We start from the raw sequence: 137,293 nt of genomic DNA on the forward strand, positions 1-137,293 counted from the left end.
TCAGCATATCCCATATGCAAAATTAACTCCAGTGAATCACAAAGGCCTAAATGGAAGCGCTCAAGTTATCAAACTCTGGGAAGAAAACATAAGCATAAATCTATTTGACCTTGGATTAGGCAATGGTTTCTAAGATATGACATCAAAGGTACAAGCAACAAAAGAAAAACTGGGTAGAATATCATCAAAATAGCCCAGCAGGCGTGGCTCAGTGGTTGAGCATCGACCTACTAGTATAACCAGGAGGTCACGGTTCGATTCCTGGCCAGGGCACTTGTCTGGGTTGCAGGCTTAGTCCCCGGTAGGGGGCGTGCAGGAGGCAGCTGATCAATGATTCTCTCTCATCATTGATGTTTCTATCTCTTTCTCCCTCTCTCTCCCTCTATGAAATCAATAAAAATACATTTTAAGAAAGAATATCATCAAAACAAAAAATTTCTGTTTCAAAGGACACCATTAAGAAAGCTAAAAGAGCCCAGCTGTTGTTGCTCAGTGGTTGAGCATTGACCTATGAACCAGGAGGTCATGGTTCAATTCCCAGTCAAGGAAACATGCCCGGGTTGTGGGCTCGATCCCCACTAGGGAATGTGCAGGAGGCAGCCGATCAATGATTCTCATCATTGATATTTCTATATCTCCTCCCTTCTGCTCTGAAATCAATAAATATATATATTTAAAAAAATAAAGTGAAAAAACAACCCAAAGAGTGGGAGGAAAATTTTGCAAATCATATATCTGATAAGGCAATAGTACCTAGAATACATAAAGCATATGTAAGAAAATAAATAATGTATAAGCTATTACTCAACAATAAAAAGACAATTTAGAAGTGAACAAATCATCTGAATAGATATTTCTCTGCAGAAAATACACAAATGGTGACCAAGCACCTGAAAAATTGCTCAACATAGTCTTCAGGGAAACACAAATCAAAACCACAGTGAAATACCACTTGACACCCACTGGGACGGCTGTAACCAAAAAGACAGGCAGACAAGTGTTGCCAGGGATGCGGAGAGGTCGGCACCCCGGGCACGGCCGGGGGATATAATCGGTGCGTCTGTGGAAAACAGTCTGTCAGTTCCTCAGAAAGTTAGCACACAACCCTGCAGTTCCACTCCTAGGTGTAGAGCCAAAGAAATGGAAACATACGCCCAGCCTTGGCTGGTGTGGCTCAGGGGATAGAGTGTCGACCTGCAGACTGACGGGTCAGGATTCAATTCTGCTCAAGGGCGCATGCCCAGGTTGTGGGCTCAATCCCCAGTAGGGGGTGTGCAGGAGGCAGCTGATCAATGATTCTCTCTCATCGATGTTTCTATCTCTCTCTCCCTCTCTAAAATCAATTAAAAAAATTTTTTTTTAAAAAGAAAACACATCCACCCCCAAACCAAGACACAGTGTTCATAGTAGCAAAACCCATAGTAGCCTCAAGCTGGAAACAACTCAAATGCCAATCAAGTGATGAATAAATAAATAAAATGTGGTATGTCCATAAAATGAAATATTATTTGGAAAAAAAAAAAAAGAAAGGAAGTACTAATACATGCTACAACATGGATGGACCTTGAAAACATTGTACTCACGGGGAAAAAACAGACACAAAAGACCACATACTATGATTCTATTTACATAAAACTAGAGGCCTGATGCACAAAGATTCGTGCAAGAATGGGCCTTCCTTCCTCTGGCTGCCGGCACTGCCTTCACTCCGGTCCGGAGGCACCTTTCTGCCTTCCCACGCTGCCCAGAGGCCTGGAGCTGCTGGCATGGTGTGGACTGCCCCTGCCACCGGTTGCTTGGCGCTTGTGTATGCAAATTAACCCATCATCTTTGTTGGGTTCATTTGCATACTCACTCCTGATTGGCTGGTGGGCATCACGAAGGTACAGTCAATTTGTATGTTTCTCTTTTATTAGTGTAGATGTCCAGAATTGAAGATCCAAAGAGACAGTGAGCAGATTAGCAATTGGGGGGGCTGAGTCCAGGGGGGTGCTGGAAAGCTGGGGGAAATGGGGCGTGGCTGCTAATAGGCACAGGTTTCTTTGGGGGGCGATGAAATGTTTTAGAATTGCATAGTTATTGTGGGGTGTTTCTCTCTTTTCCACATCCAGCATGGAAAAGGAACGGGTCTAGTTCCTGAGTAGAGGAGCTGGGGATTGAGAAAGAAATAAAAAAAGAAAGAGAGGAGAGAGGAGAGAGAGAGAGAGAGAAAGAGAAAAAGAAAAAAAGAAAGGGAAAGAAAGAGAAAGAAAGAAAGAGGAAGAAAGAAAGAAAGAAAGAAAGAAAAAGAAAGAAAGAAAGAAAGAAAGAAAGAAAGAAAGAAAGAAAGAAAGAAAGAAAGAAAGAAAGAGAAAGAAAGACGCAGAAATAGAAACATAAAGCTGGGAGCCGGGTGGGACGCTGCCTCCTCTGATGGAGGGGCAGGGACCCCGAGCCCACGCCGAGCATTTATTTATATATCCCCAAATACCAGGAAGTATCACCAAAACTTAGGATCAAAGGAGCTTATTTGCATTCTTGAGTAGGCCCGAGCATTCCTGGTGCCTGACTGGATTTACATATCAAAGTCACGACACCTGGGCTGAAATGAAGGCCAAGCTGATAACATGTCCAGCCTTTTTGGGAAGCATGTTCCCAGGGCGTGGCTCTGCCTACCGCCCTGAGTTCAGCTGACAATAATTAAAGAAATGCCCATGTGCCTTCTCAGGGGTCCCTCTACAGTTATGGTTGCACATATTTGCAAATATACTAAAATCTACTGACCCATACACATTAAATGGGTGAATTGTACGACATGAGAATTCAATCTCAATAAAGCTATTATTTTATTTTTTAATATGTTTTTATTGATTCCAGAGAGAGGAAGGGAGAGGGGGAGAGAAAAACATCAATGATGAGAGAGAATCATTGATTGGCTGCCTTCTGAGGGCCCCCTACTGGGGATTGAGCCCACAACCCAAGCATGTGCCTGGACAGGGAATTGAACCATGACCTGGTTCATGAGCTGCTACTCAACCACTGAGCCACACCGGCTGGGCTAGAAATATTCTTAAAAAACAGATCCAGCCAAAACCGGTTTGGTTCAGTGGATAGAGCGTCGGCCTGCAGAACAAAGGGCCCCAGGTTCAATTCCAGTCAAAGGCATGTACCTCGGTTGCAGGCTCCTCCCTGGCCCAGGCCCTGGTTGGGGTGTATGCAGAAGGCAACCAATTGATGTGTTTCTCTCACATTGATGTTTCTCTCTGTCTTTCCCTCTCTCTTGCACTTTCTCTAAAAGATAAATGGAAAAGTATCCTTGGGTGAGGGTTAACAAAATAAAAACACAGATCTGATCGGGAAGCCGTTGTCCATGGATACCTCCTGTCCCTGTGTCTGCAGGTCCCGGTCCTCAGAGCAAAGTCATGCACAGCCACGTGTACCACTTTTGCCTCCAGAAGGTCCGGTCTGGGGTAGACAGGAAAAGGACGCCTCTTCCCCTTTCTGGAGGACACTTGCTTACGATCCAGAGTCAAGAGGAGGTTTCTCTCTGTAGAAGGCGGATGGGTGAGTTTCCTAATGTCAGGGTTCATCTCCTGAAACGCCCCCCACTGCAGGGCACGGCCACCCGCATACCCCTGGGGACGGAGCCGGAGGGACCAGATGCAGGCGTGGCTGTCCCTGTGAGAACAGCTGCTCTTTGCCTCTGGCCCGGCCTCGTGTGTTCTGGGGACCACGGTCAGCGATCTCCCCGCTTGCAATGGAGCGAAATCTCACACCCGTCACAGTTTCTGATGGAACACACTCATCTCACACCAGACACACACACACAGCGGACAGGGTTCCCACACGTGCACCGAAGAATTAGGTGCGAGGTTCTTCCCATTCAGACAGAAGTAGGTAACCATTTCACCCACACATACACGGAGGTCAGAGGCCCATCTCACATCACACATGCCATTAACCCCGACGGCCTTACATAGCACACCCCAGACACACACTAAGCTACCCACTCACGCCAGACACATGCACAAACAGGGGACCATCAGGACCCGTACAACATCAGGTACCCCTCTCTCCCCTCCTCACTCTCTCACAGACACGTACTCCAGATAGTCCTTAGACCGTACTCATCTCACATGACACACACACACACACACACATGCGCGTGCACACACACACATGCTCACACACAAAAGCAAGAAAACCAGCTTTTTCTGAGTTCACAGGCTCAGTGGGTCTGAGCAGTGGAGACGGATGGGAGCACAGGGTCCTCGATGGGAGGGGCCAGCAACCTGGGTGCCAGGTACTTGTTGCCACACCTTGGGGTGCATGTGAGCCCGCCCCCCCCCCCCCCCCCCGAGTGGAGGCAGAGAGAGGAGAGGGGCAATCCCAAGGGCTTCCCTCTGGCAGGGAGCGCAGGCCACAGTGAGCAGGGCGGTCTTCTTCAGACAGCCCCTACACTGTTCCCCGTGGGCATGTCCCGAGCTGGCCTGCTCTCCGGAGAAGGAGGGGGGTCACGTGTCCACTTCGAGGAGCCTGAGAATCCAGATTCCGCCCTGCCCACTCAGCTCCCCGCCTCGGGGGGTGTGAGTGTGGGCTTCCAGCAGCCGCGACCTGGAGGCTGAGCAGGCACGAGTGAAGGCCTGCACTCCTGGAGGGCGGGGTTCCTCTGGAATCAGGTCCGGAAGGTTAGGCAAGGGATGTGGGTGGGTGGGTGGGGGGGGGGTCACCCGTGAAGAACCTGCCAGGCAGGCCGGTGGGGGGCGAAGGGGGCAGGGAGGGGTGCAAGCAGAAAGGTCACCCGCCCCTACACTGCTATTCTCAGCCACAGGCACAGCGCTCCAGGGTTCAGGTGTGGACACACCTGGGCCTGCCCCCACAGCGCTGACATTCCCTTGACAAGAGCAGATAATAAGCAAAAACTGGCCGTACGTCTTTCCCGACATTGCCCTCAGCAGAGGAGGTGTATTGCACCAGGCTTGGCAAAGTGAGGCTCTCCGTTGCTTACTTTCGAGCACATACTGTTTAGGGAAGAAGACACATTCCCCTGAAAAAGCCTCGCCTGGTGCTTGCTTCGGTGCCGAGAGGGGCCTACATTTGGTTAAGTAAAAAGGAGGTGAAGAAATGGAAACCGACTTAGTCATAATGGTGCGTGCTGAATGTCATTTTAAACAAGCCATTACATATACAGTGAAAAGCACGATGTAGCTGTTTTTCGTGTGAAAACCACTGAAAGATGCCACGATGCGCTGGACCCGAAGGTGTGCCCGTGGACCTGGGCTCCGGGGAGGCTTCTGTGAACGGCGTGCGACCAGGATTCGAAATGTGAACCATTTAGGCGCTTATGGTGAAGACACTGGCCCAGAACTTAAATCAAACAGTTTCACTGAAAGTAGAAAAGGCTACTGCCTCCCAATGAATGTCCTCTCCACAGTGTGTGAGTTTTACAAGTTTTATTTTGCGCAGTGGCTGTAACATTTTACAATCTTTTAAAATCTATTTTCAGCCATAACCAGTTTGGCTCAGTGGATAGAGCGTTGGCCTGCGGACTGAAGGGTCCCGGGTTCGGTTCTGGTCAAGGGCATGTACCTTGGTTGTGGGCACATCCCCGGTAGAGGATGTGCAGGAGGCAGCTTATCGATGTTTCTCTCTCATCGATGTTTCTAACTCTCTATCCCTCTCCCTTCCTCTCTGTAAAAAATCAATAAAATATATTTTAAAAAATCTATTTTCATTGATTTCAGAGAGGAAGGAAGAAGGAGATATAGAAACATCCATGATGAGAGGGAATCCCCCTCCTGCACGCCCACACAGGGGATCGAGCCCACAATCTGGGCATGTGCCCTGACCAGAATCGAACCGTGACCTCCTGGTTCATAGATCAATGCACAGCCACTGAACATACCAGTCGGGCTGGGCACATTTTTACAACCCTATCAGCAACGCGTGAGTGACCCAGTCACCCACGACCTTGCCACTTGATGTCACTGTTTTTAGTTGAGCCATTCTGAAGGGTGTGTGGTGTCTTACCATGGATTTAATTTGCATTTTCCTAAAGGCTAACAATGTCAGCCACGCCTCACTAGTGCCATCTGCATGTCCTCTTCAGTGACACGTCTCTTCATTCTTCATGTCTTCTGCCCATTTTCTTTCTTTTTAAAAAAATATATTTTATTGATTTTTTACAGAGAGGAAGGGAGAGGGATAGAGAGTCAGAAACATCGATCAGCTGCCTCCTGCACACCCCCCACTGGGAATGTGCCGGCAACCAAGGTACATGCCCTTGACCGGAATCGAACCTGGGACCCCCTCAGTCCACAGGCTGACACTCTATCCACTGAGCCAAACAGGTCAGGGCTGCCCATTTTCTCACTGGACTTTTTTGTTGTTGTTTTTACAGTTGAGTTGTTTTTTTAAAAAAGTAGATTTTTAAAATATTGATTTCAGAGAGGAAGGGAGAGGGAGAGAGCAATAGAAACATCCATGATGAAAGAGAATCAGTGATGGGCTGCCTGCTGCACGCCCCTTATTGGGGGTCAAGTCCGCAACCTGGGCACCTGCCCTGACCGGAATTGAACCTTCATCGGCCGACTCCATCCACGGAGGCACACCAGCCAGGGCTTTCCTGAGGAGTTTTGAGGCCTCTCGTCTCCTCGAGGCTGCAGTGCTTTGTTGGATGTGTGGCTTGCCAATGTTTCCTCCCAGTCTGTGCCTGCAAACACCCCCTTAGGAATTGTGCTGGACCTCCAGGTCAGCCCGGGAGAACTGATGTTGATGCTCCCCATCCATGAGCATGGTATGCCTCCGTCTTTTAGGTTTTTGTTGTGTAATTTTTAGCATTCAAGTCCTATGTGCGTTTTGCTAACTTCACCCACAGGGACCATCTCCTATGAAGTAATGGACTGTGGGTGGCCCGTGTCTAACTTTGGTTCCCACGTCCGGCTGTGGGCTGGCTCTGGCCTTCTGTCCTCAGCCTTGTTGAGCAGTGAGCTCCACACAAGGGCCCAGGCCTGGGAGGAGGCCCGGAATCTGAGCCACAGGGGCCCAGCGGGTGGGCCCCGCAGCACTCAGCGCACACCAAGCCCACGCATGGCAGCCCCCGGGGCATCAGGTGACCTCGGAAGTTCCCCCGGGGCAGTGGGGAGCGGAGGGACCCCCGGACTGCGGGTGGGGACACCCCTCCTCGCTGCCTCCAGCCACCGGCCTCTCCAACAGACAGAAACCACGTCCTCCTCTGCGTGTTTTCTCAGCTGACCTGCAGGCACTGACCTCGGGGCAGGCTCAGCCCGCCCTTTCCTGGGCCAGGACAGGCTCGCCCCGCCTTCCCGCCCCGCCGGCCCCGCCGCCGGCCCGGTTCCGGCCTCCCTGCAGGGCCGGGCAGGGGAGTCCGGGCTCCTCGCTCGGTGGCAGGCGGGCCTGGCTGCTCCCGGCCTGTTGGGACCTCCGGGGTCGAGGGGTGGCGCGAGGACCTCTCCACGCCCTTTCAGGAAACGCTGGGACCTCGGGCGCCCTCTCCCGCACCCACCCACGTGGGCGTGCCCGCCGCGGGGGCCACGGAGGCGGCGCTTGGCCCCCGGAGGGAGGGGCCGGGTCTCAGAGCGGGTGGCCGACTCTTCCCCGCTGGACCCCCGCAGAGTCGGCTTCACCACGGCCCCGGCCCCGGCCCTCGGCGGGACTGACCCGCGCCCCCGCCCCGCGCTCCGGGCCCCTCCTCCGAGGGCGGTCCCGACCCCAGCGCCGCTCCTGCCGCCGGCGATGGCGGGGCCGGCGGGGGACGCGCCGGGGCCCCCCACGTCGCCGACCCTGGGCCAGCTGCGGGGCTACCGCGCCTACGCGCGCCGCTGGGTGTTCCTGCTGGTGGTCAGTCTGCTCAGCTGCTCCAACGCCACGGTAGGGGGCGTCGGGGAGCCCAGGGGAGTTTGGGGGGCACCGGGGGGCGGGGCCTCGGGGCCCCAGACGGGCCCCAGCGCGAAGTCCCTACCGCGGTGCTCGGTGCTCGGGGCGAGCGTGGGCGGGGGTCCTGGCACCACCGGGGGGCGGGCGGGGGTGCCGGGCCGGAGCCCCTTCTCCTGGCTGTGCGGGGTGCAGGGTTCTGTGCTCTGTGGAGCCCGGACCGATAAACGGCCTCTCCCCCTGAGAAACCCCACACGTGGGCCGGGCCTTCCCCCCCGCCCCCCTCCTCCCCCACCCCTTCCTCTGCCGCCTGCGCCCTGACGCCCTCCTGGTTTCTGGTTCAGTTCGTGGGCCCTCAAGGGCCTTCCTTGCCCGTCCGTGCTCAGCCCCCGGCTGGGGTCCAGTGACCTCATCGCTGGCCTAGACTTGTTCCCAGGCCAGGGGCTCAGCCAGTTCCTGGGGCCCAGCCCCCAGCCTGCTCCTCCCCCAGACTCACCCCTGAGCCCCCAGTTGCTCTCCCCAGAGGCCTGTGCCCCTCTCTCCCCAGCCGGTCTCAGGCAGGCAGCTGGGCCAGTGAACTTTTCTCCACCTCTGCCCGGTTGGACACCCCCCCCCCCCATGTCCCTGAACTTGAACAGAGGGTGGGGCCTGGAGAAAGAACGCGACCCTAGGCTCTCCGGCTGGTCCAATAACCAGACGATGAGACAGATCACCAAGATGAATAACCGCCTTTAACCACGCGTGTGCCTGTGGGAACTCACACTCAGGAGGGTCAGAGACCACAGATCAGTGAGGTCCAGAGGGCTTTCGAGCCAAGGATGGGGCCAGGCGCCTGGGATGTCGGGGGCGGGGGGGGGGGGTCACTGCAGGATGGTAATTGTCCAGGGACAGGCGTTCGCCCTGCTCTCCAGCTGATAACTGGACACAAAGCTGATAACCCGACAGGGGACACGGCCGCCACTCCAAGTTCCTCACGGAGGCGGCGTTTCTCCTGAGGAGGCAGTCTGCCTTCAGCTCCTGCCCGAGGGGCGCGTCTTGGGGAGGCCTGTCCTGAGCCCACACCTGACCCTCCGTGGCCACCTGCGCACAGGCCGGCTGCGGGACTGCCCACAGGGCTGCCCCGGCTCCCACGCATCTCACCTGGGGTGCTCTCACCTGGGGTGCGACTCCTCGGCCTCCCACAGACCTGCAGGACTGGTCCGTCGGGCAGCCTGGGGCCTCCATGTCATCCTGTAACTCGAAGCCAAAGAAGCCAAAAAGCAACAGTTGGCAGCGGGCGGGGAGGGTCTGCCGGTCACAAGCTCTGGGGAGGAGGGAGGTGAGGGTGAGGCCAGCGAGGGGTGGGCTCTGCTTGGCCGGACGGGTCTGGAGAGCATGCCATGTGGCCTCCGCTGGCTCAGGCGGGCAGGAGACAACCAGGCCCACCTGGGACTCTCTGAACCTAGAGATCCGTCCCCTGCTCTGTCCTTTAAATGAGGAAAGAGAGGCCCGGCTGGCGTGGCTCAGTGGTTGAGTGTTGACCTCTAAACCAGGAGGTCATGGTCAGGGCACATGCCGGGAGCTGCAGGCTTGATCCCCAGTGTGGGGTGTGCAGGAGGCAGCCAATTAATGATTCTCTCTTATCATTGATGTTTCTATCTCTCTCTCTTCCTGCCTCTCTGAAATCAATAAATTTTAAAAAGAGGAAGATAAGGCAGCTGTTGCAGAACCTCAGTCATGTGAGGGTCTGTGGTCAGAAATCTCAGTCAGGAAGTTGGGTCCCTGCCTGTGGCTCTGACCCTAGGGCCAGCTCCTGGGTTCTCTCCACGGGAGGACTGTGAGCTTGGGTTTGTGACCCCTCTCCTGGATCCATCCCGGCCCACCTCCCTCCTCCCTCCTCCCTCCTGCAGGGCCCCTCCCCCCTCAGGGGCCAGTTGGCTGGTCACCTCCTCCAGGAAGCCCCCCACCCCCACCCCCTCCGGCCGCACTCACTGTTTGCTGGAGGTCTGCTGAGTGGAGTCCCAGCGAGAGCTGGTGCCTACAGCGGGAGCGTCTCCTGCTTGGAGGCTCTCCCTCCAAGACACCCCATCTCCTGGGGGGAGTAGGGGGGCTGGCCTTGCCCACCACCGTCTCTTCCCTGGGCCGTCCACAGCTCTTCCCACCCTGCCTCCTTCCCCGTCCACCCGGACACCAAGGATCGTCCCAAACCTGCTCCCCTTCCCGGCCTGTCCATGCACCGGGGTCAGGGCCGCTGGCTCTGCCATCCCAACGCCTCTTCCAGCTTCCGTGGTCCCGCCACGCCCGGCGCCCGCCTGCCGCACAGCACCTCCCCGGACAGCACTCGGCCTCTCCTGGCAGGGTTAGTCCGGCAGGGCCCATCATCCTGCCGCTCTGGCCCGGCTGTTGGCCCCCTTCTGCCTGCAGGGAGAGCGCTGTCCACAGTCCAGGCGCGCTGTCTGACCCTCCACCTGGCAGCCTTCCTCGGGTGACCAGGAGAAGACCCTGGCCATCACGGGATGCTGGACACTTACTCAGGCTGGCGGCCAGCCCAGGAAGGCGGGGCCGTGGTGCCCGCCCTTGGGCTGACGCCAGCCTGTGCCCTGCAGCTGTGGCTCAGCTTCGCGCCCGTGGCAGACACCATCGCCCAGTACTTCCTCCTGTCCACCGAGCAGGTCAACTGGCTCTCACTGGTCTACCTGGTGGTGGCCATCCCGTCGGGCCTGGCCGCCATCTGGATGCTGGACTCAGTGGGGCTCCGCTGGGCGGTGAGTTAGACCCATCTCAGGGCGGCTGTGGGATGGGGCGGGCCTCAAGGGCTGGGAGGCCATTGCCCCTCCCAGACCAGAGTCCCCAGGCAGAGCTCCTGACCGCTCCCTGCAGACCATCCTGTGTGCGTGGCTGAACTTCGCCGGGAGCGTGCTCCGTAGCCTGCCCTCCATGATGATTCGGACCCAGGCCCCGTTTGCCTTCCTCATGGGTGGCCAGAGCCTCTGTGCCCTGGCCCAGACCCTGGTCATCTTCTCTCCGGCCAAGCTGGCTGCCTTGTGGTTTCCTGAGCACCAGCGGGCCACGGCCAACATGGTCGGCACCATGGGTGAGTTGAGGGGTGAGGCCGACATCTCCTCTGGCTCAGTGAACAGATCCTGGCCCCTCTGCGCTCCCAGGTCTTGGAGACGGAGGGCTCCCCTGGGGGCTGGGGACACAGACCTGACGTGTGTCTCTGTCCGTCCATCCAGCAAACCCCCTGGGCATCCTCCTGGCCAACGTGTTGTCTCCTGCTCTGGTGAAGAAGGAGGATGGCGTCCCCATAATGGTGAGGGGACTCATGGGGTGCACCCACATACGTGTGTATGTGTGTGCTATGCATGCACATGTGTGTGGTGTACACGCACATGTTTGTATGTGGTGTGTGTGGTGTGCACGCACATGCACGTATATTTGTGTGGTGTGTATATGTTTGTGTGGTGCTCACGTGTGTGTTTGTGTGGTGCATGCACATACACATGCATTTATGTGGTGCGCACACGTATTTGTGTGGTGTGTGCATACGTGTGTGTTTGTGTGGTACACACATGCACGTTGTGTGTGTGTGATGTGTGTTTATGTGTGATGTATGCGTGCATGAGTGTTTGGCTCTCGTGTGCACAAGTGTGTCCACACGTGTTTGAGAGTGTGCACCTGCCCCCCGGTAGCCACACGGGCAGTGCACTCAGCGCAGCACTGCCAAAGCTGCGGGTGCAGGGCCGCCGGACGGGCAGGCCCCAGCCTGGCTCACCCTTGCCCACGCCACCCAGGGAGGTGGGTGAGGTGGCGTGGAGCCTGGGCGGCACGCCCAAGGGGCCGGTGCAGTGCATGTGTCTGCGGGGCCTGCGTGTACCTGCACACACGTGTACCTGCACACACATGTGCTGCGTGCACTCCCCTCCCCAGCTGGGCGTCTACATCATCCCTGCCGGCCTCGCCTGCCTGCTGGCCACCGCCTGCCTCTGGGAGAGCGTGCCCCCCACCCCGCCCTCCGCGGGGGCTGCCCACTCCAACTCGGAGAAGTTCCTGGACGGGCTGAAGCTGGTTGGTTTTGTGGGCCCTGGGGCTGGGGAAGGTCTGGGGCAGGGAGAGGCGGGGGGCGGGGCCGGGGGAGGGGGGCCGGGCCCGTGGGAGCCCCCGCCTGTCCTGCTGGGCTCCTGGCTGAGCGGCTCTGCCCTCAGCTCGCGAGGAACAAGGCCTACGCCGTCCTGGCCGTGTGCTTCGGGGGTGGCGTCGGCATCTTCTCCAGCTTCTCGGCCCTCCTGGAGCAGGTCCTCTGCGTGAACGGCTACTCCAACGTGAGTGTCCGCCCTGCCCGGGGTGGGGGCCCACGCAGGACGGGGCTTTGGGAGCCTGTCACCCCGAAGGCTGTTTGCTCTGCGGCTCCCGCGTGTGGCCGCGGAGTGACCTCCCCAGGCCCTGGTTCCACATCTGGGCAGGGACCTCCTGTTGTGGGCACTACTGAGATGCTGTGAGTGAGGGGTCGGTGCCAAACACGGTCCCCGGCGGTGGGCTGGGGCCGTGGGGCCGTGGAAGGGGGGCCGTGCGGGTTGGGGTGGGGCCCTGCGGGGGCGTGCACAGCCGGTGGTGCAGGGGGCCTCAGCACGGCCCAGGGACCCGCCGTGGGCTCCCTGGGGAGGCGCCTGACCTGAGGGCGCCTGATGCCGGGGCCCGGCCTCTCCTGCAGGAGTTCGCAGGCCTCTGCGGGGCTCTCTTCATCGTGTTTGGGATCCTGGGGGCGCTGGCTCTCGGCCTGTACGTGGACCGGACCAAGCGCTTCACGGAAGCCATCAAGATCGGCTTCTGTCTGACCTCTTTGGTCTGCGTGGCCTTTGCCCTGGTGAGCGTCCCCGCAGCCGAGCCCACCCCCGGGGAGGATGGGTGCTCCCGGCGTGGGCAGCTGGCAGCCCAACCACAGGCACGTAGGCCCTGCCCTCGGGGCACAGCCTCCTCGGCCCCTGCCCCACTCAGCCGGCCGGAGCCCGTGCGCGCCTGCCGGGCCGGCGTCCGGGGCTGGGGTGTCTGACTGCGCCTCCCACCTGCTCGCCGCCCAGGTGTCCCAGCTGCGGGGACAGACCGTCGCGCTGGCCGCCATCTGCTCCCTGCTCGGGCTCTTTGGCTTCTCGGTGGCACCCATCGCCATGGAGCTAGCCGTGGAGTGCTCCTTCCCCGTGGGTGAGGGCGCGGCCGCGGGCCTGGTCTTCGTGGTGGGGTGAGTATGTGCAGGCCTGGGCTGGGGCCACCCTGACCGGGGCATCTGGCACTGTGGGGGGCAGGGAGCCGTGTCGGGCGGGGCTGAGGGCCTTGTGGCTGTCCAGGCAGGCCGAGGGGGTGCTCATCATGGTGCTGCTGACGGCCCTGACTGTGCGCCGCTCGGAACCATCCTTCTCCACCTGCCAGAGCGGCCAGGACCCCCTGGACTGGAAGGGTGAGTGTCCCGGCCCACGGGAGCCCCGTAACGCAGGCCGAGAGGGCAGGGCCTGCGCCTCCCTCCACGGGCCCTTTTGCTGTCCGTGGTGGGTGGGTGCTGGGCACCCACTGGGCAGGGGCAGGATGGGGTCAGAGGGCAACAGGCAGAACCCAGCTCGGCATGATGGGAGCAGCCCTGAGGCCCTTACAAAGCCCAACCTCTGTACCCGGTGTGAGTCGTGTTAACATGAGATCAGGAAGCCCTCGTCGGTGTGGCTCAGTGGATAGAGCGTCGGCCTGAGGACCGAAGGGCCCCAGGTTCAATTCCGGTCAAGGGCACAGGGTGCATGCAGGAAGCAACCAATCGATGTGTTTCTTCTCACATCGATGTCTCTGTCTTTCCCTCTCTCTTCCACTCTCCCTAAAGATCCATGGGAAAATATCCTCAGGTGAGGATTAAAATGAGATCAGGAAAAGAAAAAGAGATGAGAGAGAGGGTGGGAGGCAGAGAGAGAGGAGAGACACAGAGACAGACAGAGAGACAGAGTGTGGATGGCACAGAGAGGTGGGGTGTTGCACCCGGGCCCCGAGACCGGGCCAGCGACAGCGTCTGTGACCTGCTCTTGGGGCAGGGGGGCTGGGACGGGATCTGACCCTGGTCACTGTGGTCGTGGTCAGTGGGGTCAGCTGGGCTCTGCTGGCTCCATGGTCAGGCCTCAGGCCGGCTGCTGTGTCCCCCCAGTGTCCATGCTGACGATGGCCGGCCTGTGTACCCTCCTGAGCTGCTGCCTGGTACTCCTCTTCCACACCCCCTACCGGCGCCTGCAGGCCGAGGCCCGCTCGAGGCCCTCCCTCCAGGACCTCAGGAGCCCGGCCGCGGACCACGCACCCCTCCAGCAGGCCCTCCCCCCGGCCCCGCGGGGGCACCCCCAGGTCCCTGGCAAGGACACTGCAGGGGCGGCTCATTCCTAGAGCCTCCCTGGACGTGCAGGGGCCGAGAGGCAGCCCGTGGCGGGGAGGAGCCGGGAGAGGCGGCCCGTGGTGGGGAGGAGCCGGGAGAGGCGGCCCGTGGCGGGGAGGAGCCGGGAGAGGCGGCCGGGGCAGCAGCCGCTGCTCCCGGGCGGGTCCTGCAGGGGCACGAGGACTGCAGCAGGCAGTGCAGGTGCAATGTAGGGGGCATGGGTAATGGGGAGCTGGACGGGCTGTGGGCCCCGAGGGCCCCCCGACGTCGGAGTCTGGAGTGCACGGGGGTGGGGGGGGCCTTCCTGGAAGGAGCCCATCCCAGAGCCTCTCTCCGCCTCCATTACCGAGTGACCAGACACCCAGCCTCATGTTGACGGGTGGCCTGCGTGCTGATGGGTGGTCCAGGCTGTTCTGGGGGGGGAGCACATGGAGGGTCCCACAGGCCGATGCCCCCCAGGCCCTCCTGCCCCAGGTGGACACGTCCCCTCCCCACAGACACTTGCAGGCAGGTTGGTGGGTTCAGGTTTATTGAACTGGCCACACCAGTCGGGGTGGGCTGGGGGCACCCCTCACTCCTCCTTCTCCTCCCCATGGGTGAGCACATAGCTCAGCGCCTTGTAGTCCAGGTTGCCTGCAGCGTCGATCTTTGCAAATTGCAACATCTGGTCGACCTGTGGGCAGGGTGGTGGGTGTCAGGCCCTGCGGGAGGGCAGAGCAAGTGGGTCCCCAGGAGTGCTGCCCGAGGGTGACAGGCCCCCACCTCCAACCTGCTCTGGGCTTGTTTCTGTGCTTGTGGGGATGAGGGGGGCTGGGGCTCAGCCGCTGGGTGTCCCACCCACACCAACCCTCCAGCCTCTCAGGGCCAGGGCCCACCCCAGCCAAGCCCTGGGGTCCCCAGGGCTGTGGGGGAGGGGGGTGGGGCCCGGGCCAGACCTCCTCTGTAGTCATCTTGTCCGCCTGGGACATGAGCAGCCGCTTGATGCTGAGGACAAGGAGGGAGGCACCGGGTTAGGCTGCTCGGGAGAAAGGGTCAGCCCTGGCCGGTTTGGCTCATGGATAGAGAGTCAGCCTACGGACTGAAGGGCCCTGGGTTCAGTCCCGGTCAAGGGCACATGCTGGGGTTGCGGGCTTGATCCCCGTGCAGGAGGCAGCCCATCAGTGATTCCCTCTCATCATGGATGTTTCTATCTCTCCCTCCCTCTCCCTTCCTCTCTGAAATGAATAAAAACATATTTTACAGAAAGAAAGAGTCAGCACCGGACAGCTGGACAGCGAGGGGGGCTGTGATGGGGACAGCGATGGGGGGCCTTGGGAGGCCGATGCCGGGCACCCGGACCAGCCCGTTCCCAGGGCTTGGCCCAGGGAGCCCCAGAGCCAGTGCGGGGCGTGTGGGCAGGACTGGTTTACCCTCGGGAGCCTGGAGGACTCGGGACCTTGGGGAAGCGGGTGGGGTGGGGTGGGCTTGGTGCCCTTCAGGCCACACTCACTAGTCCTTGTTGATGCTGCCTTTGCCCTCGGGGTCCAGCATCTTGAAGGCGTTCAGGATGGTCTCCTCGGCATCCGTACCTGCCACAGAGGCTCCGGTCCTGCTCCACCCTGGCCCCCCACTCTGCCCTCAGCCCGACGGCCCCTGCTCCCGACAGCCTGGGGCACGGGCAGCTCCTGCCCGGGGGCTCCTCTCTGGCCCTCACGGCCCGCCTAGGCCCAGAGCCTGGGCAGCACTCAGTGAGGGGACAGGGGCCACCAGTGGCCAGCAGGAGGCAGGGCTGGGGCTGAGGGTGGAGCTCCCAGCTGGGGGGGTGGGGGGGATAGGGAAGATGCGGGGGCCACACATGTGGGTCCCAGAATGCCGGCTCCTGGCTGTTGCAAGGGGTCTGATTTCACGCGCGCAACGTCTGGATTTCCGAATCGACTGCCGCGTTGGCGACGGCCCGAGGCTCACCAGTCAGCTTCTCCCCGAACATGTTGAGGAAGGTGGTGAAGTTGATGGGCCCCGAGGCCTCCTGCAGCATGGCGTCCAGCTCCTCGTCCTTCACATTGGTCTTGCCTGTGCAAACACCAGGTCCCGGGGCAGCCCCGCCCTTGCTGATGCATGCACTGTCCCCCCTGGCAGGTGCCCGTGGGGCTGCCCACCTCCCTTGTCCTCCCGGTGACCCCAGGACAAAGTGGGGAGGGAGGCCAGCAAATGGGGGACTCCTGGCCCAGGCTGGTGGGTGCAGGTTCTGCATGTTAGAACCCCGAACCCTGAACCCGGGAAGGTGGGCTGCTGAGGAGGGCAGGAGCCCCCATGGAGCGGGAAGGCCTGTGACCTCACCTGGGCCCGAGGGGACCCACGGGGAAGGCCGGTGTGTGGGAATCCCTGCAGGCAGACGCAGCCTGCCCTCCCTGGGCGGCGGGCAGGACGCCTCAGGCTGGGAAAAGTGTGTCCCCCGATGGGGAGGGCGGGGAGCAGGACCTGCCTCTAGCTCTCACCCCGTCCTGGGCAGTGGTGTTCCTTCCTGGACCTAGTCCCAGCCCCCCGCCCCCTTGGCTGTCCGCCCCCCTGTGCCCTGTGACCCGTGACAGCCCTTGCAACGCAGAGGTGAAGGCTGAGGGCCTGGGGCTGGGGTGGAGCTCTGCCCGGCACCCACCCAGGGAGGCGTAGGTGTCCTTCAGGTCCTCCTTGTCGATGAAGCCGTCTCGGTTCTGATCCATCAGCGTGAAGGCCTGGAAGGAGGCCGCCCAGTGAGGCCCGGCGCCCACTCTGACTGCCCTGGGCAAGGCCCCCACGGGGTCTCCTGGCCACCTGCGGCCCCTGGGTAGGAGCTGGGGGGGGGGGGGGCTCTCCTACACGAGCAGAGCCTCACCTCCTTGAACTCCTGGATCTGCGTCTGCTCAAAGTTGGAGAAGACGTTGGAGGACGCCCTCTGCGCCCGGAGGGCACCCCCCTCCTTCTTCTTGGTCTTCCTGCTGGCCTGAATGAGAACACAGGCTGAGACTCCGGGCCAGGCCTTGGGGGACCCAATGCAGAGGAACGGCGGACCGGACCGTAGTGGCCGGAGTCTGGGCAACTTTAGGTGCTGGTGAGCATGGAAGCCCTGAGAAGGCGCACCTTGAACTTGGCCCTGCTCCGTCTGCAGTCCAGCCAGGAGCTGGCTGGGGGTCCAAGGAGCCAGCGGACCGTGCAGGGGGCCAGCAGTAGATGGGTTTGTTCTGGGTACCCCGCTACGGCGACAGCCAAGACCCGTCTTCCAGCCCCAGACTGTTACTGGGCAGCCTCCGGGCACAGATCCCCCCATGCCCAGCCGCCAATACCTGTGCACACACTCACCTTGTGTGCACACCCTCACACGGTCACACTCGAGAGAGCTCGCGTGCACCCCTGCCCGGCTGCCTGCCTGCGCACACTCACCATGCCAGGTCCGCCGGTGCGATGGTCTGTGCCCTCCCTGTCGGGTCGTCCGTCTTAAGCTCCTGCCCACTCCCCCAGGACAGCTCGCACTCTGCCTGTCACTCCCTATAAGGGCAGGCTCGGGCCCCCCGGGGACCGGACAACTGCCGAGTGAGCTTGTGACTCGGAGGCCCCCTCCTGCCCCGCCCAGCAGGGCCCCAGCCTCCCAGGCCCCTCCCGACAACTCCCTCCCAGGAGCCCCGCTATCCTGTGCACCTCCCGGTCCCTGGACGTGGACCCAGTGGCTGGTCACCAAGCATCTCCCACATATAGTTCGTGTGCCCTCACTTCCCTGCCTTAGAGGCAGAGAGGTCGCAGGTCCCTAACCCTGGCGCTGGGGCCACCACTGCCGTCCCCACCTTGGGTTCACAGAGGAGATGGAGGGCTAGGTGGGCGGGCTGGGCCAGCACTTACCTGGTCCTCCCACGTGCCAGGGCCGTAGGTGCCCGTTAGCATAAAGTCAGAGTCTGATGTCCTGGTCCCCAGCGGGGCAGCAGTTGCAGCCCTGGGTGTGCAGGGATGAGGGCATGGCGGGGTCTGTGCAGCCACAACAGCTGGGTGGGTGTTCCTGGCACCGCTCTGAACCCTTGCCTCCGCTGCAGCTGTAGCAGGGCACACGGAGCGAAGGTGGGACCACAGGCACCCCGAGGAACCAGGGGAGGCGTGGCCCACCCGCAGGGATGGCCGGGGGGGCTTTGCCCAGAGGATGTGGGAGACGTGGGCCTGGGCTGCACCTCAAACGGGGCTCCACGGTCCCCAGCTGGGTGGGGTTGGCTGGGCCTGGAGGGACCCCAGGCCGGGCTGCAGGAGTGGGGAGGGCCACACCCAGGGGGGAGGCATCTGAATTCTGTGCTCACAGGCCCAGCAGGGGAGGCAGTGGGCCAGCAGAGCCCCCGGGGGCGCTCCTGGGCGGGCCAGGCTCTGAGCGCAGCCCTAAAGATAGCCTGCAGCCTGGTTCCCCCGAGAATCTCGGGATCCGGCATGGACAGCTGGCCCTGACAGGTGCAGGGACGCAGCAGGCCATCCTGGTGTCTCGAGCCAGGTGAGACCCCCACCACCCACCCCAGGAAAAAGGCCCTGGCCACGGTGGGTGTAGGGGCTCCAGGGGTCTGCCTGGGGGGGGGGGTGCCTGTGTGCCTCTGGGGCACCCCCCACCCAGCGGGAGCGCTGGCGTGTGGCCCCACCTGCTCTCTGCCCCACCTTCACCCCACACTTATTTTTGACTCTGGAAGCAGGAGTTGCTGAGGAGCCTGGTTTATTTTAAAACCAGGGAAGGGTGAAGATGGTTGTCACCTGAGGTCACCGCCCAACTGCTCCGGGGCAAGACGCATGTGCTTGCGTGTGGGCACTCGGTTTATCCTGTACCTTGTGGGGTCCGCGAGCCTCCTCTCTCCCTCCGGGAGCCCTGAGGGTGGAGGCCTGCACCCAGGAGAGGGCCTGTACCTCCCCCCCGTCCCCTCGCCTCCAGCCTCCCCAGCCCGGGAAAAGCACAGCGACTTTCCAGCCGGGACACCGGGCCAGGACTGCGGAGAAGGCGGCTGAGAGCGCCGGGCCCTGGAAGGGGCCCCTCCCCGCCTCCGTCCCAGATGCACTGATCAGACTTACTCCTGTCTGAGCCTCGTGCCCCGCAGTCCCTCCCCTTTAGGTGCAGTTCAGGCCGGGGCTTGGTGAGGAGTAGGCAGTGGGCTTCCCCCGCCCCCGCCCCTTCCACGGCAGCCGGCAGAGCCGACCCTCCGGGCCCCAAGCCCTGGCTCTCAGGGAGCTTCTCCCAAAGGCGCGGGGCGGGGGCAGAATGCTCGCGTGGGGAGTCCCCGGGGCGGGCCCCAGCCAGTTGCCATGGGAACCCTGCGCCAGCACGGGGCGGGGGCGGGGGCGCTGGGCAGCCCCTTGCACACCTGCGTCTGCCTGGCGGTGTTCTCAGGGGCGCTGCCCACAAAGCTGGGGGAACGGCTGCTCCGAGGGGCGAGGGGGCTCAGCGGGAGGGGAAGGGACCCCGCGGGGGCGACCGTGGACTCCGCCCAGAGGCCCCTGAGGCCCAGGTTCAGGTGGACCTCGGACTGCAGGTCCCGAGGGCAGGAGCGGGGCGACCCAGGGAGCCGGCCCTGCAGGGGGACTCCTCCCGGGAGCCTGGCCCGGGGTGGTGGGCAGGCACCCGCGCAGGCTGGACGCAGGAAGGGGCCCCGCGGCCACAGTGCGGGGCTCAGCCGCCTGCCCGGGCGGCCGGGGGACGCTGCGTCCCGGACCGCCCCACCCCGGGCGCCCAGACTTTCCGGAACGAACATCAGCTCCCAGCGACCTGCGGCGGCGGAGAGGGGCCCAGGGGCGGCCCGGGGGCGTGGCTGGCCGCACTGCGTGGGCCTGACGTAGACTTAACGTTCGGGCCACGGCGCGCGGGCCTCCGCGTGCGCTCGCTCCGCCCGAGCGTCCGGGCTGCGAGCGGCTCACTCCCCGGGACCCGCGCCGTCGCCCGCCCCGCTCACCCGCCGCCCCCGCGCACGCACCGCCCCCGCGCCGCCCGACCTCCTGCGCGCACGGTGACGTCACACGTACGCCCTGCGGCGCGCACCGCTCCCTCTGGCCGCCAGGGGGCGCCGCGCTCGCTTGTCGCCGACGGCGCATGCGCTGGCTCCCGTACACTTTTGCGACTTCACGGCTTTCCGGGGCCTTGTGACGTCTTCGTCCGCCCGGATTGTGTTTCCGGTGCGAGCGTCACGGACAAGATGGTGCCGCCGGTGCAGGTTTCTCCGCTCGTCAAGGTGAACTAGGGTTCGCAGCCGCCTCCCGGCGCTCGGCTGTGCGTGGGCCCCGCGGTGCGACATCGCCCGCCTCCCCCCGCACCCCCAACCCCGTGGTGCGACCCGGCCCCCACCCTCACCCCGCACCCCGGCCCCTCCCGCCGCCTCTGACCGCCCTCTCCCCGCAGTTCTGCCGCTACTCCGCCCTGTTCCTCGGCGTGACCTACGGAGCCAAGCGCCACAGTGAGTGACGGGGCTGCCCGCCGTTCCCGCAATGCCGCCCCGTAAACCCGGCACCGCCCCCCCGAGGCCTGGAAACCGGGTGTTTGGAAACCTGGGGGGGGGGGGGTGGTCCTAGAAACCGGGGGGTAGGGGTCTGGGAACTGGGGGGCCTGGAAACCTGGGGAGGCCTGGGAGCCACGGATGTGTGTCTGGGAACCTGGGGGGCCTGGAAACGGGGGGAGGGGAGTCTGGGAACACGGAGGGCTTGGAAACCTGGGGGGGCCTGGAACCTGGGGTGTCTGGGAAGGGGGGGTCTGAGAACTCGGGGGGCCTGCAAACCGGTGGTGGTTGACAGCTGGGTGGGCGAGAGCTGCGCTGGGCAGTGGGACCCAGTCGCCCTCTCTGGGCGGGGCTCTCTGTTGAGGGGTGCCCTGCAGGCCTTGCCGACGTGGAGGTAAAGGAGAACGAAAAGCAGGCACGTGGGGTTCATAGCGCACCGGAAGGGAGCACTGGCTGGGACTGAGCTGCTTTTAGGAGCGTGTCCGCGAGGAAGCTCATTGGCAGTGCCTCCTTCCCGCTGCCCCCGACAGGTTACCTGAAGCCTCGGGCGGAAGAGGAGAGGAGACTAGCCGCCGAGGAGAAGAAGAGGCAGGATGAGCTGAAACGGATCGAGAGAGAACTGGCAGAAGGTACTGGGGTCTGAATCTTACAGATTTGTCCTCCGCCCAGATTTTCTGGAACAAACATCAGCTTCTAGCGACCTGCAGTGGAGGAGAGGGGCCCAGGGGGCGGTCCAGGGGAGTGGCACCCCGCCTTAGGCGAGGCCACAGGGCCTGGATGCACACGGCTCCCTCTGACGTGCAGGGATGAGGCCACCAGGGGCGGGAGTTGAAGCCCAGCCTAGTCAGGCTCCATGGGGGCTGGGTGTGGAGTGTTGAGCGCCCAGAAGCCGAAGGGCTCCTTTTAAGTTGCTCTCCTTCGACTTCCAGCCCGTGACGACAGCATCCTGAAGTGAGCGCCCTCTCGGAGCAGTGCCATGAATAAAGCTCTGTGCTGTGTGAGGCTCTGGCTCTGGCTCTCCTTGAGTCCTCAGTGTGCGAGTGACGGGGCGGGAGGGGTTTCTGAACAAGTATCACCCACCACAGGGCTGCCTCGTGAGAGGCCACATGTTCTGGGACAATGGCTGCCCTTACTATGCTCTGTGGGCCTGAGCACCCGGAAACCTGGCGGGGTGGGGGGAGGGGGAGGCCTGGGGTCCCGGGAGCCTCAGGGCTGGGTCCACTTTATCTGAGACGCCTGCGGCCGACTGCGGAAATACCAAAGGCACCCGGGGGTTGGGGGAGCCTGAGGATTTGGTGGGGAATCAAGTGGGAGAGTTCAAAGGGGTGTGGAAGTGGGTGGAATCCAAGTTGGGGGGAGAAGGAAGAAGACACCAGTTGGATGCGAGTAAAAGGAACCCAAGGCGTAAGGAGAGGAGACAGGAAGGTGCGGGGAGCATCAGAGGAGGCAAAGGAGTGCTGACGTGGCGTCCTCCCCTGAGGGCCGGGGAGGGCCCGTCGGGCCAGCAGCTGAAGGTCAAGGTGCCGCTTTGGAATTGAGACTATTTTGTGTGAAGTCATTCAGGTTGCTGGCTCATTCTGCCCCCTCCCCTCAACTCTGCCACCTCAGGTCCCTCTGCCTGCCAATCCTAGCTTTAACTCAGCCATAATGGCCCCGCTGGAGTCCCAGGAACTTGGCCATTGCTCCCTAGTCCCTGGCATGACAGGATTCCCTTGTCACCTCCGATTGGCTCTGGCTTCAGTCTCAGAACTGGCTGGGAAGTGATGGCAGGTACACTCGGCTTCCAGGAAATGCCAGGGCTACGGTCCTGGGTGCCTGGACACACGTGTGGACTGTGTGTCAAGGGACAGCCAGTCACAAGCAGCACTGTTCTGCTCTGCCTCAGAAGGTAAGGCACGGACTAGCTGGATGCCTGGGCAAGTTAGCTCCCTGGGAGATGGGGTTTGGTTTAGGTAGCGCTTACGGGCCCTTTTGCTTTGGCAGTTTATGGTCTGTTGGCACATACAGATTAGAAGCCACGTTCTTCAACCTGCAGTTGGAGAGCTGCCATTCAGGACACACACGGCCCCTTGTGGCTGCTTGAGCTGAGTGTGGTCCTCCGCGGCCCAGGAAGCACCCCCAAACCAGCCTGCAAGCTCACTGTTCAGGCCTCTAAGCCACAGCCCATCCTCTGTCCTTGCTTTCTGCTCTGGCCCAGCCTGGGTTCTCTGAGCTTTGAAGAGGTGCATCGCTCTCGAGGGAAAATGATGCTTGGGGGTCCCCAAAATGAAAGGAAACCACATTGGGGGCTCTCAAGGAGAAAGGAATCCTATATAATAAAGAGGTAATATGCAAATTTACCCTCACATCCTTGCACAAGATGGCTGCCCCCATGTGGTCAGAGATGGCTAGCAGGGGAGGGTAGTTGTGAGCAATCAGGCAAGCCGTGGTGGGGGGGGAGCAGTTGGGAGTGACCAGGTCTGCAGGGGAGGGTAGTTGGGGGTGACCAGGCCTGCAAGGGAGGGCAGTTGGGGGCAATTGGGCTGGCAGGGGAGCAGTTAGGCGTCGATCAGCTTGGCAGGGGAGTGGTTAGGGGTGATCAGGCTGGCAGGCAGGCAAGTATTGGGAGCAGCAGTCCCGGATTGTGAGAGAGATGTCAATTGGGCCTAAACCAGCAGTTGGACATCCCCTGAGGGGTCCCAGATTGGAGAGGGTGCAGGCTGGAATGAGGGGACCCCCCCCCCCGCCAGTGCATGAATTTTGTGCACTGGGTCTCTAGTATGGGTATAAGAAAGGGAAAGCATTTCAAATCAAGAAGCAAAACAACTTGAAAATTAAATGGCACCAGAAGATGGCAAAAAAAAGGAATGATCATCCACCACAGATGTGTGTGTGGGGAGCACAGGAACTCTGTCGGGCATCCAGGTGGGATCCCCTAAGGGTGCGGTTTGTAATGGAGACACAGCTGGACCAGGCCCTGGGCACAGGGTGGGGCTGATGCCTCAGGTGAGACGCGGATCTCCAGCTCCTCTGACACCCAGGGAGGGATGTGGCCCGAGGACAGGACGGGGCTGGGCCGTACCAAGGGAGAGCCAGGCTCTGCTCTTTCTCGCCCATTTCGTTATAAAACGAGTTCGTGTGCACGTGGAAGGGAATATGGGGAGCAGCACACCAGCACCTCAAAGCCCTGGTTTTGGTTAAGGGAGGCCCCTGTGAGGTCGGTGAGATGGTGCCGAGGAGCCCAGCCCCAGGCACAGGCCCAGGTCAGCCACCAGGTGCCTCTGCCCCTCCCTCTGAGGCCTGGCTGTGTGGGGGCGTCCAGCCCACCCCGCCCCCATCCCTGGGGGGAGCACCTGGTGCCATCAGAAGGGGCTGTACCCCAGTGGAAGGGAGTTCCCCGGGGAGTCGTGTCACCCGTGTCGGGAACAGATGCCGGGAGCTCACATCAGGAGTTAAAAGTCCTTCATTTCTGCCAGAGAAGTAGCACCCCTCTCACCTGTGTCCTTGCTTCCCCGTTTCGGGGTGACTGCCTTTCTTCCTGGCTCAGATGTGGAGCCATCGGAGGCGGAGGCGTGTGGTGCTGCAGTAAGGGGACCCCAGCTGCAGAGGAGGAGCCTGGGCAGCCCAGCCGGGGCGCTGGGGGCCCGACCTGCCCGGCCTCGTCCCTCAGCAGCAACACACACGGCCTTTATTAGGGGCTCTTTCTCACCGCTCACTCGGGTCTGATCGCACTCTACTCACGGCCTCACCTTTCTGCCAGAATTTTTCCAACTGGTCATGTACAGTGTGCCCTCGGCCATACTTTCCACCACAGAAAGAAGGGGCAGCTTGTTTTCATTTATTCTACAATCTGGTCACATGTTTCCTAAGCCAGCTGGGAGACAGCCTCTCTGTGTCCACATACACACAGTGCAGGCTTCTCCCCAGAGCCTCCCACACTGGTCAGACTCTCAGGGTCTCCGGTGTGACCACGTATCAAAGGCGATGAGTGTAAGTGCAGGGCAGGCTACACTGTTAGTTGTCGTTGACTTCAGTTGATAAAAACACAAACCTTAAAAAAAATTCAAAGTGTCCAGAATCGTCTCAGGCTTCCTAGCCTCTGTACCGGGTGGTTAGAGGCGGAGTCCGCGTGGGCCTGCAGCGTGTGGAAGCCCTCAGGCGCCCCGAGTGGCTCACAGGAGGCAGCAGGTCGAGGACTTGGGTGCTGGGCCACCATTGCAAATTTCTGTGCCCCCTGCAAGGGAAGGCGAGAAGGTGAGGGAGGGCCACGCATGCCCCAGCCGGGCCCCCTCCCGGCGGCCTGCGTGCCCTCTGCCGGCCCTGTGGGAGGGGAAGAGCGTTTGTGGTCAGCTAAGCCGATTACTGGGGCTCACCTTTCTTATCTCGGGCCCGGCCTCCCACCGCCCTGACACTGTCTTGGTTCCCGCCCCACAGCAGGGAGTCGCAGGGAATAGCAACCAAAGCCCCGGAGCTGAGTGGCCGGGCACAGGTGGACACGAGGCCCCGCGGCCCCAGAATCCAGCCGGACTGGCTGAGCCGCTCCAGTGCAGCCACCTTCCCACAGCTCAGGGCGAACAGGCCAAGGACTGTGCTGGACACAGCCCAGGGAGTCGTGCACACGGCTCCTAGCTCTTCCTCTCCTGTGTGTGTGCACGTGAGCATGTGCAGGCGTGCGTGTGTAGGTGCATGTGAGTGCGTGTGCGGGGGGTTTCTGAGTTACTCGGAGGGGCTGTGCTTTGAAGGAAAGGTCTGTGAAGAGTTGGTGGTATCTCAGTGGGCTGTCCCCCTTCGTAAAGGAAGTAACACTCCACAATCACTTCCTGGGAGGAAACGAGAGTCCCCACTAGGACCAGGGGGAGGGAGCCCTTTCGTCCGGGCTGGTGAGTTCCTGAGTCAGCAGGTCCCACCCATGGACGTGGTCGGGCCTCCTGGTGGACGGCCTCCCCTGTGGCCTCCTCTGCAGTGAGGGCCCAGGGACACCTGCCGCTCCTCCCAGCTCACTTCGGGTTTGTCTTTTCACTCGAGCTGACTGGTTAGCCCGGTGCCCGCCTTGTGCCTCGGGGCCGACCTTTCTTGGCCACGGTCCTCTCCTCCTGCTGCTTCTCCTCCTCCAGGGCCCGCACTCTCTCCTCGTGCTCGTCGGCCAGCGCCTTCCAGTGCTGCCGGTTGTTCTGCAGTCGCTCCAGCATGGGCAGGATCTCCTCATGGAAGCGGGAGAACTCCTGGAAGGGAGCCCAGGCATCGCGACCGCCCCGGGCGGGTGGAAGGGACAGGTCACGACCCTGCCTCCGCCTCGGTTTGCTCTCAGGAGAACCCTGAGGCCTGCCTGGTGGGAGGGGGAATGGCCACCGAGATGCCACTTCCCAGCAAAGCCCTGAACAGGGAGAAGGGCTTGGCGTTGGTGTTCGGGAGCTGTGGGCGTGAATGCTTATAACACACGCCGTCATAGCGGGCAAGGACCTCAAGAACAGAGTAGAAAGAGTCAATGCAGAGGGGGTGGGGGACTCACAGACATGTGTGTCTTGTGCTCCTTCTCCCATGCCTCACACACACCACACACAGTGCACACACCACACACAGTGCACACACAATGCACACACGCCACACACAGTGCACGCACCACACACAGTACCCACACAATGCACACACGCCACACACATTGCACGCACCACACACAGTACACACACAGTGCACACACCACACACATCACACACAGTGCTCACACTACTCAAAATGCTCACACCACACACAATGCACACACCACACAAAGTGCTCACACCACATACAGTGCACACACCACATACAGTGCTCACACCACACACAATGCACACACCACACACAGTGCACACACCACATACAGTGCTCACACCACACACAATGCACACACCACACACAATGCACACACTTCACACATAATGCATGCACACGACACACAATGCACACACACCACAGAGAATGCACACACCACAGAGAATGCACACACACCACAGGCAATGCACACACATCACACACAATGCACACACATCACACACAATGCACACACACCACAGAGAATGCACACACCACACACAATGCACACACATCACACACGATGCACACACATCACACAATGCATGCACATCACACAGGCACATGAACACACAAGCTGTGGGCACGCAGGTGCAGCGGGGAGGGGATGTATGGTGAGCTGTGACCTGTGAGGTCAGGACTGCAGAGCACATCCTGGTCCCGCCTCCCCCCAGCACGACAGCCGTGGAGGCAGGAAATGGGGTTGGAGTTGCAGTGGAGGGCAGTGTGGTGTCCTGGGGGCCGAGGGGGGTGGGATGGTCCAGTCAGGGCTGACTTCACTCAAAACCAGGCAACATCCTCCTTGGAGCGTGGGGTCGGCCCTGCTGCCCGAGTGGCAGGGTGGAGGCCCTGGCCATGTTGGGCATCACAGGAGGGCCGTGCGGTCAGATGCCCCTCCATCCCTGGCCAGTCCCCTGAGCTGTGACCTGCTGTCACTTGTCAGTTATGCAGCCCGTGTTTCTGGGGGGTGTGCTGCTGCTCACCTTGTACACGAAGGTGAGCAGCACCTGCCCTGCCCTGCCCTGCCTTGCCCTGCCCTGCCCTGCCTTGCCCTGCCCTGCCTTGCCCTGCCTTGCCCTGCCCTGCCCTGCCTTGCCCTGCCCTGCCCTGCCTTGCCCTGCCCTGCCCTGCCCTGCCCTGCCCTGCCTTGCCCTGCCCTGCCCTGCCCTGCCCTGCCCTGCCTTGCCCTGCCCTGCCCTGCCCTGCCCTGCCCTGCCTTGCCCTGCCTCGCTCCAGGGGGCCACGCTGTGCTCCAGGCTCACAGACACTGGCAGGTGCACCTGCCGTCAGCCCCGCGAACAGCGCAGGCCACGGGAGCTCCGGGGGCTGGGGAGGGACATTGGAGGTGAGGCCTCGAGGTGACTGAGGACATCGAGAGGGAGAGAGCCCAGTGGGAACGAGGAGCTGACTGGGCTAGGGAGGGGGGAGGGACTCAACTTGGGGCAACACTGAAGATGTTGGCTTTTGACTGCAGATGTGAGGAGGGTGGGCCAGGGCCCCTCCTCCTGGGCCCAGGGGGCCCTGTGCTGCTGCTCACCTTGTACACGAAGGTGCACACGAAGTCGATGAAGCCGACCTGCAGTTTGGGGAGCTCAGCCGCCTTGTTCCGGTCCATCATGGGCTTTGGGGGGAGCAGGGACACAGTGAGGGGCAGGGGCAGGGGCAGGTGGGTCCGGCACATCCCCCAAGCACCAGGACTCACTCAGCCCCACCCACTCGGATGAACATGTCCATGGAAACGCATGGAAGAAGGTGGAGCCCTGGCCCGGCCCAGCCTGCCTGACAGATGCTGGCCCTTGGCAGGGCAAGCCCAGGATGCCCCACGCGCCTTGGAGCCATCGGGCCCTGGTTCCAGGGCTTCCGTATCAACGTCGTAGTGCTGGCCTGCCCCAGGCCTCCTAGGTCCCCCAGACGCCGCACCCCCAGAGCGGCCCCCTCCATCTTCCCCACGGAGCTCTCCACGGTGCTGAGCCAGGACCCCAGGCTCCCTGAGAGCGACCCCCAGTTCAGGGAGCTGTCCAGGGTGCTGAACCAGGCCGCGGGTGCAGGAGAGCGACCCATCCAGCTCCCCGGGAGCTGTCCACGGTGCTGAACCAGGTCGCAGGCGCCGGAGAGCGGCCCATCCAGCCCCCTGAACGCAGGAGCTGTCCACGGTGCTGAAACCAGGCCGCAGATCCGGAGAGTGGCCCATCCAGCTCCCCAGGAGCTGTCCACGGTGCCAAACCAGGACCCAGACCCCCTGGCACAGCCCCTGGTAAGCTTAGACCGCTGTCCTCGTTGTCCACACCCTGCGGACCCACCAAGCTGCCTCCTGTCAGTCCCTGCTTCACAGTTACCCACGGTCTGGACAGGCGTGGGGAGAACGGGCCAGGCAGGGCCCTAGAAGCCTGGCCCGGGAAGGACAAACCGGCCCGGTGCCCCCGAGACGCTGCTGGTCAGGGCGCCTCTCCTGCTGTCTGCACCCGCCCAGCGCCTCCTCAGGCCTGTGTTCAGACCACTCTTCACCCAGTGGGGTTGGCTTGTGAGCAAACCCCCTCCCCATCTCTCCTCGTGTTGGACCTACTACCATCTCCTTCCGTGTCGGCCCCTGGTTCTCTTGCAGGTCCATCGCGGTTTCGCAGAATAGTCATGACCCACACTGATGACCCACAGAGCCCCGCACCACCCAGGTACCGTGTGTGGGCCCTGGCTCGGCACCCTCCCTGGGGCCATGTCTGTCCCACCTGGGACTTCCTGGGCTGCTGAAGGCCCAGCCATGTTCACGGTGGAGCCTCTGGCCACGATCCACTGCCTGATTCCACCAGATTCAACCTTACAGCTTCACCCGGATCCCGAGCCACCGGCACCCACACCCCATCTCGTCACATGACCTAGAGTGAGAGCCCAGGACTTCAGAACCGGACACCCTGTCTGCACCGAGCCAGGACCACGCCCCGGGCGGGGGTTCTGGGAGCAACACTCACAATGGGCTGCTGATCCAGAACTGTCCGTTCCAGGTCCCCTTGTTCCCAGAACTCCGCTGCCACCAGCAGTGCCACCTGGGGGCACAGAAAAGGCAGTCGTTCATCCGGTGGGGTTCAGTGGGGTTCAGCGCTGGGTCAGAGAGCATCCCATGGACGTGCCAGAGGCTTTGTGTCCGCGGTCTCCACCCGGACCCCTGGGAACCCCACACACGTGAGCACAGGGCACCCTCCACCCGGCGGCCATGGGTGCCCGGCCCCAGCACAGGGCAGTGCCCTGAGCACCGCTTGCAAACCGGGGTGTGCCCCACGTCAGGCTCCCGCAGGCCAACCCCACCAGGAGGCAGGCGGCGCCCAGGCGATGGCTCACCTTGCTCTGGATCTCCCAGGGCTTGGTGATGGCAGACAGGTCGCAGGCCGTCATCATCATGGCCCTGTGAGCAGAGGGCGCTGGAGGCGGCTCCAGGCTGGCCCCCTCGCCCCCGCGCCCCTGCGCCCTCCTGCCCGCGCAGCCTGGGGACCGTGGGGTGCAGGTCCTTCCGGAAGAGGCAGCCTGTGCTCCCCACTGCACCCCTGCCCCGTCCCCCCTGCACCGCACGCTGAAGTCAGCCAGTGCGTATCCCGAGCCTCGCAGTGCGTGGCTGATCGCCAAAGGCCACGCCCAGACACTGGCCATGGTGCTGAACCTGGTGCTGTCGGACCCCAAATGCCCCTGAAAACGAGGAGCAGGACGGAGCTCTGCTTTCGGGCACCAAAGCCTGTAAGGGAGGAGCTGTTCCTGCCGCAGAGCATGGGGGGCTTGGGCCTGGGGGCCTGGCGGAAGTTTGCGGGAGTAACCGGCCCCCCAACCCCACCTCCGGCTCACATGACGATCTCCTTCCGTGTCGTCTCCAGCGACAGGAACTCGGTCCAGCTTCGCCGGTCCGCGTAGCTCTTAGACTCGTCCACGATCTTCTGGAACATCGTCCTCTTCCTGAACCCCGAGGACACGGGGACTGTGGGCGTCCCCTCCCCCTCCGCCCTTCCCCGCCCCCACGCAGGCCCCGCCCACACGCGTCGTCCCGCCCCACCGCCCTTCCAGGGAGGTCTCGCCCGGAGTGCAGGCGCCTCGGGCCGCGGGGTCTCCCCGGTGCCCCCACCCGGGCCTCTCCGCCTCCGGGCCCCCCACGCGGGACGCACTTGAAGTAGAGCGCCAGGTCCGTGGCGATGATGGCAATGTCCATGAGGTGGATCACGTGCTCGTGCTGCCGCCGGTTCAGGTTCTGGTAGATGTTCAGGCTCTGCGGGGGGTGGGGGGGGGGAGCCTCAGTCCGTCCCCCACTCCAGGGGCGGGCACCAGACTCAGGCGGCCTCCCCCAGGGAGCCCACCCTCCGCGGGGAGACTTCCTGCGCCCCCTCCGGCTAGGGCGCACGGTCAGACTCCCGTTCCCAGGAGGCCAGGGGCGCGGACCTGCCCAGGATGGCCCGGGGCGCAGGGGGGCCCAGGTGCAGGGGGTCCAGGGGGTCCTCAGCCGGGAGATGGGCGCGCACACGGGGACTCGCACCTCCTCCGCCAGCAGGAACTTCCCGAACTCCAGGTGGTGTCGCTCCAGAATGGAGGAGCCGTGCAGCTTGGCCAACGGGTTCTGGGACCTGCCAGGTTCGGGGAGAAGCGAGCAGCCCCGAGTGGCCGGGAGGGCCCGTGGGCCCCACAGCGCAGGTCTCTGCTTCCCCGCCAGCTGCACGTGGGCCTCCCGGAGGGGCCTTCCCCACGGGGCCCTCTGGGCGGGACCCCTGGGCACCCCCCCTGGCAACGCCCGCGCCTACTTCATCTGGAACAGGTTGTTGGTGCCACGGTGGTCGATGTCGTGGCACAGGCCGGCGGTGACCATGGCGAAGGCCTCTAGGTCGGTGTAGTAGCTCTTCAGCTTCCCCGTCTGCGGACACAGGCGCCCCAGTCCTGCACCCGCACCCGCACTCCACTCCTGCTCCAGGGGCTGAGGGCTGTGGGGTGGCCTGGGAGCTGGGCCTGACCACCGTCCCTCCCCGCCCGCCAGGCGAGGGGCGGCCTCTGTTGAGCCCTCCAAGGCCCCGCCTCCCATGCGGAGGAGCCCCCGTACCCCTGGCTTCTGGATGCCCTGCCCCTTTGGCCCAGGAGGTCTTCACAGCCCTGGACAGGTGTGTGTGGGGGCGCCTCCCACCCTCGTACCCCGGCTTCTGGATGCCCTGCCCCCCTCCAGGCACCGTGAGCAGCGTGAACATCGTCTGCGCCACGTTGAAGCCGTGGCGCCAGTTGTGGTAGGTGACCCTCCGGTAGCCTTTGCTGACGGAGAGCAGGAACCGCGCCAGCACCTGTGGGAGCCGAGAGGTGCCTGCTGCCGCCGGGGTGGGCCAGGGCCGTGCAGCCGAGGGGCCAGGGTCTCCATCGAATTGCCCAGCCCCAAGAGTGAGAAGAGGACCCCAGCAAGGGGTCGAGGGTAGTTTATTTTTTGTTAATCCTCACCAGGGGATGTGTTTTCCATTGATTTTTAGAGAGAGTAGAAAGGAGGGAGGGAGGGAGAGAAACATCGGTGTGAGAGAGACATATCAAGCGGTTGCCTCAGAATGCGCATCAACCTGGGCCCGGAGCAAACCTGCCGCCCGGGTATGTGCCTCGACCGGGAATGGAACCCGTGACCCTCTGTGTGGCCGAGTGCTCACTGGTCACACCAGCAGGGCAGGGAGGGGGCGTTTCAGAAGAAAAGGCCTGTTTTGGGCAAGCTGTGGGCACCTGGCTGGTGGCTGAAGGTCCTGAGGCTGGGTGGGGTGAGGGTGGAGGCTGGAGAGGGGGTGGGGGCAGAGGGCCGCTATCTCTGGACCACAGAATGTGGCCCCAGAGGAGCCTATTATTCTTCTGTGTGTAATCCTCGCCCGAGGATATTTTTCCATTGCTTTTTTAGAGAGAGTGGACGAGAGGGAAAGACCGAGAGAAACATCGATGTGAGAGACACATCGATTGGTTGCCTCCTGCACGAGCTTGGACCAGGGCCCAGGCCAGGAGGCTCGTGCCCTTGACCGGAATCAAACCCGGAACCCGTCAGTCCCCAGGCCGACGCACTATCCACGGAGCACACCAGCTAGGGCTGTTCTGTGATTTTTAGGGCCAGAAAATTATTAGGAAATCATTTTTCCTGTCCATGTTTTCTATAATTTTTTTCTCTTGTGTTTCTTTCTTATTTAGTAGACCACCTCCTGGGAATGCGGCGTGCTGCCCTGACGTCGGCAAGAGGGAAGGTGTTTCCCTCGGTGGCGGTGGGAGCCGAGGCTCGGGGTGTGAAGGGACCGCCGGGCAGCCCCACTGGGCGGTCGGATGGCTGCCAGGACCTGGTTCCAGCCAGGGTGGTGGGTGCTTTCTGCACAGGTGATGGGCTGCTGTCTCCCCCGCCATGCCGGAGCCCACTATCACCCAGATGCACCTAAGGTCACATTGCCTGGAGCGCCTGTCAATCAGACTTTCCATCCGTCCATCCATCCTGCGGTCAGCTCTTCCACCCCACGCTCTACATGTGTTTTACCGGCCTGCACTGCCCATTCTGTAATGAACAGGCCTGCCCCAAGTTCAGTGCAGGACCTGGGACCCTGGCCACGCCCTCACCTCCTGGGGCACCTGGGACCCTGGCCAGGCCCTCACCTCCTGGGGCACCTGGGACCCTGGCCATGTCCTCACCTCCTGGGGCACCTGGGACCCTGGCCACGCCCTCACCTCCTGGGGCACCTGGGACCCTGGCCACGCCCTCACCTCCTGGGGCACCTGGGACCCTGGCCATGTTCTCACCTCCTGGGGCACCTGGGACCCCTGGCCACGCCCTCACCTCCTGGGGCACCTGGGACCCTGGCCACGCCCTCACCTCCTGGGGCACCTGGTACCCCTGGCCAGGCCCTCACCTCCTGGGGCACCTGGGACCCTGGCCATGTCCTCACCTCCTGGGGCACCTGGGACCCTGGCCACGCCCTCACCTCCTGGGGCACCTGGGACCCTGGCCACGCCCTCACCTCCTGGGGCACCTGGGACCCTGGCCACGCCCTCACCTCCTGGGGCACCTGGGACCCTGACCATGTCCTCACCTCCTGGGGCACCTGGGACCCTGACCACATCCTCACCTCCTGGGGCACCTGGAACTTCCGGACCACCCCCAGCTCGTAGTACATCTGGATGCCGCATTTGACCAGCTCCAGCTCCGTGCACTCCAGATCGGAGAAGTGGAACTCGTAGATGTCGAACTTGGTGGGCCCTGGCAGCACTTCCTTCTGTGGGAGGGACGTGGCTGTGGGACGTGGCTGTGGGACGTGGCTGAGGGACGTGGCTGAGGGACGTGGCTGAGGGACGTGGCTGCGGGACGTGGCTGAGGGACGTGGCTGCGGGACGTGGCTGCGGGAGGCAGGCCCCACCCCACTGGCTCCTCGTCTCTCCTCCCAGGACCCTCTGTCCAGCCCCGATGCCCCAGTGACATCTGCCCTGCCAGTCGCTCTGGCCTGTGCCTGTACACGGGCCCGCCCCTCTCCTCAGACCCGCGGTCCAACAACAAGAACTTGCCTAACTGGGCAGACACAGTGATGTTGCCAGGGAAACAAACGCAGAGATACGCACGTGGGAAGGTGCACGGACACACGGCAGGCGTCTGGCACGTGGACAGCGGCCACCACCGCAGGGACACCCCGTAAGCACCTTAGTCTCCCGGCCCCCATCCTCAGCCCCCCCCCTGCCTCCACCTCAGGGTGGGGGCAGATTCTTTTTTTTTGGGGGGGGGGGCAGATTCTGACCAAGATTTCCCGCAGCTCCTCCTCCTCGCAGTCAGCCGGCTCCTTCCCCAGGCGTTCTCGTGTGGGCTGAGAGGGAACCGATGCGCTGAGTCAGCGACACGTCAGCTACGCCCTTGCGGGTGTGGGACAGGAGACAGCATCCCCTCACCCCTGTGACTGAGGCAGAGGACTGAGGTCGCTGCAGGAGCCCAGGGGAGGGAGCGTCCTGCCTCAGAGATAAGGGAGTGTGCGTGGGCGGCTCACGTCCGCACGTCCCTGCCTCTCCTGGCGGATGGAGCCCTCGCCCAGCCGAGAAGGCCTGGGAGGGACCCACCCTGGGCTGGCAGGGCGGGCGGGCCTCCAGGACCGGCCTGCTTCTGGGTGCGCGTCCCGCGTGGGGGGCAGTACCAGGATGAGCTGGATCTCGTCCTGGTCGCATCGCACGTGGTACAGCACCATGTCCTGGGCGATGTCCTTGCGGTTGCCCAGCTTGTTCATCCTGTCGTGGGTGTCGGTGTTGAGCACGGACCAGCCCAGGAACTGCGTGAGGGACTGCGGAGGGCATAGGGGTCACCCCCGCGGGCACCGCCGTCCAGGTGCGTGGGCCCAGGGCCGTGCGCGCTCCTACGGGGCGGCAGGGTGCCTGCCAAGCCCCGGCCCCGGGGGGACCGCGCACGCTGCCTCCCGTCCACGCTCTGGGACCGTGCGGGTCGGGTGGGGGAGCGGATGGCGTGTCCTGGGCGGCGCCAGGTGTCCCCGCGAGCAGCCCCTGAGGCAGTGCTCACCTCCATGAGCACCTCGTCCTGCTCGTCGAAAGGCTTCCCGTCCTTCCTGTTGTAAAAGGTGGCGACCCCCACGATCTCCTCCTTCTTGTTGACGATCGGCATGGACAGGACGTTCCTGACGGCCCAGCCGGAGTCGTCCAGGGGGCCTCGCTGCGGGGACGGGTCGGCGTCGGAGCTGACGGCCCGCCCTGCCCTCAGCTGCAGAGGGTGGGTCTCCTCCCCGCCCGCGTGGGGACTTTACGCCCACAGGGCCGCGGGCACGCCCCACGGCACACTTCCCCGGGCCAGTGCTCCGGACAGCAGGGCCCCACTCTCCCAGACCAGGCAGCCGGCCCTTCCTTGATGCCCTGGTGCCTGGCCGGTCCCCGAGGAGCCCTCGGTGGCAAAGCCCTCTTCCCCCCCCTCCCCCCGCACGTGCCCTCTGCCTCCTCCAGAGAAGAGCCTGTCCGTGTCCCCAGGGGAAGGCGTGGGGAGCAGACCTGAACCCTGGAACCCAGCCAACCCGCAGGCAGGTGGCGTGAGATACAGGTGCCCCCCGCCCTGCATACACACTTGGAACAGTTATAAAGTCAGAGTTTATTAAGTTGAGTGAGTTATCAGCTGTTAAAGTGTGTGTACTTTTTTTTTGGGGGGGGGCACCCTGTATGTGTTTGCCGCTGTTGGACACTGCGATTTTGAGGTTGTTTCTTAAGCAGTAAAAACCGATTCTGGCCCGGCCGGTGTAGCTCAGTGGTTGAGCGTCAACCTAGGAACCAGGAGGTCCCGGACCGATTCCCAGTCAGGGCACAGGCCCGGGTTGTGGGCTCCATCCCCAGTGCGGGGTGGGCAGGAGGCAGCCGATCCATGATTCTCTCTCATTGATTTTCTCTCGCTCTCCCTCTCCCTCCCTCTCTGAGATAAAATACAAATTCTGAACCCGATCCCTTCATGCCTGTCCTGCTGGTGAACAGCTACCTGAAATGTGAACATCTCGTCCGCAGGGGCGTTCATGATGTTACAGATCTGCGAGGAGCAGAGAGCAGGCTCAGCTGCGCAGCCGAGTGGACACAGGATTCTGAAAGTGACTGTCCAGCCCGGAGCTTCTACAGAGGCCGAGCGGGGGCAGGGGTGGCGGGGTGCCCCCAGGCGGCTGGCGGGAAGGCAGGGGCTGGTGAGGGTGCCCAGCTGGCGGGGTGCCCATGGGCTGCTGGCGGGAAGGCAGGGGCTGGAGGCAGGGCCTTGGGGACTCACAAAGCCGCTTTCTGCCACGTAGGTTGGAAGGCCACTGGCCAGGGCCCAGTGGTCAGCTGGGGGTGTGCTGGGAGAGAAGCAGAGGGTCAGATGGGCCAGACCCGGGAGTGTGAGGCGTGTGTGTGATTGTGGCAGTGTGTGTGTGCGTGCCTGTGTGTGTGCGTGTGTGTGTGTGTGTGTGCGCGTGCATGTGTGTGTGTGTGTGCCTGTGTGTGTGTGTTCCCGTTTGTTCTGTTCTCTGAGCTCCGGGCGGAGCAGGGATTGGGGGGGGAGGGAAGCTGGGGAGGCTGCGGGCAGTGGAGGGCGTGGTTGGGGGCATTTGTGCTGCCTCATCCGCCTTCTCTGCCCACGATGAGGCCACTGGCCTGGTGGGATCCCCTTCCCCTCCTGGGGCCTCTGGAGCTGAGCGCTGGTCCCCTGTCCCGTGGCCGGGTTGGGATCTGAGGGTCCCAGTCTTTGTGGGGGCCTGTGGGTGGGGCCCTGACAGGCTTGTGGGGCCTGGGGCCCTGGCCTTGTGGCTGTAGGGCTGGCACCGGGCCCTGCCCTGAGCTCCACCCAGCTGTGCTGCTCCCCTGGCGGACGTCCCCTGGTCCATCCCACTGGGTGTGCAGTGTGAGGAGACCTCGAGGGCTGCTAGCTCAGGCGCTGTGGCAGGGCCCCTGGACGCTCCCCGGGCTCCTGGATGCTCCCTGGGCCCCTGGACGCCCCCTGGGCCCCTGGACGCCACTGCGAGGTCCCCCCTTCATTTTCTCCAGGGTCAGCGAGCCAGCGCCTCCCACCCACGTGGGTGCCCACAGCCCAGGATCCGCTGGCACTCACGGGATGACCTTGATGTCTTCCTTGCCGTGGAGGATGTAGTCGATGACTTTGTAGAAGAGGATTTCCTGAGGACCAGACCACAGCGGGCGGTCATGAGGGGCTCCCGGCCAGCACCCCGGGAACCTCTGGGCAATGAGGCGTCTGTCCCTGGCTCCCCAGCCCCCCTACCCTCCCCCCTTCTGGGCTGGGCTGGGACAGGCCCGTGCTGCCCTGGAGTTGGGGGGTGGAGAGCGGCTGGCCTGTCCCCCCCGCCACGACTCACACGGCCGTCGGGTGTCCGCGGGCCTGTGTACGGCTGGGCCTCTCCCATCAGGACGGGCCACACGTCGAAGAATTCCTGGCGGAGAAGAGGGAGAGCGGTGAGCCTGCCCCGCGCGGCCCGGCTGGGGGGGCGGGCGGGGCCTCACCTTCTCCTTGGTCATGTCCAGGAGGCCCACGGAGTAGCGGTCACAGTTGAGGTAGGCCCGCACCGTGTAGAAGGCTTTGTGGAACTGCCGCTCGATGTCCGTCAGCTCCTCAAACACCTTGTTGGCCGACCACAGCAGCACCTGCAGGGGCGGCACCCACGGCCCATGTCCACACCCTGTCTGGGCCCAGGGGCCCCTGGGCACGGACCGTCACCCCTGAGACGCCGTGCACAGCCCCTGCCGCAGGGCCCTGGGGGACACTGAGCCAGACGGCCCCCCAATGGCATCTCTGAGGGGCCACCGAGCGGCACCAGCCCCCACTCCTGTGGCCTGACCCCGGGGCCTGGGAGCCTCCTAGGGGACGAGGCCTCCAGCTCCGGCCACGGCCCTGCCCCACGCGGCCTGGTGTGGCCTCACACCGGGTCCGTGAGTGAGGGAGGGAAATCAGTGGCCGTGAGCTCGGAGGGCAAAGCTGGGACCAGCCCGCCCTGGTCAGACGGCGGGGGCAGGACTCTGAGGACACGAGCTCATGGTGCCCTGGGCCAGCAAGGTGAGGAGAAGGATGGTTTCCTGCCACGTCCCCGAGGCCCTGGATAACCCACCCCCGGGGCCTCAGCTGATGGCCGGGCTCCCCCTCACTCCAAGGGGAACCGCTCCCCAGTTTCTCCGCCTCCTCAGCCACAGCCCAAAGGCAGGGCACCTCCTGGCCCCGGCCTATCACACCCGCTCCCCCCAACACCCATCGTCAGCCTGAGCACTGCCTGGGGCAGAGCCCCTCCTCCTGCAAGATCATCCCTGCCTGGCTCCCCTCTGCCAGGCTCCTGGATGCCCGCGGCCCCCGTGGCCCTGCTGTCACCAGCCGGGACTGGCTCTCATGACCCCACCTGCTGTGTCCTCTTGCCAGGAGGCAGCCCACTGCCCACGTAGATCAGGCGTTCCTCACTGTCCACCGCTCCCTCCCCTGACCCGGCCAGGGCCTTGCACAGGCTGCACCTTGGGCCTCCACAGCCCGCGTTCGTGGAGCCAGACGCCCGACAGCACCCGTTCCTTCCCGACCTCAGGAAGCACAGTCTCAGGGTCTGGTCACTCGGCCACAGCTGTGAGGTCAGGAGGCCACCCAGCCCCGCCCAGTGTCTCCGTGCTCGCCGACGGTGCAGAGGGCGGTGAGATCCGCAGACCATCTGAGCTGTGGTCCTGTGGCCCGCTGCCCCCGGAAGTCTACACATGTGTCGCCCACGTGTGTCGCCCACATGAGTCAGCTGGTGATTGAGCACCTCAATCCTGCTGCTAAAGGCCTGGTAGCGAAAGGCCTGGGCACGCCCCCCACACACTTGTGTGAGGACACCCACCCGGCTCATTCCCCAGGAGCACTGAGGTGGGACCCCCCACTCCCACCCGGCCCTCCATCACCCCTGAGCCCTGATTTGACCAGGGACCTCTCACGGTGCGGCACCCTTGCCAGGAGCAGGTTCTGTAACAGCCAGAGGAAAGGGGCGCACGGGTTGGCGGTGTGTCTGCGGCGTTCTGACCCCAGCAGCCTGGCCGCACAAGGCCCCGCCCGCCTCTGCCTCTGGGAGTGGAGCCCGGATCTTCGGACACGCCAGGTGGCTGTTTAGGCAGCGGCCTCGTGTAGCCGCGAGGTCGGCGTTTAGAGCAAATAGCCCTGAAGGCTCTCTGCCCCAGTCAAGACCCGGCCCTGATGCTGCTCTGACTCGGGGTGTCCTGGGACTTCACCCCCTGGCCTCGCGCAGGGCCTGTGCTCCGTCCCTCTGGCCGAACCTCCGCCCTCCTCCGTGGGGGGGCCCTGGGCTGGTTCTGCTCGATGGTTACGACTCATGTCTGGTTTGGGCCTGACCTCTCTGGAGAAGCTAGAACCTCAGATTCTTTTATTTTTTTAATCTTCAACCCGGAGTGAGGATATTTTTTTCATTGATCTTTAGACAGACAGTGGAAGGGAGGGGGGAGGGGGAGAGAGGAACATCAATGTGACTGAGGCACAGCCAGTGGTTGCCTCCTGCACACGCCCCAACTGACCGGGGCTTGGGATCGAACCTGCGACCGAGGTGCGTGCCCTTGACCAGGAATACAACCTGAGACCCTTTGGTCTCACTGAGCAAAACTGGCCAGGGCTCAACACCAGCATTATTAAAGGCCAATGACAGACGTTTAAAAAATTGGGAAGATTACATTAAAACTATATTCACATAGCCATTCACATAGGTATTCATATTCCCTTCCAATTATCCATCTTTTTAAAAAATATATTTTTATTGATTTCAGAGAGGAAGGGAGAGGGAGAGGAGAGATAGAAACATCAGTAATGAGAGAGCATTAGTGACCAGCTGCCTCCTGCACGCCCCACACTGGGGATCGAGCCCACACCAGGGCATGTGCCCTGACCGGAATCGAACCATGACCTCTTGGTTCATAGGTCGACGCTCAACCCCTGAGCCATGCCGGCTGGGCTCATCGATGTCTAACAAACCAACATCAAAGCGATAACTGTTCACAACCACAAATGTCAAACCGGGACCCTAACTCGGGCATCACGCGTTCTATCAATTGGCCCAAGTCTGCGAGGCCATCACCAGACTGACGTCCACGGGGATAAATAGGCTCAGAACAGCCTTTCCTCCGCGGCAGGAGCAGGAGCCCTCAGCTCCCTCATCCCGTCCTGGTCGTTACAGACACGCGGGCTGCGTGACCCACACCAGTATTCCTGCCGGGCGTGTGCTAATTTACCTAATCGGAGGCGTTACTGTTTGCAGCAAACATCGCACGACGGCAGCTTTTATTCGTTCTTATTCTCATTGCAGTGACTCTCCCTGAATTCCCAGGGGCCGCATGTGACCCAGGCCGTGTGTGCACGCCCAGGTCAGCCTGCACTTCGGCGGTAACACCCGCTGACCCAGCAAACCTCGCAGCAGAGGCAAGCCGAGCTCCCAGAGGCAGGGGACACGCAGGGGACACGCAGGGCACCGAGGCCGCAGGCGTCAGCCTGCACTCTTTCTCACAGCACCAACCACCGCCCCCCCTCCCGCCCCCACGCCCTCGCTCGGGGAGGCAGACGCTGTCCCGCATCCCGTGTGGCCAGGGCCACACCACCAGGGATCTCGGCCTCAGAGCCGCAGGATTGTGGTTGGGGGGTCTGGCAGGCAGGGCCCCAGGCTGTGTGCCAGGCCCAGCCTATGATGCCGGCCGGCACACACAGCACCACACCACGACGCCTGGCAACCTGCCCAGGTGGACCCAGCCCCGCCCGCCTTTGTCCAGAGCGACCAGGGGGCCTGAACCCCCGGCTGTGGCCAGGAGGCAGGGCCAGGCGGGTACCTGTCCGCGGCGCGTCTCACAGTTGTGCAGGTAGCTCAAGTGGTAGATCTTCAGGTTCAAGGCCCCGAAGTTCAGGTACTTCAGGAAAACCTGGAACGGAGGTTCAACCACAGGAGTTAAAGCCCGTTTTCCCGGCGAGCATCCTCGTGCATCGAGGCGCCCACGGACAGAGGGACGGGGGTCAGAGCCACGCGCACCCCCTGGGGGGAGGCCCGGCACTCACGTCCTCGTCCTCGCGGGTGAAGCCCGGCCCATCCAGCTTGTTCACAGCCATGACCACGGCCACCACGTCCTTGCCGTTCATGACGGGCGTGGCCAGGAGGCTCCTCGTCTGGTAGCCGGTCAGCTCGTCGGCGAAGGTGCTGAAGTGGGGGTTCTGTGAGGTGACGGAGCAAAGACAGAGGCTGTTGCTCTGTGGGCCTGGGCTCGGGGTGGCCCCGTGGAGGCTCCAGGCCAGTGCTGACGCCCAGTGGCCCCGTCCCGGCCTGGGGGGCCTGGGAAGCTCAGAGGACGTGCCACGGGCCCAGCTCAGTCCCTGTCACGCCACCTTGGCTTCCAGACTCCGCAGTCCTCACAGCCCCCCACCCCCGTGCCCCACCTGGGCTGTGGGCAGAACTGGGTCCCCCACACCTGACACCTGGGTGCCCCTCCTACTCCTGGCTGCAGCTCCTCCTGCCTTCCACCGATGGGGCCAGACCCATGGGCTCCTCCCCCAAACATACGTGTGGCTGAACTAAGGGGAGCACAGTCTGATGGGGCGTGTTTGGGGACAGCCAGTGCGTGGGCGTCGAGGGTTCCTTGGGGCCCCAGGATCTGTCCAAAGCCCCCAGAGGCCTCCCAGGCCTGTGTTCCAGCTGGGATCTGCCCCACGGGGCCGCTGCCCCAGGTGACAGCCGTGAGCACCTGCCCCAAGGGCTCCCACCACCCCAGCACCTGCCCCAGGGGCTCCCACCACCCAGCACCTGCCCCAGGGGCTCCCACCACCCAGCACCTGCCCCAGGGGCTCCCACCACCCAGCACCTTCCCCAGGGGCTCCCACCACCCAGCACCTTCCCCAGGGGCTCCCACCACCCAGCACCTGCCCCAGGGGGCTCCCACCACCCAGTACCTGCCCCAGGGGGCTCCCACCACCCAGCACCTGTCCCAGGGGCTCCCACCACCCAGCACCTGTCCCAGGGGCTCCCACCACCCAGCACCTGCCCCAGGGGCTCCCACCATCCCAGCACCTGCCCCAGGGGCTCCCACCACCCAGCACCTGCCCCAGGGGCTCCCACTACCCCAGCACCTTCCCCAGGGGCTCCCACCACCCAGCACCTGTCCCAGGGGGGTCCCACCACCCCAGCACCTGCCCCAGGGGCTCTCACCATCCCAGCACCTGCCCCAGAAGCTCCCACCACCCAGCACCTGCCCCAGGGGGGTCCCACCACCCAGCACCTGCCCCAGGGGCTCCCACCACCCAGCACCTGCCCCAGGGGGGTCCCACCACCCAGCACCTGTCCCAGGGGCTCCCACCACCCAGCACCTGCCCCAGGGGCTCCCACCACCCAGCACCTGTCCCAGGGGCTCCCACCACCCAGCACCTGTCCCAGGGGCTCCCACCACCCAGCACCTGCCCCAGGGGGCTCCCACCACCCAGCACCTGTCCCAGGGGCTCCCACCACCCAGCACCTGCCCCAGGGGGCTCCCACCACCCAGCACCGCTCCTCACGTTCCTCACTCAGGACTGTGCAGGCCGAGGGTGGCGGCCCCGGAGGGTTCTCTCTCTGGGCCCTCGGCCGGGCACTCCCTGCAGGGCCAGGGGCCCGAGGAGCTGTGGGGAGGCAGCCTGTGCGCCTGACCGGGAGGGCTGGTGTGTGGCTCAGCCAACCCCTCCCCCCCCCCCGCCTCCCCGATTCCCCGGGAGGCAGCCCCGCCCGCAGCGGCACCACCTGTGTGAGCCCTGCGCGGTGGCCGTGTCCAGCAGCGGCACCAACATGGGTTCACAGGGCTCAGCTCTGACCCAGGAAGCCCGCAGCTGCTTGGCCGTGAGCGAGTCTGTCTGAGCCTGAAGGTCCCACGTTCCGAGCCCTCTGCCGGCCAGCTCCTGGCTCCTTCACAGCGCCGGCCGCTCCGGCGTCCACGCTCCTGGCCATGCTGCCGGCCTCCTGCCTGTCCTTGCGCCCGTGGGACCCGCACGGACACGCAAACATGCGCTGAGGGTCGGGCACGTGGGGCCGGAGCCATGCTCTCGGAGTCGAGTCACGGAAGCCCTAGGCTCGTCCGTGTTCCTCTCCCTGCGCCTGGGCCCGCTCCCGGCTCCCTGCCTGTGCTGCTTCTGCTCCCCTGGCTCCCCCCGTCCCCCCTCCCCCCTGCTCCTCTGTGGGGTCACACCCTTCCGGGTCCGGCCCCACCCCCGCCTGCCGAGGGGACCCCGGTGCCGCCTTGGCATGCCCGTCACTCAGACCCTGTAGGACCGGAAGCCTTGGGATTTCTCTAAAGTGTCCTCAACGCTGTAGCCACTGCTCCCCCACGGCAGCATCCCCAGGCCTCACCCTGCCCCCCGCACTGGCCCTTCGTCCTTCAACCACACGACTCCAGCCACCACAACGGGGTCCAGACGCCTTGGCTATAGGCAGGACCCTCTGGGGACCACAGCTCTTTGTGGGGGGGAGTCAGGACCTACCCCCCCCTCCCCCGAGCCAGGACCTGGGCCCATGGTCTTGGCCCAGCCACTCAGCCACAAGCCCTCAGGGTCTGGGAGCTGTGAAGGTGTTGACATGCAGACCTGCAGCCCCCTCACGCCCCGCACACCTGGCTCCAGGAACAGCCCCTGCGGCTCTGCCCTGAGTGGCTGGCGCCCAGGGCGGAACCCAGACTCTGCCTCAGTCTCCCCTCCAGAGCCACCTGGAAACCGAGCCCTGACGGTGCTTAGGGATTGGGATGTGCTTTGGGGAGATCCGCTCTCTGGTGACTTTTGACTCTGGTCTCTGTTCACTGCATCTGGGATAAGGAGAGCCCGTGGCCCGTGCACAAGGCCAGCGCTGTGCGCTGCCCCAGGGGCTCCTCCGATGCCGCCGCCGCCTGGGAGACCCAGGGAGACCGCCCTGCAGGGGCGGGACCTGGCCTGGGGCAGCCCCGAAGGTGGACCCAGACCCTCAGAGCAGCTGTGTGCACCCACGGCACAGGTGTGGGGTGGGGAGGCTGGAACACCGACCCCTGAGGGGACAGGACCGGGGAGGGGTCCCCACTACGGAGCGCCTGTTTCTGGGAAGTGGGCGCTCCTGACGTCCCATTCTTGGTGACCCATTTCTTAAAAAGGGAGCGAAGGGAGAGGTTAATCCTGGAGATTACGCTGTTCAGGCCGCGGAGGCCGGCGGTGGGAGCAGAGGCGCTAAGAGGATTGCCGCCCGGCTGCCTCCTTTCCAGCCTGGGGTCCGCGTGCCCGTCTGTCCGTCTCCAGGGACAAGGGGCCGCGGCTGCGTGGGGGCTCAGCCCCTCCTGACTCCTTCGTGGGCAGGGAAGAGGCGGATCGGGTCACGGCTCCTGCTTCTAGCTCCCAGGCTGGGCCCCCCAGGGGCCGGGAGACGGCGAGGGCCCCTCCCCGGCTGCAGCCTCTCCCTGCTCTTCCCGGGCGCCCGCTCCCACGCCCCACCTCGTGCGGCCTGCTGACCCACCCCCGGCCCGTGGGACCCCCGAGGCCCCGCGAGGCGTGGCTGGAACCCACCTCCCTCACGTCCTGCACGTTCACCGTCTTCTTGGTCTGAGCCACGTGGCCCACAACCCCGATGTCCAGCGGGAAGACGATCTCGGAGTCGGGGGGCACCAGGCAGTCCTCCAGGGCGCGGCCGGGCCGCACGCCGAAGAGGCGCGTGGCGAGCTCGGCCACGCCGTTGCGCTGGCGCTGCAGGAAGAGGCTGCAGCAGTCGGCGCGCAGCAGCGGGCCCAGGCGGCAAAGGAGCTTGAAGAGCACGAGCTCCATGTTCACGTTCTCCTGCATGTCCTGCACCAGCTCGAGCAGCGCCGCGCCCTCCCGCACCTGGCACAGCTCCCGGAAGCTGGCGCCGGCCGCGGGGGGCCCGTCCTCGCAGGCCCGGGCCGCGTGGTCCGGGCTCAGCGCCTTCCCGAAGTACCGGTCTGCGAAGCCGGGGTTCTGGTCCAGGTACCGCCGCACCTGCTCCTCGCGGAGGCTCATGGTGTCCAGCTGCCCGTCCCCGAGCCGCCGCCGTCCCGGGTGTGCGCAGACTCCCCGCAAACACTGTCATCAGCAAAGCCTCGCTTAGCGACGATTAGAGGCCCGGGGACGCCAGCTGACGCGCCCACGCCTGCCCCCTCGCCTGAGGCCCGGGCTTGCTGCTGCCCGGAAGTGACAGGGCCTTCGGGACACCCCAGCGGCTGGGGGGCGGGCTTCCCTCCCGCAGAGGGAGGTGACCCTCTCTACCTGGTCCCACAGGCGGCCCGGACCTGGGCTCCCGTGTCCTGCACAGGAGGGCATCTGCTTTGGGGAGATGCAGCCCGGTCCCATCCTGGAGAGGGGTCCCATGAGGGTGCAGCTTTGGCTCCACCCCCACAGAGGGAGGCGGGGATAAGGGAGGGAGGGGGCCCAGCCCCTGGCCTGGGGGCGGGAGGGGCTCGCACACACTCTCCCTTTTCCATGCTGGGAAGAGGCGGCCTGGGCATCCAGTCCGCAGGTAAGGGGTCTCACCTGGAAGAGCTGGCGCCCCTTAGTTCCGTTGTCTGAATGAACCCTCCTTCCCCCTCGCACCATTATTTGCCCACAACCTCTGGCCGTGTTTTACAGGCGAGTTCGTTCCCGAGCACCCGTGCCTCACGCAGGGACTGGCATGTCTGGGTGGCAGCACGCACCTCTTGCCGAGGGCATATCCGCCCGCCCCCGATGTCATCAGATTTAGCTTCTCTGTGATCCATGAGGTGAAAAAGGGTGAAGGGACCAAGGGAGGACTTGCCCCACGTCTGTCTGACTCTCTTGCTTCACAGAAAAAAGACTGTGTGAACACGCATGAGTCTGTGTGTGCCCGTGCATAGGTGCACACGTGCACGCACATGATTGCACGTGTGTGCATGCATGTACCTGTGTGTGTGTGTGCATGTGCACCATGGACTGTTGGAGGCTGGGGTAGAAGCTCTGTCCCTGGGAACCTGGCGTTGGGTTCACCGGGGGCGGCAGTGAGGGAGCCGCCTGCCTGCAGAGGCGGCAGCAGACCGTCTCAGGGGAAGGGTTCTGGGCCTCTGGTCACGGACTCCACGTCGCTGGGTCTCCTCCGCACGGAGCCGTGTCTGTGTCGCTAGCACACTCTCCACCGGATGCGGGGCTTGTGTGTGAGTCTGGCTGTTACTGCACTCAGCAGGTGAAACTGTGTGTGTGTGTGTGTGTGTGTGTGCGCACACTCATGTGGGAGTGTGCACAGTGTGCACGCCGGCTGGGGCGCCTCGTGTGCTTGGACGGGTGTTCTCCACTTGAGCATGTCCCAGGGATCTCGGCGCTCTGGGCCCTGCAGCTGTGACACCACCGGGCCCAGCTGGCCGGGTGGGGGGGGAGGGGCTTGAGGCTCCTGTCTCCCCTGAGCCACACGGCCCTTCCTTTCAGGGATCTGCTCCCAGGTCCCCACGTCTCCTGAAAATAGTGGGTTCTGACGGGATGGCGGCGGGCCTGCAGCTCTTGGATCTGGGCCAGGGCTGCCGTGGCCTCACTGGCAGTCAGCCCCAGTCAGCTTCAGGGTGCTCCCGGGCATCGGCTCCAGAGGCCCTGCTCTGGGCCTGGGTGTGAGGCCGTGATGACCGCCACCTGATCGAGCGCCTGGAGAACTGGGTCTTCGGGGCACTTCCCAAATCTGCCACTCACCCCGCCCCGAGGCCCACCCTCCGGTCCTGCCAGCCGTCCTACTCTGCTCCCTCAGCACCCCACAGTTGACCTCTGTGGCTCTGGCTCATGGAGGACGGGAGGGAGTGTCACTCTCAGCAGCCCTGGGGTGGGTCCACCCTTAGCCTTGACCCCTCTTCCCTGAAAGCGTCACTTCTCTGAGGGCCACCTCCCAGGTGGGGGCCTGAACAGAGAGAACAGACCACAGCTGCTGTGCCACCAGGAAACGGGAGTGAGGAATAGCTTGGTGGGTGTTAGCCAGAGAGCCGAGTTAATCCTGTTCTCCAGTTTGTGAGACATCATCACCATTGGTCCGTGCATGGTCCCTCTTGCATCTTATTTTATCTATCCATCATATTTAGCTATCTATCCACCATCCATTCACCACCCCCACCCACCTATCCATCCACCATCCATCCATTATCCATCCATTCACCATCCCCCACCCACCAATCCATCCTTCCATCCCCCTATCCACCATCCATTCACCACCCCCACCCACCTATCCATCCACCATCCACCCATTATCCATCCATTCACCATCCCCCACCCACCAATCCATCCTTCCATCCCCCTATCCACCATCCATTCACCACCCCCACCCACCTATCCATCTATCCATCATCCATCCATTCACCCACCATCCATCCATCCAACACCCACCCACCCATCCATCCCCCCACCCACCCATCCCCCCATACACTCATCCGTCCATCCATCCATCCACCATCTGTCCTCCCAGATCCTGTCTTCAAGTTGGACTAACCCTTCCAGTATCTGCCATCCCATCACACCTTAAAAGGTTGTGGGGGAGTGCCAGAGACCAGTGCGTAACAGCATTGGCATGGAAGTGCAAGCAGGAACTTGGAAGGCCATCAACCTTGGGCGGTCAGCAGGGCTGTGGCCAGCACACGATTGCTACTGCTGTGATTGCGATGGCTCGAGGTGGTTTCCGGACCCGATCATCTTCACATTGTTTACTGAACTTCACTGACCTTTGATCCTATCTGCTCTGCCTGCGTGCATTGCTAAAGGGCAAATGTGTGACAAAACTGAGTAAAAGCAGGCAGGACCCAGACTCGGGTATTCCTCTTCTCAAAAGAGGTCCCACCTGGCCCCCATGCCTTTAAAATTCGTTTTTCTTCTATAGTGTCTCAGTGTGCGTCGGCCCTCCCACAGGTCACCCGGAAACTGCTGTGCAGGCTGTGGCAGGGGAGTATAAAAAGTGAATTTTCCTTTGATGAATTCAAGTTCAAACTAAGGGATTTAATTTGCTCATTGTTATTTTAAGCCACTAAGCAATGTTTATAGCATTAAATGATTACATAAAAAGAAATGTCTCTTAAAAAAAAAAAAAAAAAAAAAAAAAAGAAATGTCTCAAACCAGAACTAGAAAAAGAGCAAACTAAAGCCAAAGTAAGCAGAGGAAAAGGGAATAATAAAGAAGAGTGGAAGTCAATGAAATAGAAAACAAAAAATGAAGAAAATGATCAAACTAAACACTATTTTTAATGATCAAAAATATTAACCTGCAGCCAAATTGGTTTTTAAAAAGCGCATCACACAGCCCTGGCCAGTGGTTAGAGCAGTGGCCGGTGGACCAAAGGGTCATAGGTTTGATTCCCGCCAAGGGCACGGACTGTGGGTGCAGATGCCCCAACCTCAGGAGGGGTGCAAGCAACCAATCTATGTGTCTCTCACACATCGATGCTTCCCTCTCCTCCTCCTCCCTCCCTCCCACTCTCTCTAAAAATCAATGGAAGGAATATCCTCCAGTGAGGATTAAAACAAAAATTAAAAAGACACCACACAAATTACCAATATCAGAAATGAAAGAGGGACTTTCACTAAAGACCTGAGACATAAAAGAGTAAAAATATTTAAAACATTTTATTCTTTCCGTTTTACTGAGGTATATTTTTCATACAATAACAGTAGCAGCTTATAGAGGAATAATGTAGACAACGCTAGGCCCACAAATGTAAAAATTGTGATGGAGAAATTCCTCAAACGATACTAATGCTCCTTCCCGAAAAAATACATATCCCTATACATGTTTTTAAAATTAAGTTTGTTAAAATCATCCCATCAAGAAAACTTCAACCCCAGACGGCTTCACAGCTGAACTCTGCCAAATACTTAAGGAAGAAACACCACCAGCTCCACAGGTGCTCACAGAAAACACGAGGGGGAGACTGGCCGCGTGGCACGGCTCAGCGGGTGAGTGCGGACCTAAGAGCCTCTCTCCCCCTCGCCCTTCCCCACTCATTTTGCAAAGGTAGCACCCCAGACTCTGAAAGGAGATGGCAACAGTACAAGCAGAGCATGCTGCAAGCGATACCTCTCACTGACACAGACCCAAGGTCCTCAGGGGGAACAGCGCACCGAGTCCCCTGTGGAGAGGGCAGGACATGAGGACTGCACCGCCTTCCCGCCCCTACTCAGTCCCCCCGCCTGTTATAATAACGTTATGGTCATAAGGAAACCCCTCTAATGTATGAAATAACTATGGTGTGAAATGTTTGCTGGTGGGAACCCCAATACTCTGTAACTCCCAAAATTAATGAACACCCCACTATCTTGATGTAAAAGCCCTGAGCCCTTAAAGTGTAAACGCCCTGCTCCCAGCATAAGGCACACCTCTGGCCACACCCATAAGGACACACGTTGTTTACCGCGGTCTATATAACCCTGGGACCGGCTTCAGTTGGGGTCTCCTGCCCGATAAGAGGAGGACTCCACGTCGCTCCGAGAGACGAGCCCCTGACTGCTCTGCTGTGTGAGCCTGAACCAACTGCGGCCGCCTGCCTGTCTCTGTTTTCGTCGTCTGTCCTTCAGTGTGCATCTCCGGGTGGCCTTTGCTGGAGCCCAGGACCCACTAGGAATAGGTAAATAACCCTGTGTGAGTGCACACTCATTCTGTCTGTGTGTCCTGTGTTCCGGTTCGGCTCCGCTGTCTAGACATTGAAGCACCAGGCCGTTATTACTGACTCCTGGTCACCTGCGTTTGCCCCACTAAGTCTAGACAGATATCAATTAATTGGGGCATAATTGGGACGATGCCCCTACTCATCGGAGCGGGAACGGGCCTTGGGCTGAGCCTTCCTTCACTGGGAGGACGCCGTGCTGGGCTCATCACTGTGTGGGAATGTCTTTCCCTCTTCCAGCTCAATGGGCACCCCCGTCCCGCGTCAGCATGTGCCCCCACGGCGCCTGGCCAGCCCTGGCCCGGGTGTCTGTGCTGGGCAGGGGGGCGGTCCTTCTGCTGCAGCACAGGAGGGGTGCACGACGGCTAATGGCCACGAATCAGCTGCTGGGGCCTCCTGGCTTTGGGGGAGCAGATCCGGAGGATGGGCTGTCTGTCACTCCTCAGTGTGGGTAACGCTTGACCCTGCTCTGCGTTCCTGTGGGAGAAGTATTTGTCCTCTTCCTGGTAAGAGGCAGCAGAGGCTGCTGGCCTGACCTTGACCAAGTGGGACTTACCTCAGGAGGGCAAGGTTGGCTTAACATGCACACTGTGAGCGTGACTCACACGGGAACAGACTGCAAAGGAAACACAGCAGATACAACAATAACAAAGTCTTGCCCAGCTGGCGTGGCGCAGGGATTGAGCTCGGACCCATGAAGCAAGAGGTCACAGTGTGATTCCCGTCAGGGCACACTCGCTCCCCAGTAGGAGGAGTGCAGGAGGCAGCTGATCAATGATTCTCTCTCATCATTGATGTTTCTATCTCTCTCTCTCTCCCTTTTTCTCTGAAATCAATAAAAATATATTTTCAAAAAAGAGTGTACTTAAAAAAGAAAAAAAAAGAAAAGAAAAGAAAAGAAAAGAAAAGCAAGCCACGCAAAGCACCCATTGGTCAGGACTCAGGCACTCGACTGGAGTTCGTGGCTAGTTACTCCCGGGAGCTCAGGCCGAGCTCTCACACGCGAAAGGCAGGCACGGGTGCGGGTGGGGCAAAGGGAGGGCCCTGCAGACAACAGGCGCCTGGGCGGCGCGAGGCCGGTGAGCGGAGGACCAGGGAGGTGGTCGGGGTCCAAGTGTCCCGGGAAGGGTGGGTGCCGGGCGCTGGCAGAGAGAGGCCAGATCCGGAGAAATGCTGCTGCCCAGCCCAGCGTGGGCCTCGCTCCGCCCGCGGTTCACCGAGCCCCGAAGCGAATGGATCCGCAGCTCGGGATTGTCAGGCTGCTCCGTCCTGCTCCACGGGGCTGGCTGCGAACCTTGTCGCCCTGGAAACCGACACAGTCTCCGGAGTCAGCTCCTAGTGGCTCCGCTCACGCGCATGGGCGCACGACTTACACACCGGCCGTGACAACCGCCACCTTCTGTGCGAAGGCGGCTCAGGATTCCACTGTCCCGGGCAGTCACCCCGCGGGCGGGCGGGCGGGCGGGCGGCAGCGCTCCAGGCCGCAGTCCCCTCCTGCCCGCGGCGTTCCACGAGGCGGACGGTGTCGGCGGAAGGTGGGCGCAGCGCCCGCGCGCGCTGCTGGGCCACTGCTCCCCGGCACCGAGGACGCTCCGCACGGAGGGGGTCCCCACGGCGGCCCTTGCACGCGGGAGGCCGCACGGAGGTGTGTGCTCAGGGCGCCCCCGCACACGCCCCTCGCCCGCCCGCCTCCCCGATCGGCGCAAAGCTATTTGCACTGCGCTGAGCCCGCGGGTGAGTCATGGCTCCCGGCCTCCGACTGCCGCGCGGGGACCGCGCAGGCCCCGCTGCCGCCCGAGGTGCCTCCGGAGCCGCGGAGACGCCGCATCCCAGACCTATTTCAGGAGGAGCCTGGGGTGCCCTGAGGGCCCGGGGACCACCTCGCCCGCCCCGCCTCCTCTCACCGGGGGGCATTTCCACCCCGGCCCCTCCCAGGCCGGGAACGGCCTTCTAATGAATTAACTCACAGCCGCCCGCGTCCGGGGCTCCGGCCTGACCCGGGAGAAGGGCTCACCGAGGCTCTGCCTGAGGCCTCACCTCCACTCACACCCGCGTCACACCCCCTCGCACTCCAGCCACTCCCCCCGCACCCCCCGCCCCCCGTCTCCCGCTTATCCCCCTGGCACCCGCCCCCCTCCCCGGGACCCCTCCCCCGTCCCTTCTCTCCCCCAGACTCGCCGCCTCCCCTTCTGCACTCAGGCCCCCCAGCCCCGGCCCCCCTTCCCCGCGCCGCCGCCCCTGCCGGCTTCCTCGGGTCGTGGCGCTGCACGCCGGTGGCCGTGGAGGGCGGCGGGACTTGCCGCCTGGGGAGCGCAGACGCAGCAGCTCGGGAGGTGGGAGGTGGGAGGTGCTGGGGGGTGGGGCCTGGGGGCCCTCCGTAGAGAGGCCGGGGTTGGAGGGTGGCCTTGCCTGAGCGGCCGAGGGCGCCCAGACTCGGAGGAAGGTGGGGGAGACGCGTGGGGGCCCCTCTCCTCTGGGAGCTGGCCAAGGGGCGTCCTCGGGGCGGCGGGGGCCGGGGGCGTGGGAGGGCGGCGCCCGGGCCAGGCGCGAGGCCGCGGGCCGGGTGCGGGGAGCGCAGCGCCCTGGGCGGGGCGCCGCGGGCTGGGGTGGGGGCGCGCTCCCTGCGGGTCTCCGCGCCGCCCCGGTTCCCGGCGCGGGGCCGCGGCGGCGACGGGAGGCAGAGGATGCGGGCTCCGGCGGCGGCGGCGGCGGTGCGGGCCCGGGAGGACGCGGGAGGATGAGGGGGAGGCCGGCGGTCCGGCCGCGCGGCGCCGGGAGGAGGCGCAGGCGGCGGGGGCGGCGGCGGGCGGCGGCGGGCGCGCGGGGTGCGGGCCGGCTCGGGCGCGGAGGATGAAGTGGAGCGTCCGCGGGGCCTGCGCCGCGCTCTCCGCCTGCCTCCTGCTCGCCTGCGCGCTCAGCGCCGCCGCCGTCGGCCTCAAGTGCTTCTCGCTGGGCTCGGAGCTCCGCGGGGAGCCGTTCCGCCTCGGGGCGGCCGCCGGCGCCTTCTACTCGGGGCTGCTGCTGGCCGCCGGCCTCTCGCTGCTCGGCGCCGCCCTGCTCTGCTGCGGGCCGCGGGCCGCGCCTCTCGCGGGGCCGGGCCGGGGGCTCGGGGTCCCCGCCGCCCCGGCAGGCGCTCCGGAGACCGCGCCGGGCGCGCCGGGGGCCGCCGCCGAGCCCGAGGGGCCGGGGAACGGCCAGAACCTGCTCCTGCTCGGCGCCCTCGTCTTCATGCTCGGGGTCCTGAGCGCCTTCGCGGGCGCCGTGATCGACGGCGACGCCGTGTCCCTCGTGGAGCGCAAGTACTCCCACTACTGCCTGCCCCCGCGTGCGCCCGCCCCGGCCCCCGGGCCCGCGGCCCCCGCCCCCGGCCCGGCCCCCGGCGCGCCGCGCGCCCGCGCCACGCCCGCCAAGTGCCGGCAGCTGAAGGACTACCAGCGCGGCCTGGTGCTCTCCACCGTCTTCAACGCGCTCGAGTGCCTGCTGGGCCCGCTCAGCCTGCTGCTGGCCAAGACCTACCGGGCGGCGCGCGCCCGGCGCGGGCGGCGCGGGCGGCGGGGAGGCCGGGCCCCGGCGCGGCCCCGCGGCGGCGCGGGGCTCCGTGCGCAGCCGCCCGCTTCCTGGGTGCGGCGGGGCCGGCGGGGCCGGCGGCTGCAGCATCGCCCGAGCGAGGCTTCCATCCTGGCCCCGGAGGAGTCGGACTTGGTCGCCCCCGGGGACTGCGCGGGCTTCGCGGCGCACCACGCCGTCTCCTACATCCACTTGGGAGTCGTCCGCGCGTCGGCCGAGGCGGGGGTGGAGGTGTGCTGCGGCGGGCACCCGTCCGTGGAGCTGCCGGGGTACGCGCCCTCGGACCCTGACCTCGACGCCTCCTACCCCTACTGCTGCCGGCCGCCCCGCGAGACGGCGCGGCCCTGGGAGCCAAGTCGCGCCCGCTGAGCCCCGATCCCCGACGGACTCGCGGGCCGCCTCCCCACCCATCGCCGCCGCGAGGGGCGCGGGGCTGGCGGGGCCGGACCGGGCCAGCTGTGGGGTCGCCTCCCTCCGAGCGCCCCGCCCCCGCCCCTCGCCACGAGACTGGCCTCGGGTGTCACCGTGTCTGTGTCTGGGAGGTTTCTCTTCTTTTCCGTGTCTGTTCGTGTCCGGATTCCATTTTAAAGTTTACAACAAATGTTTGGGGTCAGCTCGCCCCCACGCCCTTCTCTCCGGCAAGTCCCTTCCCCGGGGCGGGGCGAGGCTCCCAGGTCCCGGTGCGAGCTGGCGGGGAGGAAGGCACGCTCCTCGGCGAGGACACCAGGACCTTCTGGAACGAAAGACGGGGACGCACCGCCGGCAACACTTTGTACACGGATGTGCCTGCTTTTGTCAAAACTTTCTTACTGTAAAGCTCCAGAAATGGTGACAATGTTTGGTAAATTTACTGCAATTTAAAATTGGCCAGTCCCTTTATTAAATTAAGTGCTGTGTCGTTGGAGTTAGAAGATGTGGTCGCACAGATCCGTTTGGGGGGCGGGGAATGGCTGCGTTTACCGGACGGAAGTTCCCGCAGCGCATTCTGCTCGCGGGTGGACTAACCCAGCCTCTTTCTGAAGCGAGCGTTCCGTGTGCACCAGGCCCCAAACATTTCTCTTTTTGGAAACTGGTGATGAGGTTTCTGCTGCAGAGCTGAGCTTATTTTTGGTTAATGCATATGAATTTACAATCCTATTTTGGAAAACCACAGGCCTAGCTTTTCTGGCAAAGGTTATTTTCCTGTTGATGAATTTGGTCATTTGAACATTATACCATTTCATTTAAAGTACGCCCCTCCGCTGTGATGTGAAGGTCACAGGTTTAAATCATTAGGATGAATATTTACACACACAGTGTGAAACGCATCCCCCGGCCTGTTGGGCTGGCTGGGAGCCAGGCGGGCTCAGGTCTCAGGGAAAAGGTGAGTCGGGCCAGAGCTGAGGTGGCAGGCAGGTGTGCGCTGACTCTGAAGTTGCTCAGAGGAGAGCCCCACTCTTACCGAAGGGTTTGACCTCCTGCAAAATGAGGTGGGGACACCCCAGTGTGAAGGTCACCTCTGCCAGAGAAAAGTGAAAGCAGTGTGTCCCGTACTTACGTTTGGGGTCCACTTCATTGTGAAAAAGTAGCCGGGTTTGGGGATGGAGGTGCTTCCAGTGCAGGCTGTAGGGTGAGACCTCTCCTCAGCTCCCCGGTGCCCCGCCCTAAGCCCTAGATCCCCTGGACTCTGGTCACCAAGGCCCCCGGCCTGGTCCCGGCCCGGCCGGGCTGCCCAGCTGCAGCAGACGCTGTTAGGGAGGTGTGGAGGCCCGTCACCATCCGGTGGGATGGGCCCATCAGCCTGACCTCAGTCTGTAAAACTCATCCGATCAAAGAGGCGACGAGCCAAAGTCCTCTCGGAAACATGGATGCCGCCTGAGAAAGAGTCATCACGTCCGGGGACTGGGTTCTCACCCACAGGCCTCCTCAGACGCGTGTCCAGATGAGCCCTCTGGATGCAGCCAGGTTGAGGGCATGGCCCGAGCACTACCGCCTGGCCCCTCTCCGTCCCCACACCAGCAGCCCCTGGCCATCAACCTAAGCCAGCAAATGTGATATGTGGCAGCAAAAGTGACTTTAAAAACACTTCTCTATCTGCCTAAGTCCAACCAGTCAGGCCCTGCCAGCAGTTCCCACTTCCGGAGCCGGGCTGCGCCTGCGCTCCACTCCCGGCACCACGTGCCACGCCTGCGGGGACCGCTCAGAGCTGCAGAGTGGAGGCGGTCCGGTTGATGTGACAGAGGACATCAGACCTCAGACCCTTGTTCTCTGAGGTGCTTCCTTCTACACGACGGGTGCCCTTTACCTGTTGGACGCCTTATACGTCAAAACCAGGGGCCTCCCTGAAGTTTCAGACTTTCTGGAGATGGAACGGAGGCAGCCCTGGCCCAGGACCAGCAGCGCCCTCCTGTGTGGGCGTCTGGCCAGGCAGCAGGGAGCGTCTGGGTCACATAGAAGTGAACTTCAAGGCAACAAAAACCCAGGTGACATTTTTAAAGATGCAAATGTTTCTAACTTCACGAATACTCTTAGCCCCACTCAAGACAATGATGTGCGACACTGGGGTTTTACTTTTTAAAGTTTATACGGGAAACGAAACCCCAGATATCCGTAAGCTGAAGATCTAAGACCAACCTCAGGGAACAAGTGGGGTCCGGAAGCTTTGAGCTTCCTGTACTCGGGACCAGCTTCCTGGCGTGGGCTCCACGCCCCGACGCCCACGTCCCCCACACTCCCACGGCTACGCCCCATGGCTGTACCCCTCGCCTGCACACTGCCCACACTCCCTGCTTTCTGAAAGTGCCCATTGTTTGGAATTGACTCTTTGGGAGACAAGGCGGTTCTGGGGCCTTCCTCAGAGCCCGTGGAGGCCGCCCCAGGAATTTAGGGTCACAGTGAAACAAGATTAAACACATCTTAGAGTTTTTACATGGCGTGATGCTGAGTGTATAGGTGGTTGTCTTATGTTTTTGTTAGTTTTTGTTTTTGTGAATACTCACCAAAGGATACTTTTCCACTGATTTTTAGAGAGAGTGGAAGAGAGAGAGAAAGACAGAGAGGAACATCGATGTGAGAGAAACACATCGATTGGTTGCCTCCTGCACACGCCCCAACCAAGGCCTGCACGGAGAGCAGCTTGCAACCGAGGCATGTGCCCTTGACCGGAATCGAACCCGGGACCCTTTGATCCGCAAGCTGACGCTCTATCCACAGAGCCAAACCGGCCAGGGCTATAAGTTGCTTTTTTAAACATAAAGGTTGTTTACTTTTAAGAGAATAATTTAGTTAAGATAACACGTGATGTGGTCGCCATGCCAGCCAGGCTCTCTGCAGACAGGTGGACAGCTGGGCCTGGGCCTCAAAGGCCTTGGGCTGCCACGTGTTCCTTCATCGGAGCAGCTCGGCCCTGCTGCAGGAATCTGAGCCACACAACTGGCGTTTTGACTGGAACACAATTAAACAACCCGCGAAGTTAAAAGCCGTCAGATGGTGTTTGTGGTGAAGATTGAGCTGCTGGCGATTAAATGTTTTATTTAGTGCCATGGCCCAGCACACTCCAATATGCACACAGATACAGCACATACACTCAAGTGCACATGCATGCATACAGGAGCACATGTGGGTATACACATGAGCCCCCATGTGTGTATATGCACACAAGAGCACACATGCACATGGGAGTGCATGCAACTGTAAAATCAAACAGTGCACACACATGCATGTGTGCACAGCACACACATACTGCACTCAAGTGCACAGACGTATGCATACACACATGCACTGCCGCCTGGGCATGTCTAAGGCCAGGCCAGCAGCACTGCCTGGGGTACCCAGGATCCCGGGGAATCTGAGGGGAGTGGCCTGGCTGTGGCCTGCACCCCGGGCACTAACACCAGAATGTGCATGTAGGGAGCATGGCTCTGAGGGGGGCTAGTGGGTGCTGAGCTGCAGGTTGGCCCACACTGGGCCACAGGAAGGTGGGGCACGCACCCCAATGCCTGCACAGACTGGCCAGCCAGCTGCACTGGAGCTGCACTAAGGTCTGGGCCATCGGTGGGGGCCAGGCTGAGTCCCGGGGCCCCTGGGTGGGTCTGTGTCGCATAGACATTGTGCGTGGTGGGTGCCGAGCACCGGGGCCACCTTTGGCTCGTGCTCCCCACGGGACCAGACCGTGCCCGCAAGGTGATTATTGCCCCAAAGTGCTGCTTCTTCACCAAGACTGGAAAGAAACTACTACCTACAGAGACCGTAGGAAAGTGAGCTCTGGCGCACTGACTGAGTGTGAACTTGGTGGGCCTGTGGGCCATTTTCAACTCTGCCGCAGAGACAAAAGCTCATGTCCGCTGGTTCACCTTCCAGATGATCTGATGTCTTTGCTTAATTTGCTACTTTTCAGCGCAGTAATTGACAGGAACAAAACACCCACAAAAGGGAAGGAAGGTTAACATAGGAAAATAGTGTGCATGTCTCCTGTCCCCAATCTGAATTCTCCTCGCGACTCCCGGCTGGCCGAGGACAGCGGGCCAGCCCCTCAGGGAGCTGTGTTTACAACAGTTTTCTTAAAATCTCCGCGGTTAGTGGGGGTCTGCTCACAGCGTGAGTTTGCCACTTTAGGTGCCCTGATCCTCAGCAGGATGTCTGAGATCCGACTCCAGGACCACGCACGCCACAGCAACGCCCGCCTCCCCACCCATGTCCACGTGGCTCTCCTCCTGGCCCTGCAGACTGTGCTGTGGCCAGACCGGCCTGGGTGTGCCAGGGGCAGGAGGGCCGGGCAGGTAAGTGGGTGAACAGAGGCTGCTCTGCCGAGCTCCCCTACCTGGGCCTGCTCAGGGCATGGGAGAGGCCCCAGCCTGCCTGTCTTTCTCCCCGTCACCCAGGCCTGGGTTTGGCCTGTGCACCTGTGAGGTCTTTTTTGTTGTTGCTGCTAATCCTCACCCAAGGATATTTTTCATTGATTTTTAGAGAAAATGGAAGGGAGAGGGGGGGAGGAGGAGGAGAGAGAGAGAAAGGAGAGAAAGTGAGAGAGAGGAGGGAAACATCAATGTGAGAGACACATCGATTGGTTGACTCCTGCATGCATCTGGAACAGGGCCAGGGATCGAACCCATAACCCAGGCATGTGCCCCAACCAGAATCGAACCTGAGACCCTTCAGGCCACAGGCCGACGATCTAACCACTGAGCAAGACCAGCCGGGGCCATTTTAAATGTTAACAGTTTAAAATGTTATTGCCCATGTTTGGTCCACATTTCTCTCTTAGTTTTTATTTATTTAAATCAATCTTTATTGTTGAAAGTATTACATATGTTCCCTTTTCCCCCCATTGACCTCTCCCAGCCCACTTCTGCCCCCACCCCAGGCCTTTACCACCCTAGTGTCTGTGTTCCTGGGTTATGCATATACGTGTACAAGTTCATTGGTTGATGTCTTCCCACCCGCCCACCCTCCATAGACCCAAAGACATAGAAGCACCGAACAGATCTCTTAGTTTTAAATAAAGAAAATGTTACAGGAGCAGCTTGGGCTATCGCCTCAGGGTGGCTGTGGTTGTTTCCCGGAGATTTTTCTGTTGCTGCTAATCCTCACCCAAGGACGTTTTCCATTGATTTTCAGAGAGTGGAAGGGAGGTGGAAAAACAGAGAGAAACGTTGATGGGCAAGAGACACATCGACTAGTTGCTTCCCACATGTGCCCCGACCAGGGGTTGGGGATCGAGCCTGCAATCGAGGTAGGTGCCCTTGACGGGAATTGAACCTTCAACCCCTCAGTCCTTGGGCCCACGCACTGTCCATGGAGCCATACCGGCTGGGCCCAGCGAGAGTCTATGACCCCATCACCCCGTGCGTGTCTGCCACATGCCTCACGGGCGCTCTGCACGCTTCCCAGTTCGCACAATGGTGCTATTTGCACCTCGTCTTGTGCAAGGTGCTTGTTTTGCACCAACATTATGTTTGGGGGGGTTATTTATTTATTATTATTATTTAAATACTAGTGGCCCAGTGCACAAAATTCATGCACGGGGGGGGGGTGTCCTTCAGCCTGGCCTGCACCCTCTTCAATCTGGGACCCCTCAGGGGATGTCCCACTGCTGGTTTAGGCCTGTGGGATCGGGCCTAAACTGGCAGTCGGACATCCCTCTCACAATTCGGGACCGCTGGCTCCTAACCGCTCACCTGCCTGCCTGCCTGATTGCCCGTAACCACTCTGCCTGCTGGCCTTCTTGCCCCCAACTCCCCCCCCCCGCCCCGCCCACCGCCTGCCTGCTCACCCCCAACTTCCCCCCCTTCTGGCCTGTTCGCTCCCAACTGCCCCCACCTGATCACTCCCAACTGCCCTCCCCTCCTGTTCTGATTACCCCTAACCGCCTCTGCCTCGCCCTGCCTGGCCCTGCCACCATGGCTTGTCCGGAAGGTCTCCCAGTCCAATTAGCATATTACCTTTTATTAGTATAGATATTTTTATTGATTTTTACAGAGAGGAAGGGAGAGGGATAGAGAGTTATAAACCTCAATGAGAAAGAAACATCGCTCACCTGCCTTCTGTACACCCCCTACTGGAGATTGAGCCTGCAACCAAGGTACATGCCCTTGACTAGAATCGAACATGGGACCCTTCAGTTCGTGAGCCAACACGACACTCTATCCACTGAGCCACACTAGTGAGGGCTGTTTGGGGATTTGAGGGGGCCACCTCCCTCAGCACCCCTCACTTGTCTCCTGTTGGTTGCTGTGATGGGACCTCACTGTTTGCACCCGCCTTCCCGTTACTGGGGAGGTTTGTGCTGTTAGCAGTGTCATCTGCACCCTGGTTCTCTGGCTTTAAAAAACAATGGCTTGTTGTTTGCTTACAGAGCCCCTGACACATACTCTGGGCTCCCCTTTGAGGTTTGCAAATACCTTATCCCAGGGTATTAAAATCTGTTTGTGGTATTTTGTAAAAAAGTAAATCACATTTATTAATCTTTTCCTTTAGTGCTTGTCTTATTTTTTCTTGCTTAAGAAATCCCCCCTACCCCAATGTTTTATGTCTCCTTTTCTTGTAAAAGTCTTACAGTCCTGCTGTCATATTTAGGTCTTTTATCCACCTGGGAATTTATCTTTGTTTATAATGTGATCTCACTTTTTATCTTTTGTTTATGTATGTGTGTGTGTTCATCTATCTATATCTATCTATACACATCCATCGTCTATCCATCATCCACCATCCATCATCTACCCTTTACCTATCCCTCTCCTTTATCATTTTTCCTTTATTGTATGGATAGCTAATTTCTCTAGCACCCCTTCTCTTTTATGACGGTAACCCAATTACTTCAGTGCTTTATGACATCTATTAGTATTGAGCTGTTTGTAACATATCTCACATAACGATAGTCTATATTTACACAATTTTTCTTCTTTGTTCTGTTCTTCCTGTTGATCCACATGTCCCACATCTCACTTCACCGAAGTGCTGTCCGGGGCACGTTCCCTGTGCATTTCCGGTAAGACTGCCCCGAGCCGCAAGACTGCCCCGAGCCGCGCAGAGCTCACAGGACGCAGACTGGCCTGGCTGTAGGCGTTCTCTCGTTGATTCGGGTAGAACGCCATCTTGACAAACATGAGTCCTTCCATCTCTGGATAGATCTCTCTCTTCACTTATTTAGGTGTTCTTTTATGTTTTTCAATAAAGTTTAATACTTTTCTCTGTAAACATCTTGCTTGGCTTTTGTTAGATTTTCCCGAGATGCACTTTCGTTTTTGTGGCCATTGTAAATGTTGTCTTTTTAGAAACTACATTTTCTATGTGTCTGTTGCTGGTCTAAAGACTATTGCTGACCCAGTATAGTGACCTGGTGCCCAGCAACATGCCAAACATTTCTTCACGGTTCTAATAACTTGACTGTTTCCGATGTCATCGGTGCCGGTGACGGCTCTGTGTCTGGCTTCCTGATCCCCGGCCTGCGTTCTGGGGCGCACGTTCTTGCTGAGACTTCCCACACGATCGATCGATCGGGCTAGACGTGGGGATGGCAGTCCTCCTCTTGGTTCTTTTTTTTTTTTTTTAAATGAATCTTTATTTTCAGATTATAACAACTTTCCCTCCTTTTCCCCCCTTAGCTCCCCTCCAATCGGTTCCCACTCCACCCTTTGCCCTTACCTCCCCCACACTGTCCTCATCCATAGGTGTACAATTTTTGTCCAGTCTCTTCCTGCACCCCCCACACCCCTTTCCCCCTGAGAATGATCAATCCCCTCCATTTCTATGCCCCTGATTTTATTAGGTTCACCAGTTTATTCTATTCATCAGATTTTTAATTCACTTGATTTTTAGATTCACTTGTTGATAGACATGTATTTGTTGTTCATACTTTTTATCTTTATCTTTTTCTTCTTCTTCCTCTTCTTAAAGAATACCTTTCAGCATTTCATATAATACTGGTTTGGTGGTGATGAACTCTAGCTTTTTCTTGTCTCTGAAGCACTTTATCTGACCTTCAATTCTGAATGCTAGCTTTGCTGGGTAGAGTAATCTTGGTTGTAGGTTGTTGCTATTCATCACTTTGAATATTTCTTGCCATTCCCGTCTGGCCTGCATAGTTTCTGTTGAGAAATCAGTTGACAATCGTATGGGTGCTCCCTTGTAGGTAACTAACTGTTTTTCTCTTGCTGCTTTTAATATTCTCTCTTTGTTAAAAAGTCTTTTGCTCTTGGCATTTTAATTATGATGTGTCTTGGTGTGGTCCTCTTTGGATTCCTTTTGTTTGGGGTTCTGTGTGCTTCCTGGATTTGTAAGTCTATTTCTTTCACCAGGTGGGGGAAGTTTTTGGTCATTATTTCTTCAAATAGGTTTTCAGTATCTTGCTCTCTCTCTTCTTCTGGCACCCCCATAATTCGGATGTTGGTACGCTTGAGGTTGTCCCAGAGGCTCCTTACACTACCTTCATATTTTTTTTATTCTTTTTTTCTTTTTGCTTTTCTGGAGGAGTGTTTTTTGCTTCTTTGTATTCCAAATCTTTGACTTGATTCTTGTGATCCTCTAGTCTGCTTTTAGGTTTCTGTATAATATTTTTTATTTCAGTCAGTGTATGCTTAATTTCTAGTTGATCCTTTTTTTGTATCCTCGAGGGTCTCGTTGAATTTATCGGCCTTTTCTAGGAAATTCTTGAAAAACCTTATAACCGTGTTTTTGAACTCTATATCCAGTCGTTTGCTTTCCTCCATTTCCTTTAATTGTGGCCTGCCTCTTTGTCTTCGCATTTTAGCTACTTCCCTGAGTTGATAGTGTGGCTTTGTGTGCTAGGTGTCCTAGCAGGGCCCAGTGGCTCAGCCTCCCCAGTTACCTGAGGTGGACACTCTTGGTGCAGCCCTTTATGGGCTGTGTGTGCAGTCTTGTTGTAGGTAAGCCTAGATTGTTGTTAGTATCACTAGGGGGAGTTGACCTCCAGGCCAATTGGCTGTGAGGATCAGCTGTGTCTACGCTGGGAGAGCTTCTGTACTCAGCTTGGATGGGGCGGAATCTCAGGGTGGAGCAGACAGCCCCGCCCTATGAGGCCCCTGTGTCTCAGTGTCCCACAATAATGGCTGCACGCACCTCTGAGAGAAGGCTGCCCTTGAGTTTCGTCCGCTGCCAGACAGTCGTTTCTCCCCGAATGAGTACCCAAAGTCTCACCTGGAACTGGAGTTCAGTGCAGTTGGAAGGTTTTGTTTCCCTCCTGAACGAGAAAGCTAGTCACGCGCTTGCTGCCTGCCCTTTCCACGCGCCGTGCCTCCGCACCCCTACCTTCCGGAATTCCCGAGTCTCAGTGTGCTTTTTCCTGACAGTCCAGTTTCACCCCGTATGAGTCTGGGTTCCCCGAATCTCTCCTGGAACTGGAGTTCAGTGTAGAGGGGAGCCTTTGTCTCCCTCCTGTTCGAGTAAGCCAGCCGTGTATTCAGCCGCTCGCCCTCTCCGCGCACGCATCTCTGTACCTCGGTCCTCCGCAGCTCCTCTGAGTCTCAGTGTCCTTTTCTCTTTCCTTCTAGTTGTAGAATTTCCACTCAGCCATCTTTCCGGTGGTTCTGGACGATGTCCGCTCTGTCTTCCAGTTGCAATTTTGAAATTGTTATGTGAGGCAGCAGTATAGGTGTTTACCTATGCCGCCATCTTGGTTTCTCCCTCCTCTTGGTTCTAACTTCAGTCTTTAGATATGGGGGCTGTCCCTCTGAACACATGAAGGAAGTTTCCTTCTTTGGCTAGTTTGCTAATAATTTTTTGTTGTTGTTTCCATAAGTGGGCATTCAATTCTAAAGTGAAAATTGATAAAGGGAACCTCAATTGCAACTGGAGTTGGAAAGGCCGAGAGAGGAAGCCCCACTTTGTCAATGGCCCCAGGTGCAACTGCTCTCCGGCCCAGCAACAAGCCCAGCCAATGGAAACGCTGCAGCTCAGCCAATGAGAAGCGGTGGCCACCGGACCTCCTCCTTTGCCCAATGAACCTGACTTTCTCTTGCTGCAACTGTCCGTCCTGCCCCCGGAGGTGTCTCTGCCTGTAGGGTGAGCTGCAGCCCAGCTCATGGACCAAACACAAGACCCACGGATCCCCAGATTTAATCAATTGGATTTTGTTCTTAACATTGTGTGTCTTTCCCCCCGTCAATTACTATGATCATTTGTTTTCTGTGGTGATTTACACTAATACATATTTTGATGTAAATCAAACCAATACTGAATTTGATTTAAAAGTCAGTGATGGTTTTGTTTTCCCCTCTGACTCTGTATTTCCACCACTTCCTCTGCTAATATCCATTTTTATGGAAAAATGGTTGCATTCTGTTATTTCCATTTTGGACAGGATTACTGTTTTCTTCTGGCTGAGCCCCGAGATTAGTTTTCTTACACCCACAAGTTGACACACAACCTTCTCTCCCCACCCTCCCAAAGAGTGTTGGCATTAAAAAAAAAATACGTATTCTACTTTATTAAGTTCATAGACATTGTTCACAGGGGAGGCATGTTGTGGTCCTGACTGCATTCTTGTTTCTAGGAATCTGGGCCCATGCCATCCCAACGTTTGACAGAGGTGAGAACAACATGCTGTCCTGATTCAGACGTGCCCACTAACTCAGAACTCCTGTTCCTATGGCCTCCCTCCGGACACGGCTCTGTGGTCTCCCACCCTCACTGTCAGGAACCTGCCTGTAGTTGCACACAGTGTCCAGGGCTCTGTGAATGGCACACGGGGCCGAGAGATGCTGGTCACGTGTTTATAGCAGCTTTATTTATAACTGCCAAAACTTGGAAGTAAACAAGATGTCGCTCACTAGATTCTGTGTCCACCCAGACAATGGAATAGTATTCAGCACTCAAAGGAAATGAGCGATCAAGCCATGACTTTTCGTGGGGGAACCTTAGATGCATGTTGCGAAGGGGAAGAATCCAATCTGAAAGACTACATGTGGTGGGATTCCAGATATGTGACATTTGGGGAAAAGAAAAACTATAGGGTGTCCCTCCAAATGTATACACACACTTTGAATAGTTATAAAGGCAGTGTTTATTAAAATACATTTCATTTTCCAAGTTGAGCTACCAGCTGTTAAAGTGTGCATACATGTTTTAGGGACACCCTGTATTTAGACAGCAAATAATAAAAAACAAAGAGAGAAAAAAACCACTCTCCTAAAAACCTTTGAAAGGCAAGGAGGGAAATCCAGACAGAGAAAACCTAAGGAAGAAAAGAGGGAGGGCTAGGGAGGAAGGAACCAGGGAGAGCAAGTTGGATGTAAGGGAGGAAGGGATCTGGGCCAGACCACCAGCAGGCACAGTGTGATGCAGACTCCGCTGCACAGAGCCCACAGCAGACACTTCCCGGTCTGTGGGAACCACCCCAGAGCACGCCGATGGCCAGGGCCAATTAGGCTGCGGAAATCTTTACCAAAGTGTTCAAGGCTAAGAGGCTATACACAGATGCAAGGTACAGCAATCTCATGGTGCACTGGGCAGGCGCCCCCTGCTGTAACCCAGATGGTTGCTGCCACTATTTGGCAGAGCCTCTTTTGTCTAAATAGTACTAAAGTATGTTACTGAGGGTACTGAGGCTGTGCGCTTAGATCCGCTGCTGAGAGGCTGTGGGGACAGAGGCTGCTGCTGCTGTGGGAATGGTGTAGTTGCCTAGCCAGTGTGCAGCTACCTGCTGTATGGGACTTTGTGGTGGAAAGCTGCTTTGTCTAATGGGTCCTTGTGAGCAATGGCTACGTGGCCACTGGCTCCTACAATAAAGACTCTCTTATATTCACAACTCGTCATGGCTTCTCTGTCTACCACCCGGCGTCCCAGAAAGTCCAGCCCCGGGCAGAGGGGTTCGGACCTGACAGTTGGCGTAGTAGGGCAGGATCAGGACCTACTTGGACCAGTTGGCAGGATGGCGCAGTGAGTGCTTTCAACAGCACAGTGAGCAGGGTCCAAGTAGGAACTTGCTCTGACAATTGGCACTGTGAGCAGAATTTTGGAATAAATACTCCAAGAATTAAATCTTGCTCTGACAGATGCAAAGTTCAGGAAGTCCACATATATGAATCCTCTTTGAAAAGATTCAAAATAAAGGAAAGAAAATAAAGAGTAAGCAGCGTGGAAAGGCCTGGGGGCAAGCTGTGAGCCATTTATCACAGAATCAAAACCGACCAGTTGTGTAGATTACAGCACAAAATCGGCGTGTCATAAATTGTGATAATAATCCTATAAAAAAAGTTGTAAGTGGGGGAAGGGAAAAAGGGTGTGTGATAATTCTGTCATGTTTTATAGCAAGGAGTCCAGGGATATGGACTAAATAGGAAAGAGTAGTTAATTTTAAAATGAACATTTAAAAATATTTTTTCTTAAATTTTTAGGAATATTTTATGAACTAATACTTCTTGTAAGAAGGATCAGTTATCCAAAGTTCAGCACTTTCTCTTTTTCTGTTAAATTCAGAAAAATTACATTAAATGCTCTGAATTAAAAATAGCAATAGAGTGGAGCCTGCTGGACAAATCGCCCCGAGACAGTTTCCTAAGTGTCCATGACTGCTGCTTCTGGGTAGTGATAGTTAAAAATACTTTCTTGCCCTAACTGGTTTGGCTTAGTGGATAGAGCGTCGGCCCTCGGACTGAAGGGCGCCGAGCTCAATTCCAGTCAAGGGCATGTACCCTGGTTGCGGCCACATCCCCAGTAGGGGATGTATAGGAGGCAGCTGATCAATGTTTCTCTCTCATCGATGTTTCTAACTCTTTATCCCTCTCCCTTCCTCTCTGTAAAAAAATCAATAAAATATATTAAAAAAATACTTTCTTTAAAAAATGTGGTGTTTTTGCCCCAGCTGGTTTGGCTCAGTGGATAGAGTGTCAGCCTGTGGACTGAAGGGTCCCAAATTTGATTCTGGTCAAGGGCACATGCCCGGGTTGCAGGCTCAATCCCCAGTAGGGGGAGTGCAGGAGGCAGCCAATCAACGATTCTCATCACCGTTTCTCTCTCCTTCTCCCTTCCTCACTGAAGTCAAAAATGTATTTAAAAAAATGCAGTGTTTTTATTGAGTATTTACGATTAAAAAATTACAAGTGATATCAAGTCATTATTTCTTAAAAAGAGGGGGCAGGCCCTGGGGAGGCCAGGAATCGAGGGAGGAGAGGGGAGAGAGACAAGGTGGTGGAGGCCGCGAGAACTTGCCCATTCTTTCTAGATCACACTGCCCCTCCGAGTCAGAAGTGTTCACGGGGCCAGACTGTGCGTCTGTGGTGACTGTGGAGAAGGAGGGCCTCCTCCAGGACGCCCGGGGCCAGGACCGTGATGAGGGAGGAACCCACCTGCGTTGTGCCCGGGGACCTGAAAGCCCCGTTCTCACCTGAAAGAATGACCACCTAGTGGTTTGGGTTTGGGGATGTGGCCATCATTTCCTTGAAAACCAAGCAGACTGTCGTTGCCAAGACAACTCGGGATGTGCTGATGAGCTTTGAGTTTTCACACGAAGTTAGAGAGTTCTGGAACACTTGCACCTGCCCCCTTGCTCCCAGCATTTAGAGTTCTGATGAGGCTGTGGGCGATGGAACTAGTGGTGTTTGGCTTTGCATCAGGAACCGTGTTGCCGTGTTGTTTTCCAGATGAGAGTGTGATGGAGCCACACCTGGGGAGGGTCCCCTCAGAGCACAATGGCACAATGCAGTCAGTGCAGCCCAGGCCGGGCAGGGTGTGGTTTCAGACTGCACAGCACAACTAAGCTTCCTTTTCAAAGTAACTTTATTTTGAAAAAGTTTAAATCTCACAAGAAGCTGCAAAAGCAGTACAGAGACCCTCGTCCCACACCAGCTCCCCCTGTGGCATTTAGAGCTGCAGGGCTTGTCGACACGGGCGTGAAGCTCAGTGCACGCACTCACTGCTTTGCCTCTGGCGCACCTTCCAGTTTCGGCACAGCATTGACACCGAACACCCACAACGACCACGAACAGACCACACCCTCCCGTCCGGCCCCAGGCTGCACGCCCGCGCCTGCACACAGCACAGCAGACTGAGCGCAGAGCCCAACCGTCCCCACCTGAGCCAGACACTCGGGAGATTTGCAAAAATGTAAGATAATGCCACTCTTCTTGCTAATTTGTGTGTGTGGAAAATAGTTATTTTTCTTAAAAAATATATTAAAGTTTACATATTTTTAAATGAATAAAATGTTTTGAAATGTCTGTTTTAATTTTCAATGCCATCGGTGCTGACAGCTGTCACCCCATGAAGCCGAGCTCCGGGGGCCCTAATGTCGAAAGGGTCGAGCCTCTGAAGGTCGCACACGCGGCACCCACTCTGGAAACCTTTTTACGCACTACGCAAACACACAGGATTGGTCACAGCCTAACTCATCCAGAGGCAATTACAAGTCCAGCAGTTTCTGTAGTGACTGTCTACAGGGGGATATGACTCATATTCAAACTAAGTATTTTAAAGTGACCTTTTATTAAGCCACTTACTACTGAATTCAACTTCAAGTATAGTCATCCAAGCAATTGAAGCTATTCATCCACATTGTAGAATTCACCCCTTCTTTTTAGAATAATCTTGCACTTACACCTACTTTAACTAATCAAATCCATGAAGCAGACAGTAGACTTTAACAATGTGCAATTTTCCCAGCGTCTGCCTTGGCGCCGGACCGGTCCACAGCGGTGAAGCACAGGCAGAGGGCGGCTGTGACGAGCAGGTGCGTGCCCTCGTAGAGGAGCTTCGGGGAGAATACGGTCCAGATGAACAGGTGGTAGCGCAGGGCCGTCACCAGGACGACGTAGACGGACACCGGGACGGAGCAGAGCAGCGCGTAGCAGAAGCAGGCGTGCCTCAGTGCCGAACCGCTGCGGGTAAAGGGAAACGGGTTAGTGCTCCGTGCTCTGTCCCAGGGGCACTAACCAGTCACTGACATTTGTATTTTGAAAACGAGGAGGTAATGCTTGCTCCTGGGCCTGGTCAGTCTGGTGGGCAGAGGCGACTGAGGAGATGAGGCTGCAGGCAGACGCCTCCTGTCAAGCTACTTCACGCCCCATTTTGCAAAAGTATCTAAAAACGATATGCACGCACTGCTATGCTCTCACGTGTATTATAACCTATAAACAACAAAAGAAAACCGCACAAGACTATGATCAACTATATGCCAACAAACTGAACAATCTGTGAGAAACGGATAAACTCATAGAAACGTACCATCTTCCAAGTCTGAGTTAAGAAGAAAGAATCTGAAAAGACTGATAACTACTCATGAAATCAAAGCAGGAATAAAAAAACTCCCCACAAACAAAAATCCTGGACAGGATGACTTCACACGTACATTTTACCAAACACTTAAAGAATTATTAACATGCATTCCTCTTAAACTATTCCCCAACATCCAAGAGGAGGGGAGCCCCCACGCTCATTTTACGTGGCCAGCATCACCCTCACTCCAAAACCAGACAAGACACTGAAAAAGAAAACTATAGGCCGATATCCCTGATGAACACAGATGCAAAAATCCTCAACAAAATACTAACAAATCGAGCCCAGCAAGATCATACACCACGACAAGGGCTAAACAGAGCCCGGAAGGGAGGCCAGCCCCATGGTCTAGGACAGAGGTGGTGACAAGAGTGCACAGAGGGTAGACGGTCTCTCAGTAAAGGGTACTGGAACCTGGACAGACGTGCAAAACATGAAGCTAGGCCTCCAACGTACACCACATAGAAGAACCAACTCAAAACGAATCACAGACCTAAATGCAAGATCCTGAGCGTCAGCACATGCTGCCTCCCTCTACGCTCAGACACACGCGGCCCCCACCTGCTCCCCTGGACAGGCCGTGCTCCATGAGGCTGCCTGACTCTGGTGCTCTGGCCCTGGGGTAACTAGTTCACTCTCCATGGCAGCTCCAGACCTGAGCTCCTGCAGCAAGTCCTTGTACACACACCGCGGGTCCCACTAGTGACCCAGCCATCAGGAAGGGGACCCCGAGAGCTCGTCACCTCCTGGAGCCCCGGCACCAACAATGAAAGAGAACTGGGAGAAGCTTCGTCGATAGGTGGGCCCTGGCCCCTCCCTGCCCCTCGCCTGGGGAGTGGGTCCTTCTCAGCCACAGGAACAGGGGCTTCCACAGTCACACTCCAGGGTCACCCCTCCTGCCACCCTGGCAAAGGGAGCTGCGCACTTGAGGGGCACGGCCAGACTGCCGGGGACAGAGGAGGAGCTGCACCTGCTGGGCTCCCAACTCAGGAAGTTCACCAAGTGGCCGGCCCACAGCACGGGCCCCGCATACGTCGCAAATGCCGTCAGGAACAGGGCTGGGACCTCCACGTAGGTGTTCAGGCCCACGAAGCCCGCCGAGATGTCCACCGTGGCGATGTTGTTGGAGTTTCCCTGGAACGATATGGCCATGCTCACAACACGGCCATGTGACCGTGAGAAGCCAGGAGCCCCGGCCGCCCGCCCGCCCTTCTGTCCTGGCTGACCCTGTGTGTCACACAGACACAGGACACACTTCCAAAGACGGCGAGGGGTAAGTGCCAGGTCTGAGCATGGAGAGACTATACAGACGGAAGTCTCTGATGAGCTGCAACTAGGTCTGCCTTTCCTCAGATCTCTCTACTTCACACAGACACGTGACACACCCTCCCCGCCGGGACCCTGTCCGAGGGCTGCGTGGGACCCCGGGAGGTCACGCGGCCCAGGGGCCATTGCTGGAGGCTGAGGGTGGACGCTGGGCCCAGGGGATTAATGACTGAGGGGACAGGCGAGCAGGATGGCCACGAGAGCAGTCACCACCTCAGCAGATGAAGCTGTGCAGATGGTCCGGCAGCAGCCATGCCTCACGCAACTGCTGCGTCATGTCTTACAGACATGCACACGGCAGGAGCAGCGCCACCACGCTACACGGACAGCTCTTTCACCGAACTGACACTGCAACTTCCCAAAGGAAAACTACAAGATCAATGACCCAAAGCTACTGGTCTGCCCACCAAGATAACGCGAACCTACCTGGAAATAGAAGAACGCCTGACCAAACCAATAGTGCATGACGGTGACCTCAGCGGCACCGTGCCTCAGGGGCTTCCAGACGAACCTGGTCAGCAGGGTCTGGATCAAGAGGCTGCACGCCAGGACAGGAAGGTTATGTGGCCTTAAGAGCAAGGCCGCCAGGAGCACCAGTCCACTGTACACGTCCCACAGACCGGCAGTCTTGGCCGGGACGTCTGCAGCGGGGACTCGAGACTTAAGCACGTCTCTGATGCCCGTGAACAGAATGCCAAGGACAAACACGTACACAAAACGCGCTTCAATGATGCCCCTAAGAAAAAGCAAAACAAGTTAGCACATATTTCCCCACGAAGACCGAGTGTCTACTCGGCTAACAAGCCCCAGCCCCGCCTGCCGGGTGCCCAGTGGAAGCGCCAGGACCCCTCTGTGTGTGCCCTCCTCTGATGGAGCTGGCGTACAGGAACCTTCCTCCTCTTGTCCAAGGAGGACCTGGTACAGCTCTGCCAGAACAGCCACGAGCTCACAAACACTGAGACACACCTGCACGTGTCTGCACACACGATGATTTGGTCCACACCATCTGTTGTTGTGGGCAAGTTCATTAGGACTTCGGATGCTCAGCCGTGTTATTTGCAAACGAAGAGAGACGGCACTACACCCCACAGAGCCGTCCTGGGAGCTGATGGAGGGACTGCACGCCCAGTGTTTGTGCAGGTGCCTGCTGTGAACTGAATATTCCCACACGTCACCTACAGCTGTCTGCAGAGGACACTATTTGTGACAACATGCCAAAGAACTTCATCGTGTGAAACATATTCCTAAAACATACTTAAATAAATTTCATACCTGGCCCTATCCAATTTGCAGCCCCACCCAAGCTGTTGCAGCAACTTTTTCATGTGAATAAGTCTGTCCTGGTCCAGGTTTCAGACTGAGAATAAACAAATAATCTTCCCTGCCACAGAAGGGAGTATAGGCAGCTGCCATTCTGGCCCGCATGACTTGCAGCTCCCCTGGGGCCGCCATTTTGAAATGGCAAAGGTCAACCCCTTCCTTTTCCCTTTAAATTAGCCAATCATGCAAGACTGGGAGCCTAAGCTCTCCCATCAAGAGTGAGGGACAGATCAGGTGTGTCAGCAATAAAAGCCCGAGTGGACGCCTGCTCAGGATGTGCACGCTCCCAGCCCCCATGCACACGCACCTCCTGCGGGAGGAAAGGGCTCCCGAATGTCCTTCGTGTTCTGCCAGGACCCCGGTTTTAGGGGATCACCTTATTTCTAAGGAGACTTTTAAAAAATCTCTCAAACAAGCAGCAGCTGGTGTCAGCATACCCCATAACTATCAATAAGAGGCCCAAGACCCAGCATTAGCACCAGCCTACCTTGCTTCACAGCTTGCCCTCAGCTGGCATTTCCAAGCCCAATACAAGTAACAGCCAAATGCAGATAGCTCTGTAGCTCCTGCAGGGTGGCTCCAGGCAGTGGCTGACTTTGTACCTCCCAGGAGGCACCAGACCAAGTACACCTGGTGGACAGCTTCAGACCACACCAGGTTACAACTGTACACATCCACAAGCGACACATTCGAGAGGCAGACTCAGTGAGCACCAAAGCCCCAGAGAAGCAAGTCCTGCTCCATAGCAGTGTCTCCTGCACAGCAGTTCTCACACGGTAGTTGCAACCTGGTCTGCACAGCCAATTGGCCTGGAGGTCCACTCCTCCCAGTGATGCCAATAGCAATCAAGGCTTAACTATAACAACTAGATATAGAATTCAAATGAATAGTTACAAGATGCTCAAGGATGCTCAATGAGAGCTTCAAGGGACTTAGTGAAAATGTGAAAGACATGCAAAAGGACCAGTCAGAAATTAAGCATACACTAACTGAAATACAGAATAATTTACAGGGACTCAACAAGAGAGTAGAGGAGTCTGACCATCAAATCAACAATTTGGAATATGAGGAAGCAAAAAACACCCAATCAGAAAAGCAAAAGGCAAAAAGCATCCAAAAATATGAAGATAGCCTAAGGAGCCCCTGGGACAACTTAAAATTTATCCGCACTCATGTTATGGGGGTGCCAGAAGGAGAGAAAGCAAGATACTGAAAACCTATTTGAAGAAATAGTGACGGAAAACTTCCCCCACCTGGTGAAAGAAATAGACTTACAAGTCCAGGAAGCGCACAGAACCCCAAACAAGAGGAATCCAAAGAGGACCACACCAAGACACATCATAATTAAAATGCCAAGGGTTAAAGACAAAGAGAGAATCTTACAAGCAACAAGAGAAAAGCAGTTAGTTACCTACAAGGGAGCACCCATATGACTGTCAGCTGATTTCTCAACAGAAACTATGCAGGCCAGACGGGAGTGGCAAGAAATATTCAAAGTGATGAAAAGCCAGGACTACAACCAAGATTACTCTACCCAGCAAAGTAATCATTTAGAAATGAAGGTCAGATAAAGAGCTTCATAGACAAGAAAAAGCTAAAGGAGTTCATCACCACCAAACTGGAGGAGGAAGAAGGTAAGGAGGAGGAGCAGGAGAAGAAAGAAAATGAAAAAGAAAAAAAGATAGAAAATACAACAATAAAATGGCAATAAATACATACTTATCAACAATTAAATCTAAAAATAAAAATAAAAGAACAAGGAATCTAATGAATAAAATAAACTGATGAATAAAATAGAACGTGAGGCATGGAAACATGGAACAGACTGACGAATCTCGGGAGGAGGGGCAGGAAGAGATTAACCAAAGATATTCATACTAGAGGCCCGGTGCACTAATTCATGCACGGGTGAAGTCCTGAGGGGGTTGAGGGGGACCGGGATGCAGGGTGAAGTCCTGAGGGGGGTGAGGAGGACCGGGATGTGGGGTGAAGTCTTAAGGGGGGGGAGGGGGACCTGGATGCGCTTGCCGACCTGGGATCCGGATCTGTTACGCTGATGTTCGCGCCGGTTGTCGGGAGCCACCTGGTGGCTGCTTTCACATCCTTTCTTCCTTGGCATTTCACATCTAAGGAGCGGAAGCGGCTGTGGTGCCTGAGGCCGACTTCCAGGAGGGCGGTGCTGTCGGGCTTGTGCCTGTGGTGCTGGCCCGTCGGTACCTGGCCCATTCTTCGGAGACTGGTCCTGCAGGACTACTGAAGGAGTGAGTGGCTGCTGCTGGACTGGTGGGCCACTGGGTCGGATCTGTCAGCTGAGCGGCGCTCCCACTGTGGGAGCGCACTGACCACCAGGGTGCAGCTCCTGCATTGAACGTCTGCCCTCTGGTGGTCAGTGTGTGTCACAGCAACTGGTCTTAAAGGTCGCTTGGGCTTTTATATATATAGACTAGAGGTCTGGTGCACAAAATTCGTGCATGTGTAGGGTCCCTAAGCCTGGCTGGCAATCAGGGCCGATCAGGGCCTTCTGGCTGCTGGCCGGGTCCTCCCTTCCCTGGCTGCCAGCTGGGGCTTTCCTTCATTCTGTGCCACCCCCTGGTGGTCAGCGCACATCATAGCGAGCAATTGAACTCGCGGCCTCCCAGTCAAACTCCCGAGGGGACACTTCGCATCTTAATGGATATATATCACCTATGGACACAGACAATAAGATGGTGAAGGTCTTAGGTGGGACGGGAACCAAGTGGAGGGGGTTATGGGGGGGGAGGGGGATACCTGTAATACTCTTAACAATAAAGGTTTAAAAAAATGTCATACAAAACAACAAGAAAGCCCACTGCATGGGAGAACATATTTGCCAATGATATTTCAGATAAGGGTTTAATCTCCAACATTTACAGAAAACTCATACAACTTAACAAAAGGAAGGTAACGATCCAATCAAAAAATGGGCAAAGGACCTAAATAGACACATTTCAAAAGAGGACATACAGAAGGCCGAGAGACATATGAAAACATGTTCAAAGTCACTAATCATCCGAAAGATGTAAATCAAAACAACAATGAGGTACCACCTCACACCTGTCAGAATGGCTATCATCAACAAGTCAACAAACGACAAGTGCTGGTGAGGATGCGGAGAAAAAGGAACCCTCGTGCACTGCTGGTGAGAATGCAGACTGGTGCAGCCACTGTGGAGAACAGTATGGAGTTTCCTCAAAAAGTTAAAAATGGAACTGCCATTTGACCCAAAAATCCCACTTGTAGGAATGTATCCCAAGAAACCAGAAACACCCATCAGGAAGGATATATGCACCCCTATGTTCATAGCAGCACAATTTACAATAGCTAAGATTTGGAAACAACCTACGTGCCCATCGGCAGATGAGTGGATTAAAAAACTGTGGTACATCTACACAATGGAATACTACGCTGCTATAAAAAAGGAACTTTTACCATTTGCAACAGCATGGATGGAACTGGAGAGCATTATGCTAAGCGAAATAAGCCAGTCAGAGAAAGATAAATATCACATGATCTCACTCATATCCTCTCTAATAAAACAGTAATATGCAAATTAACCATCACTCCACTACATAGGCCACACCCACCAGCCAAGCCACGCCCACCAACCAATCAGGGTGAGTATGCAAATTAACCCCATCCAAGATGGCTACAGCCACAGAGAGCAAGGTTTCCCAGGTAACAGAGGAAGCCAAGCTTTCCAATAGCCGTTGCAGGCCTAAGCCTCCACTCAAGCTACAAAGTTTCAATTATAGAAGATAAACAAATTCAAACAAATGGCGCAGAATGGAGCTTGAGAGAGCAGGCCAGGGTTGCCGGCGGCAACAGGGGAAGCAAAGCTTTCCGCACACCCTGGCCGGGCTCACCTGCTCCAGGCTACAAAGTTTCAATTGTAGAAGGAAAATAAATTCCAGATACCAGGGCCTACGCTTGGGTTGCCAGGGGGCATGGCCGGCCTGCAAACCACCACAGGCCCCTCGCTCAGGCCGCCCCATACCCCAAGGGAACCCCAACCTGATCCGGGACACCCTTCTGGGCAAACCAGCTGGCCCCCACCCCTGTACCAGGCCTCTATCCTATCTAATAAAAGAGTAATATGCAGATTGATCATCACTGCAACACACAATATAGCTGCCCCCATGTGGTCAAAGATCCTGCCCCCATGTGGACACAAGATGGCCACCACAAGATGGCCAGCAGGGGAGGGCAGTTGGGAGGCACCCAGCCTGCAAGGGAGGGCAGTTGAGAGGGACCAGGCCTGCAAGGGAGGGCAGTTGGAGGTGATCAACCCTGCAGGAGAGGGCAGTTAGGGGTGACCAGGCCGGCAGAGGAGGGAAGTTTGGGGCAAACAGGCTGGCAGGGGAGCAGTTAAGCATCAACCAGGCTGGCAGCGGAGTGGTTCGGGGGTGATCAGGCTGGCAGGCAGAAGCGGTTAGGGGCAATCAGGAAGGCAGGCAGGCAAGCAGTTGGGAGCCAGCAGTCCTGGATTGTGAGAGGGATGTCCGACTGCCCGTTTAGGCCCGATCCCACCAGGCAGTCGGACATCCCTCCAGGAGTCCCAGATTGGAGAGGGTACAGGCTGGGCTGAGGGACAACCCCTCGCTGTGCACGAATTTCCTGCACCAGGCTTCTAGTGTGGGATATAATGATCAACATAATTTGATGAACAAGAATAGATCCAGAGACTAATGGCAGGGCAGGGGGGGTTAGAGAGCAACCAAAGGACTTGTACGCATGCACATTAGCATAACCAATGGACACAGACACTGGGGTGGTGGGGGCTTGCCCAGGGTGGGAATGGCTGGGGGTGGGGGTCAACTGGGGAAATAGGAGACAGATATAAAGCTTTAGACAATAAGTACATTTTTAAAAATTTCATAAAGCAAGTATTTCATCCTGGAAAGGCTGATCATTAAAGTAAAGCTAGGGCCCCACCTGGGCTCTCCTGGCGCTTCCTCCGTCCTAAGCCCTTCCTTGTTTCCCTGTCCCCAGCTCCAATAACATCCTCTCAAAATAAAAAAATAAATACAGTAACGCTAAGTAAGAATTTTAAATGAAATAATCAAAATAACATATATTTTGAAAAAACAAACTTTCATATTTTCTTAGGAAGGTTTATGCACTTTTAAAACATTATCTTTCTAGTATGACGCGTTTAATCCAAAGAGAGGAACACTGTCCACTGAGGCCTGCCATGGGCCACACCCTGCCACGGAGATGTGGTCAGGCGCAGGCCGCCCAGGCGGGAACCAAGCTGAGCAATGACAGATCCTCGGGATCAAAGAGAATGAATGCAGCAGAGGCCTGAGTGGTCAGAGCTTGAGAGGGGAGGGCTGGGCTCTGTGTCTGCAAGGCCGGGCGGGCTGAATGCCGGGCGATGAGGAGGAAGAGCGCCAGCGAGGCCTGGCTTCCCACGTCCGCCGAGCATGGGCTTCCGTGTGAGGAGAGCCAGGAGGTAATGGAAAGGCAAGTTTTAGAAGATGGATGGGCAGCAGCACCTGGGGCCCGAGAGGGGAGAAGCAGATGTCAGGACAGCTCTGGGGTGAGCGGCTCTGGAAGGCGGGGCCGAGGGCCAGGACAGAGGCTGGGGCAGGAAGCACTTGGCAGGAAGAATGTGAACCCAGCAGCACGCATCTCCTTGGTGTGATCCCCATTCAAGGCCCGAGACCCCGGAGAAGTTGGGAGGCTCACAGGCAGCGGTCACAGGGTGGGCGGGTGCCCTGCTGCCTGGCCACGTCCACCGATGCTGCGTGGAGCACTGATCACTCACGAAATGAAACACACCGGCCTACAGCCGCTGGGCCTGTGAGAGGATGACCCTGCCCCAAGCTCTGAAGCGACTGATGCTGAAATTGGTGCGTCAACCAGAGGAAAGGAGGGTCTGTCTGTGTCAGACAACTGCATTCAACATCCGGAAGTGGGACTTCCGTCTCCTGCATGTGCCCAGCTCAGACTACAAGTGCACATCCTTCACGCTGTCCCCAGCTGGCCTCCCTGTGTCGGGCGAAGTCCCCTTAGTCAGGCCCCTGGCATCCCTGACTACCCACTCCAGTTGGCAGGCCATTTCCAGGGGTACCCCGTGCCCCTCAGCCACCTACCCAGCCTGGCACGGCCCTCAGCTTTCAGCTGGACTTTGTGTGAAGATGATCAGAAAAGCAATACAGCCCTCACCGGTGTGGCTCAGTGGATAGAGCGCCGGCCTGCAGACTGAAGTGTCCCGGGTTCAATTTCGGTCAAGGGCATGTACCTTGATTGCAGGCACATCCCCAGTAGGAGGTGTGCAGGAGGCAGCTGATCGATGTTTCTAACTCTCTATCCCTCCCCCGTCCTCTCTGTAAAAAATCAATAAAATATATTTTTTAAAAAGAAAAGCAATTTAGCACTAGTGAAATGGAGGCCAGTGCCATCTGTGAGTCTGTCACATGAACATGGACAGCGATGCCCCTACTTCATAAGCTCAGGCCACACAGGGACAGCCTGCTGCTCTGCGTCTTTGCATGTCCTGTGAAAACTCACGACTCAGCAGATGCTGAGGGGCTGTGAGCCCAGAACAAGCCTCGCTCGCTCAGAGGCTCACCCACGGCTGGCCCTGCCACCTCCCACGTAGCAACGCTAGTGCCTTGGAGAGCAGAGCCCCCCCCCCCCCCCCCCGCTTCGGGCCTCCTCGCTGCTTGAGAGGACACCTGGGTCGGAGGGTCCGCACGTTTCAACAGTCTGGGACACTGCCCACCCGTCTCCAGGAGACACAGAGCAGCTGCCCTGACCTGCAGCGCGTCTCGAGGCTCAGCGGCACGAAGCTCCTCAAGGGTTCCCTCCAAGACCTGGGTGAGTTTAGTTTTCTGCCGCGTTTCCCAACTGCAAGGCAGCACCCACTCTCTCTTCTATCTCATTTTGTCTTGACCAAGCAATACTGAGTCCTTGAGACTCCTTGTTTTTTTAAAAAAATGACCCTCAAACACCTCACTGCCGAGCTACTGTGTCTCCCAGCAGGACAAGGGAAATGGTCAGTTCACTGAGCATGCCCAGTCAGGCCCCAGGATCTGTCGGTGAAACCACTTCACCAACAACAAACTCCAACGTCCTAAAGACAGCAGGCAGGTGTCCCTTCACAAACCAGCCCCGGGCCGCAGCACACTACCTGGAAATGTCCTTGTTGCCTTGTTGCCATGGGGACAGCACGTGGCCAGTGGCTGCCCTGTAGCAGTAGACACCCAGCAGGCCAAGCGCCAGGGCCCCCTTGGACACCGGGGAGCACCTGCTCTGAACCAGCGCGAAGATGGCGAGGAGGGAAAGGGCAGCGAGGATGGAGAGTTCGGCTTGGTGGTCAGAGCTGAAAGGGAAGGGAAGTGCCAGGAATTACCCACAAGTGCAGCTAGCGAGGCTTGGGTCTATGCTGAGGGGCTTCCTAAGGACTGTGCTTAAATTAGCTGATTTTCCTGACAAGCATGGGAGAAAATGGTTGGTGACTTAAATGCAGACTGAGGCTCTCACAATGTACAAATGAAGGGCTGCTGCCCTGACCTACTGCTTCTCGTCCACAGTGGTCCACCCCCCCTCCGCCATGCGTCCCTTTTCTGGTTGCCACATGTTCCCTACACAGGTGAGGAGTTGCTGGGCAAACCCTGTGCTTCCCAGGGTACATCCCACTCCAGGGAGTCACGCATCTCCTTGGTGTGATCCCCATTCAAGGCCCGAGACCCCAGAGAAGTTGGGAGGCTCACAGGCAGTGGTCACAGGGTGGGCGGGCGCCCTGCTCCCTGGCCACGTCCACCGCTGCTGCGGGGAGCACTGACCACTCAGGAAGGAGACTCCCCTTGGGAACAGGCAGAGGGTGCCTGTGGGCAGGTCCTGCTCTAGGGTGGCCACACGGGGTCCACTCGCTGCTGTTTAAACTGGACACTTACGTCCTGTCCTGGTGGTAAATGGTCACAACTGGAAAAGAACCAGAAGGCGAGCTGGGTGCCCCAAGCAGCTCTGCCCTGGTCCCGTGGCCGCCTCTGCAAACTGGCAGGGACAGCCTGAGACGCAGAGCAGCCCGAGTGGAAGGGCTGGCCCAGTGTGGGGAGGAACAGCACCCTGGCCCCCCGACCCCCCGCAGTTTCCTGAGCAGTGAGGCGGGGTCGCCGTGCGGTCGCAGGGCTCCGTGGGCTCGGGCTCGGCTCCTCTCTCCAGGTCTCTGAGAGCGAGGAGTGGGCTCGCAGCAGCACCGCGAGGAGCGCTGCCCGGGGCGCTGGGCCGTCGGGTGGCTAGTAGCTGACACTGGAATGGGAGATTCCCCAGATTCCACAGTCAAGGACGGAGCCGCACCTGGGCTGGAGGCACAGGCCACGCTGTTTCCCGAGTGACTATCGTGCGGAGCCAGGTCGCGGCCTCACCCAGGCGGGCCTATCCCTTCTGTTCCCTACCTTGTTAGATGAAAGCTGTGCCGTTATTCTACCTGAAGCTCCAACTGCAGGTGGGAGTAAGCATTTCCCTGTTCTCCTGCTGCAGTGTCCTCTGCAGTGCGTCTGTGCCTGTCCGGAGCCCCTCACAGTGCCTGTCTGACTGTCCTGAGCCCCACAGCACCCCGTCTGTCCTGAGCCCTTCACAGCGCCCGTCCGACTGTCCTGAGTCCCTCAGTGCCCATCTGACTGTCCTGAGGCCCCGTCACAGAGCCTGACTGTCCTGAGCCCCCGTCACAACGCCTGACTGTCCTGAGCCCTTCACAGCGCCCGTCCGACTGTCCTGAGTCCCTCAGTGCCCGTCCGACTGTCCTGAGTCCCTCAGTGCCCATCTGACTGTCCTGAGGCCCCGTCACAGAGCCTGACTGTCCTGAGCCCTTCACAGCGCCCGTCCGACTGTCCTGAGTCCCTCAGTGCCCATCTGACTGTCCTGAGGCCCCGTCACAGAGCCTGACTGTCCTGAGCCCTTCACAGCGCCCGTCCGACTGTCCTGAGTCCCTCAGTGCCCGTCCGACTGTCCTGAGCCCTTCACAGCGCCCGTCCGACTGTCCTGAGCCCTTCACAGCGCCCGTCCGACTGTCCTGAGCCCTTCACAGCGCCCGTCCGACTGTCCTGAGCCCCTCACACTGATGTCTGTCTGACTGTCCTGAGCCCCACAGCGCCCCCTCTGTCATGAGCACCCCTTTCCTGTCTGGTTTTTCACCTGCTGCACTTCTCTCAGGTATTGAAGAAGCACCCGCAAAGCCACTGGCTGTCGAGGGCTTCTGACCACGTACCTCACAGCCTGTCCTGTCGTCCTGCCAGGAGCAGCTGGCCAGGGCAGAACCAGCTCCTCGCTCACAGGTTCTCAAACGTCAGTTGGTGATTCAGCAATAAAACCAACCACATTAGGCTAGCCTCATGAAAGTTTGCTTTTCAACATCAATTCATGGGCTAGGGTGTATTTTTCTAATTCTTCAAATCTCAAATACCACTTCCATCCTGAACATGGAAAACGGGCCCCACCTGCTGGCCAGCTAGCTGCGGCCACGGCTCGTGCTCTCACCTGGTGAGCCAGTGTCCCAGGTCAGGGCGGTGGGCCCACTGCACCCCCGTCTGGTTCAGAGACCGCAGCAGCCGGCAGCAGCCGAGGACCAGCCATGGGCTGGCCAGCGCCATGTACTTCTCACGGCCTCGGAGTCCGTCCAGGGCAGAGGGGCTCTTGCGTGCTTGGTCGAGCTCTAACACGTCACAGCTGACGCTCCTGTCCTGCAAAGCTGATGCCGGGCCGGCAAACCCTCCTTCCGCGCGTGAGCAATGCCGAGGCTCCCCGTCGCCCCCCAGAAAGCAGGTTCTGTAGCTCTCGTGACACAGAGCCAGGCACAGGGTGCTGATGAGAAAGTACCAGGTCTGATGCTCCTCCTCGATGAAGCTGCTCGCACCCAGACTCAGGACGTGGCCCGCAGTCCCCGCCAGGATGAGGAAGTCCAGCTCTGACCACCTCCACGGGGAAGGAGCTGGGTTCTGGGAGAGGAAGATGCACTTTGTAAGGGAAACCTGAAAACCGCACACGACTTGCTGCGTGCTGGGCCCAGAACAGGGCCCATGAAGACCCTCATCGGATGCTGCCCCTGCTCTGGAGGAATGGCCCGTCCTCCTCGGCACGGCCCGTCCTCAGCCCGGTGACAAGGCGTGGACGTCTAGACCCGCACCACCTGAACAGTGTGGGGGTTCAGAGACCTGGGCCCGGCCCCTGGACTCAGCCCTTCATACACATCTTCGTCGTCTTGAGCCTGGGTCGTCAGGCAGCCACAGTCAGTTCCCGCTACTAAAACCAAAGAACCTCAACGATATTTCCCAAGAATCCAAGCATGAATTTTCCAGAAATCCAGGAAGTTTCCACTGAAATGTTCATTCTACTGAAACGACCAAGTTGGCATCACACACCATCCCTTCCATGTGCCAACTTGAAGCATATAAAACTAAAGACAGCCTGGCCAGTGCGGCTCAGAGGTTGAGGTCGACTTATGAAACCCAGAGGTCAGGGTTCGATTCCCGGTCAGGGCATATGCCCAGGTTATGGGTTCGCTCTCCAGTGTGGGGTGTGCAGGAGGCAGCTGATCAATGATTCTCTCTCATCATTGATGTTTCTATCTCTCTCCCTCTCCCACCCTTTTTCACTGGGACCCTGTCTTCCCACCTGATAGGCGAGGCCTGGGACCTGTCAACACAGAGCTGAGAGTGTGAGTTGGGCCCAGAGCCTAGAGAGAAGGCTGCCCTCCCCGGCTCGGCCACGCTGTGCCTGCCGCACATGTTGGGAGGGAGAGGTACTGAACTACAAAGTGCGGCCTACACAGGGAGATACGTCCCACCTGTGGAGCCAGCCTTACCCTCCTCAGGAGCTTTCCATCCACACACGTCCTGGTCAGAGCGGACAAGACTCCACAGAGCAGCGCGGAGACCAGCGCCAGCACCCCGCCCGCCATGGGCCACGTGAGGCTGCAGAGGTAGCGGGAGCTCTCGGTTGAGGTGCACATGACCACGTGCACGGCCCAGAGAAGCAGGAACGTCAAGTAGAAGAGCAGAGAACACACGGGTGACAGAGGGACCTCCAGCTCCGCTGCGGCGCCCAGGGCCTGCGGGACGCTGAGCAGGAGCAGGGCGAGGACCTGGGCGGGAAAGCACGGGCTGGTCCACAATGGGCCGCAGGGAATGGCCCAAACCACGCCTCCAGCCGCCCGCCCGGACAGGACTGTGCACAAGGGCACGCGTGTTCTACAGGCACTCCAGTGTAACGTTCTGGCTGGGGCACCGAGCCAGCTCCACAGGTGAGCCTCGCTCCGCTCCGTGAGAGCTCCGTACCTCCAGAACCACGACGGTCCCCACCACCATCGAGTAGACGTCGTACTGGGCCACCTGGCTGCTCAAGGTCCGGCTCAGGGTCTTCAGGGTGCCCAGGTACTGCCTGCGGACCTTGGCTCCCAGGGTGAGAAGGACTTCTGAGTTATTTTTCTCTAAGTACAGTCTGACCCAGTTTCCGTGCAGCCTTTCTGACACCTTAAACTGTTCGAATCCAGGCTCTGACAAGAAGAGGAACAGGTTGCGGACGCAGCAGACGTAGGCACTGGTTTCCCAGCGTGCTTCCGCGGCCTGTGGGAGAACCTGACAGCTGGCGCCCAGGAACCTTCGTGTATGGGCTGGTCATGGGCCGGTCATGGGCCAGCACCCTCCAACCTCCTTCCAGCCAACCTCCCCCACCCTCTGCCTCCGCCCCTGGCCTTGCCCCTCTCCTCTCTTGCTCGCCCGCCCCCCCCCCCCCCCCCCCCCCGCCGCCCCGCAATGGAAAACCACCCAGAAATGCATCATGTTAACAGACCCTCAACTTTACAGAAACCTTCCCACGCTCGCGCTGCAGGAGGACTGGGCGGGTGGGTGCCTGACGCCATCTCCACCACGTCCACGACCCGTCCCTCCCTGCATGGCTAACCCATCTGCCTCTCAGCAATAGCTTGCGTCTTCTACCGGCTCTGAATCGCGAGTCCTCTGGGCAGCATGGCCTCTGCCTCCGCTGTACAAAGCGGGGCTGCTGCAGCAAGCCCAGCCCCAGTAGCTGCTGGCTCCCCAAGGCCGGCCGGCCTTCCTCTCAGAGCTGGGCCAGACGCAAGGACTTCCTTCCAGGGGCTCCCTGGTGCTCAGGGCACTCTCCCGCCTCCCAGCAGGGCCACCCCAGGTGTCTGGGCTCCTCCTTGAGGCCTCTACCCCGCCCAGTGGTGTGCTCTCCGTCACAGCCAAGACGGAGCCCTCGCCACCCTCTGGCACTGCCGCATCCAAGCCCTGAGAGGCACTGCTCCTGCAGCATCTCTACACGGCGCTCCTTCCCGCTTCTGGAAATCCTTTCGTGGGCTACTTGGCTTCCTCGACACCTACCCCTCACCCACGAGCACCACCTGGTGAACCTGCTACCCTACAGCCATTCCCACCTCCGTACAGCCACCCGTTCCTTCGCTGTTCAGCAGAAGCCTGCGTCAGGCCTTAGCTCGGGCTCATTCGGGCCGATGTCCGGGGTACCAGCAAGCCCTGCCAGCACTGCGGTCAGCATCCAGACGGCCCCCTCCCGTCCCAGCTCCATCGCCACTGCCACCACCTGGGCCCACCCTCTTTATGCCCTGCAGCCTCCTCCCAGCTCTCCTCCGGCCTCCCCGGCCCCAGAGCCTCTTAAGTGCTGGCTGCAGAGCTCAGGCTCTGCAACTCAGGACGAAAGCGAGAGCGCCTATTCCAGCCAGGGTCCCAGAGGCCCCCACACCCCTGACCTCCCATCCTGTGCCTTCCTCTGCTCCAGCCACTCGGCCCCTTCATTCCTCCAAAGTGAGGCACGCCCCCCCTCCCCCCAGGACCCTGAGTCTGCCACATGCTCCCTCTCAGGCTCTCGCCATCTGCACACCACCTGACACCAATGGCCACCTCCTTCTCTCCCTCTCAAGCTGCGCTCCGTGAGGGCAGCCCCGGTCCTGCTGTCCAAACAGAAACTGAGTGGGAAGAGTTACCACTTGTTGACTGAATACACTTATGGGAGCACGTGACTGAGACAACGGCCTCTGGGCGCTGTTCACGGTGATGGCCGAGCTCTGAAAGCAGAGCAGTCTGCACGGCCAGCAGCAGTGAGGACCAGGCACACGGGAGCCCCAGCCTGACAGAGGGTGGCCACAACTCACCTCTCTCGTACACCGGGACACTTGCTTGCAACAGCCTGCTGAGCTGCACGGCATTCAAGTGTAGGAACCTCAGCTGTTCCCGCATGGCTCTGCCCTGGACGACTGGGAACAGGAAGCGGCCCACACTGTGCTGCGGGATAGGCAGGCCGAGCCCCACCGCCAGGGTGGCAGCCAGGTCGGTCTGCTGCACACGCTCTGGGGGCCTGACTTCACCTAGGGGAGAAAGCAGGGTAAGCGACAGGCTCTCGGACACACTTGACCTTCTACGAGGGGCGTCAGTCACCCTCTCTCCAAACCATTCCCTGTAGATTTACATGGAGCACCTCACTGCGTTGTCAGTGGCACGTGTCTTCCCTGACGCAGCCACGGCACCCGAGAGATGCCGGCACAGGGAGCAGGTGGCTCAGCAGAGGGTCACCTGGGGGTCCCTGGGGGCCCCGCCCTCTGGATGCAGAGTGGTGCTCGTAGCCCCTCGGGCACCTCTGGGAAAGCAGTGGGAGGCTGGCCCAGTGCCACGGCCTGCGGGCCTGCAGCTCTTTGTGCTAAGCAGGGGTTGGCGTCTGACGGACCCTGCAAGGAGCCTGGGTGAATCAGGGCCTGGGCTCAGGCCTGGCTCTGCCCCAGGCCCCGAGAGGCCCTGGACAGGAAGCTCAGCACAGGCATCCTCTTCTGTGGAGAACGTCCCCCGCTTCACCCAGACGCCTGATGCAGGTGGGCCAGCGAGCCTGGGACCAGCCTCTCCCTCTAGGGCGAGTTTGTAGAGATTTAGCTTTGATTATGGTAATTTTGGGTTATATGAAAAATTTTTTCAATTGGGTCAAATTTATTCTTCTTTTCTGACCAACTCTACTGATGCCTCCTGGGTTATACTTAGAAGTTTTCCACTCCAACATTCTTTTTCTTCTCACAGTCTCTTACATTGAGGGCTTGTTCTGAAACAAAACAAAGCCCTCAGCACTGACAGTGGGGGGCCGGCTGTCGTGCTGAGACTGTGGGGTGCGTCCCAACACTGACTGCACAGCCCCGCCGCTGCGCTCAGAACTGGCTGTGCCCTACAGAAGCGCACCCGACAGCAACAGCACAGAGGGACGGTCAAAGCTGTACTGGAGGAAAAGGACACTACACAACCCAGCCGGTTAGGGGACACGCCCAGGCTGTGGATTCCATCCCAGTGAGGGGCGTGCAGGAGGCAGCCAATCAGTGATGCTTTCTCATCACTGATGTTTTCATCTCTCTCCCTCTACCTTCCTCTCTGAAATCAATAAAAATGTATATTTAAAAAAAGACACCATATGAAAATGTCTTCACAAACACTTGTTCACGAACGTGCACAGCCCCCATCCGCTGATGAATGGACGCAGCGTGTTCACACAACAGGTATCACTCAGCCGCACCGCGGGGCCCTCCATCCTGGCGCACAAAACCACTCGCCCCAGGGCTCCCTGCATTCGAAACCTAACAAGGAGGCAAATCTAACAGCACAGAAACACAACTTGCTGGAGGGGGTGGGGAGTGATGGGGACCACTCAGCAAAGTTCTAAAATTGATACTGACTCAATGGACAAAAGGAGTGAAGTCTGCAGAATGTAACTATTCTTAAGCACATCAACAAGTTAAACACACACACCCGCAGCCCTCCAGGCCATCTGCCCTCACAGCCACGGGCCTCCCAGCCAGCCCAGCTGTCCTTTTCCTCCGAGTCAGCCCCGCTGCACGGCCCACCCTCACTCCTTCCTGCTGCTCGGTGGTATCTGCTGTGTGGATGCACCACGTTCAGCAAACTCATCAGGGCTTGGGTTTCCACTTGGCTGTCATGAGTAATGTTGCTGTGAATATCCGTGAACAAGTGTTTGTGAAGACATTTTCACAGGCACCTGGGCAGGACGAGAAATGCAGGGAAGCAGCTGTTTCTGGTGCAGGGCTCTCACTCTGCTCGGTGGCCACCCTGCTGTGGCCCGAGTGAGGATAGTGGGGCGCAGAGGCCCTGCTGTGGCCCGAGTGAGGATAGTGGGGCGCAGAGGCCGTGCTGTGGTCCGAGTGAGGACAGTGGGGCGCAGAGGCCGTGCTGTGGTCCGAGTGAGGATAGTGGGGCGCAGAGGCCGTGCTGTGGTCCGAGTGAGGGACAGTGGGGCGCAGAGGCCGTGCTGTGGTCCGAGTGAGGGACAGTGGGGCGCAGAGGCCGTGCTGTGGTCCGAGTGAGGATAGTGGGGCGCAGAGGCCGTGCTGTGGTCCGAGTGAGGGACAGTGGGGCGCAGAGGCCGTGCTGTGGTCCGAGTGAGGGACAGTGGGGCGCAGAGACCCTGCTGTGGTCCGAGTGAGGGACAGTGGGGCGCAGAGACCCTGCTGTGGCCCGAGTGAGGGACAGTGGGGCACAGAGGCCGTGCTGTGGTCCGAGTGAGGATAGTGGGGCACAGAGGCCGTGCTGTGGTCCGAGAGAGGGACAGTGGGGCGCAGAGGCCGTGCTGTGGTCCGAGTGAGGATAGTGGGGCGCAGAGGCCGTGCTGTGGTCCGAGTGAGGATAGTGGGGCGCAGAGACCCTGCTGTGGTCCGAGTGAGGGACAGTGGGGCGCAGAGGCCGTGCTGTGGTCCGAGAGAGGGACAGTGGGGCGCAGAGGCCGTGCTGTGGTCCGAGTGAGGGACAGTGGGGCGCAGAGGCCGTGCTGTGGTCCGAGTGAGGGACAGTGGGGCGCAGAGGCCGTGCTGTGGTCCGAGTGAGGGTGGCGGTATAGAGGCCGGTGCCCTGGTGGGCACTGTACCTGTTCACTGGAAGGCTGGCTCCAGCAGTGCTGGGTGATGGCAAGGAACTGGGAGAGGAAGCCACGGCATCCACAGGAACAATAGCACGTGAAGTGAGGGGCACAGGCAGGCCTGCGTGGAAGGTGGTGGGTGACGGCCAGGCCTGAGGCGGGGATGGGGGAGGGAGGGTCAGAGGGGCGCATGTGTTTGGGTGCAGAACTGGGTGTGTCAGTGATGACAGATGAGTCCTCAGTTAACCTTGCTCGGACTGGTCTGGTGACAGGATATTGACATGGCTATTCAACCTATAGTTTCTAACAGTGGGTACTTTTAAGGCGATGTAAGCACTTCTGTTTCTCTCAGTTCATATATGTGCCTCCAAAGTCGCTAAGCTACGGGGCATTCTTACTGGCAGTCCCAGGCATCCAGGCAGCGGCATTCATACAACTGAATTCCCACAAAGGTTATTTGTATTGTAATCATCAGGGCAAGAAACCTAAACTCCCAATCCTGACTGCCCCTTGCCCTGTTAATTTTCATTCTGCCATTGCTCAGGATATTTCAAACTTAGCTTCCAAGAATAGTTTTAAAATTAAAACCGGGTGATAGAAAAAAGCAGTAAAATGCAGTTTCAGCATGTTAGCCATGCCTAAGTCCTCACCAGGCTTCCTCTCGAACGCAGAGCTGGTGAGCAGCAGTGCGGTGCTCACTTCCTCCACGGAGGAGGCCCCGTGGCCCCCACTCTCGGACATGCCGTGGTCACCACAGAGAACCAGCAGGCTGGGCGAGAGGTCCTCCCTCTCCTGCAAGGCAAAGGGGCCATTTCAACGGTATTGACACCGGGAACACGTACTCGCTGAGAAACCAACATCAGGTTTTAGCTGTCATGAGCAGTTGCTTTCTAAATTAGTGTTTTTTTCCTTTTACCTATGAGCTTACAGACAAAGGGTCAAGGTCAAATAATGTCATATATGAAACAAACAGAATCACGTGGAGGTCACACAGCACAGCGGGCTTGGACACAGGGCCTCTCAGGGCAGAGGATTTGGGCCTGGACCCCTTTGCCACTTCCGAGCTGTGAGAGTGCTGGCACATTACTCTGCGTGCCTCGGTGTCCCCATCTGTCAAATGCAGCCACCTCCCTGCTCCGGGACTCCAGCCATGACCTCTGCTGCCCAGGATGTGCCTGGCAGCTCCACCTCGCCCTTGCTCTTGGCCTGGCACATCGGCCCCCTCCTGTCCAGCCTCTGCTCACATCTCCCATGACTGCCCAGGCTGCTGAAAACCACAGCCCCTCAGATGCAGTTCCCTTCTCCTGCCCCCACTGTCCTGTGGCACATCACCTTCAAGAACACGCATGCAGCCTGGCTGGCATGGCTCAGTGGTTGGGTGTTGCCCAATGAACCAGGAGGCAGCCGATCCAGGATTCTCTCTCATCACGATGTCTCTCTCTCTCTCTCTCTCTCTCTCTCTGACATAAATAAAATTATTTTTTTAAAAGAGCCCTGATGCACTTGGTTACTGTGCTTCTTGTCTGCCCTCCTGGCTGGAGCCCACACCCCGCAGACACCCAGGCAGGCCCAGCGTCCCGAAGGCCCTCAGGAAGCAGGAGCGGGAGGGATGGTGATGGTGGAGACAGAGCCACTGGAGGCGGGACCAGCAGGTGAGCATCGCCGGCACCGTGCTGGCTGAGGCTGCCGAGGGGCGGTGGGCGTGACATTCACTCAGGCCACCTGAGCTCACGCGCCAGCTTCAGCTTCTCTGGCACCAAGACCCTCTGAAGTGCAGCTCACCTCTGACAGCAGCGAGGTGTGGATTCTCATCAGGATGCTGTCCATCTCGCTGAGCTTGCGCCCAATCAGGGGGCTGCTGGGCCCGGAAATGTGGCCGATGTGATCCAGCCCCAGGTAATGGAGGATTAACACATCCCAATCCCCTCTTTTCAACACTTTATCCAAATGCCTCGTCACGTTATCGTCCACCTTTAAGGGGAAAGTGCATGTCAAGAGCTCCCCGAGAAAGGGACGCGGTCAATATAAATCATACGGTTAGTTTAGGTGACAGGACTAGTGGGAGTTTGAAAAGACCAAGAAAAAAAAAAAAAAAAGAACTGCCATAAATAATTAAACAAACATCAGATGAGATGAAACTTTCACTGACATCGTTTCACACCTCTAGGCTGCAGACAGAGTGTGTTATACAGATGGACCAAGCAGGGTCTGCTCCGAGAACATCTCTGTGGGCACCACTGAGCAAGGACCCAGGACCCAAGATCCAATTAGACAGGGAGGGCAGTTAGTGAGCACAGGACAGTGCCCAGGGTTCAAGTGACCAGCATGAGAGCTGTCCTGGGAGGGAGGAGACAGCATTCTGTGACCAGCTGCCCCCAACAGAGCCATTTAGCTTGGTCAGCCCCGACCCCTCCGCTAGCCCACCTCCCTCCCACTGAAAAGCCTACAGCAGAGAAGTATTTCTGAGTGACTGTACACAGGAGAGGGACGGGCCCAGTTGCCGCTGGCCAGCACTGCTATGCTGCACAGGCCACTGCAGCAGAGGGCATCTGTGTCAGCCAACGGACAGGTGTGGGGGTGCAACGCTGACCGCCCTAAAGCCAAGTCCAGACATGTGGTGCCACTGCCCTTAGGGTCTCCCTCTGCACCCAGGCTCAACTTTTCAACGAGGGCTCTCATCACTCCTCCCCTTGGTGAAGCAGCACTCCCAGCACAGGCTGATGCCTCTCAGGACCACCCACCCAGCTTGTCCTTGACCCTGTGCCTCCCACTCGACGCTGACCCACTTGCAGAGGGACCCACGGCCTCGGAGCCCCAGGCAGTGTGGCAGCCTCAGACTCGGCCTCAGACAGAGGCTGTCACCACTCTATCCTTTTGGGATGTCCCCACTCACCTGTGCACCCAGCTCACCTGGCTCCTGGCTGGATTCTTGACACTTGCCAATTGGTGCTTAGCCTCCAGAGAGCCGTGCTCACACCTGCACCAGGGCTCACGCCCTGGCTGTCAAGGTACAAGTGAACCACATCTGTACTGTCTCCACACCCTCCCCATAGAGTAACAAACATCACACAGACAACGCTGCCTCTCTGCCTAGTAGGATCTCTGTTTCTTATTTTAGACACTGACCTCTGTATAATCTGACACAAAAAATGAGGTTGTTCCATCATATTCCACAAAGTGCTGTGGGAATAACTTCACCCATGTTTCGTCTCCATAGAAGATGATTCTCTTCCCTGCGGCTTTTGCCTGTGTGATGACATTGTCTTCCAGCAGAGCGGGCGAGTCCAGGTTTCTGACGACATCCACGAAGCCAGGGAGGCTCCCTGTCATCAATGCCTGCAGGAGGGAACACTCTCGATTAGACTTTGGGGCCCAAAGTGCAGCAGTGGGAGGGGTGCTGGCCACTACACAGAGGAAAGACGCAAGCATAAAAGTAGGGCATCCCCAGTACCGGAGCGTGGGTCAGTCTTTCGACAAACGGGGAAAGCTACCCGCAGATTCTGGCAAAACCAGAATGCTTCACCGTGAACGCCTGACCCCATTTCAGACAAGGAGAGGATAAAGGAGGCGCTGAAGGAGCCAGATGACGGCAGTGCCAGAGGAGAAGAACCAAAACAAGCGACAAAGGGTGGTGTGCGCTCAGACCTGTGTGTTCACACCCACGGCCAGGCTCTCACCTGAGCTTCAAGTCTGCAAACTCCATGTCCTGATTCACAAACCAGAGACTCTACTGTCCAATCCCAAGTGAAAGAGCAGTTTCCACACCCCTCTCAGGAGTTCCCCCGGGAAGCTGGCCCAGGTGTGCTGGTGGGGACCCCTCCCCGCCCCCACCATACGGCCCCATAGTTTCTGGGAGAGGGAGGGGGGTGACATCTTCACCCCTTCCTGCGATTGGAGTAAGTCAACAGCCTCCCTCATTTTAGCCCAGAGTCCAAGAGGCCGCCATGATGGGGCGCGGTCTCTGTGGTCGGTATCTCCCAACAACCCACAACACAAGTGTCCGGGCCTGTGCAATGCAAACCAACAGGCATCGGGTCGCACCCAAGGAGGACCTGCCAAGACTTGCCAACAGCAGCAGACATGTGCGTTCACGGGGCGTCTAGAACGCATGTGAGCTCGCCCCATTTTCTCCCCCAAGAGCAAGATGACACTGGATAAAACTGTCAAAATCACCATTTGGGGACTTTGAAAACTCACCAAGGATAGACGACCCATTGAGAAGTTCTCACTCAAGACAAACTGCAAGGTGTCAGTAAACACTGTGAGCCCCCGCAGTGCTTTAAAGGGGCTGCGCCCTCCGCCCTGGCTCTGTGCTGCAGGAGCGGAGGACAGGAGGGCCCTCGATTTGGAGCTGGCTCCAGGCAACAGTGCCACGCCAGGGTGTGGCACCCATGGCAAGGCCACATCAACAGCTGCCCGAGGCGCCGTGCTGGTTGTGGTAAGAGACCAGCCCAAACTTTAAAAGGGGATTGGAGGAATGAGATAGGTGTAGTGGACCCCCATCAGCTCCACCTATTCCTGGCACCTGGAAGGCTGTGTGTACACTCAGGAGACTGGAGAGGGAGGGCCTACTTACTAGTTCCTGCTGGCTAGACGGAAGGCCCACCCACAGAGAAAGTGAGAGTCAGGGCAGACGCGTAAGTCCCTGACCAGTGAGCATCTGGCCCGTCCCACACGTGACCCCACTAAGGGTGGTAGCCTCACCACATTAGGTGTTTATGCACAACTTCTGACCAATCACTAGCCTATGCTGACCCCGAGTGACCCTTGGAAATACTAGCCTAAAACTAAAAACAAGAATTAGAAAAACAACCTCAGAGACATCAGTTGCCCTACACTCAGGGAGAAACTCCCTAGGCCTAGTTCAGGCAAGCCACACTACACAAACAAAATAACAGCGACAACAGCCACCACTCCTGGGTGAGGGTCAATCTCGAGGGGAGCATGGATATACACACGTTATGTCTCGTCAAACTATATACACATACAAATGTATGTGCTGGATTGTACAAAAATTCTATCTCAACGAAGGTATTTCTTTTTTTTAAGATTTTTTTATTGATTTCTAGAGAGATGAAGACAAGTGTAGTGGACTTCCATAAGCTCGATGCAACGGAGGTAAGGGTGACATCCAGCCAAAGCCCACAACCAGGACGTGCGTCCTGACCAGGAATTGAACCAGCGACCCTCCGATGCAGGGGAAGGACACCCAACCAAGCCACACTGGCCAGGGCTAAAGTTCTTTCTTTTTCTTTTTTAAAATATATTTTTATTGATTTCAGAGAGGAAGGAAGAGGAAGAGAGAGATAGAAACATCAATGATGAGAATCATGGATCAGCTGCCTCCTGGACAAACCCCCCTGGGGATCGAGCCTGCAATCTGGGCCTGTGCCCTGACCAGAATCAAACCTGGAACCTTTCAGTCTGCAGGCCGACACTCTATCCACCGAGCCACACCAGCAGGGCTAAAGTTATTTCTTAAAACGTGAGCCTCTCTCTTACCCCAAATTCTACTTCCTAAAGACAACTGGCTATTTTTGGTAAGTACCCTTTCATACTTTTTTTCTGTAGGTGTACAACCAAATTTATACAAAGATACATTTTTCACCAAAATGGTACCAGAATATGTAAATAATTTTACAACTTGGTTTTTTTTCCCAATTAATAACCACGGATTTCTTTCCCCAGAAAACAGCTATAAAAACTACATACACACACACACGCACACACACACATTTGTTAACCCTTACCTGTGGATATTTTTTCCTTTTAAAAGACTGGAAAAGGGGAGTGGAGAAACACGTGAGGGGACACATCAATTGGATGCCTCTTGCACACGCCCCGACAGGGTCGGGGGGTCGAGGATGGAACATGCAACCCAGTATGTGCCTTTGTGGGAGGGCTGGCACTATCTAGTGAGCCACACCAGCCGGGGCTGTTTTTAGTGTTTGAATATACAACATATTTACATCCAATATTTGAATGCACAATATATTTAAAGAAGACGATTTTAATGGGCATTTACTTTAAAAAGCTCCCAATGGAAGTACCATTTGAGCTGAGGCCTGAGATTGAAGTGTTGTCTAGGTGAGATGAGGTGGGGCCTTCCTAGGGAGACAGTAAACTGCAAAGGCTCCAAGCCAGGGGGCAGTGCGCATGGGAGCTAGCTACATGTGATCCTGAGAGGAAAGGGAGCTCAGACGAGGGGGAGGTACACGGGCAGGACAGCCACGAGGCCGGGGTGAGTAGGCACAGTGGAGGGCACTCAGTTGAGTAGCACGAGCTGGAGACCACATTGGACTGGATGAGGGAGGTGGCTCAGTTCAGCTATATTCTCAGAATTAAGACACATGCTCACCGCATTTGTCATGAAGAGTAGGTTACCATCCATCTTTAAATTTTTACAACGTGATAGACAAAACTTGGCCTTGCAGATGGTTCTGAGTTGCTATGATTACTAGTAAAGTAAAAAGAGTCTTTTCACATGTTTAATGGACATTTCAATTTCTTGCCCTGTGGAACTCCTCTTACCCTCTGGGCTGGCACCCCAGGGAGCATGCAGGTAGCGACCGAGTTGCAGTTGGGGGCTGTAGGGAGTGTGAAGTGAGAACTCAAGTCTGTCAGCTCCTTGGAGGTTCCCGTGGCTGCCATGGCCTTGGGAATGGGGGTTCTTGCCTTCTGAGGGAAGGACCTGCCTCAGTCACCCTGCTCAGCAGTGCTGCCGTGTGCTGCCCCATGACGGCCAGTCATTGGAGCCAGGCAGCCTTGTGCTCCAGTCCCCATTCCAGTTGCGTGACTTGGGTACTTCAAGCCTGTTCCCTCCTTTGGAAACGGTCCCTAATAAAGCTTCAGTCTTTTCTTTACCCATAGTTCCTGGGTGAAGCACTAGGCACTTGAAAGCCACACTCACTAGCTGAGCACCTGCAGGCAGTTTACACAGCGAGAACTGTGGAGGCCAGACCCTGCTGGGTCAGTCACTGTATGCTTCAGTGCTGGGCAAGTCTGAGTTTCCCTTCTCATCCATAAAGTCAAGAGACTGGACGAGATAACCCTAGAGGCTTTCCAGGAGTATAACTGACCTAATGGCCATTACAGAAAATAACAGGGTAGCAAGGAGGATGGCACCCCTGAGACTAGGCTAGCCTGGAATAACTGGCTTTCAATCCTTTATGCCTCCCAGCAAGCATGAACTCTGGCTACTTGAAAAGGGGTACAAACCGTGGTCTCAGTTCTACCTTATGTCAGGCTTCTTTGTCCGTCTACTGCCCCAGCCAGGCTGAGGGCACCAAATGCATTTCAAATGTGGACAAGTAACAGACTATAGAGAGCCCTCTGAACCTCTTAGAGCCAAACCATCCTATCTAATAAAGGGCTCATGCGCTCATTAGGACGAAGCGGGGGCTGCGAGGGCTGTGCCCCTTGTGAGAATTTCGTGCACCTGGCGCCTAGTGAGTTATGAAACACGGTGTTAAACTGTTTACCTTGATTCGAGGCATAGTAACTGTAGGTGGCTTTGCTTCAGCCACAAAACTGTGAGATGCTCCTTTTTCCACAAGGTAAGTTGTGTAGGGCATAAATTTCACACCCTTTGACCCAAACACAAAATCATCTCTCAAGGCATCGATCAGCATAATAACAACTTTCCCGAAGAGAGGTGCGGGGAGCTTGGTCCAATTGGAACTGGCCCCTAAAAGGGTTTGAAAGGAAAAGAAAATGGAGGTGTCCACTTTACTTAGCATTCCAGCACCTATAACCTAGCTGCTGCCCACTTCTCTAGCACAGCTCCTGCCACGTCTGTGCGTACCCACCCACCCACCGACCCACAGAACAATGCCCTCCCCCACAGGGTGGGGGGCGGCTCCCACCAGGTAGCTCGGGAGCCCCAGGACCGCGTTAGGAACTGCCCTCAGCTCGGCGAGGAGGAAGTTCTGGGCCCGGGGAGGCCCTGCCGAGGCCAGGGCCCTGGAGCGGTAAATGCAGGCGCTGGACCTGCGAACACGCGCTTCACTGCGCGGAAGGGCGAGCTTCCGCCACTTGTGTTCGCGTGGTCGGCGGCTCGTAGTGTGTGGACCTGGGCAAAACGGAGCCTCTCCCTGGCATGGACTGCCGGGAGGGAGAACCGAGCAGGGGTCCCTGCAGGCGCTCGTCACTCCCGGCGACAAGGGGGCCTGGCGGAATGCAGGAGAGAAAAGCGAGGGCTCAGCAGGGATCCTTATCTGTTGTGACTCAATGAGCAAAGCGGGCGCCGGGAACCCAGGGGCTCCGCGCTGCTCGGGGAAGGGGCGCGGGCTGGAGGGTGGCGGCCCGGCTGGGAGAGCTGACTTTTCGGTGACCAGACCGGAGGGCCGAAACGGGGCCGACAGGGCGGTTGTCACGTTGTCGGACAGACAGAGAGAGGCCGGAGCGGCCAGGAGAGGGGCCTCGGGTGGGGGCCCGGGGGGCGCTCAGGAGGAGGGTCCTCCGCAAAGGAGTGGCCCGGGAGCGGGGCCCTACCTGCCGAGGGCTCGGGCGCCGCCGGGGGCTCGGGCTTGGAGGAGGAGCGCACGGGAGGCGGGAAGAAGCCCCGCAGGAAGAGCGCGACTCCCAGCACCTCGATCACCACGCAGGCCGCGGCGAAGGCCCCGCCGCCCAGCCGCATCGCGCCGCCCGCCGCCGCCCGGCCGCCTCCGGCTGCGGGAACAGCGGGGAGCAGGCGCGCTCCGCGGCCCCGGCTGCAGCCAGCCCCGCGCGTCCGGGCGGCCTGCGCTCCAGCGACACACCCGCGAGGGGCGAGCGCTTCCGGGGGCCCAGCCGCCCGGTTGGAGGCCCCGTGCAGCACTTCCGGCGCGCCGGCCCAATCCCCGCAGGGTTCCCGCCCACCGGCGAATCCCGCGGCGCGGCCCCGCCCACCGCGCCTTGGGGCCGGGGCCATTGGGCTGGGGCCCGCCCGTCTCCCGCCAGGTTTGGGGTTGGGGTGAGGGTCGTGGGCTAAGGAGTGGGGCAGAGGCTGGAGGGGAAGCCCCACAACCGAGGGGAGGGGTCGGGGCGCCTGTGGCCACTCGGGCCAGCGCAGCAGACAGGGGCCACTCCCGGGAGCGTTCATCCCGAGCCGCCTGCCAGGTGGCAGACGGGCAGGTCACCCCCAAAGCCTGCTGTGCATCCCCCGTAAGCCAGCGGCCTGTAAGGTAAGAAGGACAAAGATTACCCGGGGAAGTAGGCCAACGGAATAGAAATGTGTGTAACGGTTACAGGTTAGAAGTGTTAACGTAAAAAAACATTCAAACCTGTCAAGAGTTTCCGTGCCTTTATTTGAGCCCAACTGTCGACAATTACCCCAAAGCAGAATCTCAATGTATTGGGGTAATGCCCCGGATATCCGCAGTCCCTTCACACCGCTTTGCACACTGCAAGCAAAGGTGGAGACGCAGTGGGCCACATGAGATCCACCGGTGACAGACCAGGGAGTGGGAGAAAGCAACGCGGGGAAGCCTCCGGGAATGGACGAAAAGGAAAGCGACACATACTTCTACCCAGGTGGGCACAGGACAGTCAGCAGTCAACAGCCAACATAACAATGAAGGAACTTACGGTATCCTTCCCGCCCTGGCTGTGCCCTTGTTTTAGAAGACCGGAGAGAAACCAAGCAAAGCTGAGAGAAATGGAGATACACAGCTTTATTAGGCCAGTGGACTCAGAGGAGGTTGCCTCTCAAATTCTGAGCAAACCCATATGATGGAAGCCCCTCTTTTACCCCCTTTTGGTGTCTTTGTCCCCCAAATATGGATTATACTTCCAGACCGTTCTCAGACTTTGTAAAAAGCCACAGGTGTTGGTGGTTGAGACCATACCTAAGGGCCTGGCCTGGCGCCAGTTCTGATAACCCCCCTCCAGGGGCTGTGTCATGCTTTATGGTGCTGTAAGATGGGAGCATTTAGGTAACAGGTCTTGCAAGACCAGTCGGTGGAGAAAGGGGCAGTGACTTAATTATAGGTCATCAAGAATGTACATTAGGAGAGGAACCAAGATGGCGGCAAAGTTAAACAACTAAACTGCCGCCTCGCACAACCATTTCAAAAATACAACTAAAAATCAAAAGTCTACCACCCAGAACCACAGGAAAGTTGGCTGAGTGGTAGATTTACAACTAAGAGGAGAAGGGAGCGCAAACGCTGGAGAGCTGAGGTACGCAGGCGCGCGCGAAGCGGGCTGATGGTGGGCGACTGGGCGCGCGGCTTTTCTTCAAACCGAAGGGAGACAAACTCCCGATCACTCTGAACTCCAGTTTCTGGGGACACGCGGGGGACCCAGACGCCTACGGGGAGAAGCTGGACTGTCGGCCATCGGTCGGAGAGTGAGAGTGACTTTTCTGCAGAGGTGTGCCCGGCACTCAGGGTTTGCTGCGCTGGAGCGCGGGACACAGGGACTTGGAAACGCGGAAAGGCAGAGATGGCTGAAGGCAGCCATGGCCGTTGGCCACGCCCCAGCCTACTGATGCCCTGAAACCCCGCCCCACCCTGAGACCCTGCCCTGCACATTCTACAAACCCGCCCAGGCTCCACACAGCGGCTTTTACATATAAAAGGCCTATTCTGTGGCAGCTCAACCAAATTAACTGCAGCTCCAGTCAGACTGCTCCAAAACCGCCCAAGCAAAGAGGAGAAAACTGTAGCTCTTGCTGTAGCTCCTGCTGGGAGGCCTCAGACCTGCACCCCATTGGAGATCCAGACACTAGGGTATCTAGTGGTCGGTGTGGACGACACCAGATTTCAACCACTCTCATAAGGGACACATTCAAGAGGCAGACTCAGTGAGCACCAAAGTCCTACTGTGTCTCCAGCACAGCAATTCTTCCGTTATAGACACAGCAGGTCCTCACAGCCAATTGGCCTGGAGGTCAATTCCTCCCAGTGTACCAACAGCAATCAAGGCTTTTAACTACACCAAGACTTTCCACTCAGCCCACAAAGGGGTGTACCAAGAGCGACCACCTAGAGTGATTGGGGAAGCTGAGCTACCGGCCCCTATAGGTCACTGACCACACAAAGCCACTCCATCAACACAGGGAGGCAGCCAAAATGCGGAGACACCGAAGTATGTCACGAGTAGGAGAGATGGAGGAAAGCAAACTAATGGACGACACAGTGTTCAGAACCACATTTATAAGGTTACTCAAGAATCTTCCAAAAACCGCTGAGAAACTTGAAGAGACCTTCAAGGACCTTAATGAGAATACCAAAAAAAATGGAAAAGGACCAGTCAGAAATTATGCATACACTGTCTGAAATAAAGAATACACAGACACTCAACTGTAGACCACCGTACCCGAAAGAGTCAAACCAAAGATCTGGAATATGAGGAAGAAAAAAACACCCAACCAGAGAGGCGGAAAGAAAGAAGAATCCAAAAGTGTGAGGATAGCGTAAGGAGCCTCTGGGATAGCTTTAAGCGTACTAATATCCGAATTTTTTGGGTGCCAGAAGAAGAGAGAGAGCAAGATACTGAAAACCTATTTGAAGAAATAATGACAGAAAACTTCCCCTACCTGGTGAAAGAAATAGACTTACAAGTCCAGGAAGCGCACAGAACCCCAAACAAGAGGAATCCAAAGAGGACCACACCAAGACACATCATAATAAAAATGCCAAGAGCAAAAGACAAAGAGAGAATCTTACAAGCAGCAAGAGAAAAACAGTTACCTACAAGGGAGCACCCATACGACTGTCAGCTGATTTCTCAACAGAAACTATGCAGGCCAGATGGGAATGGCAAGAAATATTCAAAATGATGGATAGCAAGAACCTACAACCAAGACTACCCAGCAAAGTTATTCAGAATTGAAGGGCAGATAAAGAGCTTCACAGATAAGAAAAAGCTAAAGGAGTTCATTACCACCGAGCCAGTATTATATGAAATGCTGAAAGGTATTCTTTAAGAAGAGGAAGAAGAAGAAAAAGATAAAGATAAAAAGTATGAACAACAAATACATATCTATCAACAAGTGAATCTAAAAGTGAAGTGAATTAAAAATCTGAGGAACAGAATAAATTGGTGAACATAATAGAATCAGAGGCATAGAATGGGAGTGGATTGATAATTCTCAGGGGGAAAGGGGTGTCTGTGTGGGGGGTACGAGAAGAGACTGGACAAAAATCATACACCTATGGATAAGGACAACAGGGGGGAGGTAATGGCAGAGGGGGGTGGGTGGGAACCGGGTGGTGGGGAGATATAGGGGGAAAAAAGAAGAAACAATTGTAATAATCTGAACAATAAAGATTTATTGAAAAAAATAATGTACATTAGATTGCTGGCACAGATGCAGATTGCTAGGCCCCTCCCCCACCCCCCAAATATCAGGGTTACATTGGAATTAGCCTTTTAGCCTTCTCACCCTGAGGGGTCCGGAAAAAGGGAAGCCACAAGTCACTCTGACATTTCACAGTTATGCACCCCCAGATGCAAAAAGACAATAGGCTCAGCCAAGATCAAAGTTGATTTTTGCCAAAGAACTAGCCTAGAACATGACCACCCACCATAAACTGCTCTCTAATCAAAGGCCTTCAATTTCAGACCATCCTCTGTGGTCCTCCCCCATCCCACATCCCTTCCTAATAGACTACCATGCACTCCGCCCCCCTCCCCCTGCCCAGCCCCCAAGCCCGCCAGCCAGCATGTAGCCCCTTTCCAGTCCACACAGGCAATGTGGGCTGGGGATTTGGAAAGCACAGGCTCATCGGGGACTCCATTGTTTTCTTTCTGCAACAAGGTTGTTGATCTTCCCAGGGTACTAGTTCTCCAATACTCCCATGTCCCGGGCAGTGCAACTCTCAGCCAGGTGAGGATATGCATTCTCTCACCAGAACAGAACAATCCCAGTTCACAGAGCAGGATTGCCATTTCTTCCCCTAGTAAAAGAGGGGGAAAGTGGATGTGGGCTCCCTGAGAGAGGCTGGGTGGGGGTGGGGACAGGGGATCTGAACGTGGTTGTTCCCAGGAGTGCCTGATTCCCCTAACCTGAATACAGAAAACCTCGAGTGTTAGGTTTGATGGAGAAGTGGAATCAATACCCCTCCCCCGGGAACTGGCTTTTCAGGTCATTTCACTAGGGATATTCCCTTTGCTGAGGCCACATTTCACTTGTGCTGACCACGTCCATTCTCTTCCCTCCGGGTCTGCATAAAGAAGTCTTCGCCCCCCAAAAAGCCCGCAAAAGTCCTTTAAGGGCCGCTGACTCCTGTCACTGGGTGCTGGCGCCACACAGGCTCAGCCACGTGGTGTGCGGATGACCAAATAAATCCCTCCCCACTCTGGCCTCCTGTGTTCCTCCTTTGGAGACCTAACAAGGAGCAGCACACAGCACTCCTCGTCCCTCCCTGGGTCCCAGCTATCCTTTGTTACCATGTGGGCCACCCCAAGGTTGCGGGATGTCTTGCCCCAAACAGGGACACTTCCCCAAAGGGCCACAAAGCCCCACATGAGGACTCTACATGGTGTGTGTTGTAGATGGTGGATGGGCACCCGGTGTCTGACCTGTGGAGTCAGATCAAAGCTGGGGTCAGCAACCTTGGTATTTGGGTTCTGGCTGGGAAAGAATTCAGAGCCATGACCCAAACTGTAAGAGAACATTTATCTGGTAAATCACAGAGCGAGAAAAAGTAATGGCTAGAAGAAATGGGCTTAGTAAACAAGTTATAAATGCAAAGGAAGAGCCCTTGGAGCTTGGGAGAGAGGAAGATGATGGTAATACTCCTGGGGCAGGAAGGGGAGGGGAGGGGAAAGGCAGGGGTTGTCCTGGGAAGAGAGTGAAACAAAAATGCTGTGGTGGTCGGTCAGAGTGCTTTGTCTCACAAAGCTGAAGAATGGATTCAAAGACAAAAACGGTGGGTGGAAACCATCCTTTTGGGGGGATTGTGGGAGCACTTACTCTTCGATCTTGCTTGACCATGCCAAGTGTTGGGAGCACTGGTCCTCGGATGCCGGGCATTAGACAGAGAAGACATGAGAAGTCGAAGGCACATACAGGAGAGACTATTGTAGATCAAGCCGCCATTGCTACTGTAGGAGCCATTAGACAAAGTAGTTCTTCAAAATAGCCCCACAAGAGCAGCTGTAGAAAGCGGCCCATCGCCAGCTGGTCAGTAGAAGCGTATATAGACGCTCAAACAGAAGAGGCCTCATGCCAACTAGTGACACACGATCAAACAGAAGAGGCCTTGTGCCAATTCGTGATGCTTGTGCTACATTAACATAAACAGGTTACATCTGTTAACATCAACGAAAAAACCCATTGAGACCTGTAAAGAATTTTTGTGAGTTTATTGGAGCCAAACTGTGGACATGTGCCAGGAAGCAGAACCTCAACGAATTGAGATAATGTTCTGGAGATTGGCGGGTGACATCTGTATTTATACATTGCAATCAAAGGAGGGACGTAGGTGGGTTACATGAAATCCACTGGTGATAGATTAAGGAGGTGGGAGAAAGCAGAGCTGGGGAAACCCCTGGGATTGGATAAAAAGTGAAATGATGGACACATACATAGGTGGGTGAGGGAACAATTAACATGATAATGAAGGAATTTGTGGTATCTGTCCTGGTGCCCAGCACATTTGGTTGTGCCCCATGGGGTCCAGAGAAAGGGAGGTTACCAGTCACCCAGACATTTCAAGGGCCTGTTATTGTAGAGGCAAAAAGACAGACACATAGGCTCAGTTAAGGTAAAGGTTGACCTTGTCAGTGAAGATACTGGCCTAGGACATAACTGCCCACCATAACTGCTCTTAGTTACAGTTTAATTTCAGACCATCCTTTGTGGCTACTTTAGGTCTCGGAGTTTATAAGACTGCCATGCAGGCCTCCCCTGAGCTTGTCAGGTTAGCATGTGGCCCTTTTCGACCACAACAGGTTTCAATGGTTTTTTACATTGACATTATCATAGATGCGAAAGGACAATAGGCTCAGTTAAGGTAAAGACTGACTTTTGTCAGGGAAGATGCAGGCCTAGAACATGACTACCCAGTACAAACTGCTTTTTTTTTTTTTTAAATATATTTTATTGATTTTTCACAGAGAGGAAGAGAGAGGGACAGAGAGCCAGAAACATCAATGAGAGAGAAACATCGATCAGCTGCCTCCTGCACACCCCCCACTGGGGTTGTGCCCGCAACCAAGGTACATGCCCTTGACCGGAATCGAACCCGGGACCCTTGAGTCTGCAGGCCGACGCTCTATCCACTGAGCCAAACCGGTCTTGGCACAAACTGCTTTTTAATGAAAATGTTTTAAGTTCACACCATCCTTTGTGGCTACTTTAGGTCACTGAGTTTGCCAGGCCGCCATGCAGGCCTCCCCTGAGCTACTCAGGTTAGTATGGGCTGTTTTTTGTCCACAGCAGGGAATTTAACTTTGCTGTAATGACATTGCATGTGTGCAAGTAGCTACAGGGAAGCCTGACATGAATGCAATGGCACATGGGTCTGCTTCCTTCTCTCTTATTTCCACCTTAGCATTCACAGACAGGGTTCCCACCGCACCCTCCTCAACCCAAGCTGACTGCACGCCCAGCCCCACCCATGGCCACAACCTGTCATTGTTGCCTCAGCTGCCGCAGCCAGGGTAGGGTTTCTGTCACTCTGCCCTTGGCAGGAATGGCCACTGCAGATGGTGGGGACCAGGTTTCACTGAGGACCCTCTCACTCTCCATTCCCATCCACGGTTCTCCCCGACCAAGGGCATGAGGCTGGCAGAGGGTCCGGTCACCCTCAGGACGCCCCTCTTGCTGCTTGGGCTCTGGGTGGTGCTGGCTCCAGCCCCGTGTTCTCAAGGTCGTCCCTCCTGGCGCTACATCTCCTCGGAGGTGGTGATTCCCAGGAAGGAGCTGCACCATGGCAAAGCCGTGCTGGCAGCAGGCTGGCTCTCCTACAGCCTGAGGTTCGGGGGCCAGAGACACGTCCTCCACATGCGGCGAAAGAGACTCTTTTGGCCTGGACAGCTGGTGGTGATGACGCAGGATGACCAGGGGGCCTTGCAGGTGGACTACCTCTATTTCCCTCTCGACTGTTACTACCTGGGCTACCTTGAGGACGTCCCTCTCTCCATGGTCACCGTGGACACGTGCTATGGGGGCCTGGAAGGCATCATGAAGGTGGATGACCTGGCCTATGAAATCAAACCCCTCAAGGATTCCCAGAGGTTTGAGCACATCGTTTCTCAGATCGTAGCCGACACTAACGCCATAGGACCCATGTCCACGCTGGGACACAAGGCTGAGAGGTACCCACCTCTCTCTGACTCGAACCCCAGTGCAGCCTCCAGGGTCAGCAGTAAGCTCTATTCATCCCACCTTGTAACTATGAAAGGCTGTCTCATGAGTGCCCATTCCATTTATACTATGTACAAGAATGTGTCACAGTGTGCCCAATTCCTGGTACATCTAGGTAGTTTAATAGATGCCATGTTGAGAGGTCTTAATATGAGGTTCTACATCAGCCTCATCGTCATTTATAATAAGGGAGAGCCTGCAGACATGAGCAACTATGCTGTGCCACAAGGTCCATATGCTCAGAATTATATTAACAACATTTTCAAGTATTTTCTTACATATCCATCCTTGATTGTGAACAGACATGGGCCCCATGAACTTAATCATCGACCATACCTATACGCGATATGCAGTAAAACAAATCTCATCTTTCTGGGCCACCTATCCAGACATTATTTATTGTTATCAATTATAGCCTCCCACCAAATAGGGGTTCTTTTCGGTCTGTATTTAGATATGAGCGACTGTGTTTGCCAGAGAAGGGCCACCTGCATCATGTACAGGTACCCTGTGTTGACAGATTCATTCACTAACTGTTCCTTTGCACACACACAACACATTCTTAATAAAAATGTAGGCCGCTGCCTCTTCAGAGAAATAGTGTATTCAAACAGAAGGTTTTACAGGCTGTACCTTAGGAGGAGAAGGTGACAAATCCTGACACCCATTCAATGTGGAAACTCTGTGGTGGAAGACAAAGAGCAGTGTGACTGTGGGACCTTCAAGCGGTGTTACACCAACCCATGCTGTGACAGTGACTGCCGCTTTACACCTGGGAACATTTGTAACGGGGAAACCTGCTGCACAAACTGCACCTACACGCCTGCGGGGACGCTCTGCAGACCAATCCAGAACATCTGTGACCTTCCCGAGTACTGCAAGGGGAAGGACACGCGGTGCCCCAGTGATTTTTATCTGCAAGATGGAACCCCATGCACCGAGGATGGCTACTGCTACCATGGCAATTGTACGGACCGCAGTATGCACTGCAAGGAGATCTTTGGGGAAGGGAAACAAAAACAGGACCAAAATGAGACTTTTTGTTACACTCTGAAGAGTGGGTGTCCATTTCACAGGATCACCAAGAGACCTAATAATTAATGGGCTAAGACCTTTTATAGTTACCTCCCTTTGTCTAGGCCCCAGGGGAATCTTTCTAGGACCTGTGATATCGGCCACGTGTACCGCTTGTACTCTCTCTCCTCACCCCACACCGTTTGCTCTGGGGAAATTCAGTAATGGCTTGGCCACCTACTGTTTCTTTTCTATGAATATACACCATAGGCATGTTCAATAGACTAACAATAAACAATTAAACCAAACAACAAACACAGGTAAAACAACAATCAACAGACAAGCGCCCATAACATGTAGACAAGACTTAATAAATCAGAGTCTTTCCATGGGTCTCTCAGATGTTTTACATTGCCTGGGACTTACAGCCAGGTGCAGCCCAGATCTCAGCCTGCTCTTCACAGATCTTATCATAGTCTGCTCTCCATAGCATTGACTGGCATCTAAAGTCATTTGAGCTAAAATCTGCCAGTTCCAAGGCGTCATATGGTAATTTTCAGATGAAGCATTAAAGAGTCCTTTTTTAAATGGACTGTTAGCCCCATTTTCTCTAGTTGATGAAGCTTCTCACACTGGAGGTGGAGGATCAGGGGGTTTTACAGGCTGTACCTTAGGAGGAGAAGGTGACAAATCCTCCTGTCCTCTGTAGGCTTTTGATCGTAAATACAAACTGGGCATAATGCAGTTTGAACAGGAGCCCCCAAAGTTAAAGATGACAAAGGCACTCGTTTTCCTTGAGCCTGGTTTAAGAGAGTACCTCTGACACCTTAATTCCTTTATCCTTGAGCATGCAAGGTAAACATTTACAATGATTTTTTGCCTTTTACTTCAAATCTTCCCCATCATATCTTGGCTGATTCCAGAAATGTCCCTGTCCACTTATGGTCGCGACTTCGAAGCTGGCAGGGGTTTTGTGCGCCCATGAGTTTCCACTTTCCTGTGAGTTTCCACTTTTCATTTTCACTTAGGCAAATTTTCTCCTTCAGTCTCGTGTTTGAGGCACCAATTGCTGTGATCTGCACAGCGAGGTTCAGGATCCGAAGGAGGTGCCGATGCACAAAAGAAAATACTGTACATGAAATATGAATTTAGAAGGCATTGAGGGCCAGGTGGAGACCTATTTCCTGAAGAGGCACACGGAGTCCAGGTCCATCTCCTTTCATTGCCTTTGAATACACATTTTCCCTTTAGCAATGCACACAGGCAGATCAAAGGTAAAGTTTGGTAAACAATGTAAGGACTATCAGGTCAGGAATTGCCTGGAGCCATTGCTCCCACAGTAGAGCAGTTTTGTGCTGATATTCAGCCCTGCTGAATATCAAAGTCCATTGGCCTTTCAATGTCTCTTCTGCACTTTTATGCTAATTGCCGTTTGCTTTAGCCTCAGGCAACTGAATGTAGGAAATAGGCCTCCAGCTTAGTCAACTTTTAATGAAACTGGTTATTGAATTTCCCCAGAACAAAGAGGGAGGAGGGAAGAGGATATAAGAACAAATGACTGTGTGTGTGAGCCAGCATCACAATGGAAACCCCCAGGGGCGCCCATGACAAACTAGATAGGGGGAGCTGGAGACAACTAGAAAAGACCTCAGCAACTCCCCACCCCCTTTTTTCTAGGAAGAGAGAAAGAAAATCATCAATGATGAGAGAGAATCATTGATAGGTTGTCTCCTTCATCCCCTATAATGGGGATCAAACCCACAACCCAGACATGTGCTGTGATGGAGAACTGAACCATGACCTTCAGGATCATAGGTCGAAGCTCAACCACTGAGCCATGCTGGCTGGCTTTCCATTGATTTTAGACAGAGTGCAAGAGAGAGGGAAGGACAGAGACAACCATCGATTGGTTGCGTCCCGCACACACTCTGAACAGGGCCTGGGCCCGGTAGGAGCATGTAACCAAGGTACGTGCCCTTGATTTGAATTGAACCTGGGACCTTTTGGTCCACAGTCCAACACTCTATACACTGAAGTGAACCCGCTAGGACAGCCCTTTTTTCTTTTTAATGGCCCAGTGTGATACAATGAGACCTAGTCCACATATGAGGAAAACCGTTAACCCCATAGCACTGAGCCAATGAGGAACCAGAGGAGGGACTTTTGCACCCTGGGGAGAAATAGCCTGTGATGGCGACTCCATGTGTGCCTGTACAGCCCGACACCCTCTCTTTCAAGGACATGTTAAAAGTCTCCTTTTTGCCGTACTTCCGTCTCCAAGCTCGTTATTTTAATCCAGACAGATGAACATTTCTTCGCTGAGGCCCAGTGTCCTGGGCTCGTTGGAGGCTTTGTCCTGCTGCAGGTGTCTCGTGCGCTCCAGGCTGGGCAGTGTTGCTTCTTGGTAGTGTTAATGTGAAAACATTCAAACCTGTCAAGAACTTTTGTGAGTTTAATTGAGCCAAACTTTAGACAATTGCCGGGAAGCAGAATCACAAGGGATTGGGACAATGCTGTGGAGAATTTCACCTTGCTTCATTCATTGTAATCAAAGGAGGAGACCAACCTGGGTTACTTGAAATCCATTGGTGATACATTAGGGAGGTGGGAGAAAGCAAAGGAGGAGGGTTGAGATGTTGGGTGGAGGGGGGCGGGGGAGACCTCTGGGAATGGATAAAATGTGAAATGATGGACACATGCTTTTTTTACTTCTTTTGCTGGGTATAGCTTAATTAACAGGCAACAATTAACACGATAACAGTAACAATGAAGGAATCTGTGGTTGCTGCCCTGGAGCCTAGGGCATTTGCTTGTGCCCTGAGGGGTCTGGAAGAAGTTACAAGTTACCCTGACATTTCAATGATATGTTATCATAGATGCAAAAGGACAATTAGGCTCAGTTAACGTAAAGATTGACCTTTGTCAGGGAAGATGCTGGCCTAGGACATGTCCAGTATAAAGTGCTTTTTAGTGAAAATGTTTTAAGTTCAGACCATCATTTGTGGCTACTTTAGGTCACTGAGTTTGCCAGGCCGCCATGCAGGCCTCCCCTGCGCCAGTCAGGTTAGTATGTGGCGGTCTTTCATCCAAAGCAGGGAATTTAACTTTGCTGTAATGACATTGCATGTGTGCAAGTAGCTACAGGGAAGCCTGACATGGATGCAATGGCACATGGGTCTGTTTCCTCCTCTCTTATTTTCACCTTAGCATTCAGGGACAGGGTTCCCACCTCCCCCTCCTCAAACCCAGCTGACTCTACGCCCAGCCCCACCCACGGCCACGCCCTATCATTGTTGCCTCAGCTGACCCAGCCACTCTGCCTTTGGCAGGAAGTGGCCACTGCAGATGGAGGGTATCAGGTTTCACTGAGGACACTCCCTCTCTCCATTCCCATCCACGGTTCTCCCCCACCTAGGGCATGAGGCTGGCAGAGGGCCCGGTCACCCTCAGGACGCCCCTCTTGCTGCTTGGGCTCTGGGTGGTGCTGGCTCCCGCCCAGTGTTCTCAAGGTCGTCCCTCCTGGCGCTACATCTCCTCGGAGGTGGTGATTCCCAGGAAGGAGCTGCACCATGGCAAAGCCGTGCTGGCAGCAGGCTGGCTCTCCTACAGCCTGAGGTTCGGGGGCCAGAGACACGTCCTCCACATGCGGCGAAAGAGACTCTTTTGGCCTGGACAGCTGGTGGTGATGACGCAGGATGACCAGGGGGCCTTGCAGGTGGACTACCCCTATTTCCCTCTCGACTGTTACTACCTGGGCTACCTTGAGGACATCCCTCTCTCCATGGTCACCGTGAACACGTGCTATGGGGGCCTGGAAGGCATCATGAAGGTGGATGACCTGGCCTATGAAATCAAACCCCTCAAGGATTCCCAGAGGTTTGAGCACATCGTTTCTCAGATCGTAGCCGACACTAACGCCATAGGACCCATGTCCACGCTGGGACACAAGGCTGAGAGGCACCCGCTGTTCTCTGACCCGAACCCCAGTGCAGCCTCCAGGCTCAGCAGTAAGCTCTATCCATCCCACAGTACAACTATGAAAGGCTGTCTCATGAGTGCCCATTCCACTTATACTCTGTACAACAATGTGTCACGGTGTGCCCAATTCCTGGTACATCTAGGTAGTTTAATAGACGCCATGTTGCGAGGTATCGAAATGAGGTACTACATCAGCCTCATTGTCATTTATAATAGGGGAGAGCCAGCAGATATGAACGACTATGATGTGCCAGAAGGTCCATTTGCTCAGAATTATGCTGCCAATATTTACAATGTATTTGAGCCACATTCAGGCTTAATCGTGAAAAGAGATGGGCCCCATGAACTTAATTTCGAACCACCTATCTACGGACTATGCTCAAGCGTAGGTCTCATCTTTCTGGGCCACCTATCCAGACATTATCTATTGTTATCAATTATAGCCTCCCACCAACTAGGGGCCCTTTTCGGTCTGTATTTAGATAAGAAGGATTGTGTTTGCCAGAGAAGGGCCACCTGCATTATGAACAGGTACCCTGTGTTGACAGATTCATTCAGTAACTGTTCCTTTGCACACGTACAAAACATATTTTATAATTTTGGAGACTGCCTTTTTGAACATGAAATAGTGTATTCAAACAGAAGCCTGACACCCACTCGATGTGGAAACTCTGTGGTGGAAGACAAAGAGCAGTGTGACTGTGGGACCTTCAAGCAGTGTTACACCAACCCATGCTGCGACAGTGACTGCCGCTTTACACCTGGGAGCATTTGTAACGGGGAAACCTGCTGCACCAACTGCACCTACACGCCCGCGGGGACGCTCTGCAGACCAATCCAGAACATCTGTGACCTTCCCGAGTACTGCAAGGGGAAGGACATGCGGTGCCCCAGTGATTTTTATCTGCAAGATGGAACCCCGTGCACCGAGGACGGCTACTGCTACCATGGCAATTGTACGGACCGCAGTATGCACTGCAAGGAGATCTTTGGGGAAGGGGCGCTGAACGCTCCCGACGTCTGCTATCGCATAAATAAAAAGGGCAACCGATTTGGACACTGTAAACTTAATTTAAAATACAGAATAACACCTTGTGCTGATGCTGACGTGAAGTGTGGACGCCTACAGTGTGTCAACGTCACTCATCTGCCTCGGTTGCAGGAACATGTGGGGTTCCATCACTCCATATTAGGGGGGTTCTTGTGTTTTGGGGTGGGTGCACACCGAGGGACAAGCACAACTGATGTTGGTATTGTGAGACCTGGTACCCCCTGTGGGCGTGGAAAGTTCTGTCTCAAGAGATATTGCAATGCTACTCTGGCGGCCATAAACTACAACTGTCCCCCTTCGAAATGCAACTACAGGGGCGTGTGCAACAATAAAAGGAACTGCCATTGCCATGTAGGCTGGGACCCTCCCCGGTGCATAAACACTGGAGCCGGAGGGAGTGTGGACAGCGGACCCCCTCCAAGAAGAACGCGGACAGTGAGGGAAAGTGGTATGTCAGTGGTGTATTTGAGAATCGTTTTTGGTCGCTTGCTTGCCCTCATAGCTGCACTCCTCTTCGGTGTAGCCACGAATGTGAGAACTGTCCAGACCACTACAGTCACTGAAGTGAACGTTCGTAGGAAGTAAACAACAAGTCAGCCTTCGGACCCCTGTACAACTCAGGCAACATGAAGAAACACCTGCAAAAAGTCACCATATCCGGCTGGCAGAGCTCAAGCCCACATTTGTGAGCGGCTGCAGGGGTCCTGGCCCACATCCAGGGTGTGCACCGTGGATGTTTTCACACCACTCTCTCTGACAGCTCGCTGGCCAGCGTCTGCAATAAAGCTTGAGCACCGCAATTTGGCATTCTGTGCAGTCCTTGTAGATCTGTAAGAGCCCTGAGTGAGCCTGAGGTTCGGGCCTGGAGAGGAGACCTGGCCAGCTGCTGGCCTTGCGCTGTGGACGCCTGTCCCAGGATTAGTGACAGTGGCCACAGGTTCCTTTACGGCCAATTCCTGAGAGCTCCCCACAATTGTGCCCTTGAGCACCGAGTGTCCCTCAGTCCCTGGGTAAGGTCTCCTCTAAACTGCTTGGGTTCAGGGCAATGGCGAGCTCCTCCCCTCCCCCAAACCTGCCTGTTTCACACGGGGTTGGGGGAGGGTGGGTGTGGGCTGTGGGCTGACAGTGAGGGTTTCTTGTCTGCTAGTGACCCCTGAGCGCCCTGGAGAGCACCCTTCCCTGTGTGGAGGCAGACCAGTGAGTGGCACTCAATCAGAAAGAAGTGGCCCTCGTGACTCTGGCCTCAGAGGGAGAAGGCAAGCAGAGAGCAGGTAACCCTCCCCTTACTTGCTCCACCAGAACCATCCTCTCGTCTTCTGTAATTTCGCTTGCTTCTTGCATGATTCACAGCCAACCGCCCAGGCTGCCACATGTGTGGAAAGCCCCCTGAATACCCAGAAGCTTATCATGTATGAAAAAAGGTCAGAACCCTGTCGCAGGGCTCAGCCTCTGGAGAGAACTCCCCTGAGCCCACAGCGGTGCAAATAAGTCTTTTTCTGAACCTCCGAGTGCATTTGGATTGTCGCTTCTGCCCAATCTGATTTCTGCCATCACATTTGTTTCCCTGTTTTCCGAGAAGCCAACAGCCACTCTGGCCCTTTGAGCCACCATTGTCGGACGCCATCAGAGGCAGCCGCTAATTTCGGTTTCCCGCGAAGGAAAGGAAGGCTCTCTGCAGGTGATTTTACTGATCCCGACCCTTGTGAGCCCGAAAGTAGTCGGCCACTGCTGACCTCGAACGGACTCCAGGGAAGACAATAAAGTCTGCCAGGACCAGGGCATGAGACTGGTAAGTGTCCCTGGGGAACTTGGACCGAGTTCAGGCCCGCCTTGAAGTCGGAAGGGTATCTTGATCAACTACTGAGCAGTGTGGTCACCGCTTAGGATAGGAGACTCCTGGGGTGGGAGTCTGGAACTCTGTGTGAATCTGTGTGCATGTGTGTGTGTGACTGTGCCCCATGGCGTCAGCTATGGAGCCTGAGTGAGTCCCTACCTGCGGTTCTGTGGTGACCTCATATGGCTTAGGGCGGTGTCAGGTTCTGGGGGACACTGCCCTCCCGGCGAACCTGATCCGGGTCAGGGCCTTATACTGACCTGCCAATGCTAAGGGGCACCTAATTCCCCGCGAGGGGAGTGGCCAGGTGGACGACAGGAAGAGCTCCCCTTAGATTGTCTCGCGACACCGTTCACTGGGGTGGGGGTGCGAGGGGGGCGTTAATTCATCATTTTGGACACCATCATGGGGGCCGGGTGGGGAGTTCCTCACAACCTACAGGTCTGGAATGTATGATTAAAAACTTTAAGAAAGGGTTCTCAGGAGATTATGGGGTAACTGACCCCCGGAAACCTGCGCACACTCTGTGAATTGGAATGGCCCACCGTTGGTGTAGGATGGCCCCCGAAGGCACTCTTGATGTCCCCATGGTCCGTGCTGTATATGGGGTCGTCACTGGAAGCCCCGGCCACCAGGACCAGTTTCCTTACATAGACCAATGGTTGGAAATAGCTCAGATCAACCTTCCTGGGTCCGGTTCTGCGTTACTGGTCAGGGACAGTGTAAGGTCCTCGTGGCACAAAGTGAAAGGAAGACTTCACGAAAAGAACAGAGGCCCCCCATATTAGAAGGGGACTCAGAGGAAGCTATTTCACTGCTGCCACCATACGCGCCAATGCCGCACTATCTGAAGATGGGGAACCTCACCTGCCGGATGGCCTGCATGCATCGATCTCACCCCTGCCTGCAGCTAGCCCGCCGCCACTACCAGGGTCTCCTCAGCCTGTGGGAAGACACCTTGGGTCAGCGGCCCAAGCCCAAGGACCAAGACCCCCAGGAGCAATGCAGATGCCATTGTGGGAGATAAGGGGTCCACAGAGAATAGGCCCTGATGGGACGTCCCAGAAGGGGGTGAGTCTTCTAGTACCAGCCATTCTCCACCACTGCCCTCCTCAACTGGGAACATCACATGCCGCCATATCCCGAAACACCTCAGGCAATGGTTGATCTTCTAGAATCCATATTTCAGACTCATTGCCCACCCTGGGTCAAATGTAAACAGCTCCTCCTCACATTGTTCAACACAGAAGAACTCCGTGGAATAGTCACTGAAGCCAGGAAATGGCTGCAGACTCAATACCCAACTGGACATCTACGTGGAGAAGCCCGGGCAGGCGAAGCTCGCCTGATGGAGAACCACGCTGGGACCCAAAGACAGAGGAGGGAAGAAGTCGTCTACAAAGATGTCGACTTGCCTTCCTCCAAGGGATCAGGGCAGCGGCCAAGAAGCCTACAAACATGGCAAAGGCCTCTAAGGTCCTGCAGAAATGGGGTGAGAGTCTGGCTGATTTTTATGAGAGTCTGCGAGGCCTTCAGAGTCTACACTCCGGAGGCCCCTGAAAGCCAGCGCATGGTCAATGCTGCCTTTGTGGGGTAGGCTCAAACCGACATCAGACAGAAACCTCAAAAATTAGAGGGGTTCGCAAGAAGGAATGCCACTGAATTGATAGAAATTGCCAACAAGGTCTTTGTGAACCGAGACCGTACTACCAAGAAGGAGGAAGAAGGAAGAATGCAAAGGGAGGGCCTCTCCTGGCTGCTGCCTTGAGGCAACCAGCCCTGATGAAGACCCCAGATGGAGACAACGAGGGACTAAAGAACCAAGAAGGAACGGGCCCCAGAGACGGGACCAATGTGCCTCCTGCACGGAATCGTGGCACTGGAAAATTGAGTGCCCCAACTGTCAGAAGGGGAAGCCAGGAGCTTCTGCTCCACCCAGCCGCTACGGGGCAGACCCACCAGAGGCCTACCAGATCGGCCTGGCAGGAGTAGATTCCAACTAGGAAAGACCAGCTCTATCCAACTTGGCCCCCATGAGCATGGCCATGGTCCATGTGAAGGTTGGGGGCCAAACAGTCAAGTTTACGGTAGACACAGGGGCCGAACATTCTGTAGTGACATAAAAGGTGGCATCCCTATCAGGATAACATGTCACCATTGTGGGGGCTGCCAGGACCAAAACCTGTAGACCACTCTGTGGCCCCCGACAATGCCCCTTCGGATCCACCAGGTAGTCCATGAGCTCCTGTATCTACCAGACTGCCCGGTCCCGCTGCTGGGCAGGGACCTGCTGGCAGAGATGGGTGCAGAGATAGCCTTTACTCTGGATGGATCGGCACGACTGGCCTACATAAGGAAGTCCCTCCCATGATCCTGTCTCTGCTGGCACCACAGGAAGAAGAATATGAGGCTGTATACCTCCCCATTCCTTAAGCCAACAGTGGCCCCAGAACTAGAGACTGAGTTTCCATTAGTCTGGGCAGAAGAAACCCCCCTTCCCTCTGGTCTGGCCAAAAACCACGCCCCGATACCGATTGGTCTGAAGCCTGGAGCTCAGCCTGTCAAGATATGCCAGTATAGGGTGTGCGGGAAGCGCATCTGGGGATCCAGATTCACCTGGACTGACTACTCAAGTGGGGGCTTCTAAAGCGATGTCAGTCTCCGTAGAACACCCCCCTGCTGCCCGCAGTGAAGCCTGGGACAAATGACTCCCGCCCAGCACAAGACTGAAGGACCATTAAGGAAGCCGTTACCACTGCACTGGGCGCTGCCTAACCCATACACTCTGCTAGGACTCATCCTTCCGAGGCAGAATGGTTCACATGCCTGGCCCTGAAGGACGCCTTCTTCTGCCTCCAACTAGTGCCCAGTAGCCAGCCTCTGTGCGCCTTCCAATGGGAAGCCCCGCCACAGGCACAAAGGAACAACTCACCTGGATAGACTGCCTCAGGGATTCAGAAATTCACCAACCTTGTTCAGCAGGGCACTAGCCTCTGACTTGGCCAGGTTCCCGGGACGGGACTTAGGACGTGTCGTCTTCCAATACGTAGAGGACCTCCTACTGGCGAGTCCCACTGGAGCCCAATGCTGGGAGGGAACCAGGGCTTTACTCAGGCTGCTGATGGAGGCTGGATGTCGAAGAAAAGGGCACGGATTTGCCAAAAAGAAGTCGTGGTCGGATGGACACACACCCGAGGGTACAGGTCCCAGGGGATGATCCTAACCCTGTGGAGCAGGTGGGCCTGACAGGAGGCAGGAGAGAAGTGGGCACAGGTGGGCATGAGGGGGACAAGTCCGGAGCTCAGCACAGAGCTGCCTGGGCTGTGCTGGGGTCCCTGTTGTTGGGAAATTCACCAAACACAGGAAGATGAGAGCACTGTGGATGGTCTTTGACAAGAAAGACAAAGGACACATGCAATATGGTGAAGAAAGGTCGCCAGGTCTGGTGCTACCTCATCAGCCAACGGGCAGTGTCTCTCCCTCATTTGTGTCTGCAGTGAGGCCATGAGAAACAAGAGCCACGAAGATGCAAGTGTCCATGGGGTTGGCTGAGCCTTGAGAGGAAACCCCTGGGCCCAGGAGGTACAAACTTTCTTCCCCACCAAGTCCACAGGGGCTCCTGGGTCTGTGCTGGATAGGTCCTGAGCCCCCTGCTGGTCCTGATCTCCCTGCTGGTCCTGATCCCCCTGCTGGTCCTGATCCCCCTGCTGGTCCTGATCCTCCATTTGCTGGTCCTGATCCCTCTGCTGGTCCTGAACCCCCTGCTGGTCCTGATCCCCCTGCTGGTCCTGAGCCTCCATTTGCTGGTCCTGATCCTCCTGCTGGTCCTGATCCCCCTGCTGGTCCTGAACCCCCTGCTGGTCCTGATCCCCCTGCTGGTCCTGATCCCCCTGCTGGTCCTGATCCCTCTGTTGGTCCTGATCCCTCTGTTGGTCCTGATCCCCCTGCTGGTCCTGAGCCTCCTGCTGGTCCTGATCCCCCTGCTGGTCCTGATCCCCCTGCTGGTCCTGATCCCCCTGCTGGTCCTGATCCCCCTGCTGGTCCTGATCCCCCTGCTGGTCCTGATCCCTCTGTTGGTCCTGATCCCCCTGCTGGTCCTGATCCCCCTGCTGGTCCTGAGCCCTCTGTTGGTCCTGATCCCCCTGCTGGTCCTGATCCCCCTGCTGGTCCTGAACCCCCTGCTGGTCCTGATCCCCCTGCTGGTCCTGATCCCCCTGCTGGTCCTGATCCCCCTGCTGGTCCTGAGCCCCCTGCTGGTCCTGATCCCTCTGCTGGTCCTGAGCCTCCATTTGCTGGTCCTGATCCCCCTGCTGGTCCTGATCCCCCTGTTGGTCCTGAGCCTCCATTTGCTGGTCCTGATCCCCCTGCTGGTCCTGAGCCCCCTGCTGGTCCTGATCCCTCTGCTGGTCCTGAGCCTCCATTTGCTGGTCCTGATCCCCCTGTTGGTCCTGATCCCCCTGCTCATCCTGAGCCTCCATTTGCTGGTCCTGATCCCCCTGCTGGTCCTGAGCCCCCTGCTGGTCCTGAGCCCCCTGCTGGTCCTGATCCTCCTGCTGGTCCTGATCCCCCTGCTGGTCCTGATCCCCCTGCTGGTCCTGAGCCCCCTGCTGGTCCTGATCCCCCTGCTGGTCCTGATCCCCCTGCTGGTCCTGATCCCTCTGCTGGTCCTGATCCCCCTGCTGGTCCTGATCCCCCTGCTGGTCCTGAGCCTCCATTTGCTGGTCCTGATCCCCCTGCTGGTCCTGAGCCCCCTGCTGGTCCTGAGCCCCCTGCTGGTCCTGAGCCTCCTGCTGGTCCTGATCCCCCTGCTGGTCCTGATCCCCCTGCTGGTCCTGATCCCTCTGCTGGTCCTGAGCGCACCCTTCTCGCCTGGAACATCTCCTGGTAAATTAAGTGCCCCTTGCAGCCCTGGCCTCCTGTCTCCCTCAGGGAGGTGTGTGTCTGGGTTCACACTGAATTCCCATCACTGTGTCTCTCCCAGTTATACACTGCCTCGACCTTTAGTGGCAGCTTCAGAATGACTTATAGGAGGGCCTACGACACAATATACACACAATGCAAAAATATGAATTTAGAAGGCGTTGGGGGCTAGGTGGAACTTCTTTTGTGAAGAGGAACACTGAGACCAGGTCCCATCTCATTTTATTCTCTTTGAATACACGTTTTCCCTTTAGCAATGCATGCAGGCAGATCAAAGCTAAAGTTTGGTAAACAATGCAAGGATTATCAGGTCAGGACATATCTCAAGCCATTGCAATCACAGCAGGAGCAACACTTGGGGTGATATTCAGCCCTGCTGAATATCAAAGTCCATTGGCCTTCCAATGTCTCTTTTTGATGCTAACTGCTGTTTGCTTTAGCTTCCAGCAATACACTGCCCTGGCCTGGCTCTCAGGCTGCTCAGTGTTAAGGAAACTTGGCTCCTGGAGGTGTCCCTGGTGATGCTGAGGCAGGATTTCAGTGTCGCTTTATACTTTGTACTTCCACCAGCCCACATAACTCCAACCCACTGCAGCCCCTATCCCTGGAACCTGGTGGGTCTAGTGCATAGCATCACTCATTAAAGAGAATCCAGGGAGAGTGCAGGTGGGGGAGAGGGTCTGCGAGGGCTTCACCAGTCTTGGTCCCGAATGCTACAGCTTCATGTGGGACAGGATACCTGGGCACAAGGCGCATCAGTCCTTTTAGTCACCTCCCATCCATGACCCCTTTCTCACCCCTAAGACCCTCACTTTTGGGGGCTATAAGCACGCACAGGAGAAGACCCAGCAGCCTCATCTACTTCAACGCCACAGAGCTGGGAGAAACCAAGATGGCAACACTGATAAACACCTAAACTGCTGCCTCGCACAACAATTTCAAAACTACAACTAAAAGACAAAACGGACATCATCCAGAACCACAGGAAGGCTGGCTGAGTGTAAAGTCTACAACTAGAAGGAAAGAGAAAAGCACACTGAGACTCAGTGGAGCTGCAGGAGGCAGAGGTACTGAGATGCACATGCACATTTGTGGAGAGGGCGGGCAATTGAGAGCGAGGCTGCCTTTCTTAATTGCGAGGGAGACAAAAGCTTCCGACTGGGCTGAACTCCAGTTCCAGGCTAGACCCTGGGGACCCAGACTCATATGGGGAGAAACTGGACTGTCTGGCAGCAGGTGAAATTCGCTGGCGGCTTTCTCTCAGAGGTACTTGTAGCGATTGCCGCAGGACACTAAGACCCAGGGGCTTCTTAGGGCAGGGCTGATGGGTTAACCAATGCTGTCTGCTCTGCCCTGAGACTCCGCCCCATCCAAGCTGAGCAAGGAGGCTTTTACAAGTCCTGTCTCATAAGGGTGTCTCCAGTACAGAAGTTCTCCCAGCGTAGACACAGCTGATTCCCACAGCCAATTGGCCCGGAGGTCAATTCCTCCCAGTGATACCAACAACAATCAAGGCTTAACTACAACAACACTGTGCACACAGCCCACAAAGGGCTCCACCAAGAGTGTCCACCTCAGGTAAGTGGGGAGGCTGAGCCACTGGGCCCTATAGGACACCTAGCACACAAAGCCACTCTATCAACTCAGGGAAGCAGCCAAAATGCAGAGACAGAGAAACAGGTCACAAATGAAAGAAATGGAGGAAAGCAAATGACTGGATATAGAGTTCAAAACCATGGTTATGAGGTTTTTCAAGAATTTTTTAGAGAAGGCCTATCAATTTAGCGAGACTCTTAAGGATATCAAAAAGGACCAACTAGAAATTAAGCATACACTGACTGAAATAAAAAATATTATACAGAGATCTAACAGCAGACTAGCGGATCGCAAGAATCAAGTCAAAGATTTGAAATACAAAGAAGCAGAAAACACTCAAATGGAAAAGCAAAAAGCAAAAAGAATCCAAAAATTTAAAGATAGTGTAAGGACCCCTAACTTCTTAAGGTGATAGCAAAAGGGTCACCAGGTCCTCCCACAGTGACGCCCTGACGTCCACAATCAGCGTCAGCATGCCAGACTGGAAAAACCATTAGTCTGACGGAGGACAGAGAGTCTTAGGTTCTTACAGGAAATCGTTAGAGAGAGAAGGATTCTCTGAATACGACAGCTTTCAGCATTCCTGCACACTGAAGATTTCACTGAGAATCATCACATCCAGCAACCAAACTGTATTCAAATCCATTTAAAATTTAATAGGATACACTCACCAGAAAAAAACTGACCTACTAGTGAAACCTTTTGGTGTATGGGACGACGCTCCAACCAATTGAACCAACTGGCATCTTACTATTTTTATAATATAACCACTGTCAGTGGCATCTTCCAACTTCTTCAGGGGCCACTGTGGTGGAAACAAATCGCAACATTTCACAACTGAAAGACAGCAGTCTATCCCCTCCACGGGCCTGCATCTGGCTGAAACCAAGTCATCCAGGAGAACAAAGAGAGCAAAGATGGGACAAGGACCGTCAGCGTTGTCAAGTTTCCATAGCTGAGAGGGAAGCTGCCCCTGAGTCAAAAATTTCCTCCCAGTGAAAACTGGACAGGATAATTTCGGCAAAATGACTAATATATTTTCATCTGTTTAGTAGCTGTGAACTTAATTTTAAGAACAGAAAAAAATCTTTGCCAGGTAAGGGATAGTGTCCCCCTTTCAGTAAGGCACTCAAAGTTTTCCTTAATGACTTCTGCTGATCAGGAGGTAATGAGTGACGTGCATGCTGCTGAGGGTACAAGTATTGTCAATACTGCAATTAACAATCCGACACCAAGTCTTATCACATGAACGACTACAAGTGTTAGCACCCTTTAAGATAAAGAGAACAGACTAGTGATTTTGTAAGTGGATGTAACTAGTAAAAATAAAATCTATCAAAATAGAAAAAAAAGTAAAGATAGTGTAAGGAGCCTCTGGGACAACTTCAAGCGTACCAACATCCGAATTATGGGGGTGCCAGAAGAAGAGAGAGAGCAAGATACTGAAAACCTATTTGAAGAAATAATGACCGAAAACTTCCCACATCTGGTGAAAGAAATAGACTTACAAGTCCTGGAAGCGCACAGAACCCCACACAAAAGGAATCCAAAGAGGACCACACCAAGACACATCATAATTAAAATGCCAAGAGCAAAAGACAAAGAGAGAATATTAAAAGCAGCAAGAGAAAACAGTTAGTTACCTACAAGGGAGCACCCATACGACTGTCAGCTGATTTCTCAACAGAAACTATGCAGGCCAGATGGGAGTGGCAAGAAATATTCAAAGTGATGAATAGCAAGAACCTACAACCAAGATTACTCTACCCAGCAAAGCTATCATTCAGAATTGAAGGTCAGATGAAGAACTTCACAGATGAGAAAAAGCTAAGGGAATTCATCACCACCAAACCAGTATTATATGAAACAGTGAAAGGTATTCTTTAAGAAGAGGAAGAAGAAGAAAAAGGTAAAGATAAAAATTATGAACAATAAATACATATCAACAAGTGAATCTAAAAATTAAGTGAATAAAAAATCTGATGAATAGAATAAACTGGTGAATATAATAGAATCAGGGGCATAGAAAGAGAGAGGACTGACAATTCTCAGGGGGAAAGTGGCGTGGGGGTGCGGGAAAACACTGGACAAAAATCGTACACCTATGGATGAGGACAGTGTGGGGGCGTAAGGGCAGAGGGTGTGGTGGGAATCTGGTGGAAGGGGGCATGGTGGAAAAAGAGGAACAATTGTAATTATCTGAACAATAAAAGATTTATTAAATAATAATAAAAAAAAAGACCACAGAGCTGCCTTCCTAGAGACCTCAGCCCTGTGTGAGGAGAGAGCTGTGAGCCTGCACAGCACAGAGGGGATTCACCATGGCGCTTGAATAGAAATTTGCATGTGGGACTCTGTTCTCATAAGTGAGAGGGACTGTGTTCTGTCTGACATATCCTTCTAGGTCCTGAGCACATTCCTTCTCCTGGACTCAGTCGCGTGGGTCTTGGATGGGAGAACACTTGGGGTAAGATGCAGCTTGGAGTCAGGTCAATGGATGGCCCCATCTTTCCAAGTTTAACAATAAATGCTGGACTAGATGAGTGGGTCACACCACTTTAATCTTATGTGCCATGGAATTCTTAAAAAGTGGATCAACATTATGTACAAACATCTTTCCAAGTTGAAAGAAAGACATTAAATAGGTTCAACATATTAAAATCAGATAACCACAATTTCATATAAAATAACATTTTCATGTCAGAGAAAATGGAGAGGTATAGGAAATAAGTGAGAGATCAGTGAAAATGGAGAGGTAGCAGGATACAAAATGAACATTCAGAAATCCATGGCATTTTTGAAGTATGGTAGCAACCATACTTAGGTAAAAACTGAGTAATGAATCTAAGGTTTAGATTCATTCCCAAGAGACCAGTAGGGAATGAAACAAGGCTTTAAGGACATTCATACATTCATCTCAGGTAAAAACTGCTGTTTAAATTTTAACCCTGCTCTCTTGGCGTCTGCACGCACTTACTTGCTTAAACAATAGGGTAGTTACCTCAGCCCCCAGACTGAGACCTGGAAACTCACATTAATCCATCCCACATCACAGAGGTCATTTTCCTGTGCCCGTGGACCAGAACCACAGGAGATTGGTTCCCACTGACTCAGTGGCTCCAGGAGTTGACTACCTTTAGAGATTATTAACCCTGCTCAGTTCTGCTTTTTGTACAATCTGCTTTCGCAAGATAAGTCTGCATTCCAATGTCTAGAATTTAGAATTTAGTATTTAGAACAAAGGAAAATTCTTGTGGTTTAGACCTTTAAAAGGACTGCCTACACCTGGGACGGCGCAGTCGTGAGGGTGGCCACCTGCGTGTGGTGCCCTCGTGGCCGTCCTGGCCAGTTTCAATAAATCCTTGCCTGCTTTTTTAAAAATCAATTAGCAGCCTCCGGTGGTCTTATTTTTGACTCCAGGGTTCGACCCCACAACAATTTTAATACACCAATTATGAACTCTCAGAAAGAGAAACTGAAAAAACAAACAAACAAAAATCCCATTTTCCATTGCAACAAAGAAATTAAGATACCTGGGAAAAAACTTAACCAAGGAGCTAAAAGATCTATACTTGTAGAACTATAGGACACTGAGAAAAGAGATAGAGGAACATATAAACAAATAAAAAAATATACTGTGTTTATGGATCTCTAGAATTAATACCACTAAAATGTCAATACTACCCAAGGCAATCTACAGATTCAATGCAATCCTTATTAACATACCAAGGGCATATGTCACAGAACTTGAACAAATACAACCAAAATTTATATGGAACCATAAAAGACCCTGAATAGCTGCAGCAATCTTGAGAAAGAAGAACAAAGTTGGAGGGAATCACAATACCGGATATCAAACTATGCTACAAAGCCATTATAATCAAAGCAGCCCAATACTGGCACAAGAACAGGCACATAGACCAATGGAACAGAACAGGAACCCAGAAATCGACCCAAGTCTTGACGCTCAATTAATAATTGACAAAGGAGGCAAGGACGTACAACGAAGTAAAGACCATCTCTTCAACAAATGGTGCTGGGAAAACTGGACAGAAACATGCAAAAGATGAAACCAGACCACCAACTTACACCATACACATGAATAAACTCAAAATGGGTAAAAGACTCAAATGTAAGTCATGAAACCATACAAATCCTAGAAGAAACATAGGCAGCAATATCTCAGGCATCTCACGTATCAGAATTATTGCCAATACATCTTCTAGGGCAAGACAAACAAAGGAAAATAAACAAATGGGACTACATCACAGTAAAATGCTTAGGACAAGAGGCCACCCAAAATGTGGTGGGGCAGCCCACTCCTTAAACTAGTCTTTTTCTCTTCATGGGTACAGACGTCCTGGACGCATCCCCCAGATTGTGAGAAATGGCTGGTGTATTTAAATTTCCAAGGACGGACTGGGAAACAAAAACAGGACCGAAATGAGACCTTTAATTAGAACCTGAAGAGTGGGTGTCCATTTCACAGGATCACCAAGAGACCTAATAATCAATGGGCTAAGACCTTTTATAGTTACCTCCCTTTATCTAGGCCCCAGGGGAATCTTTCTAGGACCTGTGATATCGGCCACATGTACCGCTTGTACTCTCTCTCCTCACCCCACACCGTTTGCTCTGGGGAAATTCAGTAATGGCTTGGCCACCTACTGTTTCTTTTCTATGAATATACACCGTAGGCATGTTCAATAGACTAACAATAAACAATTAAACCAAACAACAAACACAGGTAAAACAACAATCAACAGACAAGCGCCCATAACATGTAGACAAGACTTAATAAATCAGAGTCTTTCCATGGGTCTCTCAGATGTTTTACATTGCCTGGGACTTACAGCCAGGTGCAGCCCAGATCTCAGCCTGCTCTTCACAGATCTTATCATAGTCTGCTCTCCATAGCATTGACTGGCATCTAAAGTCATTTGAGCTAAAATCTGCCAGTTCCAAGGCATCACATGGTAATTTTCAGACGAAGCATTAAAGAGTCCTTTTTAAAATGTACTGTTAGCCCCATTTTCTCTAGTTGATGAGGCTTCTCACACTGGAGGTGGAGGATCAGGGGGTTTTACAGGCTGTATCTTAGGAGGAGAAGGTGACAAATCCTCCTGGCAACTGTAGGCTTTTGATGTCAATACAAAGTGGGCATAATGCAGTTTGAACAGGAGCCCCCAAAGTTAAAGATGACAAAGGCACTCGTTTTCCTTGAGCCTGGTTTAAGAGAGTACCTCTGACACCTTAATTCCTTTATCCTTGAGCATGCAAGGTAAACATTTACAATGATTTTTTGCCTTTTACTTCAAATCTTCCCCATCATATCTTGGCTGATTCCAGAAATGTCCCTGTCCACTTATGGTCGCGACTTCGAAGCTGGCAGGGGTTTTGTGCGCCCATGAGTTTCCACTTTCCTGTGAGTTTCCACTTTTCATTTTCACTCAGGCAAATTTTCTCCTTCAGTCTCGTGTTTGAGGCACCAATTGCTGTGATCTGCACAGCGAGGTTCAGGATCCGAAGGAGGTGCCGATGCACAAAAGAAAATATTGTACATGAAATATGAATTTAGAAGGCATTGAGGGCCAGGTGGAGACCTATTTCCTGAAGAGGCACACGGAGTCCAGGTCCATCTCCTTTCATTGCCTTTGAATACACATTTTCCCTTTAGCAATGCACACAGGCAGATCAAAGGTAAAGTTTGGTAAACAATGTAAGGACTATCAGGTCAGGAATTGCCTGGAGCCATTGCTCCCACAGCAGAGCACTTTTGTGCTGATATTCAGCCCTGCTGAATATCAAAGTCCATTGGCCTTTCAATGTCTCTTCTGCACTTTTATGCTAATTGCCATTTGCTTTAGCCTCAGGCAACTGAATGTAGGAAATAGGCCTCCAGCTTAGTCAACTTTTAATGAAACTGGTTATTGAATTTCCCCAGAACAAAGAGGGAGGAGGGAAGAGGATATAAGAACAAATGACTGTGTGTGTGAGCCAGCATCACAATGGAAACCCCCAGGGGCGCCCATGACAAACTAGATAGGGGGAGCTGGAGACAACTAGAAAAGACCTCAGCAACTCCCCACCCCCTTTTTTCTAGGAAGAGAGAAAGAAAATCATCAATGATGAGAGAGAATCATTGATAGGTTGTCTCCTTCATCCCCTATAATGGGGATCAAACCCACAACCCAGACATGTGCCGTGATGGAGAACTGATCTATGACCTTCAGGATCATAGGTCGAAGCTCAACCACTGAGCCATGCTGGCTGGCTTTCCATTGATTTTAGACAGAGTGCAAGAGAGAGGGAAGGACAGAGACAACCATCGATTGGTTGCGTCCCGCACACACTCTGAACAGGGCTTGGGCCCGGTAGGAGCATGTAACCAAGGTACGTGCCCTTGATTTGAATTGAACCTGGGACCTTTTGGTCCACAGTCCAACACTCTATACACTGAAGTGAACCCGCTAGGACAGCCCTTTTTTCTTTTTAATGGCCCAGTGTGATACAATGAGACCTAGTCCACATATGAGGAAAACCGTTAACCCCATAGCACTGAGCCAATGAGGAACCAGAGGAGCGACTTTTTAAAAACAATTTCTTTATTGATTAAGGTGTCACATATTTGTCCTCATCCCCCATTCCCATCCCACACCCCTCCCCACGGATGCCCCCAACCCCTGTTGTCCTTAACCATTGGTTAGGCTCGTATGCATGCACACAAGTCCCTTGGTTGATCTCTCCCCCCTACCCCCACCCTCTCCTACCCTCCCTCTGAGGCCCGACAGTCCGATCGATGCCTCCTTATTTCTGGGTCTGTTCTTGTTCATCAGTCTATGTTGTTCATCATTTCCCCTAGATGAGTGAGATCATGTGTTACTAGAAATATACTTATAAGAACCAAATGTGAGATGAGCAATAATAGTTATGCTGACAGGCAAATGAATCAGTCTGTAGTAAGTTTCTTTCTGGACCAACAGTTCTTTTGAGACCCAATTTCAATGTCCACCAGTTCCTTATGTGTACATGTCGGCACTGACTTTTCAGCTCTGGGTGGTGGACAAATGGTGGTAATGCAGGTCCGACTCCCTCTGGTTTGGTCTCGCCCGGACTCAGGGGTGCGCGGCCTCACCTGGACCTTGGACCCAGCATCGCCCAGGCCCCGGGGCGTGTGGCCTCACCCGGACCCAGGTGTGTGCGGCCTCACCCGGTCCCGGGATCCCGCCTCACCCGGATCCAGGGGCGCGTGGCCTCACCCGGAACCAGGGGCCCGTGGCCTCTCCTGGACCCAGGGGCGCGGCCTCAACCGGACCTGGTAATAAGCCTCACCCCGATCCAGGGGCGCATGGCCTCACCCAGACCCGGGACCCAGGCTCACCCGGATCCAGGGGTGCACGGCCTCACCCGGACCCAGGATTCAGCTAGACCCAGACCCAGGGGCGCGTGGCCTAACCCGGACCTGGGATCCAGCTTCACCCGGACTCAGGGGCGTGTGGCCTCACCCGGACCCAGGTGTGTGTGGCCTCACCCGGTCCTGGGATCCAGCCTCACCCGGACCCAGGGACGCGTGGCCTCACCCGGACCCAGGGGCGCATGGCCTCTCCTGGACCCAGGGACGCGACCCCACTTGGACGCGGGACCCAGCCTCATCTGGATCCAGGGGCACACGGCCTCGTCCGGACCCGGGATCCAGCTTCACCCGGAACCCAAGGCGCATGGCCTCTCCTGGACCCAGGGGCACACGGCCTCACCCGGACCCGGGATCCAGCTTCACCAGAACCCAGGGCGCACAGCCTCCCCAGGACCCAGGGGCGCGAGGCCTAACCTGGACCCGGGACCCAGCTTCACCCAGATCCAGGGGCGCACGGCCTCACCCGGACCCGGGATCCAGCTACTCCTTGACCCAGGGGCGCGGCCTCACCCAGACCCAGGACCCAGCCAGAGCAGGGACTTTTGCACCCTGGGGAGAAATAGCCTGTGATGGCTACTCCATGTGTGCCTGTACAGCCCGACACCCTCTCTTTCAAGGACATGTTAAAAGTCTCCTTTTTGCCATACTTCCGTCTGAAATCCCGTTATTTTAATCCAGACAGATGAACATTTCTTCGCTGAGGCCCAGTGTCCTGGGCTCGTTGGAGGCTTTGTCCTGCTGCAGGTGTCTCGTGAGCTCCAGGCTGGGCAGTGTTGCTTCTTGGTAGTGTTAATGTGAAAACATTCAAACCTGTCAAGAACTTTTGTGAGTTTAATTGAGCCAAACTTTAGACAATTGCCGGGAAGCAGAATCACAAGGGATTGGGACAATGCTGTGGAGAATTTCACCTTGCTTCATTCATTGTAATCAAAGGAGGAGACCAACCTGGGTTACTTGAAATCCATTGGTGATACATTAGGGAGGTGGGAGAAAGCAAAGGAGGAGGGTTGAGATGTTGGGTGGAGGGGGGCGGGGGAGACCTCTGGGAATGGATAAAAAGTGAAATGATGGACACATGCTTTTTTTACTTCTTTTGCTTGGGTATAGCTTAATTAACAGGCAACAATTAACACGATAACAATAACAATGAAGGAATCTGTGGTTGCTGTCCTGAAGCTTAAGGCTTTTGCTTGTGCCCTGAGGGGTCTGGAAGAAGTTACAAGTTACCGTGACATTTCAATGATATGTTATCATAGATGCAAAAGGACAATTAGGCTCAGTTAACGTAAAGATTGACCTTTGTCAGGGAAGATGCTGGCCTAGGACATGTCCAGTATAAAGTGCTTTTTAGTGAAAATGTTTTAAGTTCAGTCCATGCTTTGTGGCTACTTTAGGTCACTGAGTTTGCCAGGCCGCCATGCAGGCCTCCCCTGAGCTAGTCAGGTTAATATGTGGCGGTCTTTCATCCAAAGCAGGGAATTTAACTTTGCTGTAATGACATTGCATGTGTGCAAGTAGCTACAGGGAAGCCTGACATGGATGCAATGGCACATGGGTCTGTTTCCTTCTCTCTTATTTTCACCTTAGCATTCAGGGACAGGGTTCCCACCTCCCCCTCCTCAAACCCAGCTGACTCTACGCCCAGCCCCACCCACGGCCACGCCCTATCATTGTTGCCTCAGCTGACCCAGCCACTCTGCCTTTGGCAGGAAGTGGCCACTGCAGATGGAGGGTACCAGGTTTCACTGAGGACACTCCCTCTCTCCGTTCCCATCCACGGTTCTCCCCCACCAAGGGCATGAGGCTGGCAGAGGGTCCGGTCACCCTCAGGACGCCCCTCTTGCTGCTTGGGCTCTGGGTGGTGCTGGCTCCCGCCCAGTGTTCTCAAGGTCGTCCCTCCTGGCGCTACATCTCCTCGGAGGTGGTGATTCCCAGGAAGGAGCTGCACCATGGCAAAGCCGTGCTGGCAGCAGGCTGGCTCTCCTACAGCCTGAGGTTCGGGGGCCAGAGACACGTCCTCCACATGCGGCGAAAGAGACTCTTTTGGCCTGGACAGCTGGTGGTGATGACGCAGGATGACCAGGGGGCCTTGCAGGTGGACTACCCCTATTTCCCTCTCGACTGTTACTACCTGGGCTACCTTGAGGACGTCCCTCTCTCCATGGTCACCGTGAACACGTGCTATGGGGGCCTGGAAGGCATCATGAAGGTGGATGACCTGGCCTATGAAATCAAACCCCTCAAGGATTCCCAGAGGTTTGAGCACATCGTTTCTCAGATCGTAGCCGACACTAACGCCATAGGACCCATGTCCACGCTGGGACACAAGGCTGAGAGGCACCCGCTGTTCTCTGACCCAAACCCCAGTGCTGCCTCCAGGCTCAGCAGTAAGCTCTATCCATCCCACAGTACAACTATGAAAGGCTGTCTCATGAGTGCCCATTCCACTTATACTCTGTACAACAATGTGTCACGGTGTGCCCAATTCCTGGTACGTCTAGGTAGTTTAATAGACGCCATGTTGCGAGGTATCGAAATGAGGTACTACATCAGCCTCATTGTCATTTATAATAGGGGAGAGCCAGCAAATATGAACAACTATTTTGTGCCAGAAGGTCCATTTGCTCAGAATTATGCTGCCAATATTTACAATGTATTTCAGCCAGATTCAGGCTTAATCGTGAAAAGAGATGGGCCCCATGAACTTAATTTCAAACCACCTATCTACGGACTATGCTCAAGCGAAGGTCTCATCTTTCTGGGCCACCTATCCAGACATTATCTATTGTTATCAATTATAGCCTCCCACCAACTAGGGGCTCTTTTCGGTCTGTATTTAGATAAGAAGGATTGTGTTTGCCAGAGAAGGACCACCTGCATTATGAACAGGTACCCTGTGTTGACAGATTCATTCAGTAACTGTTCCTTTGCACACGTACAAAACATATTGTATAATTTTGGAGACTGCCTTTTTGAACATGAAATAGTGTATTCAAACAGAAGCCTGACACCCACTCGATGTGGAAACTCTGTGGTGGAAGACAAAGAGCAGTGTGACTGTGGGACCTTCAAGCAGTGTTACACCAACCCATGCTGCGACAGTGACTGCCGCTTTACACCTGGGAGCATTTGTAACGGGGAAACCTGCTGCACCAACTGCACCTACACGCCCGCGGGGACGCTCTGCAGACCAATCCAGAACATCTGTGACCTTCCCGAGTACTGCAAGGGGAAGGACACGCGGTGCCCCAGTGATTTTTATCTGCAAGATGGAACCCCGTGCACCGAGGACGGCTACTGCTACCATGGCAATTGTACGGACCGCAGTATGCACTGCAAGGAGATCTTTGGGGAAGGGGCGCTGAACGCTCCCGACGTCTGCTATCGCATAAATAAAAAGGGCAACCGATTTGGACACTGTAAACTTAAACTTGACTACAAAATAACACCTTGTGCTGATGCTGACGTGAAGTGTGGACGCCTACAGTGTGTCAACGTCACTCATCTGCCTCGGTTGCAGGAACATGTGGGGTTCCATCACTCCTTATTAGGGGGGTTCTTGTGTTTTGGGGTGGGTGCACACCGAGGGACAAGCACAACTGATGTTGGTATTGTGAGACCTGGTACCCCCTGTGGGCGTGGAAAGTTCTGTCTCAAGAGATATTGCAATGCTACTCTGGCGGCCATAAACTACAACTGTCCCCCTTCGAAATGCAACTACAGGGGCGTGTGCAACAATAAAAGGAACTGCCATTGCCATGTAGGCTGGGACCCTCCCCGGTGCATAAACACTGGAGCCGGAGGGAGTGTGGACAGCGGACCCCCGCCAAGAAGAACGCGGACAGTGAGGGAAAGTGGTATGTCAGTGGTGTATTTGAGAATCGTTTTTGGTCGCTTGCTTGCCCTCATAGCTGCACTCCTCTTCGGTGTAGCCACGAATGTGAGAACTGTCCAGACCACTACGGTCACTGAAGTGAACGTTCGTAGGAAGTAAACAACAAGTCAGCCTTCGGACCCCTGTACAACTCAGGCAACATGAAGAAACACCTGCAAAAAGTCACCATATCCGGCTGGCAGAGCTCAAGCCCACATTTGTGAGCGGCTGCAGGGGTCCTGGCCCACATCCAGGGTGTGCACCGTGGATGTTTTCACACCACTCTCTCTGACAGCTCGCTGGCCAGCGTCTGCAATAAAGCTTGAGCACCGCAATTTGGCATTCTGTGCAGTCCTTGTAGATCTGTAAGAGCCCTGAGTGAGCCTGAGGTTCGGGCCTGGAGAGGAGACCTGGCCAGCTGCTGGCCTTGCGCTGTGGACGCCTGTCCCAGGATTAGTGACAGTGGCCACAGGTTCCTTTACGGCAAATTCCTGAGAGCTCCCCACAATTGTGCCCTTGAGACCCGAGTGTCCCTCAGTCCCTGGGTAAGGTCTCCTCTAAACTGCTTGGGTTCAGGGCAATGGCGAGCTCCTCCCCTCCCCCAAACCTGCCTGTTTCACACGGGGTTGGGGAAGGGTGGGTGTGGGCTGTGGGCTGACAGTGAGGGTTTCTTGTCTGCTAGTGACCCCTGAGCGCCCTGGAGAGCACCCTTCCCTGTGTGGAGGCAGACCAGTGAGTGGCACTCAATCAGAAAGAAGTGGCCCTCGTGACTCTGGCCTCAGAGGGAGAAGGCAAGCAGAGATCAGGTAACCCTCCCCTTACTTGCTCCACCAGAACCATCCTCTCGTCTTCTGTAATTTCGCTTGCTTCTTGCATGATTCACAGCCAACCGCCCAGGCTGCCACATGTGTGGAAAGCCCCCTGAATACCCAGAAGCTTATCATGTATGAAAAAAGGTCAGAACCCGGTCGCAGGGCTCAGCCTCTGGAGAGAACTCCCCTGAGCCCACAGCGGTGCAAATAAGTCTTTTTCTGAACCTCCGAGTGCATTTGGATTGTCGCTTCTCCCCAATCTGATTTCTGCCATCACATTTGTTTCCCTGTTTTCTGAGAAGCCAACAGCCACTCTGGCCCTTTGAGCCACCATTGTCGGACGCCATCAGAGGCAGCCGCTAATTTCGGTTTCCCGCGAAGGACGGGAAGGCTCTCTGCAGGTGATTTTACTGATCCCGACCCTTGTGAGCCCGAAAGTAGTCGGCCACTGCTGACCTCGAACGGACTCCAGAGAAGACAATAAAGTCTGCCAGGACCAGGGCATGAGACTGGTAAGTGTCCCTGGGGAACTTGGACCGAGTTCAGGCCCGCCTTGAAGTCGGAAGGGTATCTTGATCAACTACTGAGCAGTGTGGTCACCGCATAGGATAGGAGACTCCTGGGGTGGGAGTCTGGAACTCTGTGTGAATCTGTGTGCATGTGTGTGTGTGACTGTGCCCCATGGCGTCAGCTATGGAGCCTGAGTGAGTCCCTACCTGCGGTTCTGTGGTGACCTCATATGGCTTAGGGCGGTGTCAGGTTCTGGGGGACACTGCCCTCCCGGCGAACCTGATCCGGGTCAGGGCCTTATACTGACCTGCCAATGCTAAGGGGCACCTAATTCCCTGCGAGGGGAGTGGCCAGGTGGACGACAGGAAGAGCTCCCCTTAGATTGTCTCGCGACACCGTTCACTGGGGTGGGGGTGGGAGGGGGGCGTTAATTCATCATTTTGGACACCATCATGGGGGCCAGGGTGGGGAGTTCCTCACAACCTACAGGTCTGGAATGTATGATTAAAAACTTTAAGAAAGGGTTCTCAGGAGATTATGGGGTAACTGACCCCCGGAAACCTGCGCACACTCTGTGAATTGGAATGGCCCACCGTTGGTGTAGGATGGCCCCCGAAGGCACTCTTGATGTCCCCATGGTCCGTGCTGTATATGGGGTCGTCACTGGAAGCCCCGGCCACCAGGACCAGTTTCCTTACATAGACCAATGGTTGGAAATAGCTCAGATCAACCTTCCTGGGTCCGGTTCTGCGTTACTGGTCAGGGACAGTGTAAGGTCCTCGTGGCACAAAGTGAAAGGAAGACTTCACGAAAAGAACAGAGGCCCCCCATATTAGAAGGGGACTCAGAGGAAGCTATTTCACTGCTGCCACCATACGCGCCAATGCCGCACTATCTGAAGATGGGGAACCTCACCTGCCGGATGGCCTGCATGCATCGATCTCACCCCTGCCTGCAGCTAGCCCGCCGCCACTACCAGGGTCTCCTCAGCCTGTGGGAAGACACCTTGGGTCAGCGGCCCAAGCCCAAGGACCAAGACCCCCAGGAGCAATGCAGATGCCATTGTGGGAGATAAGGGGTCCACAGAGAATAGGCCCTGATGGGACGTCCCAGAAGGGGGTGAGTCTTCTAGTACCAGCCATTCTCCACCACTGCCCTCCTCAACTGGGAACATCACATGCCGCCATATCCCGAAACACCTCAGGCAATGGTTGATCTTCTAGAATCCATATTTCAGACTCATTGCCCACCCTGGGTCAAATGTAAACAGCTCCTCCTCACGTTGTTCAACACAGAAGAACTCCGTGGAATAGTCACTGAAGCCAGGAAATGGCTGCAGACTCAATACCCAACTGGACATCTACGTGGAGAAGCCCGGGCAGGCGAAGCTCGCCTGATGGAGAACCACGCTGGGACCCAAAGACAGAGGAGGGAAGAAGTCGTCTACAAAGATGTCGACTCGCCTTCCTCCAAGGGATCAGGGCAGCGGCCAAGAAGCCTACAAACATGGCAAAGGCCTCTAAGGTCCTGCAGAAATGGGGTGAGAGTCTGGCTGATTTTTATGAGAGTCTGCGAGGCCTTCAGAGTCTACACTCCGGAGGCCCCTGAAAGCCAGCGCATGGTCAATGCTGCCTTTGTGGGGTAGGCTCAAACCGACATCAGACAGAAACCTCAAAAATTAGAGGGGTTCGCCAGAAGGAATGCCACTGAATTGATAGAAATTGCCAACGAGGTCTTTGTGAACCGAGACCGTACTACCAAGAAGGAGGAAGAAGGAAGAATGCAAAGGGAGGGCCTCTCCTGGCTGCTGCCTTGAGGCAACCAGCCCTGATGAAGACCCCAGATGGAGACAACGAGGGACTAAAGAACCAAGAAGGAACGGGCCCCAGAGACGGGACCAATGTGCCTCCTGCACGGAATCGTGGCACTGGAAAACTGAGTGCCCCAACTGTCAGAAGGGGAAGCCAGGAGCTTCTGCTCCACCCAGCCGCTACGGGGCAGACCCACCAGAGGCCTACCAGATCGGCCTGGCAGGAGTAGATTCCAACTAGGAAAGACCAGCTCTATCCAACTTGGCCCCCATGAGCATGGCCATGGTCCATGTGAAGGTTGGGGGCCAAACAGTCAAGTTTACGGTAGACACAGGGGCCGAACATTCTGTAGTGACATAAAAGGTGGCATCCCTATCAGGATAACATGTCACCATTGTGGGGGCTGCCAGGACCAAAACCTGTAGACCACTCTGTGGCCCCCGACAATGCCCCTTCGGATCCACCAGGTAGTCCATGAGCTCCTGTATCTACCAGACTGCCCGGTCCCGCTGCTGGGCAGGGACCTGCTGGCAGAGATGGGTGCAGAGATAGCCTTTACTCTGGATGGATCGGCACGACTGGCCTACATAAGGAAGTCCCTCCCATGATCCTGTCTCTGCTGGCACCACGGGAAGAAGAATATGAGGCTGTATACCTCCCCATTCCTTAAGCCAACAGTGGCCCCAGAACTAGAGACTGAGTTTCCATTAGTCTGGGCAGAAGAAACCTCCCTTCCCTCTAGTCTGGCCAAAAACCACGCCCCGATACCGATTGGTCTGAAGCCTGGAGCTCAGCCTGTCAAGATATGCCAGTATAGGGTGTGCGGGAAGCGTATCTGGGGATCCAGATTCACCTAGACTGACTACTCAAGTGGGGGCTTCTAAAGCGATGTCAGTCTTCGTAGAACACACCCCTGCTGCCCGCAGTGAAGCCTGGGACAAATGACTCCCGCCCAGTACAAGACTGAAGGGCCATTAAGGAAGCCGTTATCACTGCACTGGGCGCTGCCTAACCCCTACACTCTGCTAGGACTCATCCTTCCGAGGCAGAACGGTTCACATGCCTGGCCCTGAAGGACGCCTTCTTCTGCCTCCAACTAGTGCCCAACAGCCAGCCGCTGTGCGCCTTCCAATGGGAAAGCCCCAGCACAGGCACAAAGGAACAGCTCACGTGGACTAGACTGCCTCAGGGATTCAGAAATTCACCAACCTTGTTCAGCAGGGCACTAGCCTCTGACTTGGCCAGGTTCCCGGGACGGGACTTAGGACGTGTCGTCTTCCAATACGTAGAGGACCTCCTACTGGCGAGTCCCACTGGAGCCCAATGCTGGGAGGGAACCAGGGCTTTACTCAGGCTGCTGATGGAGGCTGGATGTCGAAGAAAAGGGCACGGACTTGCCAAAAAGAAGTCGTGGTCGGATGGACACACACCCGAGGGTACAGGTCCCAGGGGATGATCCTAACCCTGTGGAGCAGGTGGGCCTGACAGGAGGCAGGAGAGAAGTGGGCACAGGTGGGCATGAGGGGGACAAGTCCGGAGCTCAGCACAGAGCTGCCTGGGCTGTGCTGGGGTCCCTGTTGGTGGGAAATTCACCAAACACAGGAAGATGAGAGCACTGTGGATGGTCTTTGACAAGAAAGACAAAGGACACATGCAATATGGTGAAGAAAGGTCGCCAGGTCTGGTGCTACCTCATCAGCCAACGGGCAGTGTCTCTCCCTCATTTGTGTCTGCAGTGAGGCCATGAGAAACAAGAGCCACGAAGACGCAAGTGTCCATGGGGTCGGCTGAGCCTTGAGAGGAAACCCCTGGGCCCAGGAGGTACAAACTTTCTTCCCCACCAAGTCCACAGGGGCTCCTGGGTCTGTGCTGGATAGGTCCTGATCCCCCTGCTGGTCCTGAACCCCCTGCTGGTCCTGATCCCCCTGCTGGTCCTGATCCCTCTGCTGGTCCTGATCCCCCTGCTGGTCCTGATCCCCCTGCTGGTCCTGATCCCCCTGCTGGTCCTGATCCCCCTGCTGGTCCTGAGCCCCCTGCTGGTCCTGAGCCCCCTGCTGGTCCTGATCCCCCTGCTGGTCCTGATCCCCCTGCTGGTCCTGAACCCCCTGCTGGTCCTGAACCCCCTGCTGGTCCTGAGTCCCCTGCTGGTCCTGAGCCTCCTGCTGGTCCTGAGCCCCCTGCTGGTCCTGATTCCCCTGCTGGTCCTGAACCCCCTGCTGGTCCTGATCCCTCTGCTGGTCCTGAGCCCCCTGCTGGTCCTGATCCCCTGCTGGTCCTGATCCTCCTGCTGGTCCTGAGCCTCCATTTGCTGGTCCTGATCTCCCTGCTGGTCCTGATCCCCCTGCTGGTCCTGATCCCTCTGCTGGTCCTGATCCCCCTGCTGGTCCTGATCCCCCTGCTGGTCCTGAGCCCCCTGCTGGTCCTGATCCCCCTGCTGGTCCTGATCCCTCTGCTGGTCCTGAGCCTCCATTTGCTGGTCCTGATCCCCCTGCTGGTCCTGATCCCCCTGCTGGTCCTGATCCCCCTGCTGGTCCTGATTCCCCTGCTGGTCCTGATTCCCCTGCTGGTCCTGAACCCCCTGCTGGTCCTGAACCCCCTGCTGGTCCTGATCCCCCTGCTGGTCCTGATCCCCCTGCTGGTCCTGATCCCCCTGCTGGTCCTGATTCCCCTGCTGGTCCTGATCCCCCTGCTGGTCCTGAGCCTCCCTTGCTGGTCCTGATCCCCCTGCTGGTCCTGAGCCCCCTGCTGGTCCTGAGCCCCCTGCTGGTCCTGATCCTCCTGCTGGTCCTGATCCCCCTGCTGGTCCTGATCCCCCTGCTGGTCCTGATCCCCCTGCTGGTCCTGAGCCCCCTGCTGGTCCTGATTCCCCTGCTGGTCCTGAACCCCCTGCTGGTCCTGAACCCCCTGCTGGTCCTGAGCCCTCTGCTGGTCCTGAGCCCCCTGCTGTCTCTGAAACCCCTGCTGGTCCTGAGCGCACCCTTCTTACCTGGAACATCTCCTGGTAAATTAAGTGCCCCTTGCAGCCCTGGCCTCCTGTCTCCCTCAGGGAGGTGTGTGTCTGGGTTCACACTGAATTCCCATCACTGTGTCTCTCCCAGTTATACACTGCCTTGACCTTTAGTGGCAGCTTCAGAATGACTTATAGGAGGGCCTACGACACAATATACACACAATGCAAAAATATGAATTTAGAAGGCGTTGGGGGCTAGGTGGAACTTCTTTTGTGAAGAGGAACACTGAGACCAGGTCCCATCTCATTTTATTCTCTTTGAATACACGTTTTCCCTTTAGCAATGCATGCAGGCAGATCAAAGCTAAAGTTTGGTAAACAATGCAAGGATTATCAGGTCAGGACATATCTCAAGCCATTGCAATCACAGCAGGAGCAACACTTGGGGTGATATTCAGCCCTGCTGAATATCAAAGTCCATTGGCCTTCCAATGTCTCTTTTTGATGCTAACTGCTGTTTGCTTTAGCTTCCAGCAATACACTGCCCTGGCCTGGCTCTCAGGCTGCTCAGTGTTAAGGAAACTTGGCTCCTGGAGGTGTCCCTGGTGATGCTGAGGCAGGATTTCAGTGTCGCTTTATACTTTGTACTTCCACCAGCCCACATAACTCCAACCCACTGCAGCCCCTATCCGTGGAACCTGGTGGGTCTAGTGCATAGCATCACTCATTAAAGAGAATCCAGGGAGAGTGCAGGTGGGGGAGAGGGTCTGCGAGGGCTTCACCAGTCTTGGTCCCGAATGCTACAGCTTCATGTGGGACAGGATACCTGGGCACAAGGCGCATCAGTCCTTTTAGTCACCTCCCATCCATGACCTCTCTCTCACCCCTGAGACCCTCACTTTTGGGGGCTATAAGCACGCACAGGAGAAGACCCAGCAGCCTCATCTACTTCAACGCCACAGAGCTGGGAGAAACCAAGATGGCAACACTGATAAACACCTAAACTGCTGCCTCGCACAACAATTTCAAAACTACAACTAAAAGACAAAACGGACATCATCCAGAACCACAGGAAGGCTGGCTGAGTGTAAAGTCTACAACTAGAAGGAAAGAGAAAAGCACACTGAGACTCAGTGGAGCTGCAGAAGGCAGAGGTACTGAGATGCACATGCACATTTGTGGAGAGGGCGGGCAATTGAGAGCGAGGCTGCCTTTCTTAATTGCGAGGGAGACAAAAGCTTCCGACTGGGCTGAACTCCAGTCCCAGGCTAGACCCTGGGGACCCAGACTCATATGGGGAGAAACTGGACTGTCTGGCAGCAGGTGAAATTCGCTGGCGGCTTTCTCTCAGAGGTACTTGTAGCGATTGCCGCAGGACACTAAGACCCAGGGGCTTCTTAGGGCAGGGCTGATGGGTTAACCAATGCTGTCTGCTCTGCCCTGAGACTCCGCCCCATCCAAGCTGAGCAAGGAGGCTTTTACAAGTCCTGTCTCATAAGGGTGTCTCCAGCACAGAAGTTCTCCCAGCGTAGACACAGCTGATCCTCACAGCCAATTGGTCCAGAGGTCAATTCCTCCCAGTGATACCAACAACAATCAAGGCTTAACTACAACAAGACTGTGCACACAGCCCACAAAGGGCTCCACCAAGAGTGTCCACCTCAGGTAAGTGGGGAGGCTGAGCCACTGGGCCAGATAGGACACCTAGCACACAAAGCCACTCTATCAACTCAGGGAAGCAGCCAAAATGCAGAGACAGAGAAACAGGTCACAAATGAAAGAAATGGAGGAAAGCAAATGACTGGATATAGAGTTCAAAACCATGGTTATGAGGTTTTTCAAGAATTTTTTAGAAAAGGCCTATCAATTTAGCGAGACTCTCAAGGATATCAAAAAGGACCAACTAGAAATTAAGCATACACTGACTGAAATAAAAAATATTATACAGAGATCTAACAGCAGACTAGCGGATCGCAAGAATCAAGTCAAAGATTTGAAATACAAAGAAGCAGAAAACACTCAAATGGAAAAGCAAAAAGCAAAAAGAATCCAAAAATTTAAAGATAGTGTAAGGACCCCTAACTTTCTCGGGGGGGGGGG

At 56.6% G+C, this 137,293-nt stretch overlaps 10 protein-coding genes across 23 annotated transcripts in view; 7 read left to right on the top strand and 3 right to left on the bottom strand.

Annotated features, from left to right (window-relative positions):
• The first annotated feature begins 7,326 nt into the window (after positions 1–7,326).
• On the top strand, positions 7,327–14,752 carry SLC49A3 (solute carrier family 49 member 3). Its single transcript, XM_054708822.1, has 10 exons — positions 7,327–7,869; positions 10,458–10,616; positions 10,732–10,945; positions 11,088–11,164; positions 11,782–11,919; positions 12,057–12,173; positions 12,563–12,715; positions 12,930–13,087; positions 13,194–13,303; positions 14,027–14,752. The coding sequence occupies exons 1-10, from the start codon at positions 7,735–7,737 to the stop codon at positions 14,254–14,256; spliced, it is 1,491 nt and encodes a 496-aa protein (XP_054564797.1). The 5' UTR covers positions 7,327–7,734; the 3' UTR covers positions 14,257–14,752.
• An 11-nt stretch (positions 14,753–14,763) lies between these two features.
• On the bottom strand, positions 14,764–20,395 carry MYL5 (myosin light chain 5). 7 transcript variants are annotated; one of them, XM_054708844.1, is made up of 10 exons: positions 20,313–20,395; positions 18,092–18,279; positions 17,639–17,675; positions 17,339–17,451; positions 17,094–17,201; positions 16,878–16,953; positions 16,190–16,294; positions 15,735–15,813; positions 15,181–15,229; positions 14,764–14,918 (listed from the first exon to the last, which is right to left on the bottom strand). In XM_054708844.1, the coding sequence occupies exons 2-10, from the start codon at positions 18,131–18,133 to the stop codon at positions 14,817–14,819; spliced, it is 711 nt and encodes a 236-aa protein (XP_054564819.1). In that variant the 5' UTR covers positions 18,134–18,279; positions 20,313–20,395; the 3' UTR covers positions 14,764–14,816. The 7 variants fall into 7 exon arrangements, with proteins under 7 accessions (XP_054564819.1, XP_054564841.1, XP_054564826.1 ...); XM_054708866.1 differs by lacking the exon at positions 20,313–20,395 and adding an exon at positions 20,198–20,272; XM_054708851.1 differs by lacking the exon at positions 20,313–20,395 and adding an exon at positions 19,573–19,635 and having other exon boundaries at positions 18,092–18,182.
• On the top strand, positions 20,351–21,702 carry ATP5ME (ATP synthase membrane subunit e). The gene is made up of 4 exons (XM_008150922.3): positions 20,351–20,433; positions 20,601–20,655; positions 21,225–21,323; positions 21,624–21,702. Exons 1-4 carry the CDS (start codon positions 20,398–20,400, stop codon positions 21,647–21,649), a joined length of 216 nt encoding a protein of 71 aa, XP_008149144.2. The 5' UTR covers positions 20,351–20,397; the 3' UTR covers positions 21,650–21,702.
• A 2,801-nt stretch (positions 21,703–24,503) lies between these two features.
• On the bottom strand, positions 24,504–45,410 carry PDE6B (phosphodiesterase 6B). 3 transcript variants are annotated; one of them, XM_054724323.1, is made up of 23 exons: positions 45,399–45,410; positions 44,234–44,686; positions 40,754–40,906; positions 40,531–40,620; positions 37,201–37,341; positions 37,056–37,130; positions 36,794–36,858; positions 35,975–36,041; positions 35,699–35,746; positions 34,745–34,894; positions 34,368–34,511; positions 33,981–34,046; positions 33,321–33,467; positions 31,425–31,532; positions 31,008–31,117; positions 30,746–30,833; positions 30,381–30,481; positions 30,067–30,174; positions 29,572–29,635; positions 29,205–29,279; positions 27,779–27,862; positions 25,742–25,895; positions 24,775–24,907 (listed from the first exon to the last, which is right to left on the bottom strand). In XM_054724323.1, the coding sequence occupies exons 1-23, from the start codon at positions 45,408–45,410 to the stop codon at positions 24,846–24,848; spliced, it is 2,565 nt and encodes an 854-aa protein (XP_054580298.1). In that variant the 3' UTR covers positions 24,775–24,845. The 3 variants fall into 3 exon arrangements, with proteins under 3 accessions (XP_054580305.1, XP_054580298.1, XP_008149146.1); XM_008150924.3 differs by lacking the exon at positions 45,399–45,410 and having other exon boundaries at positions 44,234–44,701; XM_054724330.1 differs by lacking the exons at positions 40,531–40,620; positions 40,754–40,906; positions 44,234–44,686; positions 45,399–45,410 and having other exon boundaries at positions 24,504–24,907; positions 25,810–25,895; positions 37,201–37,229.
• Positions 45,411–52,164: 6,754 nt separating this feature from the next.
• TMEM271 (transmembrane protein 271) lies at positions 52,165–53,553 on the top strand. The gene has a single exon (XM_054724336.1). The coding sequence runs from the start codon at positions 52,165–52,167 to the stop codon at positions 53,248–53,250; it is 1,086 nt and encodes a 361-aa protein (XP_054580311.1). The 3' UTR covers positions 53,251–53,553.
• Positions 53,554–67,778: 14,225 nt separating this feature from the next.
• PIGG (phosphatidylinositol glycan anchor biosynthesis class G) lies at positions 67,779–95,875 on the bottom strand. Of its 6 annotated transcripts, none has more exons than XM_054708873.1 (13): positions 95,623–95,865; positions 94,611–94,816; positions 90,256–90,465; positions 88,912–89,100; positions 87,780–87,921; positions 84,383–84,595; positions 82,533–82,750; positions 82,061–82,339; positions 80,737–81,194; positions 78,389–78,580; positions 70,339–70,648; positions 69,557–69,720; positions 67,779–68,189 (listed from the first exon to the last, which is right to left on the bottom strand). In XM_054708873.1, the coding sequence occupies exons 1-13, from the start codon at positions 95,765–95,767 to the stop codon at positions 67,952–67,954; spliced, it is 2,964 nt and encodes a 987-aa protein (XP_054564848.1). In that variant the 5' UTR covers positions 95,768–95,865; the 3' UTR covers positions 67,779–67,951. The 6 variants fall into 6 exon arrangements, with proteins under 6 accessions (XP_054564848.1, XP_054564862.1, XP_054564851.1 ...); XM_054708887.1 differs by lacking the exon at positions 95,623–95,865 and adding an exon at positions 95,119–95,249; XM_054708876.1 differs by lacking the exon at positions 78,389–78,580.
• A 6,966-nt stretch (positions 95,876–102,841) lies between these two features.
• On the top strand, positions 102,842–104,530 carry LOC129150589 (disintegrin and metalloproteinase domain-containing protein 21-like). Its single transcript, XM_054722460.1, is given in 1 exon segment — positions 102,842–104,530. A coding segment is annotated over 1 exon segment (1,689 nt).
• A 3,331-nt stretch (positions 104,531–107,861) lies between these two features.
• LOC129147316 (disintegrin and metalloproteinase domain-containing protein 21-like) lies at positions 107,862–110,263 on the top strand. Its single transcript, XM_054708926.1, has one exon. The coding sequence runs from the start codon at positions 107,862–107,864 to the stop codon at positions 110,055–110,057; it is 2,196 nt and encodes a 731-aa protein (XP_054564901.1). The 3' UTR covers positions 110,058–110,263.
• Positions 110,264–126,961: 16,698 nt separating this feature from the next.
• On the top strand, positions 126,962–129,437 carry LOC129147314 (disintegrin and metalloproteinase domain-containing protein 21-like). Its single transcript, XM_054708920.1, has one exon. It carries the CDS (start codon positions 127,035–127,037, stop codon positions 129,228–129,230), a length of 2,196 nt encoding a protein of 731 aa, XP_054564895.1. The 5' UTR covers positions 126,962–127,034; the 3' UTR covers positions 129,231–129,437.
• A 1,878-nt stretch (positions 129,438–131,315) lies between these two features.
• LOC129150591 (disintegrin and metalloproteinase domain-containing protein 21-like) overlaps positions 131,316–137,293 on the top strand; it is an 8,612-nt gene continuing 2,634 nt past the window's right edge. The window contains exon 1 of the mRNA XM_054722466.1: positions 131,316–131,442. Coding sequence (XP_054578441.1) covers positions 131,316–131,442 — 127 coding nt within the window. The remainder of the gene's footprint in view (positions 131,443–137,293) is intronic.

This window comes from Eptesicus fuscus, chromosome 2, assembly GCF_027574615.1.
Source record: "Eptesicus fuscus isolate TK198812 chromosome 2, DD_ASM_mEF_20220401, whole genome shotgun sequence".
Classification (NCBI taxonomy): Eukaryota; Metazoa; Chordata; class Mammalia; order Chiroptera; family Vespertilionidae; genus Eptesicus; species Eptesicus fuscus.

Coding starts and splice junctions, on each gene's coding strand:
- LOC129147314 (XM_054708920.1), top strand. CDS start 127,035: ATGAGGCTGGCAGAGGGTCCGGTCACCCTCAGGACGCCCCTCTTGCTG.
- MYL5 (XM_054708844.1), bottom strand. CDS start 18,133: ATGCTAACGGGCACCTACGGCCCTGGCACGTGGGAGGACCAG. Junction 17,676..18,091: donor CTGGCACGTGGGAGGACCAG/GTAAGTGCTGGC, acceptor ACGACCCGACAG/GGAGGGCACAGACCATCGCA. Junction 17,202..17,338: donor GGAGCAGGGCCAAGTTCAAG/GTGCGCCTTCTC, acceptor GTTCTCATTCAG/GCCAGCAGGAAGACCAAGAA.
- ATP5ME (XM_008150922.3), top strand. CDS start 20,398: ATGGTGCCGCCGGTGCAGGTTTCTCCGCTCGTCAAG. Junction 20,434..20,600: donor AGGTTTCTCCGCTCGTCAAG/GTGAACTAGGGT, acceptor CTCTCCCCGCAG/TTCTGCCGCTACTCCGCCCT. Junction 21,324..21,623: donor CGAGAGAGAACTGGCAGAAG/GTACTGGGGTCT, acceptor TTCGACTTCCAG/CCCGTGACGACAGCATCCTG.
- LOC129147316 (XM_054708926.1), top strand. CDS start 107,862: ATGAGGCTGGCAGAGGGCCCGGTCACCCTCAGGACGCCCCTCTTGCTG.
- TMEM271 (XM_054724336.1), top strand. CDS start 52,165: ATGAAGTGGAGCGTCCGCGGGGCCTGCGCCGCGCTCTCCGCCTGCCTC.
- PIGG (XM_054708873.1), bottom strand. CDS start 95,767: ATGCGGCTGGGCGGCGGGGCCTTCGCCGCGGCCTGCGTGGTGATCGAG. Junction 82,751..84,382: donor TGTCCCGGTGTACGAGAGAG/GTGAGTTGTGGC, acceptor TCTTCTTGTCAG/AGCCTGGATTCGAACAGTTT. Junction 82,340..82,532: donor GGACCGTCGTGGTTCTGGAG/GTACGGAGCTCT, acceptor TTTCCCGCCCAG/GTCCTCGCCCTGCTCCTGCT.
- PDE6B (XM_008150924.3), bottom strand. CDS start 44,701: ATGAGCCTCCGCGAGGAGCAGGTGCGGCGGTACCTGGACCAGAACCCC. Junction 30,834..31,007: donor AACAACCTGTTCCAGATGAA/GTAGGCGCGGGC, acceptor CGAACCTGGCAG/GTCCCAGAACCCGTTGGCCA. Junction 27,863..29,204: donor TTCTGGATCAGCAGCCCATT/GTGAGTGTTGCT, acceptor CTCCCCCCAAAG/CCCATGATGGACCGGAACAA.
- SLC49A3 (XM_054708822.1), top strand. CDS start 7,735: ATGGCGGGGCCGGCGGGGGACGCGCCGGGGCCCCCCACGTCGCCGACC. Junction 7,870..10,457: donor TCAGCTGCTCCAACGCCACG/GTAGGGGGCGTC, acceptor TGTGCCCTGCAG/CTGTGGCTCAGCTTCGCGCC. Junction 13,304..14,026: donor GGACCCCCTGGACTGGAAGG/GTGAGTGTCCCG, acceptor GTGTCCCCCCAG/TGTCCATGCTGACGATGGCC.